This window comes from Talpa europaea (assembly GCF_964194135.1).
Source record: "Talpa europaea genome assembly, chromosome: 11".
Lineage (NCBI taxonomy): Eukaryota > Metazoa > Chordata > Mammalia > Eulipotyphla > Talpidae > Talpa > Talpa europaea.
Genome location: NC_140078.1, coordinates 434 through 118278, shown reverse-complemented (window position 1 = coordinate 118278; position 117845 = coordinate 434). Strand labels below are relative to the sequence as shown.

Below are 117845 nucleotides of genomic sequence, written 5' to 3'. Positions count from 1 at the left end.
ATCTGGGTCCCCTCGCTAGCCTGGATGCCAGGCCTGCCCGCCCGCCCGCTGAGGAGCTGCCTGCCAAGAGCCGCCAGCCTGGCCGGCCCCAGGTCTCTCCAGGGGGACCCAGCGGGGAGAGGGCTTGCCGGGGCGTCAGCAGGCCCCGGGCAGTACGTTTTGGAGCTGGAGGGTGAGGAGAGGGGTAGGGGCCCTGGGCAGGCCCGGTGGGGGCTCCCTGTGGGGAAGAAGGACCCGGCTGGGGCCAGGGTGGGGCGCAACGTGGGGCCAGCAGGGCGCGCCCCGGACCGTGTACACAAATGAGCGGGACCACACGCCCAGGCCGGGCTTGTCCTTTATTGGAAGGGGCTGCGGTGGGCCTGGGATGCCCAGAGGGGCTCTGATCGGTGGGGAGGGGGCCGGGCCAGGCGTCCAGAGGGCTGCTGTGGGCACGACCGATCTGGGCACAGCAGGAAGCCCCGGCCCCGCCCGCCGGCCCCACACCCGCTCAGCCCACGGCCGAGGAGGCGCCCGGGCGTGCTGGAGGCCCCACGCCCCCGGCCAGAGGTCCCTAGAGGGCCTGGCGGCCACCAGCGGCTCCCATGTTGTCAGGAAATAGCCCGAACACCCTTGGGCCCCGCAGGCCCCGGGACAGAAGGCGCTGGGCTGCAGGCCAGCACCCTGAAGGGCTCCGGCCAGATAGTCGGACCGTGGGCCTCTCCCGGCGGCCCCCGGCAGCCGCTCCGGCTCCTCCCCTGCGCCCTCCCCCGCTGCCTTCTGGCCCCGCTGCTCCAGCCCCACGGCCTCTCCTCTCGGGGCTGCGGGGTCACTGGGGCAGCTGCCCCGGCGCCCGCTGGTGGGCACAGGCGTCCTCGGCTTCACAGCGGCCCCCGAGCAGCGAGCGGGGGTGGTGCCCCCCGACCCTCCTGTCCTCTCGGCCTACTGCCCAGTGCAGTGCCCACCTGTCCCCGCCACAGTGACTACGGCCAGTGGGCATCCTCTGTGGGGACCCCATGTGCTGGGCGGGGCAGCACTGGGGGCAATTGCACCCCACAAACCGTACCAGGCCTGCATCTGCCCAGAGCCGGCACCACCCGGTGGCCAGCACACACACTCGCCCCGGCCGCCTGGCCGCACAGGGCCAGGCCACACCCAGGACCCCTCCATGGGTGGAGCCACTGTCTGCTGACCTTTGCCCCCAGAAACAGCCCCTCAGAGCCTGCCTGAGCCTCCCCCCATGCCCTAGTCTCAGGATGCTCCGAGGCCTTGCCCAAGGCCCAGGGCTTGCCTTGCCTCTGGACCCCTGTTCTGGGGCCAGGCTGCCCTGGGGGTCAGCTTGCACGGGGCTGGGGTCCTTGTGGCGGGTAGCCTGGAGTGTGCCCGGCTTGTGCCAAGGGGCCACTGCCCAGGGTCTGCCTGGGAGCCCAGCGAGGGGCCCGCATGCCCAAGGGAACTTAGGAGGGGGCTGGGAAGCCGCCTCTTCATCCTGGCCTAAGGGACCTGGGGGGCGCGGGGGCCCCTGCCAGGTCTCTGCCGGTCCCCCGGACACCGCCAGCACGCAGAGCCCATGGGCGCCTCCTGCCAGGGTCAGGTCGGTGGCAGCTGCAGATGCGTGTCCCCCGGCAGCGCCCGGCCTGCAGGGCAAGCCTCGTCCTGGCAGCCGCCCAGGGAAGCGCTGGCCGCTGCCGGCCGGGTCACGTGGGAATGGGGTGCAGGCGTCGGCAGATGGCACCCAGCTTCTCCTGCAGGGCCACGAAGGCTGGCCGCTCCTCGGGGCTGCCCTTCCAGCACCCCAGCATGAGCCCGTAGACCTCGGTGGGGCAGGCAGGCGGGCGCGGCAGCCGGTAGCCCCTCACCACCTGCCGCAGGGTCTCGTGGTTGCTCATTCCTGCGGACCAGAGAGGTGGCTGGACTCTGCCAGCCAGGGGGCCCACCCGCCGCCCGCCCCCGGGACCCGAGGCCAGGTGCCCCTGGGGCCAGCCCGGGATGGGGCCCTCCGGTGAGGACTGGCCTCCCGCTGCCACGCCCACCTTGGTAGGGGCACTGGCCGTAGGTGAAGACCTCGTAGAGCAGGACTCCGAAGGACCACACGTCCGACTTCTGCGAGTACACGCGGTAGCTGGCGGCCTCGGGTGCCGTCCACTTGATGGGGATCTTGGAGCCGCTGCTCGGGGAGTAGACGTCGTCCTGGGCGAGGAGACAGCGGTGGGCGGCCGCGCCCGCGGGCCCCGTGTGCCGCCCGCCGGCCATCCGCTGACCTTGAGCAGCCGGGCCAGGCCGAAGTCGGCCACCTTGCAGGCCAGGTCGTCCCCCACCAGCACGTTCCTGGCAGCCAGGTCACGGTGCACGATGCGCCGGGCCTCCAGGTAGCTCATGCCCTCGGCCACCTGGTTGGCGAAGCTCAGCAGCTGGGGCAGGCTCAGGGCCCGGCCCTCGGGGCCTGGGGGAAGGTGGGGCTCAGGGCCAGCCCGGTGGGCGGTGGCTGCACCCTTCCCCTCGCCTCCCAGGCCCTCCCAGGACGGCCCCACGGTGCCGAGCACCCAGCAGGAAGGCGGGTGCCCCGCCCCGGGACAGAGAAGGGCCAAAGGTGGGGGAGAGGGGCTGGGCCAACAGTGACCTTGTGCCTCGTGGTGACTGCCCGGCGCCCCACCCGAGCCTCCCGACCCGGGTCCCCACTTGGCCCCCTCCACGGGCAGGCCTGGCCGGCACCCAGGCTCCGGGGCCAGTGCTGGCCAGAGGCAGGCGGGCGGGGCCCGGGAGGCCCTGCGGGGAGGCCTCTGCTCCAGGCCGGGGAGTGTGGGCCGGTGGCTGGGACACTCACTGCCCAGGTAGGCCTGCAGGCTGCCCTTGCGCATGAGCTCCGTGACGATGAGCACGGGCTCGCCCGCGGAGCACACGGCGTGCAGCCGGATCAGGCGCTCGTGCCGCAGGCTCTTGAGCGTCTGGATCTCCTTGGCCAGGTCAGTGAGCTTCATGTCGGCTGCAGGAAAGGCTCAGCTCAGCCCCCCACTGCGGCTGGGGGCGGCTGGGGGGCAGCAGGGGGCGGCTGGGGTGGGCGCGGGCGTGGGCGGCCTCACCCACCTGACTTGATGACCTTGACGGCCACGGGCAGGGCGCCCAGCCACAGACCTTCCCACACCTCCCCGAAGTAGCCTCGGCCCAGCTTCCTGCTCAGCGCGAACTCGGAGCGCGGCCGCTCCCAAGCATCCTGCTCCGGGGGCACCTGTGGGACCGACACTCAGGTCCTGCCCGTCCTCCCAGGCCAGGGGCCGTTTCTCCCGGAGCCCAGTGCTGGCCTGGCCGGGCGGGGGCCAGGAGCTGACCTCTGGAGGCCGCCCTAATTGCTCAGGGCCCTAAGTGGCACCTTCGCCGGGCCGGATATCCGTCTGCAAACACTCATTACACCTGCCCGCTGCCGCGACACCAGAAGAACCGGATCCAGCAGCCCGCCGGGGTCGGGGGGGCATCTCCTCCCACAGCTTCCGCTCCTGGGGCTGGGGTGAGGGCTTCCCAGACTGCACACCCCTCTTGCTGCTCCCCGCAGGCCTGTGCTGGGGGTGGGGGCACCCTCTGGAACTTGCAGAGCTGGAGAGCCCACCCTGCCGCAGCAGGGCCAGCCCGAGGGGGGGCCCCACGGGGCCTGGTGTCCCAGCCAGTGCTCCTGGCTTCCTGGGGTCTCTGAGGGGAGCCTGGCAGGCCTGGGGGCTGGGCCCACCTGGGGTGCGCAGGGCTGCAGCAGCGGGTTCTGGATCAGCTTCCAGTTGACCTTGTAGTAGGCGAGCAGCTCCTCCAGGCCAGGGAAGAGGCGGCCCTTCTGCAGGTAGAGGCCGCCATCTGCCGCCGTGGAGATCCGGTAGTGACAGACCTTGGCCGGGGCCCGCACTGGGCGGCAAACGGGAGGCCGGTCTCTGTGGCAGGTTGGCCTAGACTCTGCGTACCCCACCACCCTCTGGGGGGCCCACCTCAGATCTGGCCCAGAGATGGCCAGGTGGTGTGGGAGAGGGTGTGCGGGCAGCTGCCAGCCAGAGCGGGGCCCGGTGAGTGGCCACAGGGCGGGCACACAGCACAGGCCCTGGGAGCAGAGGGCGGGCCCAGGAGAGGCCGAGCGGGTGCATGCGTGAATAAGTGGATGACCAGGTCCTCCAGGGCACTGGCACGGGGGCCCTGGGGGGGCTGGGCCACTGACCGGCGGCAGCCGGGCCCTCGGTGGGGACGGGGCACGAGCAGCACCTGGTACCTGACAGGGAGTAGTCGCCTTGGCTGCTCTCGCTGGGCCGGACGAGGAACGCCCCCGGCGCGTTGGCGGTGGACAGGAGCAGCTGCTGGGCCTGCGTCCTGCTGATGCTGCTGAAGAACCAGCTGCAGAGGGTGGGCGGCGGTCACCACACAGACCCCGGCCCAGGCACCGGCCCTCGCACACTCCGGCCACCGCTGTGACTGGGACCACCCCCCGGGGTGTCAGCGGGCACTGGCCCTGCTCACAGGCTGTGCCCCCCGGGGCCCCAGGGTCACAGGCCAGTCCTGGCCTCTGTGAGCACAGGTGGCTGGGCTCCCCAGCGCCCCCTCCTGGTCAGGAGCCACACCCCGGCACGTGGGCGTGGCGGGCAAAGGCCTGCCCGGGGTCCTGTCTGGCACCCACCTGGAAGGCAGGCACCTGAGTCACACGGGTGGGGCTCCCCCATCCTGTCCTCGGGTCTGCTCCCCAAGGCCCAGCCGGAGAGCCCTGCACCCGAGTCAGCTCTGCTGCCTGGAGCTTCCAGGGACCCAGGGCCTGTCCCGGGGCCCACCCCATCCCCGGCCCCCAGTCACCCTGACGGGAGTCCAGAGATTGGGGGTCAGGGCCAGTGGGGATCAGCAAGGATCCTAGAAGACCCAAAAATGACCCAGAGTGACCAGTGCAGGGGGTGCCCCAATAAGGGAGCCGGTGGGCTGCCCTAGAAGCAGATGGCTCTGGGGGCTGGAGTGGGGCCCTGGCAGGACCCCAGGAGCCAGGCTGGGAGTCAGGGTGGCCAAGGTCACCAGCCAGGCTGGAGTGAAAAGTGGGGACAGAGGCCTGAGGGATTGCAGGAGAAGGCAGGGGCAGCGTGTGCCGGCTGCAGAGGCAGGCGTGGCCCCAGAGGGTGAGGGAAGCAGGGTGCTCGTGGGGGGGTGGCGACGGGAACGGGGGTGCAGGCTGGAGCTCAGGGTCTGCCTGCCCTTCCTGGTCGGGGGCCAGAGGGAGCCTTCCCAGGTAGCATGGGGAGACCCCTGGCTTCGGGGTGATCTTGGGGGCTCTCCTTGGGCAGGGGGCAGGGGCGAAAGGAGGTGGAAGAGGGGCCCTCAACAACCAGGGAGCAGCGAGGTCTCACGGTGGGGGTGGAGGGGCCCCGCCTGGCCGGGAGTCTGGGCTAATGACACCATGAGTGCGAGCAGCCCTTTCATCCCGACCAGCAGACGGTCATTAGCCTCCCGCGCTGCCCCTCCCGGCCCAGGAGCCCTGACGGGCCTGCGGCTCAGGACAGCCAGACTGGACGCTGCGCTGAGGACGGCAGGGCCATGCCCGAGGCTTGGGGCCCAGGGACTGTCTACACCGCCGGCTCAGAGCCAGACACAGTGGTGCCCGGAGGCCGCGTCTGGCCAAGAGGCCACCCCCTCCAGGAAGCCCTCTGGGAGAACATCCTCTCTCCTCTCTGGGGTGCGGACAGCGTGTCTGTGCCCTCCTGGGGGGCGGAGGGGCAGCCCCTCATCAGTGCCTGCTCCCCAGGCTAGTTCGTGGGGGGTGGCCCAGGGGCAGGGCAGTCCTGTGCCCACACCCGTCCCAGCCCAGGGGGCGGACAGGCTGCTGGCTGAAGGTGGACAGGTGAGAGGGGCAGGGGCGAGCCCCGAACCGGCGTCGCCCCCTCCACACTGGTCGCCCCCTCACCCCTCACCGCGCAGGGGGACATGGCGCGGCCCCCGAGTCCTGGCGCGGGTTGGCGTCCGGCCCAGCGCCCTCGGGACCTCCCCGCAGCTGCCAGGAGAGAACCGGGCCTGAACGCCAGGACGGACCCCTGCGTGTGGGCAGCAGGACCCGGCGACGGACAGCGCCCCAGAGCGACGCCTCAGCGGCCGGCCTGATGAGCGTCCCCGCTGCCCGCCTGTGCCCGCTGCTCCCCGCGGCGGCAGCGCCAGGAGACGGGCCTCCCTGTGCGCCCAGCCCTGTGCGCCCTGGCACAGCGGCCCCGGCGCCGCCCGCCACGGGGGGGGGGAGGGGGGGGAAGGGGGTGGACGCGCTCCCGCCGGGGCTACTCACGGTCGGTCTGGGAGCACGTCGGGGCGGCCCTCGGCCACGGGCGGGGCGCCGGGCGGCCCCGGGAGCGGGCGCGCCTCCAAGCAGGCGCCGTCCTGCGGCTCCTCCTCGAGCGGCGGCTCCAGCGCGGGGGGGTCGCCAGGGCCGGGGCCCGGCTCGCCCGCCGGCCAGATCCTGTCCCAGAAGAAGGCCAGGAAGGCCAGGCGCCTCCTGAGGAAGGGCTCCATGGCCTGCGCGGGGCCGGCGGGGACACGCACGGACGGGGAGGCGCGCGCCCCCCGCGCCAAGGCGCTGCCCCCGGGTGTGGGCGTCGGGCCGCTCCTGCGGCGCCCCCCGAGGCACGGGATGGGGCGCAGAGCCGGGAAGGGCGCGGGGGGGCCCTGCCCTCGCCGCGCGGCAGCTGCCCCGCCCGTCCCCCGCCGGGGTCTGGCACGCGGGACTGGGCCCCGCCGCTGGGAGCTTCTTGGGGCGGACCCGAGCGCCCCGGGACCGGCCTCGGGGGCGGGGCCGAGGGGTGGCCCCGGTCGGCCCGGGGCGGGGCCGCGGCGGGGTCCGCCCTCCCCTGGGCGTCCCGGGGCGGCACAGGCTGCAGCCCGAGGCTCGGCCCTGCCCAGGGGCGCGTCCCCGAGAGAGGGGGGCCGGGGGGACCGCGCACGCCCCGCCCGCGCCGGGCCTGGGCAGTGGCCTCCGCGCGCCGGGCGAGCAGGGGCTGGACTCCGGCGGAAAACTGCCTGGGCCTCTAACAGTTGGCCAAACAACTTGTCACCACAACCTGGCGCGGGGCAGAGGCTGAGACCCTGGCCAGCAGCAGAAACTCCCCAGGAGAGCTGGCCGGGTCTCCGGCCCCACCCAGAGTGTGTGCGTGGGAGGACAGGCGCTGTCTGCACCCTGGTTACCCCCAAATGCACAAACTGGGACGTGGTGGAGACTCGGGGTCACAGATGTGCCGGGAGCCCCCAGCACCTCTGCAGGCTGCAGACCCAGGCCCCAGCTCAGGAGTCAGGACAGGGAGGTGGCGGGTGAGGGCAGCAGGTGAGTCCTGGCACCCCTCCAGTGCCCCTGCCCTGGCCAGCCTCTGCTTCTGGGCCGGGTGGGGAGAGCAAAGCCCGCCTGGCTGCAGCAGGCCCGCACGTGCGGCTGTCTGTGCCATTCACACCGCCCCGAGCCGTGTGGCCTGGCCTGGTGCCCAGCAGCCCTCTGGGCCGGGTCTCCAGGGAGCACGGCGGGCAGGCGAGCACAGGGTCTGAGGAGTGCGGGGCCCACCCCAGCCCCTCCATTCTGTGCTGGGCCTGCTGGGCCTCCAGGCCGCGTGGCCGCAGGAGGGCCTCGTGCTGACCATGCGGGGTCAGGTGCTCAGGCGCAGGGTCCTCCTGGGCCCTGCCCATCCCCCAGAGCCAGAGACCAGGCTTCAGGGTCAGCACTGACTGTCCACCGTCTATGGGCAGCAGGGGTGGCGGTCCCCGCCTGCCCCATGCTGGGGCCCAGGCCTCCCATCAGCCCAAAGAGCAGCCCCAAGACTGAGGAGGGGCCGAGCGTGGGGCACCCACCCTGTGTAGGAGGCAGGCTGGCGGGCTGGGGAGGGCATCTGTGTGAGGGGAGGGCCTGGGCACAGGGGTCAGGCCTGGCTCTCAGACTCACTGCCCTGCACCCCTGGGCAAGGTGCTGACATCGTGCTGTGCCTCAGTGTCCCCATCTGGAAAGGCCTGGACTCCCAGGCAGAGGGAGGGAGGACTCTGAGCAGGTCTGCCAGGCTGAGGCAGCAGCCCAGGGCCGCCCCTGCGGGCGGGCGCTCAGTGGCACACAGGGGCCGGTGCCCACAGCCCTTGGAACGCGAGCAGATGGGCCGGGCAGTCCTTGCTGAGGGCACTCCCAGGGCACCCGGGCGCCCCGGCTGGGCACTGTGCTTGTTACAGGGCAGGGAGAGGGGCAGCCCAGGCCCGCAAACCTGCCTTCTCCAGATAGGTTCTGCCATCCGCCGCATCAGCACAAAACATACGAGACTTCAGTGGGAAGGAGCTTTAATACAGTTAGTGACCAACACAGGAAAGACAGAGAACCTCGTTTCTAAGTCAGGTACCCAGAGGGACCCGTCCCCTCGCGGGTCAAAGCCCACCCGAGCAGGACCGGCCCAGAGCGAGGCCCCAAAGCTGCCATGAGTCTAAAGCACCTCCCAGGGGGACCCACAGAAAAGCGTCAGAGACAGACAGACAAGTCTGGGAGGAAAAGAGCAACATCAACGTCAAGACAAAAGCCGCCCTCGCCCCCTCCCCGCGGGTCTCTCCCACGTCGGAGCCGCCCTGTCCACGCCCGCCAGGCCAGCGCGGCTTCTTCACGCGTCTCCATGCGCCTCCCCAGGCTCCTTCTGGCTCATCCTGCTCCTTCCTTCTCAGTCTCCTCTGCAGCTGCTTCTCCCTGCTCAGCTCCACCCCCCTTGGGTGGGGCAGGGAGCCTGGAACCTCCCCCTCTCCTGGGGACCCCCCTGTTACATGCTGAGTGGAGGATGGTCCTGACATGAGCCCCATGGGGAGGGCTGCCGCTGAGGACACCGGCTGTGGCCCACGGGGACGGGCCGTCTGGTCTTGACTGGGTCGCGTCCCTGGGCCGCCAGCTCCTCGGGGACGTGGCCGAGGTCACACGTGAAGCGACAAGTATTTTGAAATTAAAAGTAAGTTTTAAAAATTGGCTGGGGCCTCCCTGGTGGCTCAAGGGGTTCACTCAGCCTAAGAAGGTGTCCACAGTCTCTGCGGCACGAGTTTGATCCCCAGCCAGGGAGTGACCCACAGGGCGCAGCAGACCCTTCCCGCCTCCCGCTGCAGTGAATTCCAGTGGCTCTGCCTGTTCTGCTCCCCGCTCCGTCTCTGGGGAGTCCTCTCACCCCCCCGCACCTCTGGCCTGCACCCCAGCTCTTGTACGCATAAATAAATCTTTAATAAATAAAAATTGGCTGAAGTACAAGAAACAGAAAGGGGGGGCTGAGGAGGGGGGCTCCCCTCCCAGCTCCCTCCTCTGTTTGTGGCTGGGGTGGGGGGCCTCTTGATGCTGACCCCTCGTAGGGGGTCTTCCTGCGCTTGGCAGGCAGCACCCTGTACCCCACCCAGGCCCTGTCCTCAGACCCCCATAACAGCACAAGGGCAGCGGGCCTGGACTGAGCCAGTGCCCAGAGCGGGGGTGCAGGTGGAGCCCCCTCCCCAGGCCAGGTGACCTACCCTTAGGGCCTCCTCCCCAGCAGCAGGTTGGGGGGGGCAGCTCGGGGGCAGCCGTCCTGGGGGAGGGAGTGCTCTCACACGCCGGTGGCCTCTGAGGGGCCGGGGAGGGGTGGGGGTGGTCCTCCTGCCTATGTCCCCCCAAGGGGGCCTCATCTTTTCTGAGACAGACACAGCTTCGGGACCCCGCAGCGGCCCTGGGGGAGGGGCGCCCCGGAGCTGTTTGGACCGCCCCGCCCGTCCTGGTCACCCTGGAGCCCCACGGCCTCCCCAGGGGCGCCGCTTGGGCAGCAGCAGGTGCGGGGCTGGGGGTCGCTGCCCAGAGCCCGGCGAGCGGGCGGGCGCGGGCGGGGCTCGCGGGGTGCGCAGGGGCCCCCTTCCCCCTTCCAGCGCCCGGCGCTGGCGGCCGCAGCCTCCGGAGACGCCTCCCCCGGCCCACCTCGAGCTGAGCTTCCGGACGAGCCGCTGCGGAGCCCCCAGGTCGGGGCGCGGGGCTCCCCAGGGAAGGGAGCAAAGGCTCAGGTCCCGGGGCGCTGGGCCGTGGGCGGGGCCCGGGCCGGGAGAGCGAGCGGATTCGGGGTCTCCCCACAAGCCCCGCCCCACCCAGCTCGCGGCGTCACAAAGACCCCGGTCCCCATGGCGACCCGCCGCTCCAGGCTGGCCGGCTGGGCAGTCCGCGGCTGCGCCTCCGCTCCAGACGCACGCAGGGCAGGTGGGCGCGGGCCGGCGGGCCGGGGAGCAGGGACCGGCTGGTGTGCGCAGGCGGCGGGGTGAGCAGCGGCCCCCCCGGCTCGCGACCAGTGAGCTCGGCCCACTGGAGACACCCCTGACCACAGCCAGCCCGGGCAGGAAGGCAGCTGTCCGCCACCCTGGGCTCGCTGGGGCAGGACATAGGTGGGCGACCTGGCTGGCGCGCAGCTCCCTCCCGCCGCGGGCGCTGACCGGTCTGGCTGCGCTGACTTGGGCTAAAGCCAGCCGGCGCTGGGCTGTGGCCAGCAGTCACTGGCCCCCCAGAGGAGGCTGGGAGCTCCAGCCCAGGTCTGTGTCCCCACCCGCCCCTGGGGGCCCGGGGCCTGGGACTGCAGCCAGGGGTGTTGGTCCTTTTCAAGAGCGCCCGCCAGACCTGGGGGCACTGCTGTGTCCAGTGGCTGGCACACCTGCCCGGCCACTGACACGAGACTTGGGGGGCAGGCGGGGGAGGCTCCTGCTCGTTAAGACGCAGCGGGGAGGCTCTTCCCAGGCCACTCCACTGGCCAGTGACTGGGCGCCTGCCGGGCTGCTCCAGCCCCAGAGTCCACTGTCTCCATGCCATCTGGAGGCAGCAGGACAGACAGCCGTCCTCGGAAGGTGCTGGCCTCAGTGCCCACCACCCAGATCCACAGCCTGCCCACTCACCCCCATGGGCTAGACCTGCTCCCTCATACAACCTCCCCCCGGGATGACCAGGGGCCAGGCATTGGAGGGCCGGGCCTAAAGTTACCCCCTCCGCTGCAACACTGCCATGGGGCGCGGGCAGGCAGAGGCCAACGCGGTTGGAGCTGACGCCTGGCCCTCCACCCCCAGCTTCCAGACAATGGACTTCCAAGTGACAGGCCTGGGCCTGGACAAAATGAAGCTGGACAGTCCCCAGGCCGTCCTGGACCAGGAGGAGGCGGAGGAGGCCGAGGGCCGGCAGCTGCTGGAGCCGCAGGCCTGGAGGACGTACACGGAGCGGCGTGCCGCCCTGCGTGAGTTCCTCACCTCCGACCTGAGCCCCCACCTGCTCAAACGCCACCACGCCCGTGTGGAGCTGCTCCGCAAGTGCTCCTACCACATCGAGGTGCTCCCCAAGCACCTGGCCCTGGGCGACCAGAGCCCGCTGGTGCTGCCCAGCACCATGTTCCAGCTCATCGACCCCTGGAAGTTCCAGCGCATGAAGAAAGTGGGCACAGCCCAGACCAAGATCCAGCTCCTGCTGCTGGGGGGCCTGCTGGAGCAGCTGGACCGCGGCCGGGCCGAGCTGGATGCCCTGCTCGAGTCCCCGGACCCGCGGCCCTTCCTGGCCGGCTGGGTGCGGGTGGAGCGGCAGCTGGGGGACCTGGCGGCCGTCATGGACAGCTTCCTGGCCACGATGGTGCCCGGGCGCCTGCACGTCAAGCACCGCCTGGTGTCTGACATCGGCGCCGCCAAGATCCCGCACATCCGCCTCATGCTGAGCACCAAGATGCCCGTCATGTTTGACCGCAAGGAGTCGGTGGCCCACCGTGACTGGGTCAGCCTGCGCTGGTTCGTTGCTGTCCAGCCGGCTGTGCCCGAGCAGTTCGAGCTGCGCTTCAAGCTGCTGGAGCCGCGCACGCAGCAGGAGTGCGCCCAGTGCGGGGCTGTGCCCGTGGCCGCCTGCAGCTTCGACCTGCACAACCTGCTGCCCGACCGCGCCTACCGCTTCTCCGTCAGGAGGGCCGAGAGCCACACGCTGGTGTACGAGCCCTGGCGGGACAGCCTCACGCTGCGGACCAAGCCGGGGGCACCCCCCGGGACCCGCCCCTGACCGGCTGACAGATGCTTTTCTGATATTTATCCACTAATAAAGAGGAGTATAAACGAGCGAGAAGACACAGCCCTGCTTCCCTTTGCCAGGCGGCGCTGCCCCGAGCGCCCCTCCTCGCTCGCCGGGCCCCGGCCCAGCGCCTCCCCACTCTGGGGGCTCCGGGGTGGACCTGCGGACGCTGGCTGGAGCGGCAGCGGGAGTCCCGGCGTGCCCCCTCTGCGGCCGCCCGCCCCGGGCCCCCTGCAGGCTCATGACCCGGGCGCGGGCGACGGCCAGGCCACCCAGACCCGGGGCCGTCGTGTCCGCATGGCTCACCCCGCCTCACTGGAGCAGGCGCCAGCGCCCAGAGGACACTTCGGTGTTTTTTTTTTTTTAATGACAATAAAAGCCTGTCTTCTCCCCAGAGAAACTGAAGTTCGTCTGCGCCCCATCCTGCGGGGGGTGAGGGCCAGGGGCTCGGGGCCCCACAGGACGCTGGTCAGCTGCAGCTGCTGGGTGGTCCTCGGCCCCACTCCTGGCAACCGGCCCCCGGTGGCCGCCAGCCCCTTGCCCGCAGGGCCCGCCCTGTGCCCGCTCCCGGTCAGCCGGTCAGCCCGCAGCAGCCAGGCCCAGGGACGGCGCCGGCAGAGGCCGAGGCCCGCGGGCGCCCCAGCACGTGCCTGGCAGCCTGGCCACTGCCCACACAGCCCAGCCGTCAGTGTGAGGTGGGCAGGGCCTCTGTGGGGGGGAGGGGGGAGGGGGGAGGGCGCGGCACCACCGGGCATAGGCGAGCAGGGCTCTCCCCGCTGCCGGCGCCCGCCCTCCCGCCCCCAGCTGCGGCCCCGCCCAGCCCAGCTGCGGGGTGCGTGCAGGGGGGGGCGGGGGGGCAGGTCTGTTTCCTGCTTAGCCCAGCGCTGTTTACGGGGGCGGGGAGGGCCGCGCTGACGGCCGGGGCGGCGCCCACATGGGGGCTCCCCCTGCGCCCCGCGGAGCAGCCCGGCTGGGGGCTCCCCCTGCGCCCCGCGGAGCAGCCCGGCTGCGGCCTGACACTGGGGCGCCCCGCGCCTCCCTCCCCCGCGCTCAGGCCCCCTCGCGGTTCGACGGGGCAGCCCGACCCGAGGCCCCACCCTCGGAGAGTGGGGGCCCCCGCCCCCCCAGCTTCCTGCCGCCCTGCCCGCCACGCCCCTTCCTCCCGGAAGCCCCCCCGCCCCCCCTCCCCGCCGTGGACTCCGCTCTCCGCGCGGAAGGCGGAGCCCCGGGACCGTCCATCCCCACGCCCGTCCCCTGCCGGCCTGGCCCTGTGACCCCCGCCCGCCTCTCGCCCCGCCGGCACCGGGAGGCTTCCCGGCCAGCCCGCCCCGGGCCTGCCCACACGCCGGCGAGGAGCCCGGGCAGCCCGGCCAGGACGCTGGCAAGGCCGGCAGCCTGCGGCCCTTGGACCCGGACCCCAGGCCGGCCCCACCTGGGGACAGAGGTCGGGATCCGCCCGGCACCAAGTAGGCTCAGCAGCTCCCCGTCCAGGCACAGGCCGTGCGGGGCGCCGGGCGGCGGACAGCTTCAGCCCCCCACACTCCGGGAGCCCCGGGACACGGACGCAGCCCGCAGCCAGAGGGCGGCCACCGCCGGCCGACCACAAAACACCCCCAAGTAAGAAGTGACGCGCAGACTTTATAATAAAGTTAACATGGATCGGGGGACACGGACACCTAGAAAACACACGAACCTGGAATGTAGAAATGGGACCTGTAGAAAACGTGGAAGCAGAGACGCCCCCGCACAGCGGCCCTGCCGGGCGGCCGCAAACACCGCCTTCCCGCACCCCAGGACGCGCCCCAGCCCGCCCGCCCCGCCGGCCGAGCCGCCCGAGGAGGCCGCAGGCAGAGGGGCGCAGCCCAGAGCGGCCGGGCGTCTGCGCCCCCACGGGGTATTGCACATTCGGGGCGAGGGTGGGGAGGCCGGTGGGCCCGGCCCGCCCAGGGGGCACACGGGGCAGTGGGCCGGATACCAAGACCCGCTGCCCGCCCTGAGTTTGGGCTGGGCCTTCCAGTGAGAAGGGCTCTGGCTGGACCCATGAAAGGCGGGGTCCAGTGGAGCCCAGCGCGGCCCGGGAGGGCGTCCAGACAGCAAGCACCCAAGCCCGGCTAGCCCGGGCGGTCTGCGGGCCGAGGGGCTGGGGATGCTCCGTCGCTGTCCCGGCGGGCGGCGGCTCCTCAGCAAACCACAGCGGGCCGCCTCCGAACCCGCACCTGGTTGGCGGGCACCAGGCTCTGCCGGGCCTCGCAGAAGTCCAGCAGCCGCCGCCAGAGCGGGCAGCAGCGCAGCAGCAGGTGGTCTCCTGCGAGGGGGTAGGTCAGTGGTCACCAGCCCCCGGCAGCCCCTCCCAGCGGCCCCAACCCAGGCGCCCACCCCGCCAGCCCCACCAGCCCCGCGGGAGGAGCCGCCCCGCCCCGGCCCTCACCAATGAGGCAGAGGCCCTCCTGAGCCCGGGTGATGGCCACGTTCACTTGGTTGGGGTCCACCACGAAACCCAGGAACTTTTTCAGCCAGCCCTTGGTGGGCCGCTGGTCCACATCGCCCTCCGGGCAGGATCGGACAGTGCTGACCAGCACGTATCGCCATTCGCTGCCTGCAGGCAGGACGCCCGTGAGGCCCCTGGCCCCCAACAGCCCCCTCTCCCCAACCCCCAGGCCCCTCGCCCCAGGCTCACAGGGACGCCCCCAGCGGCACCCCTCTCCCCACCAGCCCCCGCCCTCCCAGCGCCCCACACTCGCCGGTGCCGGACAGTCTCACCCTGGCTCTTGGTGATGGAGCAGACGGTCACTCCCGCGACGCCCTCTCGCAAGAGGGCCCTGTTGATTTCGGCCGCCTGCGCGTTGTAGGGCGTGAGGACGGCGATGTCCTTGGGCTCCACAGTCCTCCCCAGGGTCAGCTGCTTGGCTATGCGGACCTGCGAGACCGAGGGGTGCGGTGAAGCCCACCCGACCCCCCGCCCTGGGCACCGGGGCCCCAGTGGTCACCTCCGCTCGCCTGCCCCCTCGGGGCAGCCCCCAGCACTCACCACCTCCGCCACCTCCTCCGGGTTGGCCTTGGAGTTCTCGTTCCCTTCGTCCGTGGACACCAGCAGGCTCTGCTCGTGGCCCTGCACGTGGCCGAAGATGACAGGGCAGCTGTCCCGCTTGGCGTGGCCCAGGACGCTGGGCGGACGCCGCAGCCCCTCATAGGTCTTCAGCTGCTGCTTGTAGAACTCCATGGACGGAAAGGCACAGAGGCCCTCGTGCTGTGGAGGGCGGAGCCGGTCAGCGAAGGGGGGGGCAGCGAGAGGCCACAGCCCGGCCCCCTGGTACCCACCATGCGGTACTGCGTGTCCAGCATGTAGGCGTCCATCTGGTACCTCTCGAAGAGAGACCGGTCCAGCCCCAGGTTCTGCAGCTGCTCGTTCTTGACGACCGGCCGCAGCTGCTTGTGGTCCCCCAGGAGGACCACCTGGGGGCAGAAGGACGTGTGACCCCGTCCCCGCCAGCCCCCGCCACGCCCCTCCCGCGGGCGCCACTCACCTTCTCAGCCTGCGGGAAGCTCACCAGGGGGATGAGGGTCTCGGGCTCTGTGGCCATGCCCGCCTCATCCACCAGCACCTGCCGCACGTCCAGGCTCTTGAGGCTGGCGGAGGCCGCGCAGGAGCACGTGCACAGGACCACGCTGTGCCGCTCCAGCTCGTACTTCCTGGCCTTGCCCATCACCTTCCTGTACCTGCGGCAGGACACTCTGCTCGCCGGGGCCCACCTGGCCCCGAGGGCGCCCGTAGCCCTGGCCACTTACTGCGCGAGGTCCTCTTTGGGGAAGACCTCCCCACTTTGCAGCCGGGTGTCAAAGGCCTTGATGTCGGCCGCGTAGGGGTTGGAGGGCTGCCGGATCCGGTGGTGCAAGGTGATGCTCCTGCGGGAGAGCCCCGTGAGGCCACGGCCGCCCTGCCCGGCCCTGCCCCCGAGGGCCAGCACCCCAGCAGGTCCCACCTGAGGGCCTGGTTGGGCCTCCCGTCCCGCAGGGTCCTCCTGGGCGGGCCCCTGCTGCTCACGCCAGGCACCGGGAACTCAGTGGCCTCCGCCTGCTCGCTGTACACGCGCAGGGGCTTCAGCTCGGCCACGCGGCTCAGGAGCAGTCCTGGGGGGGAGGAGGCCGCTGTCACCATGCCCACACCCAGCGGCACCCCGCCCCCGGCCACGCACCTGCCAGGACGTCCACCGACTTGTTGGAGGGCCCGCAGTACAGGACGCAGGGCTGCTCCGGGGCGGAGGGGCCGCCCGCCTGCGCGCGCTCCGCGTTGCTCCTCTGGAGCCAGAACACGATGTGCAGGCCCACGACGGTCTTCCCCGTGCCTGCGGGACAGCCCGTGAGCAGGCCCGCCCCCGCCGCGCCCCCGCCCCCCCCGCGCCCCCGCCCCCCCCCCCCCCCCCCCGGCCTGGCCCACCTGGAGGGCCCTGGATGACGGAGAACGGCCTCTTCAGTGCCTCCCTGACAGCCCCAACCTGGCTGGGGTTCAGCCTGTGGCGGCCTCCGGGGATGTCCAGAGAGGGGAGCTCCAGGAACCTGCTGGGGACCCCTGTGGAGGGAGGCACCTCCCTGAGCACACTCCGCCCCAGGTGGCCGTGGGGGGCGGGGGTCGCCGACCTACCTCTGGGGGGCGCGCGCCTGCCGGGCGCGGGGCGGGGCAGTGGCATGGGCCGGCCCAGGGCGATGCTGATGACCAGCTGGGAAGCTTCCCTCAGCCTCCTCACAGCTTCCTCCTTGCGGCTGGGAAGGGGCGCAGACGGGCCACTCAGCAGAGTCCCCAGGGAGGGGCCTGCTGCCCCCCAACCTTGCACTCCCGCCCCCAAGCAGGGCCCCGCGCCCCCAGCGCTTACAGGTCAGGAAGCTGCTTGGGCAGCACCTCCACAGTGAAGCGGGCGCCGGGCCGCAGGGCCTCTTCCGGGGCCATCTCCGGGGCCGTCTCCGGGGCCGTGCGGTGCACGAAGAAGCGCACCCGCCGGGGCGCCTCGGGCTGGTCGGCCCAGCCCTCCGCCTCGTCCGCGTCCTCGGTCAGCCCGTGGGCCACCCAGGTGTACGTGGGGGGGTCGATGCCCAGGAGCGGCCCGGGGCCCCCCGCCGGGGGCCTGGCCGGCAGCCCCTCCAGCCGGACGCAGAGGTAGCAGTGGCCGAAGCTGATGTTGATGCAGTGCTCCTGCAGGAAGGAGGCCTCCAGGAAGAAGGAGCCCCAGAGCCGGCTGGGCGCCTTGGCCCCGGCCTCCCGGGCGTCCCAGGTGATGGGGACGCCCCGCAGCGTGATGGAGTCGTTCTCGGCCACCGCGCTGGTAACCGACTCCAGGGAGCAGAACGGCCCCCACAGGCGGGTGTACTCGTCCACGCTGCGGAAGCGGTCCCGCCCCGCAGTGGGCGCCGGGACCGAGAAGCAGGCCCCGGGCCGCTCCACATGCTCCAGGCAGAGGCTGAGGCCGGGCGCCACGGTCCACAGCTGCAGGGCGGGTGCCAGGAAGCCGCGCTGCAGGGAGGCCCCGAGCTGCACCTGCAGCACGTCCCCGCCACCCAGCTCCCGCACCACCTCCACGAAGTGCCCGCAGGGACTGCGGCACACCTGGCCCGGTGCCTGCCGAGGGGGCACCTGGGCGCCCTGCTCCCGCACCAGGGCGGCTGCCTGCGGCCACTGCTCCGCCTCCACCAGCTCCAGCAGCCGCTGCCAGAGGGCGGCATCCACAGGCCGGGTGTGAGGGTCCTGCAGCACACCGGGCAGCGGCGGGCCTGCCCCCGCGGCCCCCACGGAGTAGATGCGGCGCCGCCACATGAGCCGCAGGCCCTGGCGGCCAGCCAGGCGGTGGGGGTGCTCGGCCAGCTGCAGGGAGCGGTAGAAGACAGGGCAGGGGTCCGGCAGGGAGTCGGGGTTGGCAGGGAAGAGCAGCTTGAAGCAGCGGGCACCCTCCTCCACATCCACCGCCACGCCCAGTTTGTCCTGCGGCTGGGCCTGGAGCTGCACGGCCAGGCGCAGGTTGTGGGTCCGGCGCTGGTAGCCCTGAGCGCGGGCGTGCTGCCGGCCAAAGTCCTGGCACAGCCGGTCGATGTCGCTGGCCGAGTAGGCACAGTCCCCCCGGCCCAGGGCCAGCAGCAACAGGCGCTGCACCACCACATCCAGGTACCTGCGGATGGGCGAAGTCGCCCAGGTGTACCAGTCCACCTGCAGCGCGTAGTGGCGGGCCGGCTGCTGGTCACCCTGGCGGGACCGGCCAAAGGTCGAGCGGCCCAGGGCCCTGCGGAGGTCGAGGCCCACAAAGGCCAGTGCCGGGTGCAGGTCGTCCGTGGTCAGCAGGTCCACCAGCAAGCTCAGGTCCTGGGTGCGGGCAGCCTGCTGGATGTGCCCCCAGAGGGCGGCCAGGACGGTCAGCTGCGCGCCGGGCGGACCGCCCTGCAGGTGCTGGCGCAGGTGCAGTGACAGGGGCACCAGCGCCCGGTGCTTCTCGCCCAGGGCCTCCAGCTGCCGGGCGCCAGGCGCAGGCTGCCAGCGCAGTGGGGTGACCGTCCGCGTGGGCTCGCTGCCCACCAGGAACTCTGCCACCAGGCTGTTGAACTGGACCATGTACTCCTTGACCATGATGTGGGCGGCGCGGGCGCCCAGTGTGCCGTCCTCCTCAGGCTGCTCGTGGTGGCGGCCGCCCTGTAGCCGGCGCCGGCGCAGCACCCTGGCCAGGTGGCAGGCGGCAGCCACACAGGCCTCCACAGAGTCCAGGCAGGTGGGCAGCTCCAGGCCGGCACCAGGGTGCCCCGTGATCAGCTGCTCGGCCGACTCGTAGGTCAGCTGGAAGTTGGAGCAGACCACGGAGGGCGCAAAGCGCTGGCCCCTGAGCTGGTCGCTGCCCTTCTCGACAGTGAGGAAGAGGGAGAAGGCCAGGCGGTCCTGGCCCGGCAGGAGGCTGAGCGCGTCCCGGCTGAGGTCGGCTGGCAGCATGGCCACCGGCTCCCGGTCAGGGGCGTAGAAGGCAAGGCCCCGCCTGCGGGCCTCCAGGTCCAGAGCCCCGTCCCTGGGCAGCAAGCTGGCCACGTCGGCAATGTGCACAGCCACCTCGTACCTGGGGCCCAGGTCCCGCACGCTCAGGGCGTCGTCCAGCTGGCTGGCCCCCTGGGGGTCCACGGTGAAGGTCAGGAAGCCGCGGCAGTCCTCCCTGCCCCCGGGCGCCCGACCCAGCTCCGCCTGGAGCTTCTGCACGGCCCTGGCCACCGAGGCCGGGTCCGGGGCGGGTGCCTTCAGGCCATGCTCCAGGTCCAGGATGTGCAGGCCGTGCTCCCAGGTGGTGGCCTCGGGCAGCACCTCCAGGATGATGCCCAGCGGGTAGTAGAAGCGCTCACGCCACAGGACCACCAGCACCCGGAAGAGCCGGCGGTGCCGGGCCTCGGGGGGGAGCCGCTCAAAGCCCACCTTCTGCAGGCGGCCCCGCACCAGGCGGTGCACCGGCACCTGCTGCGGGTCCTTCAGCTCCGCCACGAAGATCTTGGTGACGGAGCCGTCGATGGGGGTCATGATGCGCGTGTCCCACTCGTCCATGCGGCACACGAAGGCCAGCTCGCGGCGCTGCCGCCGGAGCACGCCCACCACGCGGCCCTGTGGCCGCCCCGGACAGCCCCTGTCCCCAGGGGCCCCGCCCAGGACCTCGACCAGCACCTCGTCCCCAGTGAAGGCCATCCCGCAGTGCCGGCGGCCCCGGACCTGGATAGGGCCAGGACCCGCCGGATCCAGCGGGACGGCGCTGGCCCGGTCGAAGGTCTCCTGCGTGAAGACACAGCGGTGGTACAGCTCGGGCTGCGTGCGCAGCAGGCTCTGCAGCTTGGCCCGGGGCAGGTTCACGTACTGGCGGGCCTGCTGCGGGGACGCAGGACCGGCCACCATGTCCAGCAGCCCGTCCTCCCGGACAGTCACCGTCATGTTCCGGCTCTCATCCAGCAGCTCCTGCAGGATGGCGTCGTCGGCATTGAGCTCCCCATCCGAAGGCCAGAAGTCAGACTCCGAGTCCTCGGCGTCCTCGGCGTCCTCAGCATCCTCGGGGCCTGTGGGCGCTCCGCCCTCCGTGGCCACCGGCTGGGCCTGCAGCATGGCTGTGCCCCCCGAGGCCGCGGTCTTGGGCTGGGAGGCACCCCCCTCAGCCTCAGCCTCAGCCGTGTGCACCGCAGTGGGGGCCCCCGCAGCCCCCGGCTCCGGGACAGCGTCCTCGGCCACCGCGGCCACAGCACCCTCTGCCTGGAGTGCCCCCGGCCGCCAGTGCTGCTGCTGCAGCACACCCTGCTCGATCTGCTGCAGGGACAGCCCCTCGGGGCAGGCGCTGTGGTGCTCCACGCACTCCCGGATGAAGCTCTTCCACAGCCTACTGCAGGGCCCCGTGGAGCAGAGAGCCACGGCATCGCCCACGGCTACCACCAGCGACTGCGCGCGGGTCAGCACTGTGTTGAGCACGCGGGCGTCAGTGAAGAAGTCCCCGGCGGGTGCGCCCGCGCCCTGCAGGCTGCGGCGGGTGTGCACCGTGCTGAGCACCACCACCCGGAACTCCCGTCCTAGAGGGGGGCACAGTCAGGGGGGGCCCGGCGCACGACCCCCCTCCCCCAGCACCGCCCGGGGGCCACTCACCTGGCAGGATCTCAAAGCTGCCCACAGACACCTGGCCCAGGTCCCGCCTCCGCAGCTCCTGCCTCAGCGCACTCACCTGGGACACATGGGGCAGTGAAGGGCGGCCCGGCTGGGGCTGAGGCGGGGGACTGAGAGGGCGCCCCCAACCCCTCCCCGCCCCCACGTGCTCACCTGGGCGCCCTGGGACACGACGCAGATGAGCCTCTGCTCGCGGCCGCCCCAGCAGCGGGGCCAGGTGTCGTGGGCCTCCTGCACCTTCTCCACCACCTGGGCCACCTCGGCCGCGTTGAGCCAGGACGTCATGGACAGGTCGCGCTCGGGGCGGCCGGCCACGTGACAGAAGGCCAGCGGGTAGAGCTGGGGGTGGGGTGGGACGCAGCCGCTGGCGCGGATGGGCTCGCCCTGGGCCAGGTAGAAGTGGCGCGACACGAAGCGCACGATGGCCTCGGTGCAGCGGTAGTTCTCGTGCAGGACCACACGGCTGTCCCGGGCGGCCGGCAGCGCCTGGCGCTGGTAGTGCCGGAAGAGCCGGTGCAGCAGCGTGTGCGCGGCCGCCTGGGCTCGCGGCGCGCTGAACAGCCGGGGCGCCACCTGCAGGTGGTCGCCAGCCAGCACCACGCGGGTGCCGGGGGCCGCGTAGCGCAGCGGGGTCAGCGCCTCGCACTCCAGCATCTGCGCTGCCTCGTCGATGAGGATGTGCGAGAAGAAGCCGCGCGGCACGCGGAGCTCGCGGGCCTGCGAGGTGGTGGTCACCACGATGCGGTGCTGCTCCAGCTCGGCCTGGCCGGGCGGGCGGAAGGCCTGGCCATCGGCCGTCAGGCAGCAGTACTGCAGCGTGGCCGCGTCCGTCTGGCTGGGCGGCCGGTCTGCGTACATCACCCGGAGCGGGGTGGCCTCGGGGTGGCCGCTGCTGACGTAGCTGTGGAAGTGCTCCTGGATGTAGATGTCCGCCGCGCTGGGGGGAGAGGGTGTGTGGGCGCGGGCCCCGGCTGGCAGGCAGACCGCGTCCTGCCCCACGGAGCACAGAGATCAGCAGAAGGGACAGACGCACAGATAAAGAAACAAAGGAAGGTCAGACCCGACGAGGAGGACCGGGCAGCAGCACAGAGCACCGGGCGGCCAGAGAGGGCGTCCTGGAGGAGGTGAAGGAGCTGGGGGAGGTCAGGCCCAACGAGGAGGACCGGGCAGCAGCACAGAGCACCGGCGGCCAGAGAGGGCGTCCTGGAGGAGGTGAAGGAGCTGGCCATGCGGAGAGGCAGAGGCAGAGCAGGAGCTGCAGCCCGCCCCAAGCAGCCGGTGCCCAAAGGACAGGGGCGGCCCTGGACTCTGCTCCTGGTCAGCCTCAGCGCTGGCAGGGAGGTCCGGCGCCGGCCCAGGGAGCAGAGCCGCATGGCAGAGCCAGGGCCTCGGGCAGAGGCGGGGACCCCGAGCCTGGCAGCCGGCAGGGCCAGGGACTGAGAAGGGGAACTTCACGGTAGAGAGAATCTGTTTCTCTAAAAATATCCCAGGGCCTCCCCCCAGGAAGCGCTGCTGGCTGCGCCGTACCCTTGCCCACCACACCCTCCCGGAGACCCAGGGTGGGGAGGGCGGCGGCCAGCGCGAGCGGCCAGGCCTCCAGGGGCGCCCGGGCTCACCTGTTGGTGTGCGTGCAGATGAGCACCCTGGTGTGCGGCTGCCGGATGACCTCCAGGGAGGCCATGGCCAGCGTGTAGGTCTTGCCGGTGCCAAAGGGGCCGTAGATGAGCAGAGGGGGCACTGGCCGCCTGCCCCCCGGGCTGCTGCCCGCGATGAAGGCCACGGCCAGCTTCTGCTTGCGGTTGCCGTGCAGCTCTGGCGGCGTGCGCTGGGGGCGGGGCAGGGCGCAGGCCGCCAGGTTGGGCACCACCAGGCGCTCCTCGGGCAGCGCGTCCACCGCCTGGTGCCAGAGGCGGAAGGCCGTGGGGTCGACCTGGAACTGCACCTCCAGGACGGGACTGGTCTCGGGCTGCAGCTTCAGGGCCTGACAGCAGCCGGCAGGCAGCAGCAGCCAGCGGGAGCACTCCGAGCCGGCCCGGGGCTCCAGTCGCGCCTCGAACACGGTGAGGTCGGGCGCCGGCACTGGGGCGACCAGGGCTGTGCTGACCGCCCGGCCCAGCAAGAAGCCCTGGTCTGTATCTGGCGTCAGGCAGGATGGGATGGGGACCTCGGCGTAGAGTGTCCCGGCCGGCGAGACGCGCAGGCCCAGGGCTGGCGTCTGCAGCGCCGTCTTCAGGGTCACCGGGCCCCGCAGGTTCAGCCTGGTCGGAGGACGTGGGTCAGCTGAGCAGAGCCACCCCCGCCGCCCCGTCCTCACCAGCCCTACTCACTTGGCCACCAGCTGCTGCTGGGCCGCCTCCTCCTCGTACAGGAACTGGTGCATCCTCTGCCGGTAGTTGGCGCAGGAGACGGGCCCTGGGGCCGAGCCGCCACGGCTGAAGTCCAGGGCCAGGGCAGGCGCCTTGTACTTGGCCATCAGGGCCGTCTCCTCGGCTGTCCGCTCCACGCTGGGCACCACGTGGCGGTTGCCGGTGTGCCAGCGCTCCAGCTCCTCACACTGGCCAGGGGCCGGCGGCCCCCGGGCCTCCAGGCCACACCCCAGGCCCAGCCGCAGCTCCAGCCTCCGCAGCAGCGCCGGACGGCGGCCGAAGTCCAGGACCAGCCATTGCTCGAAGGTGCCGAAGGCCTCGCTCTGCACCCGCACCCCCACGCGGGCCTGGGCGGGACAGCCAGGCACGCAGAAGCGCCTGCCCTCTGCGTAGCGCTGGCCCTGCGGGAGGCTGGGTGCCTCCAGCCAGAACGCCGCCCCTGGCTCCCGCCGGAGCAGGGCCACGTGCCGCAGCAGCTCCTGCAGGGAGGGCGGGCATGAGGCCCAGCCGGGAGCCTCCTCCCGCCATGCCCTGGCCAGGCTCCCTCTGCTCAATGGGCTCAAAGCCTGCCCCAGAGGGGACCTTAGGGCATGAGGTGACCAGCGTCCCTTGCTGCGTCAGACATCCCTGGGGGCCCCCCACGGCCTGGCCCGGGAATTCAGTCCCTCAACACTCAGTGCCGACCCCGACCCGACCCTGTCCACTGGGCTGTCCCGCCGGCCTCTCACCTCGGAGTGCACAGTGAAGGTCCAGGTGTGATGGATCTCCTTCTCCTCGGCCTGATGGAGCAGGGGCTGGTCACAGGTCACGGACACGCCGTCCACTGCCTCGGCCAGCTGTGCAGGGAAGTCTGGGCTGCAGCAGGGCCGCTGGGCGCCCCCCACCCGGCCCCGGCCTCTCACACCAGGACCCGCCCCAGCCCCGGGCACTCACCACCAGGACCTCGCTGCTGCTGCGCTGGTATTCGTCCAGCAGCCGCGCCTGGTACGGCGCCAGCCCCTCCTGACAGGCCTCCTTCTTCCGCAGCTGCACGGCCTGCACCCGCTGCTCCCACTCCCGCAGCTCCTGCGGCGAGTGCGCCTTGGTGCACGCATCCCCGTACTCGCAGAGGTCAGGCCTGGGGGCAACTCGCAGAGGTCAGGCCTGGGGGGTCCGCAGGCTGTGCTGGGCTGAACCCCGGCCCCGCTGGCCTGTGTGCGGGAGCCCCGGGCGAGTCCTGGCTGCCGCCCACCCCCCAGGGGTCGACGAGGGCCAGTGGTCACAGGGCGGCAACAGGGCACCCGCCGGTCCCCGCGTTGGCCGCGGTCCCTACCTGGGGCAGAGCTCGAAGGTGGAGAGCCCCATGGGCGGGCTGCGGTGCTCCCAGGCCGCACTGTGGTCCAGGACCACCATCTGCGAGTGCTCCAGGGAGGAGCAATGGTTCTCGAAGGCTTCCTGCGAGCTGCAGGTCACCAGGCAGGCTGGGCAGTACAGCTGGACCCCTGGTCCCTGGGTGGGGGCGCCTGGGGGCCTGACCCCCTTGGGGATGGGAGGGGGAAGCAGGTCCCCCCTCCGGAGCCCCCCCAGCTGCTCAGCCTCCCACACGGCCATCTCCACGGCGCTGTGCGCGTACTGGCATCGGGGGGCTCCGTGCCGGCAGCGCCGGCCGCGCGCCACGTACATGCAGTAGGTCAGCGCCTGGCCGTAGCGGGGCCGCGGCCGCACCTCCACCACCTGCTGCTTGCGGCGGCCCTCGGCGCTCACGTGGGCCAGCAGCGGAGGGCAGGCCCCGTGCTTGGGGCACCGCCCCTGGGGGTCCACGGGGCTCAGGTGCGGGGGGCAGCGTCGGAAGCAGTGGGAACAGAGCAGCTGGAAGTGGCCGCCGAACTCACTGAGCACGGCGTCCGCCGGGCTGGACGGCTCTCCCGGGGCCCTGCCGCCCGGGGCCCCCTGCAGCGCGGCCTTCAGCCACAGCCGCCGGACGCCGTGCTCGCGCTCGAAGGTCCAGACCAGCGCCTCCTCGGGGCTGCGGGCGAAGGTGCACTGGTTGCGGTGGCGCGGGCAGCCCAGCCAGGGCCGGTAGTAGCGGCACACCTCGTAGCGGGCCGGCCGGGGGAAGCCGGGCCGGCGGTCCACCTTGCGCCAGGGCCGGCTCTTGTCCGCCCCCCTGCAGCGGGCCAGGAGCATCTCGCGGGGGCAGCTGTGCTCCACGGGGCGCAGGAAGTAGGTGCTGTCGTTGAGGCGCTGGGTGCAGCGCGAGCAGCCCAGGCACAGCTCCACCTGCGCCCGCAGCCGGGCCAGCGCCGCCTCCTTGGGCGGGCCGGACCCCGGGGCCGCCATCTCGGGCACCTGCGGGCTCGTGGACAGCTCCTGCGGCGGCTCAGCGGGTCCTGGGGGGCGCTCCCTCGGCGAGAAGGCTGGGAGGGCGGCGAGGGCAGGGTCAGGGGGGGGGGGGCAGACTGGGGGCCGAGCCCGCCGCTCCCCTTGCGAGGGGCCTCCAGCCGGGCCCACAGGCGCCTGCCCGGCCCTGGGGGGCCCCCGCACTCCCGGGCCCCCCAGCAGCCCTGCCCGGCCCTGCTTGCGCCCCGGCGCCCCCACTCGCGGCGCCCCGTCTGCGGAAAGGCCGCGGGGTCGGCTGGGGCCGGGAGGGGCGGGGGGGCGGGAGCCCGCGGGGAACTCGGGGCGCGCGAGGATGTTTTCAAAGGCCGGGTGGGGGGAGGGGCCCCTCCGGCGGCGGCGCCCCAGGAGGACGAGACCCCAGGGGCGGCGGGAAGGCCCCGGGGACGGGGTCTGGGGCTCCAGCGGCCACCGGCCCCTCGCGGCCAGGCCGGGCTGCTGGCCAGGAGGCGCTGCCCGCCCCCCCCGCACGCCCCCCGACCCCCGGCACCGCCCCCCGGCACCGCCCCCCGGCACCCCCTCCCCGTACCTCCCCCCACCGGGGCGGCGGGGGGCGGCGGGGGGCGGGCGGGGGCGCTGCCGCTGCCCCGTCTGCACTCGGGGTCCCGCGCCCGCCCGGCCGCCCCGCCCCTCGCGCCCCAGCGCGCCCGCCGGGCGGGAGCAGCCCCGGCCCCGGCCCCGGCCCCGGCCCCCGCCTTACCCTGCGCCGCCGGGGCCCCGCCGCCGCCCGACGCCCCAGCGGCCAAGCCCCGCGCCCCGCGCCCGCCCCGGCCCGACGATCACTTTCGATTCTGCCCCGGGGTGACTCAAGGCCTGACGCGAGCCGCGGAAATTACCTCACGGCCCCCCGCCCCGCCCCGCCCGCCCGCCCGCCCGCCGGCCGCCCCCGCCCCGCCCCGCCCCGCCCCGCAGGGCGCCGGCCCCCCGCGCCCCCCCGCGCCCCCCCCGCGGACCCCCCCCGCGGACCCCCGCGCCCGCCCCCCCCCGCGACCCGCGCCCCCCCGCGGAACCCCCCCGCGGAACCCCCGCGTCCCCCCCGCGGAACCCCCGCGGAACCCCGCGCCCCCCCCGCGCCCCCCCGCGGACCCCCGCGCCCCGCGAGCCCCTCGACTAACCCCAGCGCCCCAAGACCCCCTCACCCCCCCTCACGACCAGCCCCCACACTGTCCCGACTCCTGACCCCACAGCGCCGGCCCCGCACCCCAGCCGGCGCCCCACCCCCCCATCCCTGCTGCCCTGAAGCAGCGGGACCCTGGCCTCTGCCTGCACCCCGCCGTCTCCCACCCGCACCCCGCAGCCCCTGCCCCCGCTGCTCTGGCCCCGTGACCACCACCCCACGGCCTCACGGCTCCCGGTTCCAGCCTCACCAGACACCCCAAGAGGCCGTCGCTGGGGGGCGCTGGGCTGTGGGGGGCCTGGACTGGCGCCCTGGCTGATGGGGGTCCCTCTCCTCCAGAAGGGGGGTCTTGGACGGCGGCCAACAGGCCGAGGGCAGGCCCCCCAACTCCTAACTGGCCCCAGCCCGTGTGGGCACAGCCTCGCCTGCTGCCTGGGGAGGCAGAGGCGGCTCTGGGCTGGGCCTCGGGACCCCCAGCGTCCCCCTGGCCCCCTAGAGGAGCCGGAGGCCCGGGGCGGCCCAGCGGCCGGCAGCAGAGCGCCCAGTGCAGCCCCCGCGAGCCCGCAGCGGACTCCGACCCGGGGCCCGGGGCCAGGAGCACCCCAAGGGCGAGGGGACCCCGTGCCTGCCCAGAGTGCCGCCAGACCGCTCCCAGCCGAGTGCGTGAGGCCGTGGACAGCGCGGGCCCGCAGCGCCTCTGCCAGCGGACGCGGGGCGGGGAACAGCCGGCGCCTGCCCACCGGCTCCGGGGCCCCGGGCGGACCACAGCCGGCGCGTCTCTGCCCCTGCGGCCCGCGCGCCCCGCCGCCCCTGGAGAGGGCAAGGCCGCGGACACGCCCCCACACGCAGTGACCCTCGGGCACCGGCCGCGGCTCCGGCTGCCGCCCGCGCGGGGCCCAGGGAGAGGCCCGGGCCCGCCAGGCCGCTGGGGGCTGGGGGCGGCGGCACCGCGGGCACCTGCGGCCGGAACCCGCGACGACCAGGCAAGGATCCGGCAACCCCGCCGGCAAACGGGTCGGCGCGGCCAGGCTTCGTCCCCTGCCCCGCGGCACTGCCCGCCAGCGCCAGCCCCAGCCCCAGCCCGGGGAGGGGTGCCAGCCGCCCCGCACACACAGCCCACACCCCACAGGAGCACACTGCAGCACAACACTCACACGCACACCCCACACCACACCCCACACCACCCCACACACCCCCCCCGCAACACTCCCCACCCCACAACACCCCACACCCCCCCCGCAACACTCCCCACCCCACACCACCCCACACACACCACACACCCCCCACAACACTCCCACCCCACAACACCCCACACACACCACACACCCCCCACAACACTCCCACCCCACACCACCCCACACACACCCCACAACACTCCCCACCCCACAACACCCCACACACACCACACACCCCCCACAACACTCCCCACCCCACAACACCCCACACACACCACACACCCCCCACAACACTCCCCACCCCACAACACCCCACACACACCACACACACCCCCCACAACACTCCCCACCCCACAACACCCCACACACCCCCCACAACACTCCCCACCCCACAACACCCCACACACCCCCCACAACACTCCCCACTCCACAACACCCCACACACACCACACACACCCCCCACAACACTCCCCACCCCACAACACCCCACACACCCCCCACAACACTCCCCACCCCACAACACCCCACACACCCCCCACAACACTCCCCACCCCACACCACCCCACACACAACCACACACGGGAACGTCACTCAGCGGCAGAGGGGAGGATCCCGCCATTCGCACAGCACGACGGGTCTTGGTCCTTCCCCGGGAGCAAGGGGCCGCGGGCAGCACGCGCGCGGGTGGCACGTGTGGGCTCGCGGGCGGAGCCCCGGGCAGGCAGCAGTGAGCCGCGCAGGCCCAGCGCACGGCCGGCCGCGGAGTCAGCGTCCGACACCACGAGCTTGGCCGTCCCGAGAGGGAGGCCGCGCCGGCAGCAGACGGGAGGGCCGCGCCCGCCACGCTCCCTGGCCCCCCGCGCCTGACCCGAGGGACGCGGCGCGGAGGACGCTGGTGCTGCCGGAGACAGGGAGCCCTGGACGCGGCCGGCGCGGACCCAGCCCGGGGCAGCCGGGCCTGGAAGTCGCCGCCGCTGAGCGCTGCCGGGACCCGCTTCCGAGCCATGTGGACCGGGCGGGCGCCAGGCTCCACACCGTGCTGGAGTGGGAGGAGGGTCGTGGGGGTCGCAGCGGCCAGGCTCCCCCACCCCCCCGCAGGCCTGGCCTAGTGGCCACGCAGGCACCGCCCCCCGACGGGCCGAGGCCCTGGGCGCGCTGAGGAGCCGCAGCCAGGGCAGGGAAGGCCAGAGTGGGCGCCGCCTGCGTGCCCACCTCGCGCCCACGGCGGAGGCACCTCGGGCCAGACCCCTGCCCCACGCTGCACCCCGAAATCACACCCAGAGCACGGTGCCCCCAACCATGGACGACTAGGGTGCGGGGGCCTGAAATGCAGCTTTTGCCAAAGACTGAAGAAAATAGTCCAGGGCACAGAAGTGGCCCTTGAGTTAAAGGGGGCCCAGGACGCAACACCCCAGCCGTGGCCGGAAATGGAGGTCAGCTGTGGCCGGCAGGGGAGGGGCACAGACTTGCCCCCCCACATTTTGCGGGGCTGCCTGCGTGCTGTGCTCCCGAGGACACAGAGGGCGCCCCACCGGGCAGCACAATGGCCGGAAGTTGCACGACCCCGCCCGCTTTTCCCTCCCGGCCTGGCCTCCAGGCGACGCGGGGTTGCGTCACCTCCGGTCCAGAACCTTCCCTGATGGCGCCACAGGAGCCCTGCTGGCAGGGCACCGGCCCCAGACAGCGCCCCAGCCCGCCACACCCTCAGCCCCGGGCACTGTCCTCAGGGTCCCGGCCCAGCACCCACTCACCGCCCTTGGGCATCCCCAGAGAGGCCCCCACAAACTGGAGGCGGCAAGGGAGGGGCAGGCCAAGGTGAGAGCCGGTGGGCGGAGACTTCCCGTGAGAGGGCCGAGCCGCGGGGACGCGTGGCAAGGTGGGCAGCACAGGCCTCATGCCCGGTCCCCGGAGCCCGGCCCACGCAGGAGTCACTCCCTCCTGCCCCGAGGACGGCCACGTGTGCCCGCCCTGTCCTGGGGTCAGGCCCGGCTTAATCATTGATGGTGTGAGGCCCTGGGCAGGGGCGGCCAGGGCCAGGGCACGGGCGCGTGGGGCAGATGTGAAGCAGCCGCGATGGCGCCTCGTCGGGGGCTTGTGCCAGGGCCGGGTCCGGGAGGCGGCGCTTGGAAGGGACGAGGGTGAGGAGAGGCCCCTGCAGCCCGCGTCCGGGTCCCGAGGTGCTCCTCTCCGCCCGGCCCCTCTGCCCGGCCCGCAAGGAGGTGCCTTAGACTGGGGGGGGCTCCCGGGCTCGGCGTCCTGCCAGGGCCCACGAGGGGAGGGTGACGGGGAGCCTCACGGGCGTCCGTGGCCCTGCGCCCTCTGCACAAGGGGACACAGACGTCTCGCACCAGGGGTCTGCCTTGTGCTCTGTGCGCGGCACGCAGCGGGCCAGCGGAGCGTGCAAGGTTGGGGATCCGCGGCGCCCCTCGGCCTGCCCGGCCGCAGGACGCCTGCTGTGAGTCAGGCCTTCGCCCGGCCCCGGCTGCGGCACCAGCGCCACTCGGCCGCTCACCCGGGCCCCGCCTCGGTTTGTTGACCGTGTGGGTCTCGTCCTCCTGCCTCTGGTGCGACCCGCCCACACAGGACTTTGACCCGGGCCTGGCCTCCAGGACCCTCCTGCCCGGCCGCGGCCACACCCTGGCCTGTGGCTGGGGGGACCCCGTGCAGGGAGGGGCGCCCCTGCACACCAGCCCCCGACAGCCGCCAGGGCCTCTTGGACCGCCCTTCGCGGTGCTGTCCCGGCAGAAGGTCACCGGGCGCGGCTGCTCCTGTAGCTCCGGCCCCGGAGGGCGGAAGCGGAGGCCGCCAGCCGCTGTCCAGGCCCCGCCCCCGAGGGGCCTGCACCCGGGGCCTCACCCTGCGCACCCTTCTGGGCAGCCGGGCAGCTGGGAAGCCTCCCCGCACGCCGGCCTAGGTGGGCCTGCCCCCGGCACCCTCGGCAGGGGGACGCAGCCACGGGCATGCTGCTCCTGTGCCAGCACCACCGCACCTCGGTGGCCCTCTCGCCCCGTCACGCTGGGCGACCCTCGCCAGGGGCGAGGGTGCCGCTCCTGAATGAGCAGCGGGTCCCCTCCCGCCCCTGCCCCCAACGAGGAGCGCCTCTCCTGCTGCGGGCAGGGGCCCCGCCCGGACCCAGCCCTCCGGGGTGCACACGCGGCCCCAGCGCTCTGGCCCTCCCAGAAGCGGACGCCCAGGCGCGGCTGACCCCTGACAGAAGGTCAAGTCCGCCGCAGGCCCAGCCGCCCCCAGGACAGCGGAGCAGGCGCACAAGGCAGAGCACGAAGCAGAGGTGGGGACGAGGCTGGACGGCCCGGGGCGCCCGGAGCCAATGCGAGCCCCCAGCCTGCGCTGGGCACGCGCCCTCAGCAAGGACACGGAAAGCGCCCCAGGAGCAGGGCCGCAGCTGGACCTTGCGGACGGGCCGCCCTGCCCAGGGCATGGGATGGACCCAAAGGCAGGAGGCGGCCGGCCGGAAAGCTGGAGGCGGGAGGGCACTCGGGCCAGGGACCAGCATCCGGAGGCCCGGCCGGCCGGCAGCCTCTCGCGGGGCTCATCCACCCCCCGCCGCGGCCAGACCATCCGCTCCGCAAGGTGGCCAAGAGCCTGCCACCGGGCTGCGACCCAACGACACCCAGAGCCGGCCGGGGGGAAGACGCCTGCCGCCAGCTCTGCCGCGAGCCCAAAACCGCCTCGACGGAACCGTCAGGCGTCTCCGTAAAACCAGACCAGCAACACGCTTAAAAATCTACTTTATTTAAGAGACGTCAAGCAAGTCTGCCGCCCAGGCGGGGCCGCAGCCGTCCCCAGGGTCAGACCCACGACCAGGAAGGAGCCGGCCGAGAGCCCAGGGGTGCGGCCCGAGTGGAGGGGATGGGGGCCTCGTCCCGGACAAGGCCCGGCCGTGCCAGGGCAGGCTGCGGGTGCAGGGGCCGCCCCAGGGCCCGTGGTCGCTGCAGCTGCACCACCCCCGGCTCGGCCCAGCCTCCCCAACAGCACGCGGGTGCCCGCTGCTGCCCCTCATGCGTGGATGCCCAGGACAGCGGTCTCCCTGCAGCCCCACCAAGACGCTGTGAAGAGCCCACGCACCGCTGGGGCGTCCCTCCCGGCCCACACAGGAAGCCCAGCCTCGCCCAGCTCAGGCCCGAGCAGCAAGCAGCCGTCCTAGGAGCCCCGGGTGGCGGGACACCCCCCCCCCGCCCACTCCCTCAGGGCTGAGGCCAGGTGGGCAGGAGGTCCGCCCTGGAGCTCCTGCGAGGGCCACCCATGTCCAAGGCACCCCGCTGCCCCACAGGAGGCGGCTGGGTTCTGCCGTCAGAGGGGTCTTGGGGCCGCCACCCCCAGGACAGCTTCATGTCCCCTGAGGCACGTCTTGGCCCACCACAGGGCGTGGCCACACGTGGCTCCCAGAAGGTGCCAAGGCCCGAGGCCCAATGTGCCCGGTGCTGCCAGGAGTTCTGATCGTGGGGCCTGGATCCTCCGCGGCCTGGCCAGCGGAGTGGACGCGCACTGCCCCCCGCTCGTCTGCCGCCTTCTGGACACAAACTGTGAGAAACTTTTATTTTCAATGCAAGCGCCGACAGGTGCCCGCACAACAACATACAAAGGGGGGCACACGCCTGGCCTGAGCCCCGCTCGCCAGCCCGCCCAGAGGCCGGGCAGCGTGAGCCGCAGCGCAGGCCTGAGTGGGGCTGGGCGGGTGTCCCGGGGGCCGCGGGGGGCCTGGGCGCCCCGCCGCGGTCGGAGGCAGCCACCAGGCCCCGCGGGCAGAAAGCAGTTTCACGAGTGATGCAGCCTGGCTGGGTCTGAGCGGGCGGTGGGCACTGGGGCACCGACTGGACGCGGTGAGAGCCTGAGAAGGGCTGGACAGATGGGGGCGCTGCGGGCACGTGACTGGCCGAGGGCGGGCACATGACAAATGGAAGGACAGTGGACGGGCACCTGGTTCCCTCCAGAAACCCCAGGAAGGGCCTCCCTCAGGGACAGCCACAGGCACCCGGACCCCAGATGCCTTCCCCCTGGGGGTGCCGCCCTCCTCCCACCGAGTCCAGAATCAGAGCTGTGGACACCTTGGGCCCCCAGAGGCCCACCCGCCTCTGGCAGGCTCTCGATGCCCCCACCCCAGCACCAGGCCCCAGGACACCCCCACTGTGCCGGGAGCATCTCACAGCGGCCAGAGTGGGACCCCAGGCTGCGGCCTGGCCTGAAGGCAGTGCCCACCCCCACCAGGCACCTGAGTACAGCCCTGGCACCCGCAGGGAGGGCTGCCCCCCGCCCCAGGCTGCCGCACTGGAAGCCACGTGAGTCCCGGGCCGGCGGGGCGTGGGGGCCGTGCTAGCCCTACAGAAAACTGTGGGAAGATACCAAATCCATAGGATCCAGGGTCCCGCTCGGGCACAGCCCCCAGACTCAAGCCAGTAGGCAGGCCGGGCCCAGGGCGGCCATGGGGGCCTGGCGGGACCTCCCATACTCTCCCGCCGGCCCCTGGTCAAGGCCCAGCGTGTAAACAGTATCAATAAGTAACAGATGGAAAAATAGATTTCCCCAGAACGGCGGCGGCCGGCTCGGATGCTCTGCCCGCCCTGCGGTCCGCTCTGGCGTGTCCTCTCTTTGGTTCGGCAGCCCTGGCTGCCCGCCGCCTGTGTCTGCTGGGCCGCGCAGCGGCTACTTTTGCTCGGGGCCCTCCGCCACGGCGGCCACCTCGATGGTGGCGGTGTGCTCCTCCGGCCCAGGGGCAGCCCCCGAGGGCACGGTCACTGTGGCACCGCCCCCGGGGGACAGTTGGGCCACGCCCTGCAGGCCGGGCAGAGTCAGCAGCTGCAGCGGGCTCACCACCTTGACCACGGTGCTGCCGTCCTGCATGGCGGCTGTGCTCAGCACTGTGAGGCTGGCCGCGTCGGGGTGGATCTCCACGGCGCTGGGGAAGGCAGGGCCCGAGGAGGCCAGCACCGTGTAGCCCCCCAGCAGCGGTGAGGCCGGGGAGCCGGCGGGGGCGGCCTGTGGGGAGCCCTTGCCCAGGACGGGGGCGGGCAGGGTGGACACCACCTTGCCCAGCGGCACGCTGGCCAGCTGGGAGACAGGCACGCCCGGCGGGAGGGCAAGCTGCCCAGACTGGGCCAGCACCTGCGAGGCGATGGCGGCCGGCCCCGAGGTGGCCCGGGCGAGGCGGGGCCGCTTCCCGGGGGGCGGCAGGGGCACGGGCGTCAGTGTCATGAGGACGTTGCTGAGGTGCTGCGACTTGTGCTTGAGCTCCTTGGCGCGCCGCCGGTGCTCGTCGCACTGCTGCTCCAGGGCTGCGGGCAGGTGGCGTCAGGCGTGGGCACCGCTGGGAGCTGGAGCCCAGGGGCACCCGGACGCCCACGCCACCGGGTCAGGCCTCGTGGGGAGGGCCCGGGCAGGGCTGCGTCACCGCTGCTGAAGGCGGCTCTGGGACGCACGGACATGGAGGGCCACGGCTCCGCCCACTGTCCTGGCCACCTGCCCCCTCCCAGGAGCCCAAGCCCGGGAACTGGGCCCTGGTGCCCCCCGCCCCGCCAGCCCCCAGGGTCCTGTTGCCGCGTACCTGCCAGGTCACGGGCATACTGCTCCCGCGAGCGGTCCATCTGGCACTTGTGGCTGGCCAGCACTTTCTTCACCAGGTCCAGCATGCCGAAGTTCTGCACGATGTTGTTGAGGAGGACAGCGTCTGAGGGCAGCACACGGAGGGCGGGCAGCTGCGGCCAGGTCTCGGAGCCGCGCCCCGTCCCAGGAGGGAGGGCACCACCCCAAGCCCGCAAGCACAGCTGGGCCCAGGGGAGCACCCGGCTGGCTCGGGACCGGCCTCACCTCTGAGCTGCAGGGGGGGGTCCTGGACCCGCTGCTGCAGGCCCTTCATGGTCTCCGCCAGCTCCTGGTGGAACTCCTGGATGACCTGGTCCAGCAGCCCCGCATCCTTAAGCCCCCGCCAGAAGGCAAACGTGTCATCTGCGGGGGAGGAACAGTTGGGTCCTGCTGGCAGCCCGGCTCTGAGCGCCCTGCGGCGGGGCGGGGCAGCAGCTCTGTGCTCAGGGCCAAGCCACGCCCGGGCAACCCGGCCGTACCTGCGATAGCCGTGGTCCAGTCACCTGGGTCCTCGCAGGTCTCTATGGTGATGGTGGCCGGGGAACCGTTCACTGCGACCAGATGGGCGGCTCAGCCACGGGATCGCCACCCAGACCTCTCCCAGCCCCGCCCCCATAAACTGGACGCCCGCCTCAGCCCTGAATTCTTCGGGGCTCCGGACCCAGCGGACAGCACTCTGGGACAGACCAGCCAGAACTGGGCAGGAGCACCCCGGGGGCCAGGCGGCAGTCGCGGGCTGGGGATCTGTGCTACCACCTCGCCCACCTTAGTCACTCACAGGAACAATAAAATTCCGTCTTTTGTTTAAAAAACGCCTTCAGGGCAGCGCCCCCGCCATCCCCGTCCACGAAGCGGCCGCCCAGCACCTACCGTCCGCAGTGGCGGGTGTGAGCGGGAGGAACTCGGTGGCCGCGGGGCTGCTCAGGGACACGCGGGCCCCTGACAAGTCGATCTTGGTGCTGCGGCAGGTGTTGGAGCAGACCTTGTCGTGCTGGTAGAAGTCCAGCTCCCCCGAGTCCATGATCTTCCTGCGGCGGGCGGGGGTCAGGGCGGCCGCAGCCATCCGCGGCCGCCCTGACCCTTGGCACCAGGGCCCCAAGGGCCTCCCACGCATCATGGGGGTCCGGGGGGCGGGAGCTGGGAGCGGCAGGCCCCCAGGCAGGGCGTCCCCACGGAGGCTCCCGGGGCTGGCGTCCAGGCCTATCCCTGGCCGGGGCTTTGTCCCCTCCAGGCTGCAGCGCGGGGCTCCCACTGCCAAGGGCTGTGGCCTGACCTGCCCCTTTGGCGCCTGTCCTTGGCATTACCAGGGAGACTCCGTGCTCCCGCCGGCCAGAGTCAGCCGCCCAGGGCCTGGATCCCCATCCAGCTCTCAACTCCCCAGCCTCGCCCCTCCCTCGCGGGCCTTGGGTGTGGCTGCCAAGCCCCACCCCAGAGCGTGAACAGAAGCGGGGACCGTAGCTGCTGGGTCCCGGCTCAGACCGTGGCTCCCAAGGACCCTGACGGGCTGCTGGCCACAAGCACATGCCCAGCTTGGCGAGTGGCCACTGCCCCCGGGTGGAGCGGGCGAGGCGGGCAGCCCCCGGCACGGCAGCCAGCCCCGCGCTCACCGCCAGCACAGTGCACAGGCAGGGCGGCCACCGCTGTAGGAGGCCTCTCACCGTCCGGAAAGGCCAGAGCACAAAGTCAGGGGTCAGCTCGGGGTGGACTTCAAAGTCCAGAGTGCGTCCCCCAGCTGGGGAGAGGCTGCGCCCTAGTCCCCCGTGCACCCGGCCCTCAGCACCCAGGCCCGGCCACAGCCCCGGAGCCGCAGCGGGTCGGGGCAGTCCAGGTGGGCCCAGCCCCCAGCACACGGGAACCTACGTGAGACCCCCAAGCCCACCGGCCTGCCCGGAACGGGCCAGGGCACAGCGGCCCCGGAGCAGAGACGGGCCCGGGCGGCCGGCCGGGGCGCCCACCTGAGCATGATGCCGTTCATGCGGATGGCCCGCTTCCAGTCCTTGAGCGTGGACTTGCCCGCCAGGTGCACGAACTCCTTGGGGCTGATCACGTGCTCGTCATACTGTGGAGCGAGAGGGAGGCGCGACCAGAACCACCGGGAAGAGTCAGGCAGAGCCGGAGGCGCGGCCCCGTGGCCCCGGGCAGCGCCTGCCCTCCCCTCCCCCCACCATCCCACCCTGCGGCCGGGCCCCGGCCACGACTCACCTGGACGCACTTCACGTTGATGCCGGGACACACGAACTTCCTCCAGATGAGGCTGGCGCGGCTGTCCCCGCAGGTGATGGGGTACACGATCTCGGCCTCCAGGCTCTCCCCCTCCTCGGCCATCTTCACTTCTCACAAGGGTCAGCGGGGAGGGGAGAAGAGGGCGCGTGACCACCTCCCCCCGCGGCCGCCCCCCGCCCTCGGGGCCAGCAGCCTGGTGCACGGATGCTGGCGGGGGCCCCGCTCTGGCCCGAGGCGCCTGCGAGGCTGGTCCTCCGCTCGCGGGCGGCCGCGCTGGGCGGCAGCTGACCGAGGCCCAGAGACGGCGAGGACGGGGACCCAGGCCGGGGCCACATGCCAGCGGAGCCCTGGCTGAGGCCGCCACGGGAGGGGCCCTGGCAGTCTCCGGGGAAGGACGCGGCCGGCTGCCTACCCAGCACAGCCTCCTTGAGCTGCGAGGACGCGGTGAAGGCCGCCGCCGCGCTCTCCGCCTCCATGGGGTCTTCCGTCAGCTCCGCCCTGGAACGGCCACAAAAGGGGACGTCAGCACCCGCCCCTGCCCGCGCAGCCGGCCGGGCCCTCGCGGGAGCACGGCACCGAGGCGGACGTCGGGCCCCGCCGCCTCCAGTGAGGCTTCCGCCCCGGTGGGACAATCTCCCGTGGCCACAGAGGCCACGAAGAACAGGCCAGTTTAGAAAAGGGAAACGCCACCCACGGACAAGGCTCGTGCCACGGCAAAGTGAACCGCGGGCCACCGCGCGCGGACGGGCAGGACCAGGGCGCCGCGGGGAGGAAGCGGGAAACGGACAGCCCCGAGCGGCGACGCTTCGCCTACACGGCACAAGAGCCAAAGGTGCGGCAGGTGATGAGTTTTAAAAAAGTGAAAGCAGAAGCCGTGTCCCCGGGACCTGACGGGGGCGCGCGGGTGTGTGGGAGCGCGGGGTCTCGGGCCGGAGCCTGGCCGCGGGAGAGGGCCCCTGGGGCCACGGGAACTGCTGGGCTGAAAACTCACCAGGCGGGCGGTGACACGTGGGCTTGGCAAGCTGCCCTATGACCCAGCCCCCGCCTGGGGGAGTCCCCAGCACCAGGTCCCGTGCTCCGCACCTGCGCCCCCGAGACACACGTGCACAGAACAGCCACTCAAGGGGCGGCTCCTGGGGCCTCCAGGCACGCCTGCCCCAGCCATGGGGCCAGAGCACCAGCAGCCCCCGGCCCGCAGAGTGGAGTCCCGGCACTCCGGGAGCAAGGCCCGGCCCCACAGCCCAGCGTGGGATGGCAGCCGCTGGGCGAGCGCGCGCCCTGGGTGGGTGGGGCGCCGCAGGCCATGAACGGCAGAGTGTGGTCAGCTCTGGACTCTGCGCGGAGCGGAGCATGCGGGGACCGCAGAGGATAGAGGCCTGCAGGGAGCAGCTCAGCTCCAGGGCAGCATCTGGCCGGGAGATTCCTAGATGTGACCGCAAAAAGGCTCAGACCCCGAGGAGCAGCTGGACAAGGTCAAGGGCACGGGGTGTCCCTTTTGATCCCTGGTCACTGCCCCCAAGGGCCGGCTTGCAGGCCAGGCCTCAGCTGCAGGTGGGCCAGGCGCCGGCTCTCTGGGCTGGGCTCCCGGCGCTCCCTCCAAAGTGCAGCAGCCGCCGCCAGCACCGCACGGGGCCAAACCAGGTGGTGCGCCCGGGAGTGGCGTGTGATGTGGTGACCCAGGCTCCCCCCAAGACGTGGTGAACAAAGGAGAGCGGCAGCCTGAGCCCCAGAGTACTAACGCCCGGCCACGGCAGAGCAAGCGCGGTCCCAGGGGGAGCCACCATGGCAGCGGGGCCCTGATGCGAGCCAATCAGGCCCTGGCCCTGGGGACGAGTTGGGGCCAAGAGTGCCTGGAGGGACACCCAGGAGGGAGGAGCAGGGCTGCTGACAGGCCACGCAGAGCGCTTCACAGCAGTGGGGCGGCCGGGCCTGGGCATGTCCACCCCGTCTGCCCACGGTCCTCGCAGCTTATCCCAGCGCTGCAAAAGCCTGAACTGCCGGGCCAGAGTGTTCCTGAGCAGGGCCAGCCGCCCGGGCCAGCAGTGTTGGGTGGTCCACGCTGCCAACCTGTGTGCGCCTCGCCTCTCGGACAGAGGCGCCCAGCACCTGCTCAGCACCTGGCTGGGCCCAGGAGGACACCAGCGCCAGTCCCGCCTCCCCCCGGGTGTCCCACCTAGCCCTGGGCTTGCCCAGGCCCTGCAGCTGCTCCCCCACAGCTTGCCTGTGCTGTTGCCACGGCAAAGAGGTGGGTGGGGGCAGCCGCCTTCCCGACTGCCACACACAGGAATGCTCCCCAGTTCCCCAAAACCCAGCCAGAAAAGAAATCTGCTCCCACAATGTAATTAACTAGCTTTCACGCCCCCAGTTATACAAAACTAACAAGAGTCTCAGCCTCAAACCAGTGAGACGGCGGCTGAGATTTCCCACAGAGAGGGACAAACACCCGCAGGGCCTCCCAGGCACCCCGCCTGCAGCCAGAAGCCTGCTCAGAGCACCCCAGGCTGCCGGGGCACAGCCCGACGAGCCTCAGGGATGTCCAGGCCCCAGGAGCCCTTGGGAGCCCTACATGCTGCTGGTGCCTTCCACCGTGGGGCCCAGGTGACAGCCACGAGCGGGAAGTGCCAGAGCCCGCGGGCCCGCAGCACCAGCCTGGCCAGCCCAGGCACCAAGGAAGGACACCCCTGCCTCGGCCAGCACACCTGGTGGAGCCGCCAGGCATGGGGGCTGCGCGGGGCGACGCTGAGGGGACACCCCAGAGCCCAGCAGTTCTCACGGGGAAGCAAAGGCGCCACCAGCCTCGCGGCGAGTGGGAGGGTGCAGAGCGCCGGGGACACGGACGCTCGTGCTCCTGCCCTCGCCCAGGGAGGAAGGGGCTCCGTATGCAGAGACAGGGGGCCCGCACCTGCCCGCCTGCAGAACAGAGGCCCGGAGCCTGCCTGGGCGCTGCCCCATGGGGCGCGGAGGGGCCCAGGGTCTGCCCCACCACCCGGCTCCCCGTGGGGCCGGTTTCCGCAGCACCTCTCCCTCGCCGCCCGGACCTCTCACCAGAAGCTGTTCTGAGATCTCTCATAAACGTCCCCTGCAAAGTGGCCAATTAAACACGGAATGAAAAGCCCACGCGGGGCCCTCAGGGTCTGAAGAGTGGTGCACCTGGGGCGGGGGAGCCGGGGCGTCTGAGCCTCCCCCCATGGCGGGAACGCGGCAGGAACCCCGTCCACACGCGCCACAGCCAGTGCCCAGCTCTGCCGCAGGAGAGGCCGCAGCCTGGCGGTTGGCTGCGTGAGGGGTGCGCCCAGCCAGTGGGCAGGCCGGGGGCCCCAGGGCCACGACCCGCCCCTCGGCCTGCTGGAGAGGACGGAGGCCCCACAGGTGGGTCGGCACAGGGTCCCGCCCCCAGGACAGGGGCAGCTCCAGAAAAGGGGGGAGGGGCAGGTCGGAGGCCTGCTCTGCCCGCGCCCTAGTGCCTGTCCCCCCAGCAGGCGGGCCCTCTCGCCAGGGAGCACAGGGGCTGAAGCGAAGGGTGCCCGCTCCACTCCCGTCCCCACCAGGGGCGCGTGCTCACCCGTGCGGGGCCAGGTTGGCCGTCACCAGCACCGTCTTCACCTCCTCCAGGCCGCTGCCGTCTCCCGCCGTGTCAGGCGTGGTCACCACCACCACCTCCTCCATGTGGACACTCACGTCCGGGGTCGCCATGGTGCCTCCTCCGGTCCACAGTCCTGGAGGAACGCGCCAGGTGATGCCCACGCTGAAGGGCAGCGTCTATCCAAGGCCCGGGCAGCCCCGGCAGCCGGCAGAGGACGGCGCCAGCAGAGGGCGCTCCAGGGCCAGGGCTCGGGGTCCCACCCAGGGGAGCAGGGGGAGGTGGGGTCGCTGCCCGCTGCCTCTGCTGGATCCTCTGTCCAGCTCAAGCTCAGAAGCGCCCTCACCCCAGAACCGAGGACAGAAGCTCTCAGGAACGGGCCTCGCTCCCACCCGGGACAGGGGGAGCCCGGCTGGAGGGAGCCGTTCCTGACGCTCTTTAGTCTGCCGCGCCTGCAGCCTCTGCCAAAGCCCTGCGGCTGCACGGGCCGCGAGTCCTTGGGAGGCGCAGGGCCCCACGGCCTCCCCTTCCCAGCGTCTGTTCCCCAGCCCGGCGGGGTGTACCCCGGAGGTGGCAGCACAGGGGCCACACGGAAGCCTGGGTTTCTGCCCAGGGGATGGGGGCCCAGAGGGTGCAGACAGGAAGCTGCAGAGAGGGCACGCCCGGTGGCTTGTGAATGCTGGGGTTCCCCGACCTGTGTGGGGACCTGATCCCTGAAATGGCAAATTAAAGGATTTGAGAAGTGACCTCCAGGACAGACGTCCACCCAGCGGTTCTCAGCTGGCTCTGGAGGTGCCTCTGGGCAGAGCGAGTGAGCAGGACTCCCGAGGCTGGGCCAGCTGGGTGGGCGGCCAGGCTGTGTCCACGACAAGCCACCGGCATCCCCCAGACCGGGTCTACAGCTTAAAGTTCAAAGTACCGGCCTCCCTGGGCCCAAGGGGTGAGTCTCGGTGCTATCAAGCTGTCGGCAGCCATTGCGGCCTGCGGCCATCCCCGGCCAGGGCGCCTGCTCTGCTCCCCACTCTGTCTCTGGGGAGTCCTCTCACTCCCCTGCACCCCTGGCCTGCACCCCAGCTCTTCTTCACGGACATAAAGTATTTACCGGTCAAGAGAACAGCCCAGCGTATTTGACGCACGACAACCTGGGGAAATCTGACGGACTCGAGGACGAACAGTCCGCAGAGGCCCGCAGGGCCGCAGCCGAGGACCAAGCACACTCACGAGAGAGCAGCGAGACCCTAGGGAAGGGCCCGGCAGGGCCACCCTGTCCCGCAGGGAGGGAGCCCAGGGGTGACGCGTGAGGGGCGAGGCGAGGCTCTGAAGCCAGCCAGGGATAAGGGGTGCTCCCCGGAGCAGGGCGCGGGGACAGGAAGACCCTCCGAGGCCTGGGGGGGTACCCAGACAGCAACAAGCCCTGGGGTGCCCCACAGCCCTACCAAGGGCATCCTGCCTCCCTAAAGGGGAGCCGGGCCCGCCGCCCACGAGTGTGGACCGGCCCGGGTGATTGCTGAGTTGTTTCCAGAGCACATTCCGACAAGGTGTCCGGGCCCACTGGGCCGCCAGCGGGCAGCGGCTGCGGGGTCCAGCCTTACGAGGGTCATGAGCCCCACGGAGCTGCTCACCAGCGCCCCCTGTTGCGCCTCGGTGTACGGAGCTTCCAGGGCTCCAGCTCTTCCCAGGCCGCAGCTGCCCGCAGCCCCGAGGGCGGCCGGGCGGGTGGCCTCTCCGAGGCCCAGGGGCAGCTTGAGGGGACAGCAGCGCCCAGCGCACGGGCCACGGCCCCCGCAGCCCCCGCGTGCGGGGCACTTGCTCCAGGCTCGTGACCGTCGCACCCGCGCGTCTGGGCGCCGTCCCCCGCCCGCACCCCGCCCGCACCCCGCCCGCACCCCGCCCGGCCGCGCCGGCTCCGCCCCAGCCGCGCTGACGCGGACCCTCGCGGGCCGGCCCCGGCGCTGCCCCCGCGGCGCGGAGTGTCCGCCAGGGGAGGGCCCGGGGCGGGCGCGGGCCCTCGGGAGCGGGAGCCGCCCCACGCGCGCGGCGGGGCTCCCGGGCGCCCTCGGGGGTGCCCCCAGCGCCTCACGCCGCCTCGAGCGTCCCCGCGCCCGCTTCCCGCCTCCGGGCCGGGCTCGGGCGGGCGCGCGGCCACTCCCGTCCCGGCCGCGGGGGCAGCAGAGCCTGGGGGCCCCCGCCGCGCCCCGACAGCCGGCCTCGCACCCCCGCCGCGCCCCCGCGGGTTCCCAGGCTCCCGCCAGGTCCGCGCCCGCGGGGGGCGGTCGGGGGGCGGCCCCGGGCGGGGGGCGGGGGCGGGGGGCAGGGGCGGGGGGCGGGGGGCGCGGCCCCGGGCGGGGGCGGGGGCGGGGGGCGGGGGCGGGGGGCGCGGGCGGGGGGCGCGGCCCCGGGCGGGGGGCGGGGGGCGGGGGCGGGGGGCGCGGCCCCGGGCGGGGGCGGGGGGCGGGGGCGGGGGGCGCGGCCCCGGGCGGGGGCCGGGGGCGGGGGCGGGGGGCGCGGCCATGGAGGCGACGCCGCGGACGCCACGCCGACGCTGACGCTACGCCCGCCGCGGCCGCCGCCCCTCCCCCGCTCCCCTCCCCCCGCCGTAACGTCCTGACGCTCCGCAGGGACCCCTGACTGGACGGCGCGCGCGGCGCGGGGCTCGCCGCGGGGGGGCGCGGGCGCTCACCTGGCCGCGGCCGGGCCTGCGCGGGGCCGGCGGGCGGCGGGGGCGGCGGCGGCGGCGGCGGCGGCGGCGGCCGCGGGCTCCGCTCCTTGTTGGGGATTCGGCGGCGGCGGCGGCGGCGGCGGGCCGGGCGCGCGCTTCCTAGTGACGCAGGCGGCGAGGCCGCGCACGCACGGGGACGGGCGGGCCCGGCGACTTATTTGGCGTTGGGCGCGGAGGCGAGCGGCGCTGGGAAATAGGTCCCGGCGGGTCGCGGCGCGCGTGCGCGGGGTGCGCGGGCGGGGCTGGGGCGGGGCGGGGCGGGGCGGGGCCTCGGCGGGCCCGGGCGGCGCGCGCGTGGGTCGAGGGCGCGGGGCCCCGGGGTGCTGCTCCCGGGCGCCCGGTGCGACTGGCCGCACGGGCCTGTTGACACCCCGTTAGCTAAAGCCCCAGGGCCCGCGGGCCGCTGGGCGCCGCGGCTGGCTTCCCGCGAGCAGCAGGACGGGCGCGGCGGGGGGCGCGGGGGGGCGCGGGGCCGCCCCATGTCCAGGACCCCGCGAAGTCCGGCTCGGGCGCGGCCTGCCGGGGGGTCCCGTGCCCGCGCGGCGGCCGGAGCTCACTGCCGGGGGGCCCGCGAGGCCGCGCAGCCGCGGGCGAGGGGCGGGGTCCGAGCCCGCCGCCCCGGCGCTCTGCTTTGTGGGTTGCGGGGTGCAGGGGGCTCGGGAGCGCTCTGGGAAAGCCCGAGGACCCCGGAGGTGCGGCCGGTTTCCGAGTGGGAGGAGGGGTAGGTTGTGAGGCGGGGGAGGGGCGCCCCCGGGTCTGCCCCAGGAGCTTGGGCTCCCCGGCCCTTCCCCTTGGCCGGCCCTTCCCCTTGGCCGGCCGGGAGGCGCCGAGGCGCGGGCTCCGTGGCTGGGCCTGTGCCTCGCGCGCTTTGGCGCCGGGTGGGGGACGGGACGGCCAGTGTGTCCTGCACTGGCGGTCAGCCTGCCGCCCTGCAGCCGCGGCGCCACGCCTGTCACCGCCTGCTGTCCCCGCTCCCGGCCCTCCCTGCCTGCTGGATGCAGGGGCGGCCGAGCAGGCGGGCTCGGCCCCGGCAGACGCAGCAGCTCCTGGAGGTGCCCTGTCCCTTGGCTCGCACCCCCCCTCCCCCTTCCTGACCGCTCACCTGCCCACGCCACTCTCAGCCTTTCCAAGCCCCCCTCTTCCACTCCTCAGGACCCTTATGTCCGCACAGGACCCCCCAGTAACCCGGGTTGCTCGCCTGCCTCTGCCCTGGCCGAGACACCCCACCCGCGGTGCAGGGGTGCCCTGGGGCCTCCGTCTAATGTCCACGGCGTCCCTGCCTCCTCTGCACCGTCAGGTGACCAGGCCAGCGTGTGGAAACTGCACCATGTTGTGTCCGTCGCTCTCCAGGCGGCCTGGCGCACACTGGATGGACGGCCTGGGAAGGCCCTGAGGGCAGAGCCAGCTCAGGTGCACGGCAGACGGCAGAGCTGAACTTAGTCTTTCCGGGAGTCGCAGGAGCTGGGCCGCTTGACTTCCCCAGTGTTGAAGGGGAAACCTCGGCTGTTCACAGGAGCCGGCTGCCGGCGGATCTGCCACTCTGGGAAGTGCCAGTGCCGCAGCGACAGTCTCCTGCCTTGCTTTGTTTTGTTTTAGGAAAACATTGATTTTGAATGTGTGTTTCAATTTGTTAACACGCTATGGGGGTGTCGTTTTCAAATGAATGGCTCTTAAGCCTCTGAGTTTTAATTCCTGAAGTAGCCGATGGATGTCAACCCGCGTGGCCCACGGAAACAGCCCTGGGGCCTCCACGAGCTGTTGGACCGTTGGGGTCCTTGGAGCCAAAGGCAGGGAAGCGTCCCCGAGAGTCCTTGCTGGTGCGGCACCGAGGGGGAGTCCTGGGCGGGTCCTTCCAGTGGGGGCCTGGGGGCACCTTTGTAAACTTGACCAGACACACGAGAGGTTGCCCTGTGACCCACCCACAGGCATGGTGAGGACCCAGGCAGTGCCCAGGGCCTGGCCCGGCCTCGCGAGCGCCCTCCCGCGTGTCCGCCGAGCCCCACACTGCACCTGCCTGGGGCTTCAGGCAGCAGCTGCAGGTCCAGTAGCCGCGGCTGCTGATCTGGGCTGCTCACAGCCGAGTCCCAGGGCTTTCCAGCAATGCCTGTGACCCTTGCATGTCCCCCTTCCAGAGGAGGTGGCCACCCCCTCTCCCAAGTGACCTGGTCACTGGAGGCCGCTGTCGCTGACCCTGGGGTCAGCTCTTGGGCACCAGCCTCCTGCCCATGGCACTACCCAGGGAGGCCACGCCTGTGGGCTGGGCAGAGGCCTGGCTGTGGGAACAGGAGGCCGCGTAGGCCTCGTGGGGGACTCAGGAAGATTCCCGGACTGCGCCCGGCCCACATGCCAGGGAGACTGAGGCAGCACTGACCTGACTGCCTGCCCCTCTCCCCAGAGGCCGTCTTTGCTCCTCTGAAGGGCCCCGCGTCACAGACACCACTTGCCCCCACCATGCCGCCCCGGCCCCAGGGGCCAGGAGCCCTGGGAGAGTGGTGGCTCCGGACAGGCCGCCCTCCGGACGGTGCTCCCGCTGAGCCTTGCGCACCGCAGAGGGGCAGGGCATGAGCGGGGTGCACCAGGGGCCACCTCTTCCCTCACTGGGGTCCCGGCTGGGCACCCCAGCAGCTGCATGTGCCTTTGGGTCAGGTGTGTCCACTGCTGGCGCCAGGAAGTCGACTTGCACCCTGTGCCCCCACCCCCACCAGGGAGCTGTTGGCTCCCAGATCCCGGAGCACCCCGGAAGGGCTCCCATGGTCCCCACATCAGAGGGGGACGGGCAGCCCCAGGAGGTGGTGAGCCACCTAGGTGCCTGGGCCCTGGCCGTCCGCCCCCAGCAGCACCACGCCATCGCAGCTGCCCACGCACCTCCTGGCGTCTCCAGGATATCTATAGTCGGCTGTGGGTGCTCCAGCTGGACACTGCCCATGCCTGGCCACGTGGCACCCCCTGCCCCGGACAGCCAGTGTTGGTGAGGCACGCCCCTGGCACTGGGCGGCTGCTGCTGCAGAGAAGGCAGCCTCCACATCCCTCCTCGGGCCACAGAGGCACCCTGTGTGCATTGCTGGGTCCAGTCCTGCAGAGGTTTCTGGGGGGCTGGGGCAGGGTCCTTACTCCCCCTCACCCACTGCAGGGACCAGTCCCAGCCTGCTCTCTGGCTGAGCCCTGGAAGGCTGCCCTGGGGGAGCATGGGAGCTTCCAGACGCTGGCTCTGGGGCCCCGGAGGAGCACTTGGGTGGCTACCACTCACCCCTGCCACTCCTGCCCGAACAGCCCATTGCCTGGAGGACCAGAAGGACCAGGGGACGATTTCTCTGTCAGAGCCAAGGGTGGGGGCCAGCAGAGCCTGGCCAGGGCCCATAGAGGAGGGCGTTTCTGAGGGGGGCGGTAGCAGGGGTGTCGATGGGGCCCCCAACCCCCAGGCTGCAGCGGCCTGCTCATAGTCCCTGGTGGAGAAGGCCCACGCCCGGGAAGCAGCCCTGCCCAGGGTGCCCCATGTAGCCGCGCAAGGCCCTCCACAGGTGCCATGAGCACCACACGTGGCTCCAGGGCGGCCAGGTCTACACTGTGGGTGGGGTCCACAGTGCCCAGCTCCTCCCAGAAGACACACGGGCAGTGCTGTGTCTGTGGGCAGGGCTGGCCAGCACGAGGCAGCAGACTCCAAGTTCCTGCCACCATACTACGTTTATTGAGGTCACCGCCCACTAGAGGCCCCAGGGGCCCAGCCACCGCTGGCCGGGCCTGAGCCAAGGGCAGTTGGCCCCCAGGGAGAGCCTGTGGTCAGCCACTCACACAGGACTGGACAGCTCGAGTACCCGAGGAGCCTGAAGCGGGGGTGGGGGGATGTGGGCGGGAGGGGAGGAGGGACAGGGACAAAAGTGCGTCTAGACAAAGGTGACCTAACGTGGCCAGAGCCCAGTGTGTCTTGTCCCCTTGGGGCCCAGGGCCGGGTCCAGCGGGCTTAGCCGGACATCTCCTCGCGCTGCTCCTTGTTCCTGCGCACCTCCGCCGCGTGCAGCTCCTGCAGGGGACAGGATGGGTAGGGCCTGCCCCCCGCCCCGCAGCCCGGGGGACCAGCAGCCCGGGGGACCAGCGCTCTGCCCCGGGGTGGCGCACAAACCCAAGCTCTGTGGCTCCAGGTGCAGGCCCTTCCCGGGTGCAGGCCCTGGCGACCCGGGGCGGGAGGAGGGTGCCCCGGCAGGCCTCGCCGCGCCCCGGCCTGGCCCCACAGGTCCGTGCCCGGCTGCGCCAGCGCCAGTGGAAGGGGCCTCGGGGCTAACCTGGCCCTGGCGGAAGCGGCGCCCTCGCTCCTGCAGCGCACGGCGAGTCCACCGGCCCCGGCCCCGTCCCCGCCCCCTGCCCGCCCGCCCCGGCCCCGGCCCCGCCACCTGCCCGCCCGCCACCTGCCCCGGCCCCGCCCGCCCCGCGCACCTTCTCGCGCAGCCGCTCGCGCAGCGCCGCCAGGTGCGCCTCGCGGATCTCCTTGCTGAGCTCCATCTTGTGGTTCAGCTTCTCCTCCGCCTGGCGGCTGAAGTTGCTGTTGTCCTCCAGCGCCTTGTGCAGCACCTCGCGCTCGTGCTCGCGCCGCTCCGCCAGCTGCTTCAGCACCTGCGCCTCCTGCGTCTGCGGGCGGGTGAGCCGGGCCGCTGCGCCCCGCGCCGCTGCTGCGCCCCGCCGGGAGCCCCCCGCCGGCCGGCGCCCTCGGGACCCCCGCGGCCGCGCACCGCCGCCGGTCACTCTCCGCCACGCCGCGAGGCCCGCACCCCGCACCCCGCACCCCGCGGCCGGCGCCTTTCTGCGTGCGCGGGGGGGGGGGGGGCGCCTGGGGGGCGGGGGGAGCGCGGGCCCGCAGGGGCCTGAGGCCGGGCTCCCTTCGCTCGCCCGCCGCCAGCTCCCCGCCCGTGGGAGGCGCCACCCGTGCCAGCCGGATGCCAGTCCAGCCTCCGGGGCCACCCCCGCCCCGGCCGCCGCCTGCGGCAACGCCCGTCCCCCCCAGTGTCCGGTTCTCGCGCCTCCCCGCCCTGCCGCCCCCGACCCCGATCCCCCGCCCTGCCGCCGCCGGACTCGCCCAGGCCAGGGGCCGAGCCGGACACGAGCCCCCTGCGCCCGAGGACGCCGCCGCGCCTCAGGAGGCCTCTGGCCACCTCTGAGGCCAGGAGGGGCCTCACCTTCCTCCGCTCCTCGGCCGCCTCCAGCCGCTTCTGCAGCTCCTCCAGGGAGGCGTCCTTCCTCTTCGGGGGGGAGGAGAGCACCGGGCTCTCTGGGGAGAGGTCGGAAGGGGACTTGAGGATGACCTCGAAGCTCTGGCCGGAGGCCCTCTTGTCCAGCTGCTTCACCTCCATGTCTGCAGGGCGACACACAAGGCGGGGCTGGGTGAGGCCAGCAAGGCGGGCGCCCGGGGCCGCAGCTGCTCCTGAGCCTGAGCCAGCCCAACCCGTCCCCACTGGAGGACCTTCTCCAAAGCCATCAAGCCAGGGGGCCCTGAGAGCCACAGGGGGCAGGGCGAGGGGGAGCAGGAGCTGGCCAGACAGCACCAGGATCACACTCACCCCCATACTGGTAGATGGTGTTGGGGTGCGGCTGTGAGTAGAAGCAGGAGCAGATGAGGGACAGCACGGAAAGCTCCTTCATCTTCTCCTTGTAGGCTGCAGGGAGGCCAGCATGAGCAGGGCACCCCCAGCCCCCCACAGGGGCCTCCTCCCTGCCCAGCCCCACCCCCCAGCACCCCCCACCTGCCCCTGTCCTGAGCCTCCTCCCCACTGCTCCCTCCCCTTCCTGACTAGCTGGACCCCACTGTCCCAGGAAATGCCTCTGGGTCCTGCTCTCTCAGCCCTGCTGCCCCCTCAGCCCTCGCCTCTCCCTCTTTTTCTCTCCAGGCACTCCTGCCTGTGCCCGTCCTGCTGTCTGTCCATCCTCCTGCCTGGCGCTCTGTCCATCACCATCTCACGACGCCTGTCCAGTCTCTCTGAGCCTTTGTCACCATGCACCTTGCTGTCCTCCCTCGGCCCCTCCACATGACCCGTTCCCTCTCCTGGACACTTGCCCACTTGGGGGGCGAGGCAGCCCCACCCCCTGACCAGACAGCGCAGGTGTTGCCGCTGCGGCAGCACTTTCTTGAGCTGTACACCTGGGTGAGGCCCCGATGCGCCTCCTCCCCACTGGCCCTCATGTGTCGGGCCACCCCCGGCGGGAAATCCAGCCTCCCGGGACACCCTCAGCCGGCGCAGGGAAGGGAGCTGTCCGTTCAGCACCGGCCAGCTGCCGAGCCAGCCTGGGCTCCAGGCCCAGCTGGAAGGGTGCCAGGGCTGGGGTGGACGCACAGGGGGCGTGCCCGGGCCAAGGCCCATCTCCCCAGGGGCCCAGTTGCAGGGCGTCCTTGTTGCAGCTCCCCAAGTGCAGTCTAGGGACCTGCACTCTGTGTGAGCCTCCCTGGCTAGGGAAGCTGGGGGGGGGTGGGGTCTCCAGAGAAACACTCCAGGGGGAAGGGGGAGGGAGCACGACCCCAGGACGGAGGCAGCACTCAGTCGCCTGCAGCCCCCTCAAGGGCAGGCACAAGCTGGACATGCAGAGGGAACGAGAACCGCCCTGAGCTGACCGCACGGGAGACTGTTGGCTGAGCTGTTGGAGTTGGGGAGGCAGAAGCCAGGCGCCTCGGCCTGGGCGGGCCCCCCATCGCCCCCCCCCCAGAGCATGGTGCTGTCTGGTCTCCAGTGCTGGTGCCTGCCCCACTGGCACCCCAGGGGGTGCACAGAGGCCGGCAACAGCGTGTCCTGGGGTTTGGGGGGAGGCAGGGTAGGCATTTCTGAAGGCTGAAAGGATATGGGGGGCAGCGGGAGTGGCCCCCAAAGGGAGAGTGTGCCTGACGTGGCAATTTTGCTTTTTCGCAAACAGCACCTGTGCACGCAGAGCTTGTGTGACTGAGTTTCACAGGGGCAGCGGGTCACCCCAGAGCCTGCCTGCAGGTCATCCCGCCCATGCGGGGACTCAGACCTGGTGCATCTGGGCCCTGGGGAGGGCTGGCAGGCAGCCCACCTTGTGCTCAGAAAGGCAGGTGTGGAGCCGAGTGGAGGGGCCTGGGCATGGGCACCCTGGGCTCGGGAGGAAGGGCCTGTAACTGGTCACCCCTCCAGCCCAGCTGTCTCCTGGCCATAGGCCCCAGCCCCACCCGGCCTTGGAGATGGTTCCTCCTGAATGCAAATCTCAGCCCCGGGGAGGGCCACCTCGCCGGGAGAGGAGCCGCGCACAGGCCGGCGGCGGGGAACGTGCCCTTGGCAGGGCGGCTGGCTGCGGCTCAAGCAGGGTGAATGCTGTGTGGGCAGGAACGGGCCGGAGTTGGAGGCCACAGCCCTTGAGGTCACAGGTCTGCCGGAGACAACTGTCCACCCGGGCTGAGGGGGTGTCCTGCAGCTGCCTACAGGCAAGCAGCTCAGCACAGAGCATGGTCAGGGGAGTCCTGCATCGCTGTCCCCAGGCCGGTGCCCGGGACGCACCTCTTCCCAGGAGACCAGCTCTCACGCAGCCAGGGGAGCGACCCCCGGAGGGCCTTGGGAGAGGCCTGCTCTGCGGCCAGGCCATGTGCATGCCAGAGGACCAGGTCGGCAGGAGGGAGCGTCACCTTTGGAGAGGGGAGCGAGGGAAACTGCAGGGCCGGAGGGCGGGCGCCGGCCCAGGGGGCAGCAGGTGCGCCCATGCTCAGAGCTGGAGGGGCCTCGAGCAGCTGTGTTGTAGAGGGATGATGTCGCGGCGGTAGACACAGCCCAGGTCAGGCAGCCCCGGCATCTCCGCGCCTGCCCCCCACCGCGGGGACACCAGGGACACCCCTCGCCACGGCACGTGTCCAGCAGCAGAAATGCACAGGGCCTTTTGGGTGCTTGGGTGTCTGAAGTCAAGTCAGAAGACGGTGCCAGACCGGCCCGCAGCAAGCCACCTCGCCGTCAGCCCTCACCACCTCGTCTCTACAGAAAACTCGCTGGGGAGGCGTGGGGCCCCGGCCGCAGCCCCCATCCAGACGGGGACACCGAGGCCCAGGGGTCGGACGGAGTGCGCACAGCCTCCAGGCAGAGTGCCGGGACAGTGAGCAGGACTCTGCCACAGCTGTGGAGCACAGGCACCAAGGCTGGCCACTTCTTCCCCGTGAGCCCCAAGAACCAGGAGGCCTCCAGGAAGGGGCGCCAGGAAGCTGCTGGTGGACGCGGCCCAGTCCTCTGGCAGCTGGGAGCACCTGGCAGGCAGCCGTGTGCACCGAGGAGCACCGGAGTCTCCCAGCAGAGGAGATCCGGCCGCCTCAGTCACCTGCCTGCCGTCACCCTGGGCCAGGCCGCCCCGCAGCGTGGACGGGAGGGCCGGGGTAACTCGGGCCGGGGCTCCGGGGCTGCATTCTGGAACAGGAAGGCTGGGCCCACGTCGGGGGCAGAGGTCTGGCTGACCCAGGTGCCCAGGAGCCAGTGGCCACTGCACCTAAGGTTTCCTTGGCACCAATGGCCGCTCTTGGTTTGGATTTGCCTGCTTCTTTGGCAAGCCCTTGTAAGTTAAAAGGGAAAGAGACAAAGCCCCACATCACCAGCCTGCAACCTAACCCAGACCCAGGAGGACTCGGAGCCCGCCTGGGTGGCAGCCGGGCAGCGGGGCTGTGGGGTCTGGGCGCCACTCCCGGGCGCCCCAGGGGACAGCAGCAGGTGCAGGGCTCTTAGGAAGGGGGCGGAGAAGAGCCGCCCCTGTGGCCCCTGAACCCAGCCCGGGAGATGGGAAGCAGGGTGGGGGTCCATCCCCATGCGGACGGCAACCCCGCCGTCATGGAAAGGGCCTGGAGCCCTGGGGTGGGGTGGGGGGGCGCCCACTGTGTCCAGAGCTGGCCGAAGGCCTCTGGCTGTGTGTGCAGAGGAGACCAGGGCGACAGGCCCCAGTTGCACGGGGGGAGGGGCGCTGTCAGGCCCGCTCTGCTCCCTGACAAGGGCAGCGCCCCACGGGGGCGGGGTGAGGGGGGCGCACGTGGGTGGCTGAGCCCGGCTCCTGGAGAGGATGAGGTGAGGCTGGTGGCAAAGGTGTGGCTCCCGGTGGGAGTGGAGTGGGGGGCGGGTGGCTGCCAGCCCCGCCAGTGTGGAGAGCAGCCCCGGCCCCCACCCCAGCGCTCCACGGGGATGCAGGCCAAGAAAGAAGAGGGGGGCGCCCTGCCCGGGCTTGGCAGGCCGTGGGGGACGGAGGGGCAGCCCCGCACTCTGGGAGGGCTGCAGGCAGAGCCGCGCCTCCCCCGCCCGCAGCCCCGGGCTGAGTGGTCTCCAGCCTATGCAGGGAGGGCGGCTCCGCCTGCTCCCAGGGGTCCCCTCCCCCACCCGCCCGTCCCCTCCCCCTCCCTGTGCTCTGCTGGCGTAGGGCGCCGGGCTGCTCAGTGCTGGGGCTCCCGCCAGGGGACCCACCTTCTTGCCCCCCCCCCAGCCTGGGTCTGACCCCGGTCTTCGGCTGGAGTCTCGGGAGACCCTGTCTGCGCCCCGTGAGCATGCCCCCCCAAGGGCACGGTGCAGTCACCCTGACCTGGCGCCGCTGCGCCCCGAGGGGCTGTGGTGCCCGCGCTCCTGTCCCCCAGCCCAGGGCGCGGCCCCTGCCCTCCCCAGCACCAGCCCGGGCCTTGGCCCCACCCTTGGTCCCTGGGTCGCACGGCCGCCGCCTCTGGCCGCTGCCCCTGCGGTTTTGGCGCAGCCGCCCGGCTCCCTGCCAGTGCCCGGGGTCCCACGTGGAAAAGCAGACAATGGCCTCTGCCCGGGCCCACCGCGGGAGGCGCGGGCCGCACCTACCGGACATGGTGCTGGCCATGGTGCTGGTGCTGGCGGGGGCTGCGGAGGCCGGAGTGGCGCGGGCGGCGGCTGGAGCTGCAGTGGGAGAATGCTGCAGTGCCGGGCGGGCGGGAGGCGGGCGGAGGGCGGAGGGAGCGAGGGAGGGAACACGCCGGCTGCAGCCGTCACCGGAGAGTGGCGGGAGCTGAGGAAGGGAGGGAGGGGCCAGCCCGGCGCCGGCAGGACTAACGTGCCCATCCTCCCCAAGCCTGGGCCACAGCGAGGCCAGCTGTCCTTGTGCCGGCCTTAGGGGCTGGTGGGGGGAACCCGCGGCTCCGGGCACCCTGGGGATGGAGAGCTCTTCAGAAGCCCCAGAGGCTGGCCGGGGAGGGCAGCAGGGGAGGGGGCTGGTCAGGAAAGCCTATCACAAGCACCCGAGGACGAGCGGGTTCTAGGGCAGAGGAGAGGATGCATGGGGCCGGGGAGGCCAGAACAAGGACCCTGGGGTGAGACGGAGACGCCCACTGCTGTGGCAGAAGACAGGCTCGGCCCTCTCTGGGGTGTAAGAGGAGCCAATGATGCCAGTCCCCAAGTTGGGGGAGGGGTGCCCATTGGGTGAGGGGCGCAGGCTGGTACAGAGGAGGACAGAGAGAGCATCTCCTGCGGAGACCATCGTGCCCCCTTCTGGGAAGGGAAGTCACACAGATGGCCAGTTTGGGGCTGAGAGAAGTGCCTGCTCCACCAGCACTTCCGATACAGGGTCGGGGTGATGCTGGGGAGCCTCCGGACCCTTCTGAGAGACGATGTGGGCTCAGAAAAGACAGACCACACCCGAGTCTAGAGCAGGCCTGTTCGGGCCCCGGGGCTGGGGACAGAAAGCCGGGTCAGTGAGGGGCCGGGCGGCATGCGCCCGAGGCAGCACAGGGCCTGGAAACAGCGGAGCATCCCTTTTGGCTGCAGCCGGGCAGAAGCCTGAGGCTCCGAAGCAGGGCAGGCTCACGCGGTGAGGGCGCAAGCGCTCCCTGCGACAGCTGGCAATGACCAGGGGCCTCAGTCTGGCAGCCAGAAGGAAGTGAACTCCACCACCAAGGAGGTGGTGCCCGGCCGCTCCCCCGCCTCCAACGAGGACGCAGCCTCAGGAGACGGAGCTGGCAGCTGGAAACAAGGACAGGTTTAAGCTGCTAAGTTTGCGGTAATTTATGATGCAGCCATATCACCCCCTGCTCCCCAAGAAGTGTCCATCCTGGATCCACTCAGGGGCACAGCCCTAAACAGAGCCCAGGGAGGAGAGGCATCGAGCGGCTCTCCTCTGGGTGCCTCGGCCCCATGGCGGCAGGCGGGCTCCAGCTGTAGCTTCTGGGACTGGCCCTGCACGTGAGAGCATCTCCCTGTGGCCCCAGGGCTGTGTTGTGCAGATGTGGGGCCTTGGACATTCTCTCTGGGCCTCCAACTCCTCGCCTGGACCATGGGGAAGTGCTGTGTGGTGCTGTGCCAGCCGGTGTGCAGGGCATTTGCCCACTACAGCTCACAGTACATTCTGACTTCCTGCCGAGATGCACTGCAGGGAGTTTGTCAGCAGCTGCTGCAGGATGTTCTCTGTGAGCTGACCCTGCAGGTCAGACCTTCACACCAGTCTCCTACAACCTCCTAGGAGGTCTCTGTAACTCGGCAGGTCATGCAGTCAGTCAGCATCTATGAAGCACCTGCTGTATGCCAGGGCTGGAGGGCAACAGACTGCTCCAGGCCCTGGAGAGCAGCAGGCAGCTGAGCCAGACACACCCCCTTCTGCCAGTCCAACCGACACAGGGTGGGGGCAGCAGATGCCTGAATCCCCCCAACAAGAGAGCAGCCCAAAGCCCCAAAGCCCAAAAGCCCAAAGCAAGGGGCTAGAGCTGCTTGGGGCAGGCCCCAAAGGACAGGCTGCATCTGCGGGCCTCCCCAACGCACAGCTGCAGGGGCCCCGGGCTCCAGGAACATCCACCGTGGGGTGCGTCTTACAAATGGGAGACAAAGCTCTCACTATGGCCACCTGGGTGGCTCCCGCACCCAGATAGCACCCACCAGAAGCACAAGCAGAGCGCTGGTCGCCTGTCAGCAGAGCCAGACCGCAATAGCCAATAGTAATGGGCATCAACAGTCATGGGGGACCAGGAACAGAGCCTTCCCTTCTTTATTCAGAGGCTGGAGCAGCATCCCTCAGTGCCCACCAGCCTGGCTTACGTCCTCTTTCAAGGTGCCCCACCCACAAATCTGATTGGGCCACTTTTCAATCCTGCGGCTGAACCTGCTCACGGCTCACAGGCGATTGGTCTGTTCTATGATCTTGGCTCCACGCATAAAAGGGAGGCTGCGGGGCTCTGAGGGCCACAGCCAGTGCTGGCCTGTGGTGCCACGGCAGTGAGAGGCCACTGCAGCGGCCGGTTCCCATGGCTGAGGCAGCTCCCGCCAGCGGCCACCTGTGATACAGCCACCGTCCATCCTGGGCCAGAGCGCTCTGGCGGGCGGTGCTCACCTCTCCTCCTCGCTCAGCCGCACGGACTCCTTAGAGCCCCTCCTCACACTGTCCTTCCCCAGGCTCCCTCCTGCCTCCCCCTCGCCTACACCACCATTTCCCCAAGACGGCTCGGATCTACGGGCAGGCGGCCTTCCGGGGCTGTGGACAAGTCAGAGCGGCAGGTTGCCTCTTCCTCACACTCCCCACCGGGCGCGCCGCCCTCTCCCGTGGGACTGGTCACGTCGGCCCTGCCGTCCACCCCGCCGTCCACCAGGAGGGCTCCTGCAGGCCCCCGAGGCGGCCGCCGCGCGGGCCGCCCCTGTGCTGCCTGGGGGAGGCCCTGCCGGCCGGCGGGCTTGTCTCCGCGCTGGGCTCACAGATCGGGGCTGGGGGCGGGCGGCGGCGCTGCGGGTGTGGGCAGATCCGGGCAGTGCGTGGCCGGGCTGCGTCCACCTCACACCTCAGCTTGGGGGTTCAGGGTCCGCAGCTCCAACCCAGGAGGTGGCCGAGTCCTGGCCCGGGCTCCCCTTCCTGGGGTGTGAGGAGGGTGGACGTCGTGTCTCCCCAGAGGGTCCCCGGGGCTGCAGCCTGCTCACGCCTGCTCCGGGCCGGCTCCCCCGCGGGGCGCGGCTCCAAAGGGAACCCGCAGGACGGACGGGGGACCCCTCGCGGGCACGGGGCGGCGCCGTCCCCGCAGCCGGGCGCACGGGCGGGGGTCGCGCCGAGCGCCCGGGCCTTCCGCGGAGCCCAGGAGCGCCCCGGCCAGCGCGGGCGGGGCCGCGGCCGCCGCGCCCATCCCCCCGCCCCTGGGCGGCCGGGGTCGCCGACGAGCGAGCGGGCGCGGGGCCTCCGCGGGGGCCGCTGCCCGGGGCGGGCGGGGGGCGCCGCGGCGCGGCTCGGGCCTGCAGGGGCCTCCGGGCGGCGCCGCGGAGCGAGGGACCGAGGAGCGGGGCGGGGCAGCGGAGGCCCCGGGCGGCGGCGGCGCGCGAGACCCGGGGCGGGCGGGGCCGGGGGCGGCGCGGACCCTTCGGCCGGGGAGCGGTTTCCGCCCGGAGCGCGCGGCGGACCGGAAGCGGGGGCGGAAGCGCCGCGCGCCGGGGACGCTCCGAGCCCGCGAAGTCCGAGCCGCGGCAGGAGCGTGAGTCGCCGGCCTCTCCCCCGGGGCTCGCGGGCGGGCGGCGGCCCCGAACTACAGCTCCCGGCGGGCCCTGCGCCGCCCGGGGCCCGCGCGCCAGCCTCCGGGCCGCGCTGCATCCTGGGCCCGGTAGTTTCCCGCGGGGCGCTCGGGCCCGTCGCGGGCGGCTGCGGCCGGGGCCCGGTGGCCACGCCCGGCGGGAAGGGCCGTCGCGGCCGTGAGGGCCCGGGCTGCCCCTCCGCCGCGCGGGCGCTGCGCCCGGGGGCCGGGCCCCGGCCGCCTCGGCGCCCCTGGAGGCGCGCGGTCGAGGGGGGCGTCCCCCGTCCTCGCGTCCCGCGCCTGGGGCCCTGCCGGGGGGACTGCTGGGCGCTCGGGCTCCCCAGGCGCTAAGGGGCCCCCCGAGCCGAGCGTGAAGCCTGCCCTCGGGGAGGCGGGCTCGGCAGCGCCCCGCCCCTCTCCGCGCCGAAGGGCCCTGCGGCGGGTCCCCACGTACCTGACGGGGGACCCCGAGAAGGGCCCCCGGTGTGCCCGCAGCCCCAGGAGCCTGTTCCGCCAGCCGCGGCCCTCTGGAGAGCCGGCGATGCCGCAGCTGACCCTGGCCGGTGTCACCGTGGACTTCCCCTTCCCGCCGTACAGGTGCCAGGAGGACTACATGGCCAAGGTCCTGCAGTGCCTGCAGCAGGTGGGCCGGCGCGCAGGTGGGGTGAGCCGGGGGTGGTGCTTGGAGCTTGGAGACCGGCCCTGGGGCCGGCTGGAGCAGCTGTGGGTGCAGAGGAGGGAGGGGGCGTTGGGCCAGGCCGGGGGAGGATGGTCCACATAGGGGCGGCAGTGTTCTCTGGAAGGCCCTCGAGTGTCAGGGTGTGCGGGAGGTGGGCGGGCCCCCCACGCCTGCTGCCATGGCCACAGACTATGGGCAGGACCAGCGGGGAGCGTCGCTTTGCCTGCGAGCCTCCCAGGAGCTCCGGACCTCATCTGGGGTGAAGGCCACCGGGGTCCCGTCCACAGAACCAGGCCCAGGGGCAGCTCCATCTCAGGGCCTGGGGCTAGCTGGCCGCCTTGCCGTCCCGCCGACTGGAAAGTACCGCGTGTTTTGGGGAACATCTTGTGAGATATTTGCCACCCAGGGTCATGTGAGCCCTGAGGCCTGGCTGGGACTGAGCGCTTCCCCCGGCCCTCGGGCTCTCACCCCTGCTGGCTGGGCTGGTCCCAGGAGCCATGGCCCCGGTGCTTCCCCCTACTGACCCCAACCCCGCTCCCAACCCCATTCAGAAAGTCAATGGAGTGCTGGAGAGCCCCACGGGCACGGGGAAGACCCTGTGCCTGCTCTGTGCCACGCTGGCCTGGCGGGCGCACCTGCGAGAGGCCGTCTTCACCCGGAAAGACCCCCTCCTCCCGCACGCCTCGTCCTCCTGGGGCCACACTGCTGTCCACAGAGAAACCACAGGTGACCACCTGCCGGTTCCTCCGGCCTGCAGTGTAGGCTTGGGGGTGGACAGGCGAGCCGGGCATTTCTCGCCATCCTGTAGCCATGCTGGGCACGGCAGACCTGAAGAGTCAGCACGCTGGCCCGCGTGGTGGGTTGCGCTATCTCTGGGCGCCATGACCGGTCTGCTTCTCGTCTGGACAGCTGGCTATGCGGACATCCCAAAGATCATCTACACGTCCAGGACCCATGCACAGCTCACGCAAGCCGTCCGCGAGCTCCGCAACACCGCCTACCGGTGGGTGCCAGGCGCCCCTCCCCCCCCCCCCCCCCCCCCGCCAGGCTGGCCTCAGGGAGGGGGCTGCTCAGCCAGCATCCGTCGGCCGTGGTGCTCTCCGCTGCGCGCTGCCCGTGAGGAAGCTTGGGCTTGTCCCGAGCCTCTGCTCTACACAGGGCTGTTACCCTGGGGCAGGGGGGCTTTAGTGGGGGGGTCTTGCCCCAGCGTCACATGTTTCCCGGTTGACCTGGGCCAGGAGTTAGGGCAGCAGAGGAAGTGCCTCCTGGCTTTGACCAGCCCTTGGGCTGCCCCTCCCACGTGATGGTGCTGGGGACGTGGGGGCTGCTGCCTGGACCGCGGCCCTGCTCGCTCTCCCCAGGCCCAGGGTGTGTGTGCTGGGCTCCCGGGAGCAGCTGTGCATCCACCCGGAGGTGAAGAAGCAGGAGAGTAGCCACATGCAGGTGGGTTTCTGGGCACCTGCCTCCCTCTGGGGCTCTGAGGCGCGGGGCACCCTGGGTGGCAGGTGAAGAATGGGCAGGGCCGTGGGCGAGGCAAGGGGGCACGGGCTGGCCTCGGTGCATGTCTGCAGGCGCCAGTGCGTGCCACCTCAGCACTGGCTGGAGCTGGGTCCACGTCCTCCACAGATCCACCTGTGCCGCAGGAAGGTGGCCAGCCGCTCCTGCCACTTTTACAACAATGTGGAAGGTGAGGGGCTCGTGGGCCGTCTCTCCCCGTGCCGTGGCCTTGTGGGCGGGTTCTGGGTGCTTCAGGCCCAGGCAGAGGGACTGCTGAGCCGGCAGGGCCGGCTCCGCCACTGCGGGCTCCCCATCCTTTCCCGCCGCCTGGGCCTGGGCCGAGGTGCGTGCCTATCAGGTGGGCGGCACCCATGTCAGCTGGTCCTGGGCAGTCAGGGTTGGGCCCTGCTGGGTGGGGGAGGGGGCCCCCCTTCTGCAGGCCCTTGGGGTTCTGGGCTCAGCAGCCAGCAGGGAGGCGTGCTGCGGGGCCGGCTGCCTGAGGGGTCTGTGCTGGGTGCCCCAGACTGTTGTGCCCTCTGGGGGCAGTGCGAGGCTCTTTTGGGGTTGCTTTGGGTTCGGGACCCTCCGTGGGGGCCCACAGCGAGGGGTGTCCTCGTGGGCACCCAGTCCGGGTCCAGGGGCAGGGACTGAGGCCGACATCGACCCCTCCCATGTGCCCAGAGAAGAGCCTGGAGCAGGAGCTGGCTACGCCCATCCTGGACATCGAGGACCTGGTCAGGAGTGGGAGCCGGCACAAGTGAGGCCGGGGCCCTCCGTCCTTCCAGGGCATCTTCCGCCACGCGGGGACCAGCATCCCTTCCCTCTGGCCCCTCGGCTGCCTGGGGGGGCTGTGGGTGGCCCCGCTCTGCAGGTCTGGGGCCGCATCCAGTCTGGGTAACCAGTGGAGTTGTGGCCCCTTCTCTGGCGCCGTCCTTGCTGGGTGGGCAACCTGTGACTCCAGACACCACCGGACAGGGCGGGGTATGGAGGTCTGTCCGAGGTCCCTGCACACCTCACAGTGCTTCTCCTGGCCAGGCTGTGCCCGTACTATCTCTCTCGGAACCTGAGGCAGCAGGCCGACGTCATCTTCATGCCTTACAACTACCTGCTGGACGCCAAGGTGAGGCCGCGGCTAGGCACAGGGCCTGGGCGGGGGTGTCCTGGTTCTGTCACTCCTGCGGAGGACTCGCCCAGCAGCCGGCCGGGCGGGAGCTGGCCCTGGCCCTTGAGAGCAGCCCCTCCCCAAGAGCCCGGCTGTGCGCCGAGGCAGCTCACCAGGGGCCTGTGGCCCGTGCCGTGTGTGGCGGCCTGCGGCTCTGCCCGGCACCCGTCCCTCTGCTGTGGTCAAGCTGGCTGTGCCGTATGGTCTCTGGCTTCAGCTGGGCCTCCCCTCCCACCCCCCCCAGAGTCGCCGGGCACACGGCATCGACCTGCAGGGGACGGTCGTGATCTTTGACGAAGCCCACAATGTGGTGAGAGGTGGTCTACGGGCCCCAACTCCTGCCCCCACCCCCCACCGCCGCCGAGGGCCGTCCAGTCCTGTGTCTAGCCCACTGGTCCCCACCCGCCTGGACCGTGAGGCTGGGTGGGCACTGGCTGCCGGGGTTGGGGGGCGGGCTGCTGGGGGGGCACCCCCGTGCTCTGCTGGCTCTCGTGCTCCCTGGCGGCCGCTGGGAAGGGGCCCCCTGACGCCCCTGGCTGTGGCCAGCGAGTCCCCATCCCCGGCCTGGTCCGCGGCTCCTGCCCTGGGCTGGCTTCCCCGGCGTGGCTGGTCTGGGGCCCAGGGTCCGGGGCGAGCTCGGTCCCGGCAGCCATTGCCAAGATGAGAGCAGGGTCTGGTCTGGGCGAGAGGCCCAGGGGAGGGTTGTGGCTCACGGGGGACTGTCTGGTGCCCCGGACCACCGTGGCCTGGCTCTGGGGACCTCGGGGCTTGGCAGCTGCTGTGCCCGGCCTGCGCTCCCTTGTGACGCTCCTGTCGGGCCCCAGGAGAGGATGTGCGAGGAGGCCGCGTCCTTCGACCTGACCCCGCATGATGTGGCCTCCGGGCTGGAGATTCTAGGGCAGGTCTTGGAGGAGCAGACCAAGGTTGTGGCACAGGGCGCCCCTGGCCTGGAGTTCGGCGCCGACTCCCCCGACGCAGGTGAGCGCGAGGCTGCCCGTCGTCCCTCAGGGGCCACGTCTGGGCACAAGGTTGACTTTTCGAGCAGACCTGTCTGAGCCCCGTGGGCCCGCGGTGGCCGCCAGCCTGCCTTCTTCTGAGGCCCCCCCGCCTGCCCCACTGACTCTGCCCGTGCCAGCGCCCGCTGCCCGCGCCTCCAGCTGCCCGAGGAGCCTGCGTCTGCCCGGCAGCCCCTGCAGCGGCCGCCTCACACTTGGGTGCCCGCCCGGGGCCCCGTCCTGCTGTCGGCTGCCCTGAGGCCCCGCGCCGAGGCCTCTCCCGTTTGACAGGGTCTCGGCCCTGAGTTTGCTGGGTGACCTTGAGGGCCCGAGCAGGCAAGGCCTGTGTCTTTGGGCTCCCCTTGGAGGAGGTGGGGGTTCAGGGAGGCAGGGCTGGGCGGCCGGGGGCCCCTGTGGCCCAGGCATCAGGCAGAGGTGTTGGGGTGGTGCCAAAGCTCACGCTGGGCCAGACCCCAGGCCTCTGCTTCCAGGCCACAGGCCGGAGGTGGTGGTGGCGTGAGCGGGGGCCGCCCCGCAGGATGGATCTCCATGCTGGGCTTTACCTCTCTGCGCCCCAGCGTGTGGCTGGCTCCTGTGCCCGCGGGGGCCATGCCCTTTGGCCCAGCCTTGCTGGGCTCGGCGCCGCTGCCTGGGCCAGCTTTCCCGAGAGGGAGACGGTGTCTGAGACCCCGGCAGGGCCGCAGGCGGTGGGCAGCCCTGACCCTGGCGTGGCCTCTCTTTGAGGGTGCCCCTCCCCATGCGACGCCCTTGTCCCGGCCTGCAGCAGCGTCGGTGACCCCTCTCACCCCACAGGGCTGACCTTGCAGCTGGAAGATCTTGCCAAGCTCAAGGGTGAGTGCCACCCCCCCCAAACCCCCTCCCCCTGACTCCCCCAGTCAGTCCTGACTGCCTCCCCTCCACAGCCATCCTGCTGCGCCTGGAGGCCGCCATCGACGCCATCGAGCTGCCCGGGGACAGCGGGGTCACCAAGCCGGGCAGGTGAAGGCCGGGCCTGCCGGGGGAGGGTGGCAGAGGAGTGTGTGCCGGACCCTGGTACTCTCCCTTCTCTGACCTGCAGCTGCTCTCTCGGGACAGCCATGTCTGCAGACCTCCCACTGGCCATTTCTAGACCCCCAGAAGCCCTAGAATAGTCCGCAGGCCCCCCAGCAGCCTCGCGGGATGGCGGCAGCCGGGGTTGGTAGCCTGGACAGATCTGGGGCACAGCCCGCTGCTTCTGCCACTATGTGTGCCCCTGGCCCTGATGACTGTCTCCCAGCCCCCTCAGGGCCCGGGGCCTGGCCTTCGGTCTCAGGTGCGCTCTCCTGGGCATCCGGCAGAGGCCTTGCTGCACCCATGTGGCCCCTGCACTCTGGCTAGTCTCCCCACGCGGGGCACAGAGCCAATGGCCAGTCTCTTGCAGCTACATCTTCGAGCTGTTCGCCGAAGCGCAGATAACGTTTCAGACCAAGGCCTGCCTCTTGGACTCCCTGGACCAGATCATCCAGCACCTGGCCGGCCGTGAGTCCCAGCCCAGTGTGCCCCCACACCGGCCTCAACCAGGGCTGCCAGCCTGCCCCCAGCTGCCCCCAGAGTGGGAGGAGCCCTGTCCGAAGGGCGGGAGCCTGCTGACTCCGGCTGTGCCCTGTGGCGGCACAGTCAGGCCCCTGCGGGTCAGGGAGGGTGGGGCCTGCCACGCTGGTCCACTTCCGGGCTGGACATGGGGGCTTCTTTGCTCTCCTTACGCGAGTACGGGCTGGCTGTTCTGGGCTCTGGGGCTGCCAGGCGGCCTTACCCCTGGCGCGGGCCCTGAACAGGAGGTGCCCTCGGGGGCGGGGCAGGGCAGCTCTGCCACGAGGCGGGTGGTGAGCGCCACTGCTCCACAGGCGCTGGGCTGCTGGCCAGCACGGCGGGGCTGCAGAAGCTGGCAGACATCATCCAGGTAGGCCTGCGTCGGCACCTCCCATGCGGGTGCTGCTCCTCTCCCTTCCCGTCTCGCGCCAGACTCGGCGGGCTCCCCGCTGGGAGCCCTGCTGACGCCCCTCGCTTGCGCTTCTAGGTCGTGTTCAGCGCCGACTCTGCCGAGGACGGTGAGCTGGGCGTCTCCCGCTGCTACAAGGTAAGGCTTGTCCCACGTGCAGGGCCCCGGGGCCGGGCCCTGTCCTATGAGGCCTCTCCCCTAGGTGCACGTCCACCCCGACCCTGGGCCCCGCAGGACAGCCCAGCGTGCAGACGCCTGGAGCGCCACAGTGGCCAGAAAACCAGGTACCGTGCATCGGGCCGCCCGCCTCTCAGGCTACACGCTAGAGATTTACTCTCTCGCTGCCCTGGCTGGCCTGAGGCGCAGATGCGGGGCCGCTTTCCAGACCTCGGGGGCACCAAGTCCTCTGGTGCCCGGTCCCCACTCAGAGCCCAGCCCATGCCGTCGGGCTCACCTGCTCCATGTCCTGGTGCGGAAACCGGGCGTGTGGGGGTGGGGGCCGGCCTGTGCCTCTGAGCCTGGCACCCTGAGGCGTCCAGCTAGACAGGCGTCTGGGGTGTTCCTCGGGGAGGCAGCCACTGCCCCCCGTCTGCCCACCTTGGCCCACTGGGAGTATTCCGTGGGGAGGGGAGGGCAGGGCAGGGGGCTTGAGGGCCCCCAGCCCTGCGGAACAGAGCAGGGAAAGGACGGAGGGCAGGCCGCGCGGGGTCTGCGGCAGGTGCCTGCTCCAGTCGCGTGACCTCTGGGAAGCAGCCGTGCCTGGCCCGGGGCCGAGGAAGTGGGCGTCCCCGGCCTGTGAGCCGGGGGGTGCCTGCGTCAGGCTCAGGCCCCGCCGCTGGCTCCGGGACGCGGCATGTTCCTGGAAGCGTCCGCTGACCCGGCCCTGACTCAGCCGCGTCTGGGACTTTCTGCGTGTGCCAGCGTGGAGCACGGCGGGAGGGCGGCTCGGCCCTGCTGGGGTGTGGGGTGGGGCTGCTTCCTTCCGCTGGGGGCTTCCTGCTCCTGGAGCCGCGCGACGACCCCGCTGAGAGCAGGGGCGGCACCCTCCGCGCGAGACCCTGCAGCCCCTCTGCTCGGCCTTGCGCCTGGGCTCTGGGGTCCTGCCTCACGCCCCCCCCATCCCCAGGGAAGGTGCTGAGCTACTGGTGCTTCAGCCCCGGCCTCGGCATGCGCCAGCTGCTCCGCCAGGGCGTGCGCAGCCTCATCCTCACCAGTGGCACGTTGGCCCCCCTGTCCTCCTACACCCTGGAGATGCAGATGTAAGGGCGCCGTCCCCGGGGGGCCGGGCCAGCCCACCACCGCAGGCGCTGGGGTGTGGGGCTCACCAGCCACCCTCTCCCCGCAGCCCCTTCCCAGTAACCCTGGAGAACCCCCACGTCATCGACCCGCATCAGATCTGGGTGGGGGTCGTCCCCCAAGGCCCTGACGGTGCCCAGCTGAGCTCAGCCTTTGACAAACGGTGGGGACCCCGGCGGGCGGGAGGCGGCGGGGGCCGGCGGGCCGGGAGGCGGCGGGGCGTGGCTGGTGGCAGCACCTCCTGTTCGCTGCAGGTTCTCCGAGGCCTGCCTGTCCTCGCTGGGGAAGGCGCTGGGTGAGTGCCTGCCCGGCCTCCGGACCTCTCCTCGCCTTCCCACCTGTTCCTGTTCCCAACTGCCGGGGTCCCGAGGGGCCTCCCTACTGACGAAGGCCTCGGGCTTGCAGGCAACATCGCCCGTGTGGTCCCCCATGGGCTCCTGGTCTTCTTCCCTTCCTACCCCGTCATGGAGAAAAGTCTGCAGTTCTGGCAGGTTCGCGCGCTCTGTCCTCTCCTCCACTGTCCTCCTGGGGGCCGGAGGGGCGGCTCCAGCGGCCGGGGGCTCCGGCAGGGCCAGAGCGTGTCTCTGTCTGAGGCGGCGCCACCCCGAGATGCGCCGGCTGCCACTGCCGTGCCACTCTGCCTGTGCTTCCCGCAGGCCCACGACTTTGCCCGGAAGCTGGAGGCGCTGAAGCCTCTGTTTGTGGAGCCCAGGAGCAAAGGTGGCTTTTCTGAGGTGCGAGCTCGCCCGACCTGCACCCTGGGCTGAGGGCCTGCCTGACTGTGGCTGGGCCGCAGACCCTCGCGCCTGAGGGATGATAGCCAAGCAGGCATGCCCTGGCCCGGCCCTGGGCCCAGGCTTTCTGGGAGACACTGAGTGGACTCAGGGCTGGGCAGGGGTCAGCCTGGGAACGCCTGCCACGGAGAAGCCGGCCCACCCCTGGGCTGGGGGAGGACCAGGGCAGCTCCAGTTGACTGGCCCTCCCCAGGTCACCAGCGCCTACTATGCACAAGTTGCCGCCCCGGGGTCCAGTGGGGCTGCCTTGCTGGCCGTGTGCCGGGGGAAGGTGAGGTCTGGGCCCCATGGAGCACACCTACCACGTCCGCCCGGGAGCTTGGGAGGATGGGATGCGGGCGGGACGGAAATGTGAGGCCTTGGTCGGGGGCTTCTCACCCCACCCAGCCTGGGGACACGTGGCAGTGGGGGTCAGGGCGTGGCCCACCTTGGGAAAGGCAGGTGAGGAAAAGGGCTCCTGTACCCCCCCAGGCCAGCGAGGGCCTGGACTTCGCGGACAACAATGGCCGGGGCGTGGTCATCACAGGCCTCCCCTACCCCCCACGCATGGACCCCCGCGTGGTCCTCAAGATGCAGTTCCTGGATGAGATGAAGAGCGGAGCTGGGGGCCAGGTGAGAGGCCCCAGGCTGGGGTGGGCGGGTGGCCTCACTGACCGTGCCCCCACTGACCGTGCCCCCCACCGGCCACGCCCCCGCAGGGCCTCTCGGGGCAGGACTGGTACCGGCAGCAGGCGTCCCGGGCGGTGAACCAGGCCATCGGGCGGGTCATCCGGCACCGGCATGACTACGGGGCCGTCTTCCTCTGTGACCACAGGTGCGCCCGCTGGGGGGGGGGGTCGGGGAGGCCCCGCTGTGCGGGTGTGGGGGGGGCCTGCTGGGGGGGAGCACTGAGCCCTGCCCCACTAGGTTCGCCCACCCAGACGCCCGAGCCCAGCTGCCCGCCTGGGTGCGCCCCCACGTCCGGGTGTACGCCGGCTTCGGCCACGTGGTCCGGGACGCCGCTCGCTTCTTCCGTGCGGCCCAGAAGATGGTGAGCCTGAGCGCGCGCCGAGCCTCCTGCCCCCGCGAGCCGCTCCTAGCCGGGGCTCGGGCCGGACCTACCACCCCCTGCCCCCGCAGATGCCCATGCCGGGCCCCCAAGCTGCTGCCCCGAGTCTGGGTGAGGGCGAAGACCCCGGCGCCGTGGCCTCAGTGCCCAGTCCCCTGTCCACCAGGAAGGCCAGGAGCCTGGACCTGCACGTGCCCAGCCTGCGGCAAGGGCGCACAGGTGCGCGTGGGCAGGGGGATGGGCGGGGGGGCTCTGGTGTGCCCGCTGCCCCTCCTGGCCAGGCCGCATCGCACTGCCGTGCCCATGCTGCCCCACGGTCCCCCAGGGCCACCCGACCCGGCCTCTGGGGACGCCGAGGGCAGCCTGTGCGTGGAGTATGCGTGGGAGCCGGTCCGAGCCCCAAGGAGACCTGCGGGGCTGCTGGCCGCCCTGGACCACAGCGAGCAGCAGGCGGGGGGCCTGGGGGACGAGGCCCCGCCCCAGGAGGAGGAGGTAGGGAGGCAGTGACTTGGGGTTTGAGCACAACCCTGACCTGCAGCTCGTGCCCCCCAGTTCTTCGGGGAGTCGGCTTGACTGGGCTGAGCCTGGCTCCGGCCCCTGGTGGCTCCTGCCCCTGGGGCTGCGCCCATCTGACTGGCGCGCCTGCTTTCTGGCTGGGGCTGGAGGCTCGCCCACCCCAGTGAGCCCTGAGCACACTTGAGACGTGGTGTCCCGAGCTGAGAGGGGAGGGCAGGGGCACCGGGGGGCACCACAGCCTCTGCTCTGTTCCTCAGCGTGTGAAGAGGCCCGCGGAGGAGCTGCGAGGCGGGAGGAAGAGGATCAGGCTGGTCAGCGGCCTGGTACGTGGGTGCCCTTGGCCCTGGCTGGCAGCCCTGCCCTGGCACGGGGAGGGGCCACTGCCCAGCCTCAGCTGTTGGTGCAGGAGGGGCTGCGCCTGGGGTGGGGGCCGTGGGGGCACTCGCTGGGCTGCCAGATTCGCCACCAGGGCGGGGCTCTCGGCAGTGCGCCCATCTGGCGCTGCACTCGGGTCTGAGAGCTTAGACCGTCCGCCCACAAAGTGCCTGGGGTCCCCAGGGTCCCCGGGGCTGCCCCGCCTCCATGGCCGGCACCCTCTGTGCTTAGGTTCCGGCCTTTGTGTCTCTTGGCTGCTGCGGGAGAGCACTTGGGGGTCAGGGCGGCTCCGTCCCTGAGGGCAGTCCCCAGGCTGTGGGGCTCGGCCTGCGTGTGGGCGCTGCCCCGGGAGGGTCTGCACCCCAGCCTCAGAGGGAAGCAGTCAAGAGCAGGGAGGAAGCAGCCGAGCCAGGATCCCTTTGGAAAGCCCCAGGCGGCTCCTGGGGGCTGGTGCTGTCAGGAAGTGGGCTGGGGGCCGAGCGGCCCTGGGCCTCGGTCTCTTTGAGAGTCCACTTCCCTGTCAAGGGTCGGGGGGTGCACCGCAGACGTGGGACCCTATACGTCCAGGGGTGGCCCTTGCTGTGAGCTGGCTGCCCTCGGGCACCTGGGTCCGTGAGGGCCCCTGGGCTGCCTGCTGGGAGCCTCGCTAGGCCTGCTCTGCTCCACCTGCCCAGCACAGCCTTCCCCGCAGCCCCCCATGGGCAGCCAGCCCCCTGCGCGGGAGGGTGCTGCTGACCGGCCCTCGTGTCTGGCAGGGGGGGCCCTCGGCCGGCGCGCAGCAGGACAGGGCCAAGCTGTTCATGGTGGCCGTGAAGCAGGCCCTGAGCCAGGCCAGCTTCGACACCTTCGCACGCGCTCTGCAGGCCTACAAGGCCTCGGATGACTTCGAGGCCCTGGTGGCCTGCCTCAGCTCCCTCTTTGCTGAGGACCCCAAGAAGCACAGCCTGCTGCAAGGTGCCCTGGGTGGGCCCTTGGGCTCCCGGGAGGTGTGGGCGGGGGCCCCCGTCCCAGTGTCCTCTGCTGGCTCTGTCTGGGACCCAAAGGCTCGATGCGGCCCCCCCCCCCGCCCGCCCCAGGCTTCTACCAGTTCGTGCGGCCTCACCACAAGCAGCGCTTCGAGGAGACCTGCCGCCAGCTGACTGGCCAGGGCTGCCGGACCGAGCCCCAGCGGGATGGGCCAGGCCAGGCCGGTGAGTGCTGCCCAGCCGGGTGGGTCTGGCTGGCGCTCTAGGGGCCAGCGCGGGGGGGGGGCCTCTGTCCTGTCAGCCAGCAGCACAGCTCTGGGCAGGGGCTCCCCTGAGGACAGCAGTGTGGGGGCTGGCCTGGGAAGACCCCTACTCCGTGGGGGCTCCAGCCAGTCACATCTCCCTTCTGGGCACCCTGCCCGCAGTGGTGTCTGTGGGGCGCCTGAGGCCGGTCCCCTGGGACAGACCCGGCCCGTGCACAGGTGCCCTGGGCCCTCAGGAGCCAACCTGACGGGTCCTGTGTCTCCTTGTTTCTCTAGAAGGGGGGGCAGGCCCCAGGCTGACGGAGTCCCAGGGCACAGCCCAGCAGCTGGACCCCGGAGAGCACCTGAACCAGGGCCAACCCCACTTGCTCGCCAGGCCGCCCTGCGCAGGTGCCCAGTCCTTCAGTTTGGGGCCAGGCGCTCGGCCCCTGGGGGGCCTAGTTGGTACGGGGTGGGCGGAGCCCTCGGGCTGCCCAGACCCCGACAAAGGGCCCCAGCCTGTCTCCTGCCCACCAGGAGCCCCCGGGGCACAGCAGGGAGGCCAGGGCGCTGCCCGCACCTACCTGGCAGACGCTCGCCGCGCCCTGGGGGAGGCAGCCTGCGACCGGCTCCTGGCCGCCCTGAGGGCCTACAAGCAGGACGACGATTACGACAAGGTGGTGGCCGTGGTGGCCGAGCTCACCACAGCCAGGCCAGAGGACTTACACCTGCTGCAGAGCAAGTGGGGGCGGGGCGGGGCAGGGGGGGGGCGGGGGGGGGTGCCGGCGCCTGGGCCCGGGCTGAGCTGCCTCCCCGCAGGGTTCGCCATGTTCGTGCGGCCCCACCACCGCCGGCGCTTCCTGCAGACGTGCGCGGACATGGCCGGCCTGCCCGCCCCGGGCCTGGGCTCCCCGCCGCCCGGGCCCCAGGAGGGGCGCCCCGCCTCGCCTCCCGACCCCGCCCGCGGCGCCCCCCCACGGGGTAGGGTGACCGGCCCGCGCCCCTGGGTCCCCCTCGGCCGGTGGGGGCGGGTGGCGAAGGGGTTGGAGGCCCCCCTGGAGCCCGCCCCGTCCAGACCCCGCGCAGTTGGTGCCCCCGGCGCCCCGGGGCGGGCGGGGGGGCGGGAGAGGGGCGCGCGGGGCTGCGGCGCTCACGGCCCCTCCGGCAGGCGCGGCGTGCGGGGGCTGCGGGGCGCACGGGGCGCCCTTCCGGTGCCCCTCCTGCGACTTCCAGCGCTGCGGGGCCTGCTGGCGCCGCCACCTGCAGGTGGGCGGGTGCGCGCGGCGGGGCGGGGGGTGGGTGTGCCCGGCGGGGCGGGGCGGGGCGGGGGGTGGGTGTGCCCGGCCGGGCGGGGGCCGTGCCCAGCGCGCTGTGTCCACAGGCCTCGAGGACGTGCCCGGCCTGCGGCGCCGCCGCCAGGAGGCAGAGCCTGGCGCAGGTGTTCTGGCCCGAGACCGCACCCCCCGGGGCGGCGGCAGCGCGTCGAGACCCGCCTGAGGGCCCTGGAAGCGCGCCCGGGCCGACTCCGAGGCGGTCCAGGACGGCTCCCGCAAGGGGCTCGGCGGCGGCGGCGGCGGGCCCTGGCGGGCGGGGCGGCCGGGGCGGGGGGGGCCTCCCCGCCTTGCGGTGAAGCCGCGGCGGCAGCTCTCGCGGCTGCGCGAGGCCGGGGACGGGGCGCCGCCGGGCTCGGGGCTGGAGCGCAGCGCCCCCAGCTGCTCCAATGGACGCTCCAACAGGCTCGTCAGAAAATTAATTTTTATAAAGCCCTTTTGTGAAACTGCCCATGTCCACCGAGCGTGGCGAAGGTGTGCACGAAGGAAACGCGAAGCCCCGGGAGTTACGATCCCAGTTCAGCAGGCGCCGCCCCCTCCTTTCAGTTCCACCCACCCCCCAGAGGCAGGAGACTTCCCCGGAGGGGAGGGTCTGTCCTGCCCTGGCATCCCAGGTATTTTCTGGGAAAGGTAGCTCCCCCCAGGGCGGGCCCCCGCCCCAGCCCTGACTCACCCCCTTCCCAGAAATCCCTGCCCCTGGGCCCACAGGCGGGTGTGGGGTGGAGAGAATCGCCCGGAGCTCCGGGCCAGAGCAAGACCCCGACAGGCCCTGCCCACTGCCAGGCAACCCCGATGCTGGGGAGGAGAGCCAAGGCGCCAGGGCCACTGGGACGAGCTCCCTCTGCCAGCCCCACAGGTGCCCACTGCTGGCACAAACTGGGGCCTGGCCAGGCGCACCACCAGCCCCTGCCCCACGCCCAGGTGGCCACCAGTGGCTGCATGGTGGAGAGATGCCACCCCACACCTGGCCAGGGCACACCTCCCTCCCTGGGGTTGAGGCCAGCCATGTGGGGCCCCCTAGGGCCACTGCCAGGACCAGGGGCTTCGGCTGGCCCTCGCAGCTGCGGACTAGGTCTCTGTCCAAGTGAGATGGGGCGACTGAAGCGCCACCCATGGCGACAGCTGCCGCGGACCCCATTCCCGGCCAGGCACCATACCCATTGCAGGGCCTGCATTCAGGCCGGAGGCAGCCAGGGCACCCCAGCAACACCTGCCCAGCTCAGTTGCCCCCACTCCCCTCCGCAGAAGCCTCCGCATGCCCACACGACTTTGGACACAGAAAAGTTTGTCTTAGAGAAAACCCGAGCCCGGTTCATACACAGCGGCGGGGCGCACGCGGGGCGGCCTAGGTGATGTCCCTCTGCCGCCGGGGGGCCGGTGGGCGGGGCTGGCCTAGGTGATGTCCCTCTGCCGCGGGGGCCGGCGCAGGTTCCTCACCACGCACCTCACCATCCACTCGATGCCCTCGCGCACCCCTTGGCTGTGGAAACAGTAGTGTGTCAGGTGGGGCCAGCTGGGCCCGGCCTGCAGAGGGCACCCCACTCACCCAGTGAGGGCTGAGCAGGCCTGGGTGAGACAGTCACGGCGGCCGATCTTGGAGGCGCAGTCACTGAAGGCCGTCTTGATGTCCGGGATGGAGAGGCAGGGCTGTGGGAGGCAGGCGCTAAGAGCAGGCGGCCTGGGGGCCTGCACGGGTGGCCTCGGCCAGTGGTGAGGCAGCAGGGAGGCAGCGCCACAGGCCAGAGGGGAAGGGCCCGCGGCCACCTCAGCAAACGGTCGGCTAAAGGCCTGGGCAGGCTAATGTGGCTGCGGGGGGCCCCGCCCTGTGGCCCCAGGTCTTCAGGGATGGGGGCCTGCGGCCACCCCCGAGAGCACAGGCGGATGGGGTCAGCACTGGGTCCTTTCTCCCCAGAGGAAGAGCCCCTGGGCCTGCACAGTGGACAGCCAGAACAGGGACAGGCCGCAGCCACCTCAGGAGAGGTCCGTGTGTGGGGAGGGCGGTGGCCCCTGGACGAGCACCCGCACGCCTGGTGACCGCAGATGGCGCACGCGGGTGGAGGCTCACCTCGACGTCCTGCTTGTTGGCCAGCACCAGGATGGGGACGCCGTCCAGCGCCTCACTGGTGACCATCTTCTCTGGGAAGGGTGGAGATGGCTCTGAACCCCTTTACCCCCCCGAGGGCAGACCCAGGGCCCCCCACGGCCAGCTCCGGCATGTGAACTGAACTGATCGCCCTCTGGCCCCGCCCAGCTGCACCTACCGAATGCCCGCTTGGACTCCGACAGCCGCTCCTCGTCCGTGGAGTCGATGACGTAGATGACGCCGTGGCACTCCGCGTAGTACTGGGGGCAGAGGGGCGCTGAGCCGGTACGGTCCAGCCACGCCAGTGCCCGGTGCCATCTCAGCTGCCCCAGCCTGATGACGCCACATGAGAGGCGGGGCCGGGCCAAGGGGCCGGGGAAGGTGGGTGCAACTGGGGCTTCCTGCCCAGCTGGGCAGCCATGAGCGAAGGCCACCAAGGAGCCAGGGCAGCCACCCACAGAAAGCAACTCTGTTCCCCAGCGATGCTAGGGTCCAGGCCAGCAGGGCACAGCCTGGGCCAGCTGCAGCAGGGACCACGGGGACCCCGCCCCCCAATGCTTAAGCACTGGTCCAGGAGGAGGCAGGGAGAGAAAGCAGCTGGAACACAGCAGCCCCGGGGCAAGACAGACAGGAGTGACCAGGGCCCAGGGCAGCATGGCGTGGAGGAACAGCTGTGGCTGCCCCCAGCCTCCCACCACCCGCAACCCATGAGCCCTGACCCAGGCTGATTACCGTCAGCGAGCCAAATGCCCTGGTGCCTTGCATTCTGGGGGGTGGGGCAGGGGAGCGGGCTCAAGCAGGCACAGCACGAGTGGGTAGGAGAGCTGGTGGCCACCAGGGCCTTACACCCAATGGACGTCCCCTTGGCCTCTCACTGACTTCAGCAGATCTTGGGGCGGCCAGCATGGCTGAACAGTGGACACTGAGCATCCCCCAAGGCTCCCTGCTGGCCCACCGCAGCCTGAACGTGCCTGTTCCCCGCTGGCCCTGTGTTCTCTCAGCTCCCTTCCTGCGTTCTGCTCCCCAACACCCATCCTGCTCCCCAACCTCTGCCATGGGTTCTGCTCTCGAGACCCTGGCCAACTACAGCACCAGAACTAGTTTCACTGCTGGGGCCTGGGGCCGTGACCAGCACTCCCGGCTCAGCTCGGCCTCAGTCTGACTTAAGTGGAGGCAGAGGACCCCAGCAACCTGGCCACAGAGCAGAGGCTGCCATCCTGGTTGGAAGTCGGGCAGGAGCGGATGCTCTGGGGGAGCTCAGGGCAGGGAAGTGTTACCCACTGCTGGGGTCAAGCCAGGAATCAGCTCCTGGGCTCTCAGGCCTGGCATGGCCCCAGAGGCTGTGGGAGTAACATGCTGCCCTCTGTACTGGCTGACCACCCACCGGCCCATCAGGAGGGGTCACCCCAGGGAGGAGGCTGGCATCCGGCCCACTGCGGGCACCCAGGGCCTGGCACAAGAGGGGCGACAAGCAGCCCATTGCAGTCTCAGAAATGCTCACCACCTGCCAAAAGAGAAACTGCAGGAGCCCTGGAGGACCCTTCCCAGGGCAGGCAAGGAGCCGAGGCGGAATGGAGGGAGGGCCTCGAGGGCTCGGGCCTGCGGAGAAGTGGCCCTCGCAGGGTCTGCTCTGGCAACAGCAACAAAACCTCCAGGCAAGGGCTTTTGAAAGAGCGGCTGCGGAACCCTGGGTGGACGGGGCCTCAGAGCAGAGCGGCCGGGAAGCCACCGGCAGGTATCTGGCCAAGTGGGGCGCCCCGGGGCAGGGGCGGCGCGGGAGGGACGCCCCAGAGCCCGCACCAGGCATCTCTTACCTTGTCCCACAGAGACTGCAGCTCCTCCTGCCCGCCCAGGTCCCAGAACATGAGGCGGGCCTTCCCCACATCCACCGTGCCGACTGGGGAGAGGAGACGGCGCTGAGGGGCCCTGCGGCCCGCAGCACCCCGGGCGCCAAACCCAGCGGGGACCCACCCCGCGGCCCCGGCCCCGGCCCCGGCCCCGGCCCCGGCCCTACTGTTGAGGCCCACGGTGGTGGTGATCTTGGACAGGCTCACGCCCCTGTAGTTCCTGCTGAGCCGCGTCTTCGACTGCTCCAGGAAGGTCTGCGGGGACAGCGGCCGGGTCAGCCGGGCCGGCCGGGCCAGCCGCGGCCGCCCAGCACCCCCGGCGCGTCCGTCCGCCCGGGGCGGGCCCACCGTCTTCCCCGCGTTGTCCAGGCCCAGGATCAGGACGCAGTACTCGTCCTTCCGGAACATGTACTTGTAGAGGCCGGACAGCAGCGTGTACATCCCGCCGGCGCGGCCCCTCCGCGGGCCCCCGCTCCCCGCCGGCCGCCGCGCTCCGCGGGCCTCCGAGTGGCCGGGCCGCCGCGCGCCGGACCCGCGCCGACCCCGCGCCGACCCCGCGCCGACCCCGCGCCGACCCCGCGGGGTGAGCCGCGCAGCCGTCCCGGCGGCCCCCGCGCCAGCCACTTCCGGCGGCGGGAGGAGGCGCGCTCGCTCCGGGCGGAAGCGCCGCGGGCCGCTCTAGCCGGTGAGGCGGGCTCTATGGCGGCGGCCGGAGGCCGGGCGGCGGGGCGAGCGGGCCGGGGCGGGGCAGCCGCGGTCGGGGCGAGCGGGCCGGGGCCCGGGGGCTCGGGCGGGCGGCGGCGGCGCGCGGGGGGCGCGGGCCGGGGCGCCGGGCGCGGGCTCACGCGCCGCCCCCCGCAGCGCCGGGCCGCCCGCCGGCCGGCATGGACGAGGACAGCCTGCGGGCCGCCCTGCGGGCGCACGACGCGCAGCTGCGGCAGGTGGAGCGGGCCCTGCGCGCCGGCCTGGACCCCGCGGAGCTGGCCGACCTGCGCCGGCTGCGCGGCGACCTGCAGGAGCTGATCGCGCTGACCGAGGCCAGCCTGCTGTCCGTGCGCGAGGGCCGCCTGCTGGCCGCGCCGGGCGCCGCGGACGGCCCGGCCCTCCCGGAGGCCGAGCCCGGGGCCGCGCCGGGCCCCGCGGCCCCGGGCCCCGAGCCCCAGGCCGGGGAGGCCCCCGGCACCCCCGCGCCGGCCCGGGAGGCCGCGCGGGCGGCGGCGGCGCCGGGCGCGGAGGAGCAGGCGCGGAGCGGGAGCAAGGTGCGCGCGCCCTTCCGCAGCGCCTGGGGCACCCTGGAGTACCACAACGCCATGGTGGTGGGCGCCGCCGAGGCCGAGGACGGCGCGGCCGGCGTGCGGGTGCTCTGCCTGCACCCCACGCACGCCTCGCTGAAGCCCTGCCCGTTCTTCCTGGAGGGGAAGTGCCGCTTCAAGGACACCTGCAGGTAACCGGCCGGCCGGGCCGCGGGGCTCGCTGGGGACGGGGAAGTCGGAGGGGCGGCCGGCGGGCGGGGCGGGGCGGGGCGGGACGGGCCTCGCCTGCCCGAGCCTCCTGACCTGACCCAGGCCTTCCCCGGGGCACCGGCCGGGCTGGCGCTTCCTTCCCGCACCCCGCTGCCCGCACCGAGGCCCTCGGCGACCCTGCTCCCTCCGGGGCCCCCACCTTAGCCGCGCGGGGCTGGGCTGACCGCCCGCACTCGCCCGGCTTCAGCTTGCTGCCGCGTTCCCCTTGGGGAGGAAGGTGGGACTTCCCCGTAGACACTTTGTCTTTGGCCCCACAGCGGCGAGGTGACTGGGCGCTGGAAGGTCTGGCTCCCCGTCCTGCGGGGTCCGGAGCCCGTCTCCCCGCCCCCACCCCATCAGGGCACAGCTGCCGGCCCTGCCCGGGCTCTTGGGCTGGCCACACTCTGGCGCCCGGAGTGGGAGGGGCCGTCGGTTCTCCTGTGGTCGGTCACCCCAAGCCCCCCTGTCCCGCCGCGTCCTGGCCGGGGACACCGCCTCCCCGCTGTGTTCAGGGGGCACTTCCCTGTGTCTGCCCTGACCCCCACCGTCCCGTCCGTGTCTCCGGGGCATCGGTGGCTCAGACGCGGGGGCCGCGCCTGGTGCCGTGTGCCCGCGTCTCAGTGAGCGGCCCCGCACCGCTGGCGGCTTCCAGCCGGCTTTGCCCATGCGCCGGTCTCCAGGCCCTGGTAGCAGGACCGGGACAGCTGCCTCCCTTCCCCTCCGCGTCGCGTTCCCCGTGGGAGCCCACACTGCTCAGCCCGTCCCCGTCCGTCCCCAGCCTGTGCCTGGGCCGCTGGGCGGCTGCAGGGGAGGAGCTGGCGTCAGTTTCCCGCAGGGCCTGTTTCCCCCACCATCTGGGTCTTGCCTGTGGGGGTGCTCGTAGCATCTGACGTGGGTTTGCGCCCAGCGAGAGCTGGGGGAGTGGCCTGCAGCACCCCAGGCTTCCTTGGTTACTGGCAGGACAGGGTGTCTTCCCTGCTCAGGGTCCCCGATCTCTGCCCCGTCTCCCTGAGGCAGACTGGGGGATGCGGGGCCCCCCTGACACTTGGCAGGCACACAGCGGGCTCTTTATCTCGTCAGGTGAGGCAAGCGTGGGGCACGCAGGCGTAGACCGCAGCAGCCCGGTCCCCGCTCGGAGGGGCTGCAGCTCTACCAGCCACCCCAGGACCCGCCCCACGCTGCCCCGACGTGACCTCCCCCCTTCGCCTGCACAGCCACCACCTGCCCCACGACCCCTCCTCGCGCCTCCTCACGGCCCATCCCCCCCGGGGGAGCGGCAGCACCGCGCACGGTCGCTGAAGAGGAGCCTTGCGAGGGACTCTGGGGCCATCTGCCTGCCGTGGGGCGTGGGCACGCCCCCCACCCCTGCCCGCTGAGCCTCCCCGCCCGGCGGGGTGAAGGCCAGGCCTCAGGCACTCCTGTGGGGCAGAGCCGACCTTCTTCGCCGCGGGCCTCCCACCGTGCCCTCCCCTGTGGAGGGGCTGGGCCGCAGCCCGTGTCCTGCTGTCCTGCTGTCCCGGCGCGCACTCCGTACCCTGCCCCGCTGACTGTGCTGACTGTGGTGTCTGCGCCGGGCCTGGCTCTGGGCCCCGCCCCACCCCTTTAGCCCTAAAAGCAGGGGCCGGAGGAGATGCCTCGGGAGCTGCCATCCCCTCAGGCGGGCCCACAGCGGGCGTTTGGGCTCCGGTCCCCCCTGCTGGCCCTGACTGAGTCCCATCTTCCCACAGATTCTCCCACGGACAGGTGGTCTCTGTGGACGAGCTGCGCCCCTTCCAGGACCCCGACCTGAGCTCCCTGCAGGCCGGCTCCGCGTGTCTGGCCAAGCAGCAGGACGGCCTCTGGCACCCAGCGCGCATCACTGGTGAGCCTGCGTGGCCCTGTGGCCACCGGCGTGCCCCTGCTCCCCAGCCTATGTGGGGCGCAGGACCCCACTCGGTCCCGGGGGTGGAACCCCCCCCCCCGCCCGCCTGCCCCGTGTTCATGGCGGCCCCTGCCCCGGGAGGCCACCAAGCCACGGCCTACCTGTTTCCTGCTGCAGATGTGGACGGTGGTTACTACACCGTCCGGTTTGACTCGCTGCTGCTGAAGGAGGCCGTGGTGGAGGGAGATGGCATCCTGCCCCCTCTGCGCACGGAGCCCACGGGGCCCTCGGACTCGGACAGCAGTGATGCAGACGACTCCAGCTATGCCAGAGGTGAGCGCTGTGCTGCCCAGGGCCCGGCCTGGCTGCTGGGAGCTCTCCTGGCAGGAGGGGAGGGGAGAGCCAGCAGGGCATCGGGGGCAGTCAGAGATCCCTGGGGCCCAGATTGGAGGGGGAGACACGATCGTGGCGCCGCAGAAGCTGGGATGTGGCCACGGCAGGGAGGGGTCTGTTCCGGAGCTGGTGGCTTCTGAAGGGGGGAGCGGGGGCGGGAGCCCAGCGGATGGGGCTGGTGTCTGTTCTCAGCCTGGGTCGGGGCCCCTGGAGCGACCATGGGAGTTGCCTTGAGCCTGTGACATGCCGGGTCTGCTGGGCAGTCCATGGAGATCCAGGACCGCGTGGGGCCCAGAGCTGTCATCGGCGCCCCAGTCACTTTCCTGCCTTTGCAGTGGTGGAACCCAGTGACGCCTCCAGCGGGACCTGCAGCTCCGCCTTCGGCGGCTGGGAGGTGCACACACGGGGCATTGGCTCCCGGCTCCTTGCCAAGATGGGCTACGAGCCTGGCAAGGGTGAGTGTGCGCCGCGTGGCGGGTGGGGGTGCCTGCGCTTGGCCCAGGGTGCCCGCCTGGCAGTGCTGCCCTGTGTCCCCAGGTCTAGGCCGCCACGCTGACGGGCGGGTGGAGCCGGTGCACGCCGTGGTGCTGCCTCGGGGCAAGTCACTGGACCAGTGCGCTGCCATCCTGCAGAGGAGGCCCAGGCCCAGCGTGGCTGGCTCCCCGCGGCCCCCGGCAGGCAGGGGGCGCGGGGGTGGGCCCGGGGGCCGGCCACCCCCTCGGAGCGTGTTTGACTTCCTCAATGAGAAGCTGCAGGGCCCGGCACCTGGCGCCCCGGAGGCGGCAGTGGCACCTGCGGGCAGGAAGAGCGGCAAGGAGGTGTACCACGCAGATCAGCGCTCCCGCCGGGCCCTGAACCTGCGGCTCTTCCACACGCAGCAGAAGGTGGAGCAGACGCAGCGGGACATCCGGGGCATCCAGGAGGCCCTGGCCCGCAACGCCGGCGGGTAGGGGCAGGCCCGAGGGGCGGGGCCTGGGCCCGGGGCACAGGCAGCGCCTCACCCTGGCCGGGCGGGTAGGGGCAGGGCTGCAGCCCCGGTGCCTGGCCGTGGCCCCACGCGTGCGGGTCCTCCCCAGGCACAGTGTCACGGCAGCCCGGCTGCAGGAGCGGCTGGCAGGGGCCCAGCGGCTGCTGGGGCAGCTCCGGGCCCAGGAGGCAGGCCTGCAGCGGGAGCAGAGGACGGCGGACACCCACAAGAAGATGACCGAGTTCTAGGGCCCCCGGCCAGGGGTGCCCAGCAGGGCCCGCTGCCTTCAGAGAGGCCCGCTGACCTCAGCCTCATGCCGCCCGGGGCATGGACTCTACTGAGCGGAGGCGGAGCTGCAGAGGTCACTGCTGGACCTTACCTGCCATCAAGGTCCCCCGCCAGTGTCGTGGGGGCGTCCGCGTCAAGGACATTAAAGGGGTTTTGTTACCGTGTCTGGCATCTCTGCTGTCTGTGGGGCCTCTGCCGGGCGGCGGGCAGGGTATGAGGCGGGCAGGGTCTGGAGACGGACTCTCTCCCCTCCCTCGTGCCCAGCCCGGGCTCCGGCTGCTCCAAGGCCTCACGGGCCAGCATCTGCCCGGGTGTCCCTCGGGGCATGCTGAGGAGCAGGCACCCAGCGCTCCCTGGCTGGGAGAGGCGGCCGGGGCGGTGCCAGGCCCAGCTGGTGGTGGCTGCTGCGGGTGCAGCTGCTGCAGGGCTGCTCCTTTAGGTGGCCCCGCCCCACCTGCCCCGGCCGGGGGTGGGCAGCCCGTGGCCTAGTGAGCACCTGCTCTGCCCACTGGCTGGGCCCCTGTGCCCCTCTTGGGGCAGCAGAAGGTTGGGGTCTGGGAGGACCAGGTCACCACATTAGCCAGCCTGAAGGGCAGCCAGCCCCACCTCTGTGCTGCTGGGCCCTGCCCCACCTGCCGCGCACAGGCCCAGCATGGTTGGAGGAAGGACTCCTGGGTAGGGGCAGCAGCCAGGACCTTCCCAGCCCCTTGTGGCCCGACCTCTGGGGGGGGGCCGAGGCCCCCCCAGCCCTGGCTGCAGGTGACGTGTCGGGTTTGGGCTGCACTGACCACAGTGGGCCTGTGCTCGGGTACAGCTGCCCAGCCCTCGTGAACCAAGCTTGGCCTTACCTGGGTCACCCTTACCAGCAAGCACTGGAGGGGAGGCCAGCTTCACCAGAGCCCCCAGCCCTGCAGCCCCCCCCCCAGCCTCGAGGGGTGGGGAAGGGGCTTTGGAGGGAGGGTTTCCTATGTGCTGAGACAGAGCGCCCAGAGGGAGGGGCTGGGCAGGCGGTGTGGGGTGCAGAAGTGGGCCCGCAGGGGGAGGCCTGCTCCTGAGCTGGCCCAGGGCCCCATCTTTCTCCGCAGTCTGCTGTTTGGCGGCATGGGGCCCCCATGGCCCGCTGACCCCCTGGCGGCATGGCCTGCACCGTTGGCTGTGGGTGCTGTGCACTGCCTGCTGCAGGTGGCTCTGTCCCCGCCCAGGGCATGGCCTTCACACTTGTGGCCAGAGTGGCGGGCACCCGGCAGATGTGGGGCCACCCTCCCCTGTGTCTTGCCAGCGACGTCCCTGCACCCCATTTCTGCCTCCTCTTGCCCCCAGGAAGTGGGCACCGAGGCCACTTGGGGGGTTGAGATGACAGTGTCAGTGGTGTGTACCAGGCTGTCCCCAGGGCCAGGATGGGACCAGCAGGGGATGACCCCACCTCTGTTCCCTCAGCAAGTCCCACCGCAGGCTGCAGGAGCTGCCCTGGCCCCCCAGAGCTGGGTGGGAGGGACGGGGTAGCTGGGTGGGGATGTGGCTGGCTCCTGCCACGAGTGACCGCTGCCCTGACCCACTCAGCCCACAGCCTGTCAGCAGGGACCTGCTACCACCGCCACTGCCAGAGCCACTGGAGATGCCCGTGGCGGCCTCGTTGCAGCCGGTGCTGCCCTGGGTTGTGCAGCGTCCCTGAAGCCACCTATTCCAGGGTGGGCCTCACTGCTGTCCCCTGGGCCAGCCTGGCAGCCAGCCCCGCGGAGTAGGCAGGGGTCTGGCTGCCCTCCCGCCATGCCAGAGCCAAGCGCCCGTGGTCACCTGCCTTCAGAAGCTCGAGGCACAGACCTGGGCCCTGAGGTCTGCAGCGGGGGAAGGCCCAGGTGACCTCACCGCGGGCTGGGGTGAGCGTGGCAGAGAGGTCCTGGCTGCTCGCTCGCCCCGGACCTTCCTGCTCCAGGTGGACACCCTGTACTCCAGGGTCAGCAAGCCCAGAGGAAGCCGGGGAACCCCGACGCAGGGCAGCTGCTGGGGCACGGGGCCGGGGCTGGCCGCCCTGCCCTGCCGGCCTGAGCGGCACTTGCCTGGCGCAGCTCCCCGGCTTCCCCTTCACCACCTAGGCAGGGTCCCCAGACCCCGCTGCCCTGCGTGCCCTTCCTCCAGGGTGGGCGAGCCCCAACCCCAGCCCCTCGGCCCCCCAGACGCGCGCACCCTGGCAACACACATTTCAGCGCCAGGGCAGCCGGCCTGCGAGCTCCCGGGGTCCCGGCCGCCCCGGCCTCTCGCGGCTCCCACGGGGGGGGGGGGGCACGGCCGGCGCCCGCGGCTCGGAAGGCCCGGGAGGGGTCGGGGGTTCTGCGCGCGGACTCCCCTCCCCGGGACGTCGGCGGCGGGGGGGCCCTCGCGGGCGGGGCCCCGGCGAGTCGCCGTAGGGGTCGCGGGGGGCCGCGGGGCGCTCCCCGCGAGGACCGCGGGCCCGGGGCGGCAGGGAGGGCTCCGCGCGCGCGCGGCGGGGGCGCTCGCGGCCGAGCAACCCGCGGCCGGCAGCCCCCCGGGGAGCCGCGGCGCCGCGGGCCAATGGGAGCGCGCCGGGGCCCCTGGGCGTGTCGATTCGGCGCGCGAGCCAATCGGTGCGCTCGGGGCGGGGCCTGGGGCGGAAATTCGGGCGTGGCCTGGGGCGGGGCCCGGGGCGGGAATTCGGGCGGGGCCTGGGGCGGGGCCCGGGGCGGGAATTAGGGCGGGGCCTGGGGCGGGAATTCGGGCGGGGCCCGGGGCGGGGCCCGGGGCGGGAATTAGGGCGGGGCCTGGCGCGGGAATCGGGCGGGGCCCGGGGCGGGGAATTGGGCGGGGCCGGGGCGGGGCCGGGCGGGGCTTGGGGCGGGGCCCGCGTCGGGCCGGCCTGTCCGTGGGGCCGGCGGGGCGCGCGTGGGCACCGACCGCCGCGGGATTGGGGGGCCGAAGCCCAACGGGTGCGGGGGTGCTGCGGTGCCCCGGCCGCGGCCGCTGCTGGGCTCCGCCGCGGGCGGCGGGCTTGGGCCGGGTGCAGCCGGAGCCGCGGGCCTCGGGGCTCCACGGACGTGGGCGGCGGCGGCCGGACCCCAGACGCCGCCAGGGCCCGCCGGGGCGCCCGCGCAGAGGGGAGCCGGCCGGGCCTGCAGGCCTGTGGGCGCGCTCGTGCCGGCGGGCGGGCGGGGTGGGGGCGCGCGCTCGGCCGCCCCGCAGCCCCGGCAGAGCGGAGCGGAGATGGGGCGCCTGCGCCCGCCCCCGGCCTGGGGCCGCGACTCCGCTTCCACCCCGAAGAGCCGGCCCGACCTCGGGCTTCTGGCCGCGTCTCCCCGCCCGCCTGTCGCCCTCTGGGCGCCTGACAGCCCGCTGGCGCGTGGGGCAGGGCGCTCTGGCCCTGCCCGCGGGAGCCCGGGCCCTGGCAGCTGCTCGCAGCCCCGTCCCCCGGGAGCTCCGTCCTCCCGGCCTGGCGCGGCCCACAGCTGCCGCTGCTCCACCCCGGTTAAAGTGTGATTTGGGGGAGGGAGGGCCTGGCGCCGCCGGTGGGGCCCGTCCAGCTTGGAGGTCTGGAGGCGCATGTGGCTGCAGAGGACGCCGGTCAGGGAGACCCGGGCCCAGACCCTGTTCCTGTGGTTCCTGGGGACCTGGGGCTCTGAACCCGAGAGCTGGGTGGAGCTGGGCATCCTGCCAGAGGCCAGTGCCTGGGTGAGGGAGGCTGTGTCCACACCTGCCTGGGCCTGCACATGGGGCGGGGCGAGGGAGGGGCCTGGAGTACTTGCCAGCCCCACCCAAGCTCTCCCCATCCCCCAGAACCCCCCAGGAAAGGCCCTGCTGGAGGAGGTCATGGCTGCCGCAGCCCTCACCAGCCTGTCCACCAGCCCCCTCCTGCCAGGGGTCCCCACTGCAGCCTTCAGTCCAGGTGAGGCTGAGAGGCCTGGCCCAGGCGGGGTAGGGGTGGGGGCAGGACCTGCTCCCCCAAGACCCTCGAGCTACCCTCAAGCTGCGTGTCCCTTACCCAGCCGCCCTCTTCCAAACACTGACACTTAGAGTGGCCCCCTGAGGCCAAGCCTGGGCCCCGGCCGCTGACCCCTGGCTGACTCCACCTGGCTGGACTTCTGTGCTGTCCTTCCCGCCAGGAAGCGGCTGCCGCTCCCACCGGCTCGCTGTCAGCGGGTGGACGGCGGCTGGGGTGAGGATGCCTGGAGGCCGCCGTGTGCGCATGTTCCAAATGACCGTGTTGTGTCCCGCAGGGCCCGGCGTGGAGCCCTGGACGGAGGCCCTGGTGCGGACAGCGGGCGGCCGCGGAGCCTGGGACTGGGACCCGGCCAGGGAGCAGCCCTCCCCTGCCACCCCGACACCCCCGCTGCCCACTGAGGCAGCCGCTTCCTGCTTGGGGAGCCTGCCCTGGGGAAGAGGAAGGTGAGCCTGGGCGGTCCTGACCCCACCCTTGTCTCCCGGAGCTGCCAGCCCATGCTGTCCCAGTGTCCGTGGAAGTGCTGCGGGAAGGTGCTGCGGCCGGCCTCTGGCATGCGGACACATCCGTGCCCACCTTGCCTCACTTCCCTCGAGCCCCGTCGCGAGCTCAGGGGTCTCATCTGGGCTGCCCCAGGCGAAGAGGAATAGTAAAGGTTGATGGATTTTCCAGATGCTGTGTCTGTCTTCTGTGGGGGAGGACGCGGAAAGCAGGAAGCCGGCGACAGGCCACCGAGGGCCGGGGCAGCCGGCGGCCCCGAGGCCCTGTCCGCGGAAAACACACAGGCCGCACGCAAGCTGGAGTCTCCGGTTTATTGAAGTGGTCGCTTTGCCGAGTGTCTAAGCCAGCCCCGCAGCCAGAACGGGCACCAGTGGGGCCGGCGGTCTCCACCCCGTGCCTACAGAGAAGCGGACGGGAGAGCCGTGAACCCCCAAAGGACCCCCAATATTAAACACATCTCCAATACAAACACAGGCGTATAATCATTAATATAAAGTCAATATAATATAGATTATTCCCAGGAAAAATCCACAGTCTCGGACACTGCCTCGTCTGCCGACAGCTTGAAAGCCTGTTGAGAAAATAAATAAGCGAGGGAAGCACGCGGAGCACCCCACCGGCAGCAGGCGGCGGCGCGGAGGCGGCTTCCCTGGCGAGCCGGTGCCGCGGGGCTGCGAGGTGCCGCCTTCCCCGACAGCAGAGTTCCAGTTTCTCGGTTTTCTTTTTAAAAACGAAGGTGTGCAAAGTTGGGGAGCAGCAGGGTCCCGAGTCACCTCCCGGAGCCCGGCGGGGACGACAGGCCCCGGCGCGCAGGCCACCGCCGGGAGGACCCCGGGCGCCGGGACGTCCCCTCCGCTTCGGGCTACAGACGCCAAGATCCAGACACGCAACAGTACAAAATGTGACAGGTAATCTACACTTTCCTCTTCGTAAAAAAATATTTATTAAGCATCGATTTAAAAAAAAATCAGTCACATAAAAAAGCCCTCCGTTCACCGCGCCCCCGCAGGCCCAGCCGTGGTGCGAGACCCCCAGCCGGACCCAGGGCGGGCGAGGTGGCGCAGCGGAGGGCACGGGCGGGACGCGGCCCCCGCGCAGGCCGGCTTGAGGAAGAGACGCCCCTGTGGCACTACCAGCGACCCCCAAAAGGTTAACCTGGGTGGCCTGGAGTGGGGAGGAGCCGGGGGTCGGAGACAGCGAGACGTCCTGAGAGCAGGGGCCGGGGCGGCCTGGGCGCGGGCAGGACGGCCTGAGAGGCGCGAGCTCCAAGCCGGAGGCCCGGGAGCAGAGGTCCGGTCAGCAGCGCGTCTACCCAAGTCTGTTTAGAAAAGGGCTGGGGGGGGCAGGGACCAGGGTCCTCACTGGCCAGAGCCGGGCGAGCTTGTCCAGCGCGTGGCCCACCTCCCAGAGCCCAGCGGCGGGGGGTCAGCACGAACCAGGGCGGTGCTGTCCGGACGCCGCGCCTCACACCGCACACGTGGCTTTCTTTAAAGTGGACGCGGGGCCTCCTGCCAGGCCCCAGGCAGCCCGTGTGGGAGCAGGCTCATGGGCACGGGCCGCGGGGGGCCCCGCTCACACAGCCGGCTGCGGGCTTCCCTTCCCTGGCCCGGGAGGGCACCACCAACAGGTGGGCAGTGTCGCCCTGACTCTCGGCTCAGCCAGGGGGGAGGTCGGCCATGACAGGACGTCCCTCCAGGTGCACCGTCGCAACAGTGAACTCGGGCCTCGGACCGCTGAGGACACGGGTGGCCGGGGGGCGGGGAGCAGCAGGTAACGGGCCCAGCGTTAGCAGCACGAGGCGGCCCGGGTGCCGGAGGAAGTGCACCCAGCAGAGAGCCAGCCTGAGGTGGCGTGGGCCTGGGGGGCAGCCGCTGGCCCCCGACAGGTAGCACCTGGCCCTGGCAGGGCCTCTGCAGCGGGGTGGAAGCACCAGGGGTGGCGGGCCTATAGGACGGACACCTGGGCTCCGCTGGCCACCAGGGTGTGGGGCAGGCAGTGACAGGCGGGGAGGGCGGCCTCAGTTCTGGCCGGCCACGGCTCCCGTGGCAGTCAGCACCCCGGAGTGAGGTCTCAGGACCCCTGGGCACCCGACCAGCTGGCCTGACGTGGCCACAGGGTCACCCTGCCCTCGGGCACCGCCCTGCAGACGGGCAGGGCTGAGCCAGTGCTCAGACCAGACCCAGACACCAAGGCAGCCCCTGCCAATGCTCACTAGCCAGTGTGTGTCAGGGAGGGCGCACAGTAAAGGGGTCCCGGAGGTGGGGCTGCGAGAGGGGTCAGCGTGCCCTGCTGGTGGGCAGGGACCCCAAGGGGTGGGTACGGCGGACACGGCCCTAAGAGATCCAGGCAAAGTCCTTGTCTGGGGCCCCGGCGGGGCTGTGGGCACCCCCGGGGGAGTCCTCCTCATCCTTGTCGTCCATCAGCGCGTCTTCATGGGCCAGCCCCACGTCCTCCTTCCACTTGGTCCCGTCCTCCTCCTCCTCCTCCTCACCCAGGTCCTCCTCGCCCTCCCCGCGTGGGTCATCGGGGTCCTCCAGGTAGGGCCCGTCACCCGCGAAGAGCTCAGGGGAGCCCTCGGCGCCCCCACTGTCCAGGGGTCCTGCCGCGCCCCGGCCCGTGCAGTCAGCACACACCCCGTGCCGCCGTGAGCCGTGCCGGATGCCCACGCTGGCCGCCGACATGAACACCCGGCTGCACAGCTTGCACACATACTTCTTGTCCTTGCTGTGGACCTATGGGGACAGGCAGGCAGGGACACGGGGGCGGGGAGCAAGCAGGCAGAGGCAAATGATGTTTGGGAATAGGGTGGTCGGTGGGGGACAGAGGCGAGTGGGGACAGAGAGGCGGGAGGTAGACAGAACATAGAGTCAGAGGGACTCCCGGGGCCTGGCCCTCTGGGGCTGAGAGCTGGGCTGTCCCACAAGGAGGCAGAGGCCCCTCCTTGGTCTGAGGCCTGGGGAGCCCTGCCAGGCCCATGTCTTGGGCAGGAGACAGGACTGGGGGCGAGCCGTAGCACCCCGGCCTCCCAGCCCGTCTGCACGTGGGTGACAGCCCCCAGAGGTGCTGAGGTCGCCAGAGCCAGGAGAAACCCCGGCTGGTGGCCTGCGAGAGCGGCTTTTGTGGGCAGCATGCTAGGCCCCCCCAGGCCTCCAGGTCCAAACGAAACTTGGGGTGTCAGTGTGACCCCGCCGAGAGGGGATGTGAAATGGGGGCAATGCGGAATGTAGCCGACCGCGCAAGGCCTAAGCTTGGGCTCTCTCAGGAGGACCAGCTAGGGCTGTGGGAAAATTCCAGGCCAGAACAATAGAGGCCGGTTCCCGCCACAAACAAACATGGACGTGGGGAAACGCTGGACTGCGGGTAACAGCACAGTCTGGCTTCTGTACCCCCGCTTGCTGCGGCAGCTGCAAACTCCCAGGTGCGATTTTTGGCTTCAAAAACCCTTATCAGCCCTTCTCGGGGCTGCTCCCTGCAGGGGGACAGTCGCCCGCCCGCGAGGAAAGGCTTTTTCTAAGTCTGATTTAACGCGGGTCTGCGTCTGGGGGGGTCTCTACCACACGGGCGGGGAGCCCACCGCGGCAGAGCTGGGCCTGGGAGGTGCCCAGAAGGGGGCGAGGCCTGGCCGAACTGGGCGCTGGGGGAGTCAGACCTGCAGGCCCAGACCACCGGGTCGGCAGCCCGGGCCTCCGCGCGCCCCGGCCCCGCCCACAGCCCCGCCCCGGTCGGCCGGCCCCGCCCACAGACCCCGCCCCGCCAGCCCCGACCCCGCCCACAGCACCGCCCCGCCAGGCCCCGCCCCCAGACCCCGCCCCGCCCGCCCAGGCCCCGCCCCCAGGCCCGGCCCCGCCCCTCACCAGCGTGTGCCGCTTCATGTGCTCGCGCCGCGTGAACTTCTTCCCGCAGATCTCGCAGGGGTAGGGCCGCTCGCCCGTGTGCGAGCGCATGTGCCGCTTGAGGATGCACTGGTGCATGGCCGAGAAGCTGCAGTAGGGGCACTTGAACTTCTTCCTGATGACCGTGAACTCGTTCACTGCGAGGGCACAGGCGGGTCACTGCCCCGCGCCCCGCGCCCCGCGCCCCGCCCCCCCGCGCCCTGCGAGGAGCCGGCGCCCTGCGGACGGCGCGGGGCCCAGAGCTGCCCGCGGGGGGACACGGGCCCCGACGACCCCCCTTTTTAGAACGCGCCCCTAAGGCAGGCCGGCTCCGGAGGTCCCGCCGCGGGCTGGGAGCCCCGGCCCTCGGGGCACAGGGAGCCGGGGGCCGCAGCAGGTGCCCCGGGCCCGCCCTGGCCCACCGCACCCGGCGGGGCCCCGTGCTCGGAGCACCTGCCCGCGGCGGCGGCCGGGGCTCCCGGGTGCACGGCGTCGGCCCCGCGGCGGGGCCCCGTCGGGCAAGGGGCGGCGCACCCCAAGAGCCCGAGGGGCGCCCTGGGGACAGGCGTCCAGACCCCGCCCTCCCTACACCCCGCGGGCCCCCCCTCGCGCCCGCCGGCCCAGCCGCGCACGCCCCGAGACCCGATGGGCGCAGACCCCGGGGAGGACTCGAGCTCGGCGCGGGCCGGCCCGGGGCACACAGAGGGCACCCGGCTCCCCGACCCGTCACGCGCCCCGCCCGGGCCCGCACGCTTCCCTGGCCAGACGGCGCCCGCAGGCGAGGGCAGCCCGCCGGGGTCAGCTGGCCCGGCCAGGCCCGCGGGGCAGGACGCCCGGGGCACGCGCTGGGGTCCCGGCGCCCCGCGCTCCTCGCGCCCGCAACGTCTGCCGGAGCCGGCCGGGCTGCGGGCGCTCGGACAGGGACGCACCTGACGAGTTAGGGCGACCCCGAGCGCCCCAGGGCGCAGCCCCGCCTCACGCTGGGCCCAGCAGCCCCGCAGCCTCTCGTGGGCCAGCTCCGGCCAGCGGCCCCAGGGCGCCCCGCAGCGGCCCTTCCCCGCGGGGTGCTGGACTCCAGGAGGGGCCAGTCACCAGCGAGCTCCGAGCTGCTTGGTGCCACATGGCCCGACCAGCCACGGGACTGAAAACTGGTCCAGCGGGCGCCTGGCTGCAGCCCCCTGAAGGATCCAAGCCTGCGGCCGGGTGGCCCTGGCTGGGGCGCGTCTCCCCACCGCCTGAGGGAGCCCAGTGCCCAGCCTGACGCCTCAAGGAGCTGCTTATCCGAGTCGTCCAACCCCACACAAAAGCTGTTAACTGGCGCCCCCAACCACTACCGCTCAGGGACCGGCGGGGGCATCCCCACTGGCCAGCGCTCTGCTTGTGCTCCTGGCGGGCACTAGCTGGGTGAGGGAGCCACCCCTGTGGCCACAGCGACCTTTGTTTCCCATTGCACAACCCCCTGCTGTTCCTGCACCCCGAGGTCTCTTGGTTGTGCCCAGCGAGAACCAGACTGCCCTGTCCTCGGGGGGCTCTGCCCTGTGTATGGGTGCGGTGTTGCTGCAGCCCTTGGTGTGGGTGCTTGGGCTTTGGGCTGCTCTCATCCAGGGGCCTCCCAGCTGCCCGCCGGGCCTGTTTTGGGGTCACAGAGGGTGGGGCCGGCGTGGATCTTTAGCTGGTGGGCCCTGGACTGAGGCGTGGGGCTGTGGTGCCTCAGGTGTGTCTTGGGGGAACAGAGCTCATCTCTGCTGTTTCTGTGGGGCCCCGTGTGGGCCATGGGCCGGACCTGGCACTCGGCCCCGGGGGAGGTTGGCGGCTGGGGTGCCCACACCTGCCCGGCCCACAGCCAGGGACGTCGTCCTCCCAAGCCTCCCCCATGGCTCATAAGGTGTCTTTTCCTTTGTGGGTTTTTTTCCTTTGGCTCTATGGATTCTGACTTGAGTCCTGGATCAGATGCATTTGCCCTCGTCTGTGACCTTCACTCTCAATGGTTTCCTAGTGAGGAAATTAACCATCCTGGTGAAGTCCATCCCGCCAGTCTCCTACCACAGTGCTTTACGTGGACTCCTGCCACGATGCCCAGGCCAGTGCCCCAGGCCTTCCGGGGCGGGGCTTTTCACATCCAGGCCATGACCCAGGCGAAATTAACTTCCTTGCAGGGGTCAAGGCCCATCTCTACCCTGGGATAGCTGATATCTTAGAACCACTGTTGAAAAGACTGCCCCCTACTGACCCACAGACATGTGGCCACCACAGCTCAAGTCAGTCGCTGCTCCCATGCTCCTTCCCGTACAGATCACCTCCACTGTCCTAGTGTTTGTGCCTTTTATCACATCCTGAAGCTCACCGGCCAAAGTCCTTGCTGGCCCAGAGCAGGGACCGACCTCCACAGCTGGTCAATTCCAAGACATTATAAGGACACTGTCTGTGAAGGTGGTGAGTCCACCCCTGACCACCTCTGTCCAGTTCCCGCACTCAGGGTTCCACCCCATTTGCCCATGTTCCCCGGGACCAGGATCAGCCCTGTGCCCCAGAGCTGCAAGTGTCCCAAACAGCCACTCTCAGCCTGCCCGCTCTGCCTCCCGTTCCTTCTGCAGGAAGCTGCTCCTGGCCAGGCTCCCAACTGACCCCAGTGCCCCTCAGTGGCCTGGCAGCACCTCTTGCTTCTAGGAGCCTGGGCATAAGCTGCCCCTCAATGACTGGTTTCCATGCTACATGTGTCCTAATATCCAAATAAGACAAGTGCAGGGCCCCTGACACCATGCTGGGCCTCTGCCTCTCCAAACACATTCAAAGGAGCTAGTCCACCACACTAGAGCCCAGTGGGCCCTGACGCGGCACTGCACCGACCCCACCGTCCTGGGAGGAGCCGAGAGCTTACATCGAGTCTTCTCTTCCACGGCCATAGCACAGCGTCTGTCATCCTCTCCCACGTTAACGTCTCGCAACATCAGTTTGCGGGACATTCGTCTCCTAGTAGTTTCTGAAGGGAGGTCTGCACCAGCTGCTTGATTATTCCCTGCACTCGGTGCCACCTTCCCTTCTGTTGTCTGGCTCTGGCACACAAGACACACTGACTGCTGTGCACGGCACCTTTGCTCACTGCCTCTAACAGTTTCTACATTATTCTGGGTTTTCTATATGCATGATCATGTCATCTGCAAATAAAAGCCATTTTCCTTACATGCGGGGCCCTGTGGGGTCTCTCAGCCACCTAACACCCTCAGGGGGTTGACTGTGTCCTTGGTAAGGATGGACAGCCCTGCCCCGCCTCAGAGTCACCATTAACCCCGGGGCTGACTACTGCGGGGGTCTTCTCCTTCACTGCGAATGTGGTGGATTACAGGGATTGATTTTGCAACTACTAAGCTAACCTTACGTTTCTAAAATAAGCCCATCTCGTCACAGGGCCTGTTCTACTAAACTGTAGGCCCAAAAGACACGACCGTCTGGCAGCCACCGGCTGACCTCACCTGAGCACATGTGCACCAGCAGGGCAGAGAGAGGCCCGAGACCCGAGCCAGCCGAACCCGAGGGCCATGCCCACCGGTGGAGGGTGCAGGGCTCCCACACCTCCCCGCCTGTCCCGACCCCAGCACTGACAGCTGCACGAGCCCGAACGCAGGGCGAGCCCAACACATCATCGCTCCTCCCCAGGCGTCCTCGGTGACAGAGCAGCCACGCAGGCTGGCCGGAGGGCCCCGGCCTCTTGGACACCTGCGGCTGCCTAAGCGCAGAACAAGTGTCCGGACCCCGCACCAGTCGGGAGCCCAGCGCTGGCTGCGCCCCACCGCCCTGCCCGCCCTCAGCAGGCGCCCATCTGTAATGCTGTTTCTGGTCTGTCCCTGCACCCCGGGCCTGGGGCTGACATGAACGTCTGAAGTGACGGGGCCCTGGAGGAACCGCCACCCCCACGTTGCCCGGGCGCTCCAGCCACTGGGACTTGACTTGGCTGGAAACGGGGCGCTCTAGAGCAGGAAAGGGCCTCGGGGCTCCCGGCCACCCACCCTGGCGCCAGGGGCCGCCCGCCGGGAGACCGCGCAGGCAATGAAGACACCTGCTCAGGCCGCTCCGCCTTTATTAGGCCGATTCCAGCGCTCCGGCAGGAACCGGCCTTGCAGCCACAGAGACGCCGCCTTTAACTGAGAGTGAAAATGAAAACAAAGGCGGCTCCAAGCCGACGTCAGAGCTGGTCGGCATCTTGTCCTTTACTCCATCCAGGGACACAGGAAACGTCGCGTCCACACCAGCGTCCCTCGGCCCCTGGGCACGCGGTGCCCGGCTGGCCACGCCTGTGCAGGGCCTCCCCGGGCCCCGGCCGCGGGTGGTGGCAGTGCCCGGGCCGTCCACCTGGTGACCGGCTCCTAGAAACGCATGTGTGGCCAGCAGCATGGACGTGACCCTGCCCACTCCGGAGCGCTGGCCTCCCCTTGCGCGGGCCTGCAGGCACAGGGGGCAGAGGCCGCCGTCCCCGCGCCCCTCACTTGCCCGTGCCGGCCTGGGGGCAGCCGCAACGCCCACCCCGGCCCCGCCCCGCCTGGGACCCCGGCTCTGAGGCCCGCGACCTCCCGGCTGGGCCTCCGCCCCCAGCCCGCCAGCCCCCGCACCTGCTCGGCTCCTGGGACAACGGGGCGCACCGCACAGGAGTGGGGCGGCCGCACTTACGGGACAGCGAGTGGGCGCCCTTGGGCAGGTACTCCAGCAGCAGGGGGCTATCCTCCCCCAGCGCGTCCGCCTTCAGTGACAGCAGGCTGTTCTTGCTCATGAGCGCCGCCCGCAGGCTGGCCACGGCGGAGGCCTGGTGCAGCGCCTCGTCCTTCTCCGGGGCCAGCGCCTGGCCCAGGTAGCTGGCCTCGCCTCCCAGGAGACCCTCGTCCACGTGGGCGAAGAGCTCGACCCTCTCCCCGCGGCCGGCGGAGCTGCTGGCTTCAGGGGCAGTCAGGTCGGCATCTGGGGGGAGGGGACACGCGTCAACATCGCCGCCCCCGGAGGGGACTGGGCACCGGCCAGGCGCTGGACCCCGCAGCGCCACCCAAATCACCCTGGAAAGGGGTCACGCCAGGGTTGGGGCTTTCAGGCCTCCCCCCCCCCACCCCGATGGCCAAATGCTGAGTTCAGGACCAAAACTTTTATTTTAGACGTGAAGGTGAAAACGCCAGCAGCGCCATTTTGACTCTCCAGGAATATAAATCATGTCAGGTCCACCAGGAGGGCAAGCACTCAGATTCGAGCAGTCCTGGGGCCCCCAAGGCATGTGGGCAGGCCTGCAGACGCCCCTGCCCACTCTGTGCCCCGATGCTGCCCCCCATGTGTCCCCCGCCCCGATGCTGCCGCACATCGCTTCGGCACTTCACTCTGGTCCCCACTCACTCAGCACCAGCTGATGCCCTGGTAGCCCTGACACCCCAGGTGCACCCCTCACCCCACCTGCTGCTGGGGGCCGCCTCCCAGATCTTGTTGGCTTCTTGTTAGCTCTTCTTTCCTGGGGTCCTCGCCCCCCAGGAGACTCTGGGAGCTCTCTGGGGAAGAGCCCTATGCTCTGGTCCCCCACATGGGACCCCCAAGCAGTGCGCCCCCAGGCCTGGCCATGCGCAGCGGGTCAGCCGCCCCCTGGACAGAGCTGGCCCCAGGATGAAGGGGCAGGACGCAGCGACGGCAGACACCCCAACCTCAGGCCCCAACCTTGTTGAGCCCACAGCAGGCAGTGGTGTCGCCCCCTTCCTACAAGGGCCAGTGTCCGCATCTTGAAAATCTCGCTCACTTATAGTCTCTACCTGAGGAGCGTTTACCACGAAAATAGAGAATTTTTAAGCAATTCGTCCAGATCGTCTGGTGTTAGCTGCAAAGCGGGGCTCACTGGGATAGCGGGCCCCAGAGCCCCAGGCGGACACGGGCCTGGGGGCCTGAGGACCTGAGATTTCCCCAAATCCCCCTGCTCGGGGTCGGAGAGGGTGGGGTGCTTGCTAGCTTTTCCTCAGGTGCCCCCTGCCTGGACCCGCGCTGCCCACGGACAGTGAGGCCTCAAAGGCCCCAAGGCCGGCAACCCAGTCCGGGCTGGAGTCTGGCGGGGGCGCCGTGGGGGGCAGGGCAGGGCGGCTGGGGAGGCGCGGGGTGCAGGGAGGCTGTGTCTGGGGACAGGCGCCGCCTGGTCGGCGCGCAGCAAGGCCCTCGTCGGCGCCCGCCCGCCCGCCCGGGCCTCGCCCTCCCCGCGGCTCACCCGGGAGACGCGGGCAGCGGCGGGCCCAGGAGGCTGCGGTGCCGGCGGCCTCGCTGCGACAGCAAAGCCGGGGCAGGACACTCGCGTGTGGGCGGGAGCCCGGGGGCCCCGCGGCGCCCAGGCCCGGCGCCCACAGACGGCTCCCGGGGGCAGCCAGGCCAAGGGGTCACCTGAGGGCTGACCCTGGCCGGGAGCGGCCGAGCCCCAGGCAGGCGCGGGGCCGGCTCGGGCGAAAGCCGCCCGGATGGAGACCAGGGGGCTTCCAGGGTGCCCGGGGCTCCTCGGCCCTGGCCCGGCGGGGCCCGCGGGGCGGCGGGAGCCCGTGCAGGCGCCCCCCGCGCCCCCCCAGCGCCCGCGGGGCGGGTCTGGCTGCGAGGCCCTGAGCCCCGGCCCGGAGGGGCCGGCGGGCGGCTCGGCCGGTGAGAAGCGGGACGAGCGCGAGGGCCGGGGCCGGGGCGCGGGCGGGGCCGGCGGGGGCGCCAGAGGGCGGGGGGGGGGGGGGGGGGGTGCCGAGGGCCAGGGCCCGGCAGGGAGGCGCGAGGCGCGGGCTGGGCCAATCAGGGGGGAGCCGCGGGCCGCTTGGTGCTAAATGGCCCAATCAGCCGCAGGGCTGGGAAAACGGCCCAATCAGACGGGTGGGCGGGGCCTCCCCCGGCTATAAGTGAGGGTCGCGGCCCAGGGACAGAGGCGCCCTCGAGGACGCCCGGGCCGCCCGCCCGAGGGCCCGAGCCGCCGCCCCTGGACTGTGGGGGGGGGCCTCCGTCTCACCCCGAGAGGCCCGCGCGGTACCGCGGGGCGCACCCGGCCCGCCGCGGGCCGTCCAAGGGCCGCGGCAGGGGGAGGACCCGAGGCCGCCGGGGGCCTCGGCCCAGCAGGGCCCTGTCGCGGGGCCGCCGGCACCGGCGGGGAGGCCGACGCCTGCCTGGGGGAGCCCAGGCTCCCGGCACCGGCCGGGCGCTGCTCTGCGCCAGGTTGGGGCGGCCTGGGGGGCGGGCGACGCCTGACACCAGCCCCGCTGCCCTGGAAGGCCGGGGGTGAAGCCTGACGCGTCTTCACACCTCCGTCCCGTGGGCCCTCGGGCCTCCTGCCCGTCACACTGCGAACCCCGCGGCGCCCGGATCCACCACCCCAGCAGCGTCCAGGCGGGGCCCTGGGGGAGCCCCTTCGCACACACCGCCGGGCCAGCCTGGGCAGGGCAGGGCTTGGCCCCACCTGGCCTGGTGCTCGTCCGCCGCTGGCCGCGCACACCCTGGCAGCCCCTCATCAAGGAGCTGCTCTGCTCTGGACCAGCCTCTGCCCCGCCAGAGAGTGCCCGGAGCGCTGGCCTGGGCCTGGGCGCCTCGCCGTGAGGCCCGCCTCCAACAAGCCAGGCTGCGAGCTTCCCCAGAGCAAACACCCTTGTGACAGGCCTGGAGAAGCTGCGGCGCGTGGGCGCTGTCAGCAGCGGGAAGAGCCCCCACCCCAGCCCCAAGGCCCGGTGAGGACACGCGGCCAGGGCAGGAGGCGCCTGCGGAGTCTGAACCAGCACCGAGCCCCGGGGCCCGGCTCCACTGCCCGCCAGCTCCGCTCTCAGGTTCAGTGTTTCATCCCTTAAAGCAGGTTTCCAGGCGCTGCGACCCCACCGGGGCTCCTGCCCGCCCAGCCCCCCGCGCCCACCCACCCGCCTGCAGAGCAGGGATCCCAGAGGGCCCGCCCACTGCAGCCCCAGGCTGAGCCCCACCCGGAACAAACGCGAGCCTTACTGGGGTCTCCGCCGCCGAAGGGCCACGCGGCCGCGGGGAGGAAGGGGGGCAGCGGGGAGCCGGCCCGGCTGCCCTCGTCGGCCTGCGGGGTGATGTGCCGCACGGTCTCCTTGTTTTTCCGATTCTTCCTCCGGCCTGTGGGCTGCCACCCGTCCCCGGGGGCCGGCTCTGGGAAGGTGCTCTGGGCCAGGCCGTCACTGGGGGGGGGCAGCTCACCCCCTGCGTAGTGGGGCGGCGAGGCCTGCTCCTCCTTGACCCGCAGGGCCCCGTAGCCCAGGTCACCGGGCCACAGCGGCCGTGGGGAGACCTCGCCGGGGCCCTCGGCCTTGGGCTCCGTGTCGTCCTTCCCGTAGTTGCTGCCCCCCTCGTGGCAGCTGGCGATGGCCGAGTCCCCGGAGGAGTTGGTGGGGCTGGTGCGCCTAGCCAGCCACGGGGAGATGCTCCTGCCGGCCATCACGGCTGAGATGAGCGCGTCTGCGCCGCCACCCGCTGGGCCGCCGAGCTCGAACTCTGAGAGCTCGTCCGAGGCGTCTGGCTTGATACTGATGTCCAGGGCGGCCTTGATGAAGTCATGGCAGGCCTGCACAATGTCGGTCATCTGCAGAAAGCTGGCTGCAGACATCACCTCGATGACGTTCCTGCTGGTCAGTGCCAGGTGGGCCGAGTACATGAAGTCGATGATGGCCTTGAAGCCCTGAGCAGTGACGATGTCCAGGTGCGTGACCGTGGCCTGGTCGGATGCCTTCTGCACCTGGCAGTACAGCGTCTTGAAGTAGCGGCTACTGCCCAGCAGCACGTTCTTGTGGGCCTTGAAGACCCGGCCCTCCACCACCACGCTCACGTCGCACAGCACCCCGTGCCGCCTCTGCTCGTCCAGCTCCCGCAGCAGCTGCCGGTAGTGCGACGTGATTTCCATGTCTTCCGTCCGGTCGTTCATCTGGGATCCCAGAGTGGCCGCTTCTACAGACACTGTGTGGAGATGAGAGTTACTCATACTGCATCCCGCGCCCAGGCCGAGCCCGGCCAGAAGCACCCCAAACCAAGACCGGGCAGGGGACTCCTCCCGAAGCAACGCACCAAAATGCGGCCGCAGACCCATGAGGTGGGCGAGCAGACACCACGGCCTCTGCCCCGAAACCCCAGCCCGCTCCCAGCGCACCCCACACCTGCTCCCCCGTGCAAGGGTGGGGGGGCTGACGCAGCTTAAGGGCAGACCCAGCTCTGCACGGCCGGAGCCCTGAGGCCTCAGCCCTGAGGCCACCCAGGCCTCCCTGCTTCTCTGGGATGGAGGCAGGTGGACCCCCCACCCCGACCTCTCCTGTCAGCTCTCGCAGCGCCCCCCCTTGCAAGGACAACACTTGTGCCGGTCCGGCCCCACTGAGGGGACCTTGTCAGCCCCCTAAAGACGCTGCCTCAGAGTCAGGTGCGGCCTCAGCCAGGAGGACTCGGCCATGGCCCTGGGGACTCTGCCCACAGCGCCCAGAGACACGCCCGCTGTGCGTCCGGATTCCTCCCACCCCAGCGGCTGGCGCCGAGCCGTTTAGGGGGAGCGGACAGGCCGGTGGAGACGCTCCCTCACCCCCTTCCTCGTCTTTCCAGCCCCCCCCCCACCAAGCCCACCGCGCCTGGCGCCGCTGGCTGGCCCAAATCACCCCTAAGAGGCCTTTCACCGCTGGTCACTGGTCGGAGGCAGCCACGGGGACCAGACCGGGAAGGGGGAGGGGCCGGGAAGGGTGGGCGCCTGGGGTGCTCTGGAGGCCCCAGGCCCTCTCTGCTGTTATGGGCTGGGGCAGGCAGGTTTGCATCCCAACCTGTGGGGCGCCACCCCGGGAAATAGCCCCCAAACTGACTTGTTCAAAGTTGTTCCCAATGCAACAACTGAGAGCAGAGAAGAGAACCCCACGTGCTCAGAGGACAGCCCCTGAAGTGAACAGGCAGGACCCCAAAGCCCTTGATGGCGCGTGGGGGCCGGCGGGCCCTCCAGGCTGTCTTCTCAAACCCCCACTCCCCCCAAAGCAGTTCCACCCTTAGAGACACAGAGACACGGGGCGCCCAGCAGAGGTTGAGACGCCAGGCGCGAGCGCAGCTGCGGAGCTCAGCGTGGGCGGGAGACCCGCAAGCTCTCGCTGGTCTCCATTGGGTGCAGGCGGGGCACCGGGGCAGGGCGGGGTGCCCCAAGGCCGGTCCACAGGGCAGGGGTGGGGAGGGACACAGGCCTTGCTCCACCCGTGTTCCACAAACTTCCCAGCGGGCCTGAGAGCCCCCCAGAGTGAAGGGTCCGAGGGTAGCCCCAGAGCTGCAGAAGTGCTGGGGGCGCCGTGACCAAGACCCAGACAGGTGCCCCTCCCACCCCCCAGGTCCAAGAAGTGGCCAAAAACAGGCCCCTACTCTGACCTCCGAAGAGCAAAGGGAAATTCCTGGGGCCTGGGCCTCTGGGGGCACAATGGCCACTTCCTCCTGCCCCAGGCCTCCTGGAAAGCGCAAGCTCTGGAGGAGGGGGCGCCGGCCAGCCCACCACAGGGCCGCGGCCAGCCCAAGGCCTGAAGCAGGAAGCCTGGGCAGGACACAGGGGCCGCGCGCGGAGGCAGCCACACCCCCACCCTCGAGAAGCTGGCAGAGGCTAGTCCAGGTGGGGACGTCAGGCACAGCACACGGTGCTGCCCAGCCAGGCCTGGCCCCAGGCGCAGGACGGTGACCGTGTCCATGGGGTCCTCGCAGACCAAGGGGCAGGGGGTCGTTGGGGGCTGCCCCACGGTGGCGCAGACCGGCAGTGAGGAGCCACCACAGGTTGGCCTGCTGAGCCCTGCCACCCGGGGCAGGGCGCTGGCCTCCGGGAGGGTGGGCGTGTGCCCGGTGTCCGGTGACTGCCCAGGAGCACACAGCGCCCGGGGACCCGCCATTTTTTACTTTTCTGTTTCTCCCCGTTGTTAACAATTTCCAAGCAGTTCTTCAAAACGAGAATGAGCGTTTCACGCAGAGCAAAGCGGGGCCCCGCACGGGTGCTCCTGTCCACACGGCACAGCAGCGCCAACGAGGAGAGGCAGCAAACGGGGCCGCGACGGGGCACAGGACCTGGGGGCCTCCAGTCTCGGCACATGGAGTCCGCACCCCCGCTCTGCCCACCGGGCGCTGGAGGACCGAGGCCCAGCGGTGCAGTCCTCCTTCCAGAGGCTGCAGAGAGGCCAGCCCCAGAGCAGACAGACCCGACGGGGTGGAAGATGCGACGGTGCCCCCCACGCTCAGCGGGCACAGCAGCGCCCCAGAACCGGACCCTGGACTCATCGAAGCTCCGGGGACTCCCCGAAGCCCATGCCCGGCACGCCCTCGGGGCGGAGGGCTCAGGGAAGCAGGACGTCCCGGTCTTCACGGCTCGCTGAGCAGCAGGCCGGCCCCCGCATCTCTCCTCCTGGGCCGGTGCCCACTGCACAGCTCTGGGGAAAACAGGGCCCAGAGCACCCGCGCCAGGTGCCGCTGACCCGCAAGACAAGGACAGGGAGCCTAGGGCCGGAGCCCGAGTTCGTACCCCGGGCCTGGCACTGCCTCTGCCCCCCGCCTGCCCCTCACCGGGAGCCCCCTCTAGGCCCGGAGTCCCCACCCCCACCCCGGGCCTGGCGCCCAAGCAGCTGGGCTGCGCTCACGGCGGTCTACATGGCAGGTCCGTTTTAGGAGAGGACGTGGCCCTGGCCAGGGCTCCGCCCAGGGCGAAGGTGTCACGGCAGAGGGGGGGCTTCTTTAGAGACTGGGGCCTCGGGTGTGTGTCGGGCCAAGTGCCCCACGTCCTTGGGGGACGAGGACCCCAGACAGCCAGAGCCAGACCCGCCCTAGCAGCCCACAGCTGGCCGCTGGTTTCCGGGCCACCGGGGAGAGGGCAGGTCCTGCTGCCCAGGGACGTGGGCTCCCTCCCGGGGGCCAGCTGGGCAGGGTCCCCCTCTACGAGGGCCGCTGAGCGGTTCCACTTCCCTCCGAATGCTCCACGCGGCCGTGAACTTCCTCAAGGAAGGACACCGCTGCCTGGACGCTGGCCTCAAGGAAAATGGGAACAGACAAGGTTCCAGCGGGGAGGCACCCAGCCAGAGGCCCGCCCGTCCAGCGCCCCGTGAGCGTCCAGGCCGGCCCTGGGCCTCCTCCTCCGTGCAGGGGCTCAGCCCCCACACCAGCTAGTCTTCCAGGGGCCGGCCCCTCCTAGCTCCCGCCCTGGTGGCCACACAAGCTGCTCCTGACCAGACGCCCCTCTGTGGCGGCTCTGGGGGCAGCGGGCACAGGCGGGCAACCGCTGGTGTTTCCTCCCCCGGCGGTCAGGGCTGGGTGGCCCTGGCCCGAGGCCCCCCAGGGCCTGCATGTCGCCCCTGTGGGCGGTGGCCATGCTGCAGGGCGTGTCCACCTCCGGGGCAGCTCTGGGCACTGACGACGCTCCGCCTGTCGCCGGGTGCCGGGGCCTCTTCCCACCCCCCAGGGAGTGCGAGGGGGCGGGCGGGAGGGCAGCCCCCAGCCCCAGGCTGCTTCCCGGGCGGTTCCAGACCCCTGGAGGGAGATAGAGCAACCCCACCCGAGCTGGTCACGAGCACAGCTCAGAAATCAGTCTCGTGGGCAGACGGACGCGACAGAAACGCCGCCCACAAGCAGAGGACGCGGGGCCGGGGGCAGCACTCCAGGCCACCGGGCAAGAGAGCCAGGGGAACCCGGGCAGGAGGGGGGCTGCTCGCCCAGACTCACGCGCCGCCCGGCTGGGAGAGCCGACTGCAGCTGCCCGTGGCCCCGCGCCTGGCCTGAGGCCCTGCCCGCTGACCCCGGCTCCGCGGAGCAGAGGCCAGAAGGAGCCTGCGGACCTGGGGCTCCGGCGCAGGGTCTCCCCCATGGCCACCCCTTCATACCAGACGCTGCCCCCCCCCCCATGGGCTCACCGTCCTCTCTTAAGCACCGTCACCCACGCCCGGCCACACCAGCGGGCCCCGGTGCCCCCAGGCCCCCAAGGGCACGTGGCCTGCGGCCGAGCCTGTCCCATGAGGCTGAAGGGTCGAGGCTGCCCACGGCCAGCTCCGCACATGGATTCTATCCCAGGCCACACTGCCACCGATTTCCCAACCCCGTCACGGCGCCGAAAGATATTTACTTGCTCCCTAATCAAGCCAGAGCCGGAAGGCGCGGCGGCAGGTGCTGAGCGGGACGCAGAGACCCCAGTGCCAGGCCCTCCCTGGGCGGCGTGGGGAGAGGGGAGGCCGGTGAGCGCCCTGCGGGGCATGTTCTGCCACCACAGCGAGGCCAAGTGTGCACGTGGGGCTTCGGCCAGGATAGCGGGGACTGGGGGAGGCGTGCACGGCCCCCGCTGCACAGTCCACACCAGCCGGGGGAGGCGGAGGACCCGGGACCGAGACTAGGGCCAGGCAGCGAGTTCACAGACCACCAAGTCTCGGGGCCTCCGCAGAGGCCGGTGGCCCCACACTGAGGCCAGGCCGGCAGCGGCAGCGGGGACCCTCTCTGGCGCCCAGGGTTGAACAGGTGAGCTCTGAGCCGGGGCGAGCGGGTCAGGACGCGAGGGCCGGGCAGGCGGGCGCAGCACCGGAGTGGGCCAAGAGGGCACAGCTGCTTGGCCCTTCCTCCCGCCCTCCCCCAGCCTGGGCTCCTGGGCACCAAGGGCCAGCGGGAGAGCGGAGCGGGCCGCGGCGCCCTCGCTCGCTCGGGCAGGTCGGAGGCTCCGACGGAGAACAAAGCTTGGCGCTGAGCAGCTGCCCCAGAAACACGGGCCGCAGGGACAGGTGGCCCAATTTCCCTAATTCGCAAGCCCCACGCGGGACGGTGGTGGTGGTGCCCGTGCGCCCGCCCGGGGCCCCTGCTTCCTCTGGAGCCTCCCACAGCCGCAGCAACTTGGGGGGGTTACCAGCCCCGGGGGTCCCGGGGTGACCGAGTGGGGACGTGGGGCATCCACAGGGCCGGGGCCACGGGTGCCAGTGCTGAGCCGGAGAGGGGCTGTGGGCCGAGGGCTGGGCAGAGTCCACTCAGGGGGACAGCCCACCCGAGAGCGCGCCTAGCCGCCTGGGTCTCCCTTCCTGGGCCTGCCGGGCGGGACCCCGCCTTTCCGAGCCCCCCACTCCCCACAGAGGACCCCCACCGTGACCCTCCCACGCCCCCTTCTCTTCCAAAAAGACATGAAAGTAACCCGCGGCTTCTGAGGGGACGGGATGCTCGGGCGCCTGTGGAAACCTGCAGCAGCTTCTGCTAGCTGCACCCCGACGCGTCCTTCGGGGAGCACAGGGCACCCCAGAGCTCGCACCTCGAGCCCCGAGGCTGTCAGCCCCGCCCCGCCGAGGAAGCAGCGCCGCTCCGCTGTCCCCGAAGCGCCCGGGCTGCTGCCGACGCGCCTCTGCGCCCGCGGGGGCTGCGGAGCGGAGCCGCCCGGAGCCGCCGCCCCCACGCGGAGCCGCAGGTGCGCCCGCCGGGCCGCGCAGCCGGCGTCCCCCACGCGCTCGGCCGGGCGGCGCAGCCCGTCAAACTTTCTTTTGTTTATTCTCGGGCGTCGGAAAAACCCCCGCGCTCGCCCCGTCCGGGCTGCGCCAGGCGCCGCCCGCCCGCCCGCCCGCCGCGCGCCGCAGACCCGGCTCTCCGCGCGGGGACCCCGGCCCGCCCGCCCGGGACCCGCCGTGCCCGCTGCGCCCCCGCGGGCCGCGCGTCTGTTTACGGAGAAACAAAGGGCGGCCGGCGCGGACCCCGCTCCTCCCCGCGCCCCGCGCCACCCGCGCGCCCCGCGCGCCCCGCGCCGCCCCGCGCGCCCGGCCGCCGGCCCGGGGTGGAGACGCGGAGGCGCGGCGCGGGGAGCCGAGCGCGGGCCGCTCCCGGCAAACTCGGCGCGGGCGGGTCCCGGCGCAGCCCCCGAGCGGGCGGGGGGCGCGGGGCGGGCGCGGGGCGGGGCGGGGGGCGCAGGACGCCCCGGGCCGCCCCCCGGGGCCGGGCGTTGACGCAGCAGAAACCGCCAGCTGGAAAATCCCCCGGGGCCGGGGGGCGCGCGCGCGGGAGCGCGGGCCGGGGCGCGGGGCAGCCCCGCCGCCCCCGCTCCGGCCGCCCCGCGGGAGCCCCGCGCCCGCCGCCCCGCGCGCCCGCCCCGCCCCGCGCGCCCCGGAGCCGAAGCCCGGCCGGGCGCGACCGCCGCCCCCAGCCGCGGCCCGGGCGCCGAGCGGCGCGGGGAGGGCGCCCCCGCGGGGCGGGGCGGGGCGCGGCGGGCGGCGGGCGCGGGGGCGCGCCCCGGCCGGAGCGGCGCCGGCCCGCCGCGGCCCGGCCCGGCCCGGCCCGGCCCGGCGCGACGCGCCCCCGCCGCGCGGACAATGAGCCGCCCGCTTACCTGTGACCCCATGGGGCGCGGGCGGCCGGGCGGCCGGGCGGGCGGGATGCGCCGCCGCCGGGAGCGCCGCTGCGGGCGGGTGGGAGCTGCGGCTCGCCTCGCGCTCCGTCCGTCTGTCCGAGCGTCCGTCCGTCAGGCCGGCGCGCGCCCCCGCGCCCGCTCCAGCCCGGCGGCCCCGCCGCCCGCGCGCGCCCCGCCCGCGGCCCCGACCCCGCCCCCGCGCGCGCCCGGCCGCCGCTGATTGGCCCGCGCCGCGCCCCGGCCCGGCCGCCGCCCCGGGCCCCGCCCCGCCCCGCCGCCGGCCCCGCCCCCCGGCCCCGGCGCGGCGCGGCGCGTGGGGGGGGCGCGCCGGGGGTCGCTCGGCCCCCGCCCCCCGCGGCGCCGGACAGCGGAAGTGCGCGCGCGGGGCATTGTGGGAAGCGGCTCCGCGGCCGGCGGCGGCGGGCGGCGCGCGGGGGGCTCCGGCTCGCGCCCTGCCCGGGGCTCGGCCGCCGCGCGCGGGGCGCGGGGGGCGCGAGGGGGCGCGGGGCGGGCCGGCCCCGGGCCCTGCGGGCGGCGGCCCCGGCGTGGCCCGCGCGTGGGCGCCCCGGACCGCCCGCGCCCCGCGCCGCGGCCGGCCCCGCGCCCCGACGCGCACTTGCGCCGCGCGCGTCCCGCGAACTTCGCGGCTCCGGCGGCGGCGGCGGGCGCCCCACGGGCGTCCCCCCGGGGCGGGCTCCGGGCCGGCCCCGCGCGCCGCGCCGTCGAGGGCCCCGGCGCGCCCGGGCAGGGGCGCCCCTGGGGCGGGCCGCCCGCCAGCCCCGCGCCGGGCTCGGCCACCTCTGCGGCGCGGGGCGGCCCCGGCGCCCTCCCGCCACGGCCGCGGGTGCGGGCCCCGCCGGAGGGGCGCGCCCGGTGGCCCCGCACGCCCCCGCGCACTGCGCCGCGGGCCGCGCCCCTCCGGCCCCAGCCCGCGCCGGCCGCGGGGCCGGAGGCGCGCGCGCTCCTCGCCGGGCTGCGCGGGGCCAAGGCCGCCTGGCGGGGGGGGGGGGGGGCCGGGCGGCCCGCTGGGGAGGCGTCCGGGCCCCGCGCCCTGCCTCCCGCGGGGTCCTCGCCAGGTGGGAGGCGCGGCCGCAGGGATGCGCCCGGAGCTGGGGAGCGGCGCGCCCGGCGCGGTGGAGGCGGGCGCGGGGCGCGGGCGCCTCTGAGGACTCGCGCGGCGCGCGGGCTGCAGCGCGATCAAAGGCCTGGGCGCGCCCCTCTGCGCGGGCGCCTGGAAATGGCCGTGCGCGCCTCGCCCACTCCCTGCCTGTGCCCGGGCGCTGCTGCCCTGCTGCCCCTCCTGGCCTTCTCCGGGGGGCCCTCTCGGCCACACCCCTCTGGGCTGAAGCTCCAGCACCTCTGGAAGCCTCGACGCCCGGGGGAGCCCCTTTGAGGAGACTGGCCAGTGCCCCTTTGAGGAGACCAAGGGCATTTTCCACAGCGGCCCCCCACTTGCTGGGGTGCGGGCTGCCCTGCCAGCCCGGGAGGCCAGACCCCATTCCAGGCAGGCTCCCGGGACCAAGCCTGCGTCTCCACTGTGCCCGGGTCCCTGCCTGCCAGCCTAGGGCTTCCCGCCTGGCCCTTGCTGGGCTCTTGCACGAGTCTGGGGTCCAGGGCCCCCCACCACCTTGCCTGTTTGGTGACAAGTGGCGGCTGCCCCAGCCCCACCTGTATTGGGGACCTACAGTCCCATCTTTCTGCTCCAAGAAACAACGGCAGGGCAGGCCACTGGACACGAGCGGCCCGGAGCGGCGGAGGCAAGAGCAGCCCCAGAGCCGGGGGAGCTGCACCTGAATCCCCCTTGCGGGCCTGGGGGACCCCAGAGGTGCGGGGAGCCACACCTGAACCCCCCACCAGCCCCAGGGACCCGCAGCAGCAGCCTCGGCAGGGCTGCAAGGGAGAGGGGCTGGGCACGGCCTGCACGGGCTGGTGGGTGCTGGGCTGGGCCCCCTCGGCAGCGCCTGCAGCGGCCGGGCTGCGCTCAGAAGAGCCTCCTGGCAGTGGACGCCAGGCTGGGCGTCAGAGCGTCCCCTCCGGCGGCTCGGCATGGGTGGGGCCTCAGCGGGGCTCTGACCGAGGCCCCCCGCTCTGGAGCCGGGGGAGCCCGCAGGTGGGTGTTGAGGGCCCTGCGGTGGAGAGTGGCGGAGAGCTAGGGGGACCCCTGGCCCACGGCCTGCAAAGCGGTGGTCGGCAGGCAGCGGGGGCCAGCCTGAGCCTGTCTCAGGGACACCCCAGGCCTGCGGGGTCTGGGGCCTGGAGAGAGGAGTCCGCAGCACCTCACCCCACCCACAGATGCCAGAGTCTGGGGCGAAGGCCTCGGGCGGCCATGGGGCTGGTGGGGCCCCCAGAGGGTCCTGGCCCAGCCCCTGTACTCAGCCTCTGCCTGCTGGGCTCGCCTGACCCCTGCGGGGAGTGGACCCCCAGGCTCTGACGCCCCAGAGAGCAGACGGGCCTGTTTGGGGAGGGGCAGCCCGAAGGAGCTGTGGGCAGATGAGAGGGACAGCGGGTCGTGTCGCAAGCCCCACGCACATGCTCCTGGGCGGCCCCCCCTTGCCGGGCCTTCACCCCACCCACTTCTTCTACCCACCCCAGGGTTTCTGCGCATCTTCGCCGCATCTCTGGTCAGGAACCCGCCTGTTTATTCGCCAGCCAGTGGCATTGCTCAGCCGTTCCCATGGCAACAGCCCTGGAGTCCTGCCCCCTCCCAGGGAACTGCCCAGAACCTGTCCCTGCCTCTCTCAGCCTCTGCCCATCTGGACCGCAGGAGGCGAGCCTGAGGGCAGGCCGGGCGGGCGCGGGGGCCAACGGTGTGGGCACGGGCCACTCTCTCCACATCACGCCGGTCCTAGGGGACGGGAGGCCCCCCAGCAGCGCGCCCCGCCCACAGCGCGGAGGCCACTCGCCCAGTCTGGAGCAGCGCCGTGGACGCTGGGCCTGGCTCGGCCCTGCCCGGTGCCAGCTGGCCCCGCACTGTTGCCCGGCCTCCCCAGCCCTCCCTCCAGAGCCCTCCCGGCCAGGGGCTACCTGCCAACCCTGGGCGCCCCACCCCACCGTCCTCCGGGCCTGCGCCCCTGCCAAGACCCAACTGCCGCCCAGCTGCCACCGCCAACTGTCGCCCCTCTCATTCCAAGCGCTCACCCCCAACCGTCCTTCCAGAAGGCCCCTGCCAACTGCCAGCCCCTTCCTTCCTGAGCCACCCCCGGGCCAGCGCCAGGGCCCGCATTCCATACCTGCCTCCAGGATGGCGGCCGCACCTGCCGAGGCCGGGGTCGCCGGGGTCAGGGGGCAGAGGCAGGAGGTCCCGGGCGCCCGCGGGCGGGGGAGGGGGCTGAGAAGGGAACAGGCCGGAGCAGGACAGGAGGCTGAGGGCAGGGCGCCCGCGCGCCAGCTAGCTGGTGGGGCCGCCAGCACCGGGGTCAGCACGGGGGCCGGCACCAGGGTGTCCTAAGGGCTGGGCACTGCGCCGCCTGACCACTGACCTGGGCCCCGCCTGCCACAGTCAGGAGGGCACGTGGCCCCCCAGCCGTCCACCGGTCACCCCTCGAGGATAGCCCCAGGGGTCCGGCGCGGGGCTTCCTCCCGTGTCCTGGCCCCCCGCCAGCAGGGCCCCCCCCCCCAGTCGCCGGGCCCCACCCGCCCCCTGTGTGGGCCAGGCCTCCGCCTCCCTCCTCCTCCCTCCCGCCTGTTGGTCCAGGGCCCTGGGCAGGGCCGCCTCCTGGACCTCGCCCCCCTCCCACCTCTCCCACCGCCGCAGACCCGGGCGCACGCCCAGGAGGCCCAGCGCCCACGGTGGGGGCCTGAGGCTGTAGCCCCGTTGCCCTGGGCTCTGGAAGCCGAGGCCACAGAGGACCAGCCAGTCGGGCCGAGCAGGACGCTGCCCCGGTCCGGAGGGACGCGGCTGCCCCAGGCCAGTGTGGGGCGCACGTCCAGAGGGCGAAGGCTGCAGGTGGCCAGGGCTTGGTCCCGGAGAGGGGGCCGCGCATACCTCTGGGTGCCGGCTGGGGCAGGCGTGGGGCCCCCGTCCGCCTCCTGCCCCGCAGGGGGCACCACCCTCCCGCCAGAGGAGGGTCTTCTGGGGTCCCCTGGGAGGCATGGCCGGCCGGGCCCTGCCCTGTGCAGCGCCAGCTGTGGCTGGCCCTCGACCCCCTGACTGGGCAGTGCCGAGTGACCCGTGGGCGGCCGCACCGGGCCAGCATCCTGGAGCCCCGATGCTGGACTGGGCAGGGCGAGGGGGGACGGGGGCCTCTTCACAGAATGAGTCCGGGAGGAGCGGCCTCCCAGATGGAGCTGGTGCGGGCTGGGACCCCGGGCAGGGCGTGAGGGCAGCTGTGCCCAACACCACGGCCCCATCTGCCCGCAGAGCCACGCACTAGGCGAGCCCAGGGGGCAGCCTGCACCCCCACTGCAGGGCCGTGGAGGGGCGAGGGGCAGCTCAGCACCCTCCTGCCGTGTGGGGCATGGGGTCAGGGACACTCCGGGTGGAGGGGGGCGCCCCTCGAGTGTGACTTCCTGCGCCTCCAATTGTGGGGGAAAGAGACGTTTATTCCTAAAGGGCTAAAGCTCCAAGCCCCAAATACCCCCTTGGGCTCCAGAGTTGGAGCCAAGCAGCCTGTCAAGGTTCTCCTCAGGCCCACCCAGCTTTGGGATTGGGGTGCGCCCCCAGAGCCCCAGCGGCAGCCCCGGGAGGTGTGGCCTGTGGGGTGCCATGCCCATGCTGCTTGTCCCCACACCCAAGGCCCCATGACGCTGTCCTTGCCTGGAGTCCCATGTGGCACAAGTGCCACGCGGCCCGGCCCCCGTGCCACCTTGGAGGAGCACACTGCCTTGGGGGAGCGCGCCGCCTTGGGGGAGCACCAGTGCCTTGGAGGAGCACGTTGCCTCGGAGGAGCACCGCCCGCTGCACCCCTGCCTGTCCTGCTCCTCCATACTCGCCCCCGAGGACGCCGTCCCCTGAGGATGCGCCCCAGTCCTGGCCCCTGGATCTGGCCTGCAGGACACAGCTGCCCCCCCAGAGGCCCTGCCTGGATGGCTCTTGCTCGGCCTGGTCCTGCATTGCTGGCCTGTCTGCCCCCAGCCTGTGCCCCACAAGGGCAGGGCCATGTGTGGGTTGCTCTGCGTCCTGAGGGCTCAGGGCCATCCTGACCAGAACTGGGATCACCCCCAGCCGAATGGCTCCTTACTCCTCTGGTGTCCACCGGCACCCACAGGGCCCACCTGGAGCTGGGTGCTGAGCAGGGAGGGACACAGCTGGGCCTAAAGTGGACCTCTGCTGGGGTGCTGCGCGGGCAGGATGCGGCTGGCCCCACACTCCGATGCCGTGTGCCCCTTCTTCCTGTTGGGGCTCGGGCTGGGGTCACCCTGGACGTCAGGTGTGAGCTGCCCCAGAGGCAGCCGGGGCCAGGGGTCCACCGGGCGCTGGAGCAGCGGCACGGGACAGTGGACAGTGCTGGAGTGGTCCTTTCAGGGACCCTGGCCCCCAGGACAGCTCAGGAGGGTCTGAGGGAAGCCAGGGCGAGGGTTGGAGGGCTTGGGGCTCTGGCAAGGCCAAGGAGGGCGCCCTGCCCAGGGTGCAGTTGCTGGAGAGACCACCCCATCCGATTTCACCACCAGCTCAGCCTGGCCAGGGCCCAGGGGACCCGCACCTATCCCGGGCGCCACGGGGGATCCGGCGCAGGCGTGGGCCCCCCTCCATGGGTGCGGTGGTTTCGTCAGCAGACACAGGAGGCCTTATCAGACCGCAGGTTTTCCTGAGGAAGGAAGGGCGGTGTGCCTCCGGGATGGGCCCTCCCCGGGCGCCCGGCTGGGCGGGCACGCAGCTCATCTCCCCGGGGTAGGACAGTGTTCCCTGGGGGACCCCAGCCTGAGCCCAGCCCCTCCGGGGACAGACACTCTCTCGAGGACGGAGAGGCCTGGGGAGCTGAGGTCAGGCCCAGACCCTGGCTGTGTGCCCCGAAATCACAGGCGGCCGAGCAGGACACAGGAGCTGCCCCTCGTGCCCCGCCCGGTCCTCAGGCCTGTGAACAGCTCTGCACCCCGCTGTTCCCAGGGTGCCAGCGGAAGCCTGGCTGGGGACCCCAGAAGCACATGGCAGAAGATCCAAGCTGCCCTGGAAGAGCGGCACTGGAGAACCCAGATACCCCCATGGGGGGGAGGGGAGCCTCTGCGGTGTCGGCCAGCGACACCCGGGAGGCCCCGGCCCACCGCACCGGGCGAGGCGCCTGGGATCGGATCTGCAGCTGTGACCCTGCCAGAAAAAGCTGGAGGCACAAGCCCTCGGGGCCCTCCTGACGCTCCACTCCCCGCGGGGCCCCTGGGCCTCAGGGCAGGCGCCTGGGGGAGGCCCATGGCTGCGCGGAGTGGGCAGGAGCCAGCCCACAGGCCAGGGTCCTGCGGCCCCACCAGTGGGGCCTGGGGGTGTGGGGCCGCCTGCTGCAGACAGGCCCCGGCCGAGGCGGGCCAGGTGCCCCTTCCTCCCCGCTGGGGCGCTACCCCTTCCGCTCCAGAGGCCAGGGGCTATATTTAACCTCGCAGAGCGCTGGGAGCAGGGCTGAGGGGGAGCCCTGCAGCTGCCGCCGCCGACCGCTTTGGGGTTCAGGCTTTCTGGGGGGCTGATCCGCACTGACCACGGGGCGGGGGGGCTTCAACCAGACAGACACGCGGATGTCTGGGGCGCAGACACACGTGGCTGGGTGCACGTGCACGCAGGGACACCTCTTAGGGGTGTCAAGGCTCCCCGGAGACACCCATAGGTCATGTGGGGGAGAGGCCTACAGATGGAGGTGCCTGGTCCACTCTCTCTGCTCCCCAGTACCCCCAGTTTTCCTGAAGTCCTCCAGGGGACTGAGCTCTAGGGGTGCTCCCCACAGAGACACCACCCTGGCCCTTGCGGTGCCTCATGGGGGGGCGGCTGTGGCAGGAGCCCGAGCGCAACTGGACTGCACCCCCTGTGCCCCACAGGACCTCAGAGCAGGAAACGGGGCGTGATGGGGAGGCAGCGCCTGGAAAGGTGACCTCAGCTGGACCCCTCATGCCTTCCTCTCCCTGCTCCCCACTCCCCTCTCCTCCCTGTCTTTGTTCCGGGAGCAGCCCCCCTCGGACGCGCTGAGGGAGATGGGAAAACCCAGGTGGTGGGCCAGGCCCGGCAGGGTGGGGAGGAGGACGCTGGAGAGAGAGATGGGGTTCGGGCCCCGTGCGGCTGCCGCTGGCGGACGTCCAGCACCCCTCCACCCCCTCAGCTCCCGCCACCCCCGAGGCCCCGGAGGGATGCGGGAGGGCGGGGAGCTGGCCTGGAGGACAGGACATCCTCTTGGCAGGACACAGGACGCCAGGCCGGAGGTTCCCAGCCCCAGTCAAGGCCACGGGGGAGAGGTCACCGGGGCTGGGCTCACCCGCCCGAGTTGAGCCAGAACCCACAGGCGACCCTGTCCCTCCAGACCCCGTTCCTTCAGGACCCAGCGCAGCACCGTGGACACCCCATCCCCGAGCCCCGGGCCACTCGCAGCGCCGGCCAGGCTGGGCCCGGCTGCCCCAGGCTCAGGACGGGGAGGCCATCAGGCCACCTGCAGCGGGGCCCCCACCCGCGGCCGGGTCCTCCCCCCAGGGCCCCACACGGGAGGGGCGGCGCCGGCCCCAGCCCTCTCTCCGAGCAGAGCCAGGCCTGCCCTGAGCTGGCCGCGGCTGTGGGGCCCTCGGGAGGGAGGTGCGGGCCCCGGGGGGGTGGACGGCAGCGCAGCCAGAGCAGCTCCCGTCCTGGGCGCCGGCCACAGGCTCAGGCCCAGGCAGGGCCCACGGCACCCACGGGCGTCGCGCCACCTGCTGCCTTACCCGAGCAGGAGCCCACCTGTGTCTGGAGACCTCAGCCTCGCTGCCCGCGGCCGAGCCGGGGTCCTGGAGGCAGGCGGCCTCCCCCGTGCTCCTCCCGCGTGGGGACACAGCCTCCCACAGCAGGGAGCGCCCAGCGGGGGACTGGCCACGCGGAGGGGACACAGCAGGATGCGCCACAGCCCTGACCCTGAGGCCAACCTTGCTAGTCGGCGCCCCCAGGAGGCCCCCCAGTCCCCCTGTGCACGGCAGCCATGGGCACCGGGAGCTCCGCGGCCCTCCAGGCCGGCCAAGAGTGGGCGCAGCCTCCTTTGCGTGGACACCCAGCGGTGGGCTTGCTGGACACCCCTCCTCTCACCACCCTGTTGCGTGTTCACATCAGTCCCCCACCAGACGTGCACCCCCCGGGCAGGGCCCCCCTTGTGGCCAGAGGACTCTGGTACGGGCCAGCTGTGTGTGGACGGGGCGGTGGGGGTGCTGCCCGCGGCGAGGCCCCGACGCCACGGCCCTCGCTCCAGCTTCCTTCCCACCCAGTTTTCTCGAGGACAACGGACGCGCCCCGTCCCCGTCCTTTGGGGGCATGGCCGACCCCGCTCTCCTTGCCGACGCCTGGGCCGTGGGGGCTGCCGCGCCGCCTTCCCTGGCCCTCGGCTGGGTGGCTCTCCGTCCGTCCTTCAGAGAGTGGCGGCCCCTGGACTTCCTCAGACGCGCCCGGGGGCTTCTGAGAGGTGCCCTGGCAGGCCCCTCGCCCTGCCCTCGGCGCCCCCCATGTGGCCGAAGCTGGCCTCTGTGCTCTCCCTTTGGGAGGGGTGGGGGGGAACGCAGGGGAGCAGAGGTGGGGCGGCCCGGGCCTCGGACAGAGGCGGGACCCCCGTGGGGCACAGCCCAGGCCAGGAGCTGAGGGGGGCCGGCCCCCCTGGGCTGAGACCTGGGGCCGGGACGCCCGTGCCCTCACAGGGCCCCGGTTCTGGCCAGGACTCCAGGGGCTGCATCCTGCAGCAGGGGCGGCGGAGGGGCCGGGCACCGGGCATTTCCTGCAGGCCCCTCTCCTGGCCCAGCCCCGCGGCCGGCCCCTTCCTCCCCCGCCCCAGGGGCTTTCCAGCGGAGAGGCCGCTATTTTTAGCTGAGGGAGCAGGACTGATTCCTGGCCCCGGTGCCTCCCCGGGGGGAAAGCCTGGGTGAAACTGGGGCTGGGGGTGGGGAGGCAGGCGGGCGGCCCTCCTGGTCCCCGGCCTGGCCGCGTAGGACCTGGGCGCGGCTCAGCGGGCGGGCCCGGGGCCTGGGTGGGCTGCGCCCACTTCCTGCCGCTGCGCCCCCAGGCTTCAAAGGCGGCTTGTGGTCACTCCCTCTCCCACGCAGCCAGCGGGCGGGCGGCAGTGCACGAAGCCCTCAGCCGGGCCCGTTCTGGGCAGCTTCAAAGCAGCTGGTGGACCGCGGTGGGCCCGCGGTCATGGCCCTCCCGGGTGGACGGGGACAGTGTTCCCGCCGCATCTGCACCCCGCCCTGCTGCCCTCCCGGGTGGGCTCAGGGCAAAGGCCCAGACGCGTGCCTGGCTTCCCTACCGCGAGCTGGAGGGGGCCACCGAGGGGTGCTGATGCCCTTTTGCCTGTCCACATGGGGGGCCTGGGGGGCAAAGATGGATGACAAGTTGGGGGCACCCTGACTGGGCCCCTCAGGCCCCCCTTCTTTCTCCCTCCTCTCCCCACCTTTTTGCCAAGGGAGCCTGGGGCAGCTGGGCAGGCGACGTCCAGTCAGGGCGGCCCAGGCGTGGCCCCCACCCACCGCAGAGGCGGGCCGGGCTCCCCACAGCGCAGAGGGCGGGAGGGGAGCACAGGCTCCAGGAACAGAGTGTGCCTGTGCGCAGGGGAGGGTCCCCTGGGGTCAGTTCCGGGACAGTCGCCTCGTTTAATCTGCGCAGAGACGTGCAGGGCCTCGGCGGCGGTGGCCCTAACCTAGATCTGCTCCGGGCCTGGGGTCAGGGCCATCTGCCTCGCAGGGCGGAGGGGACTTTGGTCCCCCTCCTGCCTCAGGGGTCCAGAGAAGCCTGAGAGCTGAGGCCCCACAGCCCAGGGCCCCTTGGGGCCGGCTCCCCGCCCCCTCGTCCTTGGTGAGGCCGCCTTTGGGCACGGCCAGGCAGCTGGGCAGCGCCGCCCCTGTGGATCTAGGGTCATGAGGACCAGGCTTGGGGAAGGCAGGCCTGGGGTCCTGGCCACGCCTCCTGGACCAAGACCTGCCACCTGGTGGCAGGCGGGTGTGTGTGTGGGTGGTGGTAGGAGTGGGGTGGGGGGTATCCCCATTCCGAGAGGCAGCATCTGGCCCCCCAGCCTGTGTGGAGTCGAGCCACTGGGGTCTGTCTGCCCTCCCAAGCCGAGTCCCTAGCGGTCTCACCACCGGGCAGAGCCAGGACAGCCTCGGGGGCTCAGGACACGCCCAGGTACGGGGGCCTCAGCTCTGGCCTCCACAGCCAGCTGGACTCCGCTGGACTCTGGGTCGTGCCTTTTCCCACCCCCACCTCTGCTTTCCAAGGTCCAAGGCTGGCGAGGCAGATGCTGCGTACCCCAAAATTCTGGGACCCCTGCTCAAGTCCTGTCCGTGGCCCCCATCGGCGGCTGTCCCTCTCCTCGGGCCCAGAGTGGCGGTGGGTGAGGTCCAGGCCGGTCAGCTGGGTGCAGGTGAAGGTCTCTGGGCCACAGGTGGGCCGTGGGCCAGATTGGGGAGCACCGAACGGCTTCCGGTGCTACCCGACGAGCGGCCTGGGTGGGTGGACACCCGGTCCATGTGTGCACGTGGGCCGAGGGCTCCCTGACAGCGCAGGGTCCTGTGGACACGGGCCTCCCGGCACTGGGGCCGGCATCTGGCCCTTGGAGCACGCGCGCCTCGCCCAGCAGCCCCCTCGGGCGCGGGAAGAGGCCACAGCAGGCGGGGAGGCGCCCGTGTGGGCCCTGCGGGGAGGGTGGGGCGAGCGGGGGCCGCAGCCTTCTCCCCGAAAGCCGCCCCACGTGGCGCCCTGGGCACGCGGCGGCAGACTCCGGAGCGGCGAAGCGCTGCTGGCTCTTCCGGCACAGAGGGCCAGGGAGGGGGCTTTACACACCCTGTCTGCGGCTGCAGCGAGGAGGGCACCCGGGGGGGGCACAGGACCCTGCCAAGTTGGTGGGTGAGGCCCCAGGTGGGCCGCACCGGCAGTGGGTGCGGGCTGCTCGCCCCTGAGTTGTGCCCAGCTAAGAGCCATCAGATCGGCCTGCGGGGCTGGGACCCCAACCCAGGCCTCCCTGGTGGGGTGGGCAAGGGCCAGCGCAGGCCGCTGCTGGGGTCAGCAGAGGCGGTGAGGCTCCGCGTGGGCGGGCGCCACGTCCCCCAAACGCACCACCCAGAGGGCGCTGGGTAAGTCTCCATGATTCCAGATGCTCAGCAGCTGTCCTGGCCATTTCCGCCCTCCCTCTGACCCCGTATCCGCCAGGAAGTGTCCCCTCCTGTCCCCAGGCTCTGAGCCACCCCCCACCTCCCTGTACCCCACTTCCTGAGCAGAGGTGTTTGTTCAGACACAGCCCCACCCCCACAGGGCGCTGCTCCCAGGGCGCGGGCTGCCCTGCATCCTCCCGGGCCCCTCCATCTCTCCAGCTCGGGGCTGCCTTCCCCTCCCTCCTCCTGCCAGGCCGGAGGCCGGAGCATAAATCAAGGCTGGGACTGGCCAGCAGGACGGTGGGGGGTACCGGTGGGGGAGGTGGGAGCCTCCAGGTCCAGGCGGGAGAGGCTGGATTTGCAGCCGCAGGGCAGAGGGGCAAGCTCAGAAGCTTGCCTGGCAGACACAGGGGAGGGGCTGCTCCTCAAACCCATAATGGGGAGACAGCCCCACCTTCCCCAAGGGGGGGCTGGGGAGCACAAGAGGTCAGTGCTGCTGCAGCTGGTCCAATCTGGGGGTCTCTGGAGAGGGGACGGGGGGGGGGCGCCTTTCCTGTCACATGTTTTCCAGGCCATCCTGGGCATCGGGCTCCCATGGGCTGGGGGGTCAGGGGCCAGGCCAGACCCAGGATAAGGCCCCAGGGGCCCAGCAGCTCCAGCCCACTGACCTCTGTTCCTCAGCATCCGGTCCCTGGTGCCCACCCCCGCTTCCTGCTCTTCCCCGGCGAGAAGGGGCAGGTGGGCCTGGCCGAGGGAGCCCTGCGTCTCCCACCCGTCTCCGAGTGGCCCCTGGCAGAGTGCCCTTCCCCTTTTCTGGGGAACCCAGACAAAATGTGGGGTGCCAGCACAGTTCAGGGCAATTTTCTAAGACACCCCACTGAGTCTGTATGTCTGCAGGGCCTGAATGGGTGGGGGCCTTGGCCTCGCCAGCCCTGCTGGCTGCATCTGGGTCGGTGAAGCAGGGGGGCCAAGCCCCACTCCCCAGAACAGACTGCATCTGAGTTCGTCAGAGGACCTGGCGGGCCCCAGTTCCCATCCCCACCCTCACTACAGCCCCGGTGGACGTTCAGGAGGACCTGCATCCCCCAGGGCAGGGCTCCCCGTCTAGTGACCTCAAGTGGGGTTCGTGGAGCTCCCTCATCGCCCTGCTGGCACCCGGGGCCCAGTGAGGAGGTGGCTGCAGACTGGGGGTGGGAGGGGCCCTGCCCAGCTAGGGTGCGCGCTGGGTCTCGCCGGACGGCGGCCGTGGCAACGGCCAGACTCAGCAAAAACGACAACCCTAACAGCAGGCCGGCCAGGTGGAGGCGGATTTCAGAGAAACCTTTAATGTTGCCTTTGCCACATCCGAGCTGGCAAACCTGCACCCCAAAGTGCCTGCTGCTCACCTGAAGCTTGGGTGTCACTGCTGTCCTGCATTTGATCTTGAAATTCTGGGGGCACATCCAGCCTTCACCACCCACTGACCCCGCACCAGAACCCTCCTGCTCCCCAGCCCCTAAAGACGTGCAGTGCCCCCCCATGCCCGGCTCCGGCTGGGTTTCAGGCGCCCCCAGCTGAGGCGCCCCCGGCCGGCTGACCGCCAGAGGGGAAGGCGCAAAGCAGAAGGCCGGAGCCGCGCAGGGAGGCCCAGGCCGGCCCAAGGAGGAACCGCGGCCAGGCAGGGCCCACCTGGGGAGGCCGTGGGCGCTGCGGCCACAGAAAGAGGATCCGGGCAGGCTGGGGCTTTCCAGCCCGGCTCACCGTTTCCTGGGAAGGTGCCGAGGGCCCCGCGGGCAAACAGCCCCTCCCAAGCCGCCAGGCCTCAGGCGGGGGTGCCCCGGGCTGGCCCCTCGCCCTGGGGGGCCGGAGCCACAGACCTGGGACTGGGGGGGCCCCCAGCCCTGCCGTGTCCCGGCGCGCGGGTTGAGGGAGGGGCCGGCGGGGCCGGGCCGGGCCGGGCCGGGGTCGCGTGACTCACAAAGCCGCGCCGGGGCGGGTCACAAAGGCCCGGGCGCCGCCGGAGCGCCCCGCGCGTCTGGCCCCGCGCCCCCGCCGGCGCCCCCCGCCAAGGCGGGCCTCGCCATGTGCGTGGTGTGCTTCGTGCGCGCGCTGGCGCACGTGTTCCGCGCGTACCTGGCCGCGCAGTACGCCTACAGCTCCCGCGGCTGGCCCGTGGCCTTCCGCTGGGACGACGCGCGCGCCGGCGGGGGCGGCCGCGGGGCGCTGACCTGCGCGGCGGCCGCGGCCGGCGTGTGGCTGCTGCGGGGCGCGGCGCTGGGCGAGGCCGGGCCCGGGCGGCCGCCGCGGGGCGCGCGCAGCCAGGCGCAGTGCCTGCTGCGGCAGATCCGCGAGCTGCCCGGCCAGCTGGCGAGCTACGCGCTGGCGCGCTCGCTGGGCCGCTGGCTGGTGTACCCCGGCTCCACCTTCCTCATGACGCGCGCGCTGCTGCCGCTGCTGCAGCAGGGCCAGGAGCGCCTGGTGGCGCGCTACCAGGGCCGGCGCGCCAAGCTGCTGGCCTGCGACGGCAACGAGATCGACACCATGTTCATGGACCGCCGGCGGCGGCCGGGCAGCCGCGGCCGGCGCCTGGTCATCTGCTGCGAGGGCAACGCGGGCTTCTACGAGATGGGCTGCCTGGCGGCGCCGCTGGAGGCCGGCTACTCGGTGCTGGGCTGGAACCACCCCGGCTTCGGCGGCAGCACGGGCGCGCCGTTCCCGCAGCACGACGCCAACGCCATGGACGTGGTGGTCAAGTACGCGCTGCAGCGCCTGCGCTTCCCGCCCGCGCGCGTGGTGGTCTACGGCTGGTCCATCGGCGGCTTCACGGCCACCTGGGCCGCCATGACCTACCCCGAGCTGGGCGCGCTGGTGCTCGACGCCGCCTTCGACGACCTCGTGCCGCTCGCCCTGAAGGTCATGCCGCCCAGCTGGAAGGGGCTGGTGGTGCGCACCGTGCGCGAGCACTTCAACCTCAACGTGGCCGAGCAGCTGTGCCTGTACCCGGGCCCGGTGCTGCTGCTGCGCCGCACGCAGGACGACGTGGTCAGCGCCGCGCGCGCCCCGCCGGCCGGCGGCCTGGACGGCAACCTGGACGGCAACCGCGGCGACGAGCTGCTGCTGCGCCTGCTGCGCCACCGCTACCCGGCCGTGATGGCGCGCGAGGGCCGCGGCGCCGTGGCCCGCTGGCTGCGCGCGGGCGGCGGGGCCCCGGAGGCGGCCTTCTGCGCGCGCCACCGCGTGGACGACGACCGGTGCCTGGCGCTGCTGCGCGCCCACCGCGCGCGCCTGGAGCAGGAGCAGGAGCAGGAGCGCGGCCCCGCGGCCCCGGGCGCGCCGGCGCCGCACGGGCCCGCCTTCCCCTGGCTCGTGGGCCGCGGCCTGAGCGCGCGGCGGCGCCGGCAGCTCGCGCTGTTCCTGGCGCGCAAGCACCTCAAGAACGTGGAGGCCACGCACTGCTGCCCGCTGGCGCCCGAGGACTTCCAGCTGCCCTGGCGGCTGCGGCCCGCGCCCCCGCCCCCGTCCCCGCCCCGCGCCCCGAGCCAGTAAAGCTGCCCGCCGCACCCCGCCGCCTGACTGCGCGCCCCGCGCCCCCGCCCGCCCCGCCCCGCCCCGCACCCCGAGCCAGTAAAGCTGCCCGCCGCACCCCGCCGCCTCTGACTGCCCGCCCCGCGGCCCCGCCCGCCCCCGCCCCGCGGCCCCGCCCGCCCCGCCCCGCCCCGCCCCGCACCCCGAGCCAGTAAAGCTGCCCGCCGCACCCCGCCGCCTCTGCGCGCCCCGCGCCCGCCCCGCGCCCGCCCCGCCCCCCGAGCCAGTAAAGCTGCCCGCCGCACCCCGCCGCCTCTGACTGCGCGCCCCGCGCCCGCCCCGCCACCCCGCCCCGCCCCGCGCCCCGCCCCCCGCCCGCCCCGCCCCGCCCCGCACCCCGAGCCAGTAAAGCTGCCCGCCGCACCCCGCCGCCTCTGCGCGCCCCGCGCCCGCCCCGCGCCCGCCCCGCGCCCCGCCCCGCCCCCCGAGCCAGTAAAGCTGCCCGCCGCACCCCGCCGCCTCTGACTGCGCGCCCCGCGCCCCGCCCCGCCACCCCGCCCCGCCCCGCGCCCCGCCCCCGCCCGCCCCGCGCCCCCGCCCCGCCCGCCCCGCGCCCCGCCCCGCCCCGCCCCGCCCCGCCCCCCGAGCCAGTAAAGCTGCCCGCCGCACCCCGCCGCCTCTGCGCGCCCCGCGCCCGCCCCGCGCCCGCCCCCGCCCCCCGAGCCAGTAAAGCTGCCCGCCGCACCCCGCCGCCTCTGACTGCGCGCCCCGCGCCCGCCCCGCCACCCCGCCCCGCCCCGCGCCCCGCCCCCCGCCCGCCCCGCGCCCCCGCCCCGCCCGCCCCGCGCCCCGCCCCGCCCGCCCCGCCCCGCCCCGCCCCGCCCCCCGAGCCAGTAAAGCTGCCCGCCGCACCCCGCCGCCTCTGCGCGCCCCGCGCCCGCCCCGCGCCCGCCCCGCCCCCCGAGCCAGTAAAGCTGCCCGCCGCACCCCGCCGCCTCTGACTGCGCGCCCCGCGCCCGCCCCGCCACCCCGCCCCGCCCCGCGCCCCGCCCCCCGCCCGCCCCGCGCCCCCGCCCCGCCCGCCCCGCGCCCCGCCCCGCCCGCCCCGCCCCGCCCCGCCCCGCCCCCCGAGCCAGTAAAGCTGCCCGCCGCACCCCGCCGCCTCTGACTGCGCGCCCCGCGCCCGCCCCGCCACCCCGCCCCGCCCCGCGCCCCGCCCCCCGCCCGCCCCGCGCCCCCGCCCCGCCCGCCCCGCGCCCCGCCCCGCCCGCCCCGCGCCCCCGCCCGCCCCGCCCCGCCCGCCCCGCGCCAGTAAAGCTGCCCGCCGCACCCGGCCTCTGACTGCGCGCCCCGCGCCCCCGCCCGCCCCCCCGCCCGTCCCCCCCCGCGCCCCGCCCCGCCCCGCCCCGCCGCGGCCCTGCCCCGCCCGCCGCCGCCGCCGCGGGGAGCCGGCCCGGG

The 117845-nt window shown here is 72.3% G+C and overlaps 10 protein-coding genes across 13 annotated transcripts; 4 read left to right on the top strand and 6 right to left on the bottom strand.

Moving 5' to 3' along the window:
- Positions 1-1673: 1673 nt before the first annotated feature.
- On the bottom strand, positions 1674-6474 carry SRMS (src-related kinase lacking C-terminal regulatory tyrosine and N-terminal myristylation sites; the record flags this gene model as incomplete). Its single annotated transcript, XM_084246584.1, has 9 exons — positions 1674-1867; positions 2010-2166; positions 2238-2419; positions 2801-2959; positions 3061-3202; positions 3695-3861; positions 4217-4338; positions 5889-6008; positions 6251-6474. The coding sequence occupies 9 exons, from the start codon at positions 6472-6474 to the stop codon at positions 1674-1676; spliced, it is 1467 nt and encodes a 488-aa protein (XP_084102710.1).
- A 4549-nt stretch (positions 6475-11023) lies between these two features.
- FNDC11 (fibronectin type III domain containing 11) lies at positions 11024-11977 on the top strand (the record flags this gene model as incomplete). Its single annotated transcript, XM_084246583.1, has 1 exon — positions 11024-11977. The coding sequence occupies one exon, from the start codon at positions 11024-11026 to the stop codon at positions 11975-11977; it is 954 nt and encodes a 317-aa protein (XP_084102709.1).
- Positions 11978-14166: 2189 nt separating this feature from the next.
- Positions 14167-24601, bottom strand: HELZ2 (helicase with zinc finger 2; the record flags this gene model as incomplete). Its single annotated transcript, XM_084246582.1, is given in 20 exon segments — positions 14167-14291; positions 14415-14582; positions 14747-14903; positions 15015-15233; positions 15305-15439; positions 15511-15703; positions 15773-15889; positions 15967-16114; positions 16180-16329; positions 16422-16561; positions 16563-16620; positions 16623-16744; positions 16855-20539; positions 20613-20688; positions 20784-21567; positions 22247-22888; positions 22958-23475; positions 23725-23832; positions 23930-24113; positions 24309-24601. Coding segments are annotated over 20 exon segments (8007 nt in total). The 5' UTR covers positions 24587-24601.
- Positions 24602-33313: 8712 nt separating this feature from the next.
- On the bottom strand, positions 33314-40177 carry GMEB2 (glucocorticoid modulatory element binding protein 2; the record flags this gene model as incomplete). The annotated part of the gene is made up of 9 exons (XM_084248210.1): positions 33314-33954; positions 34224-34346; positions 34487-34624; positions 34741-34812; positions 35132-35289; positions 36217-36320; positions 36464-36591; positions 36897-36982; positions 40047-40177. The coding sequence occupies 9 exons, from the start codon at positions 40175-40177 to the stop codon at positions 33326-33328; spliced, it is 1569 nt and encodes a 522-aa protein (XP_084104336.1). The 3' UTR covers positions 33314-33325.
- Positions 40178-46457: 6280 nt separating this feature from the next.
- Positions 46458-52620, bottom strand: STMN3 (stathmin 3). 2 transcript variants are annotated; one of them, XM_084247631.1, is made up of 5 exons: positions 52569-52620; positions 48330-48425; positions 47949-48124; positions 47212-47403; positions 46458-46801 (listed from the first exon to the last, which is right to left on the bottom strand). In XM_084247631.1, exons 1-5 carry the CDS (start codon positions 52585-52587, stop codon positions 46742-46744), a joined length of 543 nt encoding a protein of 180 aa, XP_084103757.1. In that variant the 5' UTR covers positions 52588-52620; the 3' UTR covers positions 46458-46741. The 2 variants fall into 2 exon arrangements, with proteins under 2 accessions (XP_084103757.1, XP_084103758.1); XM_084247632.1 differs by lacking the exon at positions 48330-48425 and having other exon boundaries at positions 52569-52589.
- A 4136-nt stretch (positions 52621-56756) lies between these two features.
- On the top strand, positions 56757-70165 carry RTEL1 (regulator of telomere elongation helicase 1; the record flags this gene model as incomplete). Its single annotated transcript, XM_084246581.1, is given in 35 exon segments — positions 56757-56858; positions 57446-57620; positions 57804-57897; positions 58256-58337; positions 58521-58581; positions 59073-59148; positions 59427-59511; positions 59798-59863; positions 60378-60531; positions 61362-61400; positions 61472-61547; positions 61969-62066; positions 62432-62487; positions 62605-62664; positions 62729-62810; positions 63653-63785; positions 63872-63985; positions 64077-64117; positions 64228-64313; positions 64479-64556; positions 64810-64887; positions 65088-65228; positions 65315-65430; positions 65523-65646; positions 65736-65883; positions 65990-66156; positions 66438-66503; positions 67311-67509; positions 67632-67745; positions 68060-68173; positions 68300-68500; positions 68582-68916; positions 68918-69028; positions 69144-69239; positions 70115-70165. Coding segments are annotated over 35 exon segments (3819 nt in total).
- Positions 70166-70367: 202 nt separating this feature from the next.
- ARFRP1 (ARF related protein 1) lies at positions 70368-73549 on the bottom strand. Of its 3 annotated transcripts, XM_084248332.1 has the most exons (7): positions 73372-73549; positions 73191-73278; positions 72991-73073; positions 71355-71436; positions 71159-71229; positions 70640-70740; positions 70368-70573 (listed from the first exon to the last, which is right to left on the bottom strand). In XM_084248332.1, the coding sequence occupies exons 1-7, from the start codon at positions 73462-73464 to the stop codon at positions 70486-70488; spliced, it is 606 nt and encodes a 201-aa protein (XP_084104458.1). In that variant the 5' UTR covers positions 73465-73549; the 3' UTR covers positions 70368-70485. The 3 variants fall into 3 exon arrangements, 1 of the variants encoding a protein (XP_084104458.1); XR_014617088.1 differs by lacking the exon at positions 71159-71229 and having other exon boundaries at positions 70438-70573; XR_014617089.1 differs by lacking the exon at positions 70368-70573 and having other exon boundaries at positions 70658-70740; positions 71159-71224.
- A 331-nt stretch (positions 73550-73880) lies between these two features.
- ZGPAT (zinc finger CCCH-type and G-patch domain containing) lies at positions 73881-78188 on the top strand. Its single transcript, XM_084248032.1, has 6 exons — positions 73881-74467; positions 76253-76386; positions 76564-76719; positions 77115-77234; positions 77317-77725; positions 77856-78188. The coding sequence occupies exons 1-6, from the start codon at positions 73908-73910 to the stop codon at positions 77992-77994; spliced, it is 1518 nt and encodes a 505-aa protein (XP_084104158.1). The 5' UTR covers positions 73881-73907; the 3' UTR covers positions 77995-78188.
- A 6629-nt stretch (positions 78189-84817) lies between these two features.
- On the bottom strand, positions 84818-95249 carry ZBTB46 (zinc finger and BTB domain containing 46; the record flags this gene model as incomplete). Its single annotated transcript, XM_084247630.1, has 4 exons — positions 84818-85216; positions 86339-86514; positions 91019-91303; positions 94313-95249. 4 exons carry the CDS (start codon positions 95247-95249, stop codon positions 84818-84820), a joined length of 1797 nt encoding a protein of 598 aa, XP_084103756.1.
- A 19582-nt stretch (positions 95250-114831) lies between these two features.
- Positions 114832-116408, top strand: ABHD16B (abhydrolase domain containing 16B; the record flags this gene model as incomplete). Its single annotated transcript, XM_084246580.1, has 1 exon — positions 114832-116408. Exon 1 carries the CDS (start codon positions 114945-114947, stop codon positions 116406-116408), a length of 1464 nt encoding a protein of 487 aa, XP_084102706.1. The 5' UTR covers positions 114832-114944.
- Positions 116409-117845: the final 1437 nt, after the last annotated feature.

Excerpts from the sequence above, each read along its gene's own strand:
- STMN3 (XM_084247631.1), bottom strand. Across the intron at positions 48,125-48,329 it reads CACCATCTACCAGTATGGGG|ACATGGAGGTGAAGCAGCTG; the intron begins GTGAGTGTGATC and ends GTCGCCCTGCAG. Across the intron at positions 47,404-47,948 it reads CGGCCGAGGAGCGGAGGAAG|ACGCAGGAGGCGCAGGTGCT; the intron begins GTGAGGCCCCTC and ends ACCCGCCCGCAG.
- ZGPAT (XM_084248032.1), top strand. The coding sequence starts at position 73,908 with ATGGACGAGGACAGCCTGCGGGCCGCCCTGCGGGCGCACGACGCGCAG. Across the intron at positions 74,468-76,252 it reads CGCTTCAAGGACACCTGCAG|ATTCTCCCACGGACAGGTGG; the intron begins GTAACCGGCCGG and ends ATCTTCCCACAG. Across the intron at positions 76,720-77,114 it reads CGACTCCAGCTATGCCAGAG|TGGTGGAACCCAGTGACGCC; the intron begins GTGAGCGCTGTG and ends CTGCCTTTGCAG.
- ARFRP1 (XM_084248332.1), bottom strand. The coding sequence starts at position 73,464 with ATGTACACGCTGCTGTCCGGCCTCTACAAGTACATGTTCCGGAAGGAC. Across the intron at positions 71,437-72,990 it reads TGCAGTCTCTGTGGGACAAG|TACTACGCGGAGTGCCACGG; the intron begins GTAAGAGATGCC and ends CTCTGCCCCCAG. Across the intron at positions 70,574-70,639 it reads GCCTGCTCAGCCCTCACTGG|CCAAGGGGTGCGCGAGGGCA; the intron begins GTGAGTGGGGTG and ends CTGTTTCCACAG.